At 45.1% G+C, this 129934-nt stretch overlaps 11 protein-coding genes and 1 long non-coding RNA gene across 30 annotated transcripts in view; 7 read left to right on the forward strand and 5 right to left on the reverse strand.

Annotated features, from left to right (window-relative positions):
- ralgapa1 (Ral GTPase activating protein catalytic subunit alpha 1) overlaps nt 1-34062 on the forward strand; it is a 45567-nt gene extending 11505 nt beyond the window's left edge. For 4 of the 13 annotated variants that reach the window (XM_057011638.1, XM_057011639.1, XM_057011644.1 and 1 more), the window contains 29 exons: nt 1-433; nt 3007-3131; nt 3209-3443; nt 3529-3726; nt 3818-3988; nt 4064-4257; nt 4345-4443; nt 4557-4712; nt 4884-5012; nt 5090-5215; nt 5737-5795; nt 5908-6016; nt 7458-7568; nt 7674-7742; nt 7828-7965; nt 8055-8238; nt 9022-9140; nt 9973-10092; nt 10216-10828; nt 11564-11679; nt 11803-11927; nt 14011-14082; nt 14635-14758; nt 15014-15169; nt 16852-17010; nt 17949-18076; nt 27263-27387; nt 29639-29750; nt 30445-32321. The exon at nt 1-433 is cut by the window's left edge and continues 1352 nt beyond it. In XM_057011638.1, the coding sequence (XP_056867618.1) occupies nt 1-433; nt 3007-3131; nt 3209-3443; nt 3529-3726; nt 3818-3988; nt 4064-4257; nt 4345-4443; nt 4557-4712; nt 4884-5012; nt 5090-5215; nt 5737-5795; nt 5908-6016; nt 7458-7568; nt 7674-7742; nt 7828-7965; nt 8055-8238; nt 9022-9140; nt 9973-10092; nt 10216-10828; nt 11564-11679; nt 11803-11927; nt 14011-14082; nt 14635-14758; nt 15014-15169; nt 16852-17010; nt 17949-18076; nt 27263-27387; nt 29639-29750; nt 30445-30532 (4593 nt within the window). In that variant the 3' untranslated portion in view covers nt 30533-32321. Of the gene's footprint in view, nt 434-3006; nt 3132-3208; nt 3444-3528; nt 3727-3817; nt 3989-4063; nt 4258-4344; nt 4444-4556; nt 4713-4883; nt 5013-5089; nt 5216-5736; nt 5796-5907; nt 6017-7457; nt 7569-7673; nt 7743-7827; nt 7966-8054; nt 8239-9021; nt 9141-9972; nt 10093-10215; nt 10829-11563; nt 11680-11802; nt 11928-14010; nt 14083-14634; nt 14759-15013; nt 15170-16851; nt 17011-17948; nt 18077-27262; nt 27388-28629; nt 28805-29638; nt 29751-30444; nt 32322-34050 lie in introns of those variants that run through there. The other 9 variants (XM_057011642.1, XM_057011646.1, XM_057011647.1 and 6 more) reach the window with 7 other exon arrangements.
- Nucleotides 31977-35271, reverse strand: LOC130513089 (insulinoma-associated protein 2). The gene has a single exon (XM_057011666.1). The coding sequence runs from the start codon at nt 35184-35186 to the stop codon at nt 33252-33254; it is 1935 nt and encodes a 644-aa protein (XP_056867646.1). The 5' UTR covers nt 35187-35271; the 3' UTR covers nt 31977-33251.
- A 4435-nt stretch (nt 35272-39706) lies between these two features.
- On the forward strand, nt 39707-42823 carry nfkbiab (nuclear factor of kappa light polypeptide gene enhancer in B-cells inhibitor, alpha b). The gene is made up of 6 exons (XM_057011685.1): nt 39707-40094; nt 40919-41024; nt 41116-41326; nt 41791-41879; nt 41982-42242; nt 42323-42823. The coding sequence occupies exons 1-6, from the start codon at nt 39841-39843 to the stop codon at nt 42356-42358; spliced, it is 957 nt and encodes a 318-aa protein (XP_056867665.1). The 5' UTR covers nt 39707-39840; the 3' UTR covers nt 42359-42823.
- A 2232-nt stretch (nt 42824-45055) lies between these two features.
- prorp (protein only RNase P catalytic subunit) lies at nt 45056-50275 on the reverse strand. Its single transcript, XM_057011667.1, has 10 exons — nt 49547-50275; nt 49305-49443; nt 48981-49215; nt 48637-48905; nt 48497-48544; nt 48262-48394; nt 46178-46288; nt 45597-45745; nt 45313-45511; nt 45056-45240 (listed from the first exon to the last, which is right to left on the reverse strand). The coding sequence occupies exons 1-10, from the start codon at nt 49965-49967 to the stop codon at nt 45094-45096; spliced, it is 1851 nt and encodes a 616-aa protein (XP_056867647.1). The 5' UTR covers nt 49968-50275; the 3' UTR covers nt 45056-45093.
- Nucleotides 50276-50449: 174 nt separating this feature from the next.
- ppp2r3c (protein phosphatase 2, regulatory subunit B'', gamma) lies at nt 50450-54168 on the forward strand. Its single transcript, XM_057011669.1, has 13 exons — nt 50450-50686; nt 50867-50991; nt 51183-51287; nt 51490-51602; nt 51856-51953; nt 52046-52116; nt 52219-52351; nt 52436-52491; nt 52693-52768; nt 53036-53172; nt 53286-53423; nt 53515-53574; nt 53677-54168. The coding sequence occupies exons 1-13, from the start codon at nt 50620-50622 to the stop codon at nt 53869-53871; spliced, it is 1374 nt and encodes a 457-aa protein (XP_056867649.1). The 5' UTR covers nt 50450-50619; the 3' UTR covers nt 53872-54168.
- Nucleotides 54169-54239: 71 nt separating this feature from the next.
- Nucleotides 54240-56487, reverse strand: fam177a1 (family with sequence similarity 177 member A1). 2 transcript variants are annotated; one of them, XM_057011696.1, is made up of 5 exons: nt 56430-56487; nt 55727-55912; nt 55539-55605; nt 55311-55408; nt 54240-55150 (listed from the first exon to the last, which is right to left on the reverse strand). In XM_057011696.1, the coding sequence occupies exons 2-5, from the start codon at nt 55895-55897 to the stop codon at nt 54914-54916; spliced, it is 573 nt and encodes a 190-aa protein (XP_056867676.1). In that variant the 5' UTR covers nt 55898-55912; nt 56430-56487; the 3' UTR covers nt 54240-54913. The 2 variants fall into 2 exon arrangements, with proteins under 2 accessions (XP_056867676.1, XP_056867675.1); XM_057011695.1 differs by having other exon boundaries at nt 56205-56487.
- Nucleotides 56488-56853: 366 nt separating this feature from the next.
- On the forward strand, nt 56854-69302 carry ttc7b (tetratricopeptide repeat domain 7B). Of its 4 annotated transcripts, XM_057011654.1 has the most exons (23): nt 56854-57016; nt 57952-58106; nt 58190-58265; nt 58403-58495; nt 58674-58837; nt 59406-59527; nt 59750-59828; nt 60244-60419; nt 60564-60627; nt 60710-60847; nt 60939-61127; nt 61221-61338; nt 61541-61598; nt 62176-62248; nt 62391-62551; nt 62628-62744; nt 63157-63254; nt 63552-63815; nt 64611-64661; nt 66075-66215; nt 66631-66833; nt 67594-67667; nt 67913-69302. In XM_057011654.1, exons 1-23 carry the CDS (start codon nt 56896-56898, stop codon nt 68058-68060), a joined length of 2883 nt encoding a protein of 960 aa, XP_056867634.1. In that variant the 5' UTR covers nt 56854-56895; the 3' UTR covers nt 68061-69302. The 4 variants fall into 4 exon arrangements, with proteins under 4 accessions (XP_056867634.1, XP_056867636.1, XP_056867637.1 ...); XM_057011656.1 differs by lacking the exon at nt 64611-64661; XM_057011657.1 differs by lacking the exon at nt 63552-63815.
- Nucleotides 69303-70234: 932 nt separating this feature from the next.
- LOC130513097 (uncharacterized) lies at nt 70235-73078 on the reverse strand. Its single transcript, XM_057011684.1, has 6 exons — nt 72358-73078; nt 72124-72154; nt 71885-72028; nt 71679-71785; nt 71465-71600; nt 70235-71331 (listed from the first exon to the last, which is right to left on the reverse strand). Exons 1-6 carry the CDS (start codon nt 72943-72945, stop codon nt 71303-71305), a joined length of 1035 nt encoding a protein of 344 aa, XP_056867664.1. The 5' UTR covers nt 72946-73078; the 3' UTR covers nt 70235-71302.
- Nucleotides 73079-75604: 2526 nt separating this feature from the next.
- nrde2 (NRDE-2, necessary for RNA interference, domain containing) lies at nt 75605-83896 on the reverse strand. 2 transcript variants are annotated; one of them, XM_057011653.1, is made up of 19 exons: nt 83755-83896; nt 83308-83413; nt 82954-83142; nt 82702-82842; nt 81961-82223; nt 81646-81860; nt 81146-81370; nt 79983-80172; nt 79747-79880; nt 79458-79578; nt 79196-79368; nt 78912-79083; nt 78593-78813; nt 78016-78481; nt 77399-77814; nt 77129-77268; nt 76884-77025; nt 76038-76109; nt 75605-75864 (listed from the first exon to the last, which is right to left on the reverse strand). In XM_057011653.1, the coding sequence occupies exons 1-19, from the start codon at nt 83828-83830 to the stop codon at nt 75739-75741; spliced, it is 3588 nt and encodes a 1195-aa protein (XP_056867633.1). In that variant the 5' UTR covers nt 83831-83896; the 3' UTR covers nt 75605-75738. The 2 variants fall into 2 exon arrangements, with proteins under 2 accessions (XP_056867633.1, XP_056867632.1); XM_057011652.1 differs by having other exon boundaries at nt 83752-83851.
- A 1011-nt stretch (nt 83897-84907) lies between these two features.
- LOC130513093 (tubulin beta chain-like) lies at nt 84908-89843 on the forward strand. Of its 2 annotated transcripts, XM_057011670.1 has the most exons (8): nt 84908-85251; nt 86563-86655; nt 86847-86955; nt 87212-87322; nt 87413-87657; nt 87759-88081; nt 88283-88627; nt 88717-89843. In XM_057011670.1, the coding sequence occupies exons 2-8, from the start codon at nt 86599-86601 to the stop codon at nt 88856-88858; spliced, it is 1332 nt and encodes a 443-aa protein (XP_056867650.1). In that variant the 5' UTR covers nt 84908-85251; nt 86563-86598; the 3' UTR covers nt 88859-89843. The 2 variants fall into 2 exon arrangements, with proteins under 2 accessions (XP_056867650.1, XP_056867651.1); XM_057011671.1 differs by lacking the exon at nt 84908-85251 and having other exon boundaries at nt 86444-86655.
- Nucleotides 89844-91170: 1327 nt separating this feature from the next.
- On the forward strand, nt 91171-94604 carry LOC130540314 (tubulin beta chain-like). The gene is made up of 7 exons (XM_057059375.1): nt 91171-91741; nt 91933-92041; nt 92298-92408; nt 92499-92743; nt 92845-93167; nt 93369-93713; nt 93803-94604. Exons 1-7 carry the CDS (start codon nt 91685-91687, stop codon nt 93942-93944), a joined length of 1332 nt encoding a protein of 443 aa, XP_056915355.1. The 5' UTR covers nt 91171-91684; the 3' UTR covers nt 93945-94604.
- Nucleotides 94605-98777: 4173 nt separating this feature from the next.
- On the forward strand, nt 98778-107856 carry LOC130540315 (uncharacterized). The gene is made up of 3 exons (XR_008954411.1): nt 98778-99153; nt 102670-102744; nt 106816-107856. It is a non-coding gene; the product is annotated as an uncharacterized LOC130540315 (long non-coding RNA).
- The last annotated feature ends 22078 nt before the right edge of the window (nt 107857-129934 follow it).

Here is a 129934-nt window from a genome sequence, read left to right on the forward strand (position 1 = left end):
GGGGTGGGAAATGCTGCGATGCCTGGAGGCGTAGAAAACAGGCCTGGAGTGGATAAGGACAGGCAGCACCTTGGATCCAGTTTGGGCCCTGAAAGCCACACAGATGTGTCATCAAGCAGCTCGGTTTTCTCTGGAGGGCCAGTATCAGGGGTGCGAGGCCGACTGGGACGTTCGGCGTTGCGATCTCGAGCCTCACGATCCCGCTCTCAGGAGCCCCGCAGCTCGGCCTCGAGACACCACCAGGGGGCACTCCTCGGTGGCGTCTATAAGACTGTGGTTCACGCGCTGTCGTCTAAGCCCCGGCCACGAGGTCAGGGGTCCTCACAAGGCTCATCGCCACAGAGACAGGGCCGCGCCACCATGGCTGACGCTTCCCTAAGAGACCTCTACTCCCACGTCTTGGGCTACTTTGGACGAAAGACGACTGCAGCAGGTGAGGATCGGAGTAACTAGAGTGCTCACAAAGGACACAACAGATACAGAAACAGCTTGGAGAGACAAAAAACACACCACCAGACCAACATCAACAACTGCCTCTTTCTTTTCGGCTGTTTTAACCGGTTTGTTATGGAATGTTATTATTTGGCTGATACTCATCATCTTGCTGCTGGACTGAAATCCAACCTCCCTTTTGATGTGTTTCCACTTGAACATACCCACCCCCACCCCCCCGAACCTGGTTTTTGTCAAGGCTCCTCATAGCTTCCCAACTGCTCCTATACCTTGGACGTCCTCTCCCTACTATCCCTGTTTTCTTCTCTGAAGGCCTTTGGGATTTTAACCTCCTCCTTCTCCACTCCCTCTCCTCCCTCTCTCTGATATTGCATGCGGCCTCATCGTGTTTCCTTCGCCTTCCCCCTGGAAACAGGACCATCTTCAGAAGAAACTTCTGCCTGCCCCGTAGAAAGAAAAAGTCTTAACGGCGTGAGAGAGTCGATACCTCTCAGTAACTCTTGTTTTTGTGTCAAGGTTTTTTGCATATTTTGATTTATGCGAGTACAGACGTGAACGTTTAGATTATAGAGGGAAATCAATGGTGAGTATTTTAGTAAAGCAAGCCATTTTTGTAAAATCACAGTACTGTAGTTCATTATATGATCGGTATTAGAGCTCATGTGAGAACTCACCTGCTCGGCGAGGTGTAATTTGGCCTGTCTGAATCCAAGAAATAATTTGATTCAAGTGCTGTAGTCAAAAAAATTGTAAGAATAAGATAAAATATGTACATTTGGCAGTGTTGAATGGTAATATGCCTTCACACTGCCAAGACATGACATCAGGCAGGATTATTGTGAGTCCTCATTTTGAATCATCACGACAGCAGCCCTTTTACTGTTCATTGTTATTCTCAGAGGAACAGAGTAAAAGCCCTGGTTACATCTGGGATTCACCAGTGTGAATAATCTTGATGTGAAAGTACTGTCGTGCAATCATAATCTCTTCCTGTCAACTCAGGCGCTTTTCTTGCCACACTTTAGCCCGATGGCTGTTACCCATTCTTACTGTTTGCACTTACAGTGTTCAATTAGATTCCACATGTGTAAATATGGCCAAGTTGAACTAAGTAGATGTCAGAATAACTTTTATAGTTTAAACTGGTTAAAAACTCCTGAAACTGTCTGGTTGTTTGCTTGTGCTTCGAGTCGCAACATCTTACAACTGCTGATGTGATTGCGGATTATCCTGGTTCTATGAACACAGTTGGTGCTTAACCACACATCAAATCGTATCGGTAAAAATGTGTTTTCCTACGGATCTATCCACTGCTGGTAGACTGGCAGGGTCTTGGGAAAAAATTTAAATGAAAAGTTAAATCACATCAGAAGCTTTTCTCCGTTTTGCATGCAAGGCAAAATCTAGAATTTAATGAATCTTAACTTTATTTGGGGTCAGTTTGTCACCCTGAATGGACCCATCCCAGATTTGCAATAGGTCTGTAATAGATGGAAAAAGAATATAATGAATATAAGATTGCTATTCAGAGAAAGTGGCATTTAAAAGAAGATTTATATACGGGCTGTTAGTGTTATCGAGGCAAACAACGACCAGAATTGTATAGTCCACATGGTGTCTGCTGTTTTCATGCCTAATATTCAGAAGCAGTACCTGGTCCCTGATTGTGTTAATTGGATGATAACCTCCCATTTGAAAGTTTCATCTCTGTTGCACATCTGGGACAGATGGCTTCACATCACGAGTGACCTAATATCGCATCTGATGTGGCACAGCAGGGAAACGGACATCTGTGCAACGGGATAAAGCTTCCTTCCGCTAGATGGCAGCAGAGAAAGCCTTTTTGCTGATTATTGACCTCTGTTCCATGTTTTGGTTCTAGATAGAACCAGGCTCTGTCAGCTGATGGAACAGTAATTTATTAATACTAGGGGCAGCCTATTCACTCATCTGATTCATTGTGGATTAATGTTTTCTGCTCTTAGAGCTTGTAAACTCTCAAACCGCTGTCATTGCTACCAAGCTGAGTAACACAACTACTAATATAGACATCTCATATGTTGCTTGTCTTGCCCTAACATGATGGTATTCTGACTGGCTTCATGCATGCAATGATTTAAATCCCGCTTTGCTTTTCTAGTGGGTTTGCCTGCGGTGTTATTGCTTGTTTTAACAACTTGCCTTTCGCTCATTTTAGAGACTACAGTGCATACACATCAGGAGGCTCTCGACTCAAAAGGGTTTTGGCTTGGTAGCAGGGGTAAAAAAGGAAGCGTTAGATTTAAAACAATCCATCCTAAAAGACAGTTTCTGAGTATAGAATCGGAACACTTAAATGCGTCTGATCGGCAGGTCACACCGAATCTCGCCAACAGCTTAAGATTTGTTTGATTTTCTTTCATCTCCATGTTTCTGTGGTGTAGGTATGTCTTTGTCATGTATATTTGTTTCCCTTTGTGTACCTGTCAGACATATATACAGTACATTGTTTCATAATTTTCTTTGTGCGAATGTGGATGCATTTTTGACTGATGTTCTTTCTTCTGCCACTAGTCAACAAAGAGGAGGTGGTCCAGAAAGCTCGCCCAGTCTCCACTGACGTAGGAAGCACCAATCCAAATTTCTCTGACCTCATGGATGAGTTTATTCAGGAGAGGCTGAAGGCCAAAGGAACATCAGTGAGTAGTGCACATTCTGAACCCCACCATCTCTGCTTTCTGCGTTGCAAACGTAGAGGTTTCCTGTTGACTAACAGGGCCGTCGTGGCAGCAGCCCGGGAAGCCTGGAAGTCCCCAAGGATCTGCCAGAGCTCCTCGAGGCAGGTCAGAGTCCCGGATCGCGACCCTCCGATAATCTTCACCCTATTGATGATCCAGGGATTCCCTCTGAATGGACTTCACCTGCCAGTGCCAGTGGCTCTGATGTCATCAGCTCCGACAGCCAGTCAGACTCCTTTAATGCCTTTCAGTACTCTACCTGCAAGTTTGACAGTAAGGAATAATAGCCAAGCTTCATAGCTTCATATCTATTTTTATCTGAGTTTTATCTCTTAAGTGTATGTTTATTGTGTTATAGATTTTACCTTCAGTTCAGAAGCATGTGGAGCAGGAGCTGCATCTGGAGGAGGGGGAGGGGGAGGAGGTCGAGGCAGTTCGTTGGACCAGGATAGCCTGGGGGGGAGCGTTGCCTGTGAAGAGCATGAAGTTGCCAGTTTGACAACACTCCACCTCGATTCTGAGACCAGTAGTCTCAGCCACACTGTCACCGTTACTGGTAACACACATAATGTAGCCACGTAGTTGTTTCAGCCGTTGTTTGTATTTCTATGTATAACATACATTTTGTTTTCAATATGTTTTTCCAGGTTCTGAGAGTGCATCTCCAATGCATTCCCTTGGGTGCTCTCGCTCTCAGACGCCCTCCCCTGCCACGCTGATAGCGGAGCACGCAAATCACACACATTCCCACTCGCACACACACCTCCAGCTGGACCAGAAACTCCACAACTCGGTCCTGCAGACTCCGGATGACCTGGGTAATCCTCATTCATCCACTCCAGTTGTTTCTGATAAGGACTTATGATAAGGATTTGTTAACTGACTGATTGTAGAAACAAGTGAGTTTCCCAGCGAGGACTGCAGTGTGATGGCAGGCGGGTCTTTAACTGGATGGCATGCAGATGTTGCCACGGTGATGTGGCGGCGGATGCTCGGCATCTTGGGGGACGTCAATTGCATCAAAGACCCAGAGATTCATGCCCAGGTCTTTGACTATCTGTGTGAACTGTGGCAAAACCTGGCCAAGGTATGTACTGTGGGTGAGAAAGCATTGCCTGGTTTACAGACTGCTTTTGTGATAAAATGCTTTTTTTTAAAAAAAACAAACAAACAGATAAGAGACAATTTGGGGATTTCTCTTGACAATCAGTCATCTCCCCCTCCCCCTGGTCTGATCCCACCCCTGAGAATTCTCACACCCTGGCTCTTTAAGGTAGGTGCGAGTTAAGGGGATTTCTTAGGTTTCAGTGATATGAAAATATCTCTGTTTCTTTTAATTTCTGTTTCTTCCCATTGATCATTTAACCTGTGTGTTATTGTTTGCAGGCCACCATGCTGCCAGAGCGTTATAAGCAGGGTAAACTTCATGCCTACAAGCTGATCTGCAGGATCATGAAGAGGCGGCAAGACGTCTCCCCAAACACAGATTTCCTCACACATTTTTACAACATCATGCACCAGGGGCTGCTCCACCAAGATCAGGTTTTGGTTACGTTTTGGTTTGCATCATGTATGTGTGTGAAGGTTAAATAGCAGTAATTTGTTAATACGTCCAAATAAAACCAGTGCACCTCCAGTAAATGCTACCTTTCATTTGAAGTGAATAAATCGCAAGTTAATATTAAAAAAATGAATCTGCTTTGGTGTGTGTAGGACATCGTTAACACCATCATAAAGCACTGCAGCCCAAAGTTCTTCAGTATCGGCCTACCTGGAGCCACCATGTTAATCCTGGACTTCATCATCGCAGCGTCAAAAGTTAACGCCTGCTCGTCACTCAATGTAGGACAGATTCACGGGGTTGTATGTCAGGTTTACTGTTATTACACGCTACGCTGTTATCCCACATTGCTTTACAGGCCCCGCGAGTTGAGGCTCAGATTTTGCTCGGATCACTGGTGTGTTTTCCCAATTTGTACGGGGAGCTTCCAGCCCTCCATCCCACCACATCTGAGGTGGTGCTTACCAAGTTCCCTGATGTTAAGGTACTTATCAGCATGTTGGTTTTGCCTTTTATAGCATTTTAAAATAAAATGAGGATACATTAAAAAGTCAACTTTATGTCATAGCCATTAAATTAAAAACGAGCGAAATGCATATTTACTTTGCCTGTAGGGGGTTTCAGAGCCAGACTAATAGATAATATCTCATCAGTGATTCCTGTAACAGTTCAGAGCCATGGGAGCTATGTTGTTATTGTTATCTTTCCTGGGTAAACTGTTAATGTCATGCATGGCAGCTTCTTACGGCTGCAAAGTCCTTTTTGTTTTTTTACCCATTGCGAGTTGAATAAGTAAACGTTCTGAATGCTGAATGCAGATGTGCAAATGATTCAAAAGCATTTGTATATAGAAGGTTGTTCTATATTTGACCTCTGTGTGTTAAGTAATAAGCTGTGGAGGTGTCGTAGTAACCTCTGGGAGTTATTGATGACCACACATATTATGATACAGTGAGTCAGTGGTGTGTATTTGCGCATATTAATTACAATTGTTTTTAATTTTAGGAGCATGTGATTAAAACTATCCTATCATCTGCCAGGGATGAACCCTCTGCTCCAGCTAGGTAAACTGGATTCTCCAAACCATGTGTGATGAGGTGGAAACTGGATGGATGACTGGATAGGTGTTGATTTTCTATACTGTTTAGAAATATACTTATTTTTGATCCTTTTTAGGTGTGTGGCTCTGTGTAGTCTCGGCATCTGGCTTTGCGAGGAGCTGGCTCATGGAACTCAGCATCCACAGATTAAAGATGCCCTCAATGTCATCTGTGTCACTCTGAAGGTCAGTCGCTAAGCACAGGTCACGTCATGCTTCCGGGCTCTTAAATCTAGTACCCTCGTTTTTAAACAGAAGTGATGAATATTCCATTTTAGTATAAACCTACTTTCATCCCATTATAGCTGAATGAATATACATTACTTTGTCCTAATTGACCAACTGAGGCTGCTTTTTATCCTGAGTGTAGTAGATGGTGGTAAAACATCTGTTCAGAAACTTTGACTGTTTGTTTAGTTATATATAGCATAATAAAATGAATGAGGGAAAAAAAATAGGAGGAATCTGGAACATCCCCAAAATTTAAGGAGTTTTTTCTTGGCCTATTATCAACAATTCCTGAAATTTTGATTAAAATCCGTTTAGAACCTTTTGAGTTATTTTGCTAAAAGGTAGACAGACAGACGCTGGCTGTCATTTAACATCCTTGTTTAAGGTAAGAAAAATACTAGTGATATTCAATAATAACTATTAATTTACTTGAATTACAGTTTGATTTTTTTCATTTGAAGTGATCACGTTGGGCTCAGACACTGACCGTTCAAGTATTTATCCTGCTGCAGTAAATGTAGGATAATGGCAGCTTAAGTGAGTTTAAACAATATACTGGCTCAAACACTGGACACATTCAGCGCCAATGTTTTTGCCACGGCGGACGGTAAAGAGCCAAACTATGATGGGAACATTGTTGGGGGTGACTATAAGTGTTGGTGTGAAATTGCCTCGGTTGGTATTGTCTGGTCCAGGCAACGAGACTGGGACGCCTGTGCACTGGAAATAACGCTGTCCAATATTCTGTGTCTCATCTATGGCCAAGTGGCTCGGGACGGACAGACACACATACATATTTTCCATCTTGGAATCCCTAGCTGGTGTATCGGCAGCCAAGGGCCTGCTAAGACATTACAGCCACACAGACACACTTGCATTCACCCACTCCTGGGAGCAAGTCCTGGACTGTCAATATGTTTGGTCCTCCTTCAGATAGCAGACTAATCCAGAGGGAATGCTGCAAGCTGTGTCACACACTCATACACACATGTTGTCAACTTTGGCATCTCTTATGTTCATACCAGCAGCCAGTAGCCTCAGACATGGGCACAGTAACATATATTGTACACACACACACGCACACACAAAGCTTGAGGAATTGACACATTTCCATGGAGAGCCACTTCTTCTTTTGATGTCCTCCTGTCTCACCACCTGCCTCTTCTCTTCTCTGTTGACAGCACACACAATAGATCAGACTAATACAATTGGATGGGTCGAAAATAACGGTTTTATAAATAGCCGCTCAATACACATTTACACTGTTAACCCAGGATCCTCGCAGCATCTGAATGTGGTGGATTTGTTCAAACTGAGAAACCTGTCCTAAACCTGCTAATGTGTAAGGTTTAGAACCCAAAGAACTAACAACCGCACGTTTGTTTCCATCACACAGTACCCCAATAAGAATGTCGCCCTGGTGGCTTCGGACATCCTTCACCTCTTAATCAGTTATGTGGATCATCTTCAGAAATTCCCCCCTGAAACTCCGAAGAAGATTGTAGAGGTGAGACATGTTGTTCATCCTAAAAAAAGGAGTGAACATCACTACAACACTATAATGCCATCCTATTATACTGTACTGTAGAATTAAGATTTTGACTTTATATAGATTTTGATTGCGACCATCACCCACCTGCTGCCTTCTACTGAGTCCTCTCCTCATGAACAGGATAAGAGGGTAAAAGCAAACAAACCCTTTTCATTTTCCGCCCACACGTTTTCGGTTTCGTAACCTCTTACTCGTATCACTGTGTTTGTTCCAGCTGGTTGTATCGCTCCTGCTGTGTCTGCTGGACTGGGTGATGGCTCTGCCTCCAAAGACTCTACTGCAGCCTGTTCAGACACGAAGCCCTCCAGAGAAGGACCAGCCAACCAAAACACTGCTCAGCTGTATTTATAAGGTCTAAATGTGTCAGATTATAACTGGGCCCATCAGCAGAGCACATCTGAAGCAGATTTATTTGAAAAAATATCCTCTTTCCTTATTTAGGTGCTGCATGGGTGTGTGTATGGAGCCCAGTCTTTCAGCAGTCAGAAGTATTATCCAATGCAGCTGTCGGACCTGCTGAGCCCAGACTATGACCCGTTCCTTCCATTAGAGAGCCTCCGGGAGCCAGAGCCGCTGCACAGCCCAGACTCTGAACGCTCCAGCAAAGTTCAGCCTGTCGCCGAAGGTATTTAATCATGTGACCTTAATGAGACACAGAAATAAATGTCTCAAAGCAGATATATTTATAATGTAACTTGTGAAAACCCACAAAGATTATCTTTTAAAAACTCTGCTTGGCTTTCCCTCCTCTGTGTGTGCGAGTTTGTGTTTGTGTGTGAGTGAGAGAGAGAGAGAGAGAGAGAGAGAGAGAAAGGCTTTGTCACCTGCTGTGATCCATCAGGATGAGTAATGACTGGAGCACCTTGATATACCATGCATTTCCTATCTTCTTTCTTTTTCAGTCTTCTTCAATGCTTCATTACTTTCTTCTCTTTCACCTGGTACTTTGCTACTATGTGTTTTTAATAACGAGCATATTTTAACAGTGATCTTTAGAGCGACCTTTTTTTCTTTTTCTGTTTTTCTGTTGTTTTTTCCCCTCTGTTTAGCCCTCCTAAGGATTGGGAGTGCTTCAGAATGTCTTGTCGATCCATGTCTGTACTCTTCATGCAGCTTTGTCAATAAGGAGTTATTGGAAAGCTCGTACATGTCCCAGTGTGTCTTTAATGGTGTTGATTAGCCAGTGTCTCCTGGCAGCACAGTGTGTGATGGCATCGGTGTCTTGGTGATATATAGCAAACTAAGCATGTACAAGCCTGAGCGTAGGTTTGTATCTTTTCCAGCGATTCCCGGAGTTCGGTTTTAATCCAGAAGTCACACGTTGGGTTAGAGATCCAAAGGTGTGAATCTGGTTTCTGCAGCTCCGCTCATTTGCCATTTGTCTGCGTTTTCTTCCCTCCCTCTGCAGTTCACAGCCGGATTCAGCAGGGTCTCGTTTCCATTGCAGCAAGAACAGTGATCACACACTTGGTCAATCATCTCGGACATTATCCAATGTCTGGAGGTCCCGCTACCCTCTCTAGCCAGGTAGCATTATTTCATAGCTACGTATTATATTTGTTGTGTCCGAGTAATGTGTATAACCGCATTCTTGTTGAAGCAAAAGCAGCTGAAATTTTTTTTGTTGAACCTTTACCAGTCTTGTTAAAAGGAAGAAATGATTTAATAGGATCTTTATATGAATTTTTGATTACATGGGGAAGGAATATGTACCGTTGTTTTGATGTGACATTTCTTAAGGTTCATACTAAACTAAGATGTTATTTTAAAATCACAGCTATGAGCATATCTAGTAGTAGTAAGAGTTGTAATTACTGTTCTTATTTTATCTGTTAATATCTAATATGCGAGTCTGTGGCCATTCTTTCACTAGTGCTGCAGGAAAATATGAATCACAGATATTTATTAGCTTAAAATTGAGCTGGAGACACAGATGATGGCGCAAGTTTCACCAGCACCAGGCTAATTAAATAGCTACCGTATCTCTGCTGAGCGTAATGACGAAGGAAAGAAATTGAAATAGGCAAAATGTGAGACATATGGCAGCTGCAGTGACACAGATGGGCGCCCTTCAAAGAACCTAGGAGGAAAATATGAGCATTTGTTGTGGTAAACCTCAAGGAAAGGGTTAGGGTTAGGGTTAGAAATGAGAGCTGTATGTGAATTGACATAGGGATCTTTTTAATGGTTTATCGTGCAGCTGTAGTTCTCAATTAGATGCTAGCGATGCTAACTTTGGATCTACTCAAGTTCCCCTTGTGGGACTAATAAAGTCGTTTTTTTTTTATAACTAAGTTCATGTCACAGATTGTAGCATCATTATTTAATCTAGTGGGGTCACACATATATTTTTCTGTAGGTTGGTGAGAACCAAGACAACCCGTTCTGTGAGAGCGCAGATCTCGGTCCAGAGCTTTTCCACTCGCCAAACCTTCAGTTCCTGGTTTTGAATGGCTCCACTCTGCTGTCAGTATATCAGGTAAACCCGAATTTAAGAACCTGGATAAATGAAGAGGCTCTGAAGTAAGCACATCAAACCGCAATAACTTTTCTAACCTAAATTTGATGATTATTGTTCCCTCCTGTTTCCTGTTTTTCACAGATTCGATCAGAATCGGGTGTACCAGGAGGTGGAATGACAGCCGGCTTGTCCTCTGCTCCTGCTTGCGTCCGTGTCATCATTCGTGATGTAGCAGGAAAACACTCCTGGGACTCTGCCGTCCTCTACGGGCCTCCGCTCTCTTCCCCAAACAGCCCCACGCACACATATTCGCCGCATGCTCAATGTTGCTACGATACAAGTCTCCAATTCTGCACTTCACAGGGAGGACAGTCGAAGATGTTGGGAGAAAGTAGGGAAGACAGTGGAGAGAGCAGACAGGAGGACAGTGAGACAGAGGACAGCAGAGAGGGGGAGGGGGAGGGGGAGGGGGAGGAAAGGCAAGTGAGGAAATTTGACGAAGAGGAGAAAGGAAACGAAACAGGGTGTGAAGACGATGTGACCGAGGAGGAAACGGAGAAGGCCGAAAATAGACTGGAGATCGAGGAGGGTCGTGGGGACTCGAGCCTTGAACAGATCCTGGCTCCGCCTTTGGCGAAACGCGTGTGTCGGGAGGCAGTGCCCGCGTGGGACTCGCTGACGGAGGGGGACGACGCATTGGATGAGATGCTGCAGTACCTGGGGTACTCCAGTCCTGAGTGTTTACAGAGAGCAGGTACACACACAAACACACACACACCAAGTTCATAGTTTAAGCCGGGATTTCTCTGAGGGATTTCTGCACTTCAAATGTACAAAAACGGTCTTCTGTGCCGTTCATGCTTGTTTAATAGCGTTAAAGGATTTAATTTAGAATGTTTCTATTTTCACTTTTCAACAAGTTGTTTAGGTAGAAAGTTGGATCGTGCACATTCCTCAGTTTCTTCTCCAAGTGAAACTTTAGTGACTCGAACTGCTCGACTGATGAAAGATGGAGAAAAAGTCTTACATTTGAACTTGTGTGGTTGTGCACGTCTGGATATTTTGATCCAAAAACAGTTATTGACTGTGAATTTAGCCATTTTTGTTTTAAATTGTCCATTTTAGAAATAAAACCTTTGGTAAAATAAGTGTTTTTCAAAGATGCATATAAATCACAAAAAAAATGCTATAGATTTTAGATTCTGGCATATTGGACTATTCGGCTTTTCTCTTTACAACTGTCCCCTCGGCACTGAGCAGCTGCAGGGTTGCGCACAGCAATGTTGCTTCCTTGCAAACACTCATTAAATCTTCACAGTATTTGTTTGCCCCGGCCTTGCTGAGAATCACTGCTGTGAATAACCCTGAGCGTAAACGCCGCCGCGGCGCGTGCTCGTATCACACAAAGGCTTAGCAGAAGCCCGTCGCGCTGTGCCCCGTTCGAGTCGAATCAGACGTTAATTATTTGTCATCTGGTTGATTCCTCCAGGCACGCCACTGAACATCCCCGCTCCTCCTCCGGGTTGCGTTTCAGAAAAACAGGAGAATGATGTCATCAATGCGCTCCTGAAGCAGAGTGCTGCCGAGAGAGAGTTTGTCCTCCAAGTATGTACATGTCGTGCCGCTCTGTGAGCTTTAGCCTCAGCATCCTCAGACTTCACATGTCCCGTTGATTTTGTTTTTTAACTTACCGTTGGTTTAACCAAGTTCAACTGCTGCATGTTTCAGAGAGGCGAAGACTTAAACATGAAGGCGATGCAGCAGGTGGAACCACAGACCGAGACCCCACAGTCGCCCTTCTACTACTGCAGACTGCTGATCAACATACTGGGACTCAATTCCTGGGAGAAAAGGTTAGACTGGCCATGACTGATGTAACTCCCTGCCAGTTATTGACAATTTGATTATTTAAGTGACTAGGGCCCTGTCTTTGTTGGATTATGTGACTCGTCTCTGCTCCACATTGGCGAATGGAAAGAGCATCTTTTATCATCACAAAATGCCTTTTAACATCTTCACCAGAGTGAATTCAGGCAGCAGAATGCAAATACAAAAGTGACTCCCAGTGCTGCAGCTGAATAACATTAAACCACTTTTTCTCGAGTACATTTTTTTACCCAGTAAAATGTGCATTCTATCAGTGTGCTGTATGTTTATACAGTAAATCAAGACTTAATAATTAACAATTTCCAAAATGAGACAATGTTGGCCATATTTTGAGTTTCTTTATCCTCTGCTAGTTAATAAGTGAAAAACTTTTTTCCCCCTGCTCAATGCCGATTGGATTATAACTATACAGTCGCTGAGTTCCCCATGTTAAAGATGGGGATTGCGATTGAATTAGCTGTTTCTCTGCCAGAGAGCCAGTTAATATAATATGGCGGCAATTTAGCAAAGCCACATTCTCTACAGTAGTGCTCCTGTGTGGTCCTCCAGGCTTGAAGTTGTAGTTTATCTCTCTAATGATCTCTGATCACACTTCAAAAGATAATTTCTTCTGTATTTAGAGATGCGCATGCTTATATCCGTGTAAAGGTGTAGTGCACCATTATATTGTAATAGAACAAAATATGGGAGGTGTTTTGGTAGTAGGGGAAGGTGCCAAAATGCCAAACCCACAAATGCTCAAATAGGGCCCTGCGATGAACGGGCGACTCATGCAGGGGTGTAGCCTGCCTCCGCCCATATGTGCTCCCTCTCCGTCATCAGGTTTCAATTGTGCACTTTATGTTGAACCATCCAATGTACAGAGAGATCGTTTAAAAGCTCCAGATACATTTTGGTGACCTTGGATAACATTTTTCCCCCCAGATAGTAGAGCATTTGCACATCTTCTCTGTGGCGGTCTCTAAACTACACTATGTCAAGGTATCCCTAATGGACACTCATGGTTCTTTAGAGTTTATTCAGGGAATTACTGAGGCTGCTTTGAGCCTGCACAATAGGCTTTTTAACGCACCGTGCACACGTGTCTGGCCAAAAGTGTGATAATGAGTACAGTACTCCATCGATCAGACTCGATCCATTTCAGGTTTGAATAAAAGACGATGCTGGCAGGGGCGAACAATCGCGGTGGAGACAGCAAATCAGGAAACGGGACCAATGTGCCGCATGCAGATGAGGAGGAGGGGAAAAAAGTAAAACAAAACGCTAAAATATCCAAATAATAAGGCTGCTTGGACAGATGGGGGGAGAGAGGGGGAAAAGATCGTTTAATCATCTGTTATTGTCCTCTAATGTCTCTCCAGGTATTCATACAGGACATTACAGACACTAAGATACTGACAGTCGCCCACGTGCATCTGTGTGTCCCCTATTGTGCTCTTCTCTATAATCCAGGGTGTAAATGGAGTCTTTTAGAGCAGAGAATGAGGCCATTACCAAGTATCAGTTTAATAAAGAGTAAATTGCTCCCTCTATCTCTCTCCCTCTCTCGCCCTTACGCAGACTTTATTTTCTGCTCTTTTTGTCCCTTTCTCCCAAAGAGTGAAAAGAATGATGTGTCATTATCAGGCCACTCAAAGCCTCGCTGCTCATGCCTCGGTGGCGTATTAGCGGAGTGAAGGTCGGGCTCGCGGACACCCTGAATGATCCGTGGGCTTGTTTGTTGGCATAAAAATACTTTCGTTTTTTTATGCTTTTCTATATAGAGTATAGAGGAGGGTTGAAAAAAAACAACTGTAAAATATTATTACGCTCTATGAATCATGTTTTTTTTTTTTAAATACATGTTTTAATTTTGAGTGATTCCCTTTTGGGGATTAATAAAATGGGTTTTCAGCAGGAGGGGAACAATTGTCTGATGTATCAGCCCAACAAATGTCCCTTTTATGGGATCTATAGTCAACACGCTCCTGCCAGATCCCAGTAATGGATCTAGTGGTTGAAAATCGCTGTTTGTGTTTCCTAACTTGTGCCGGTGTCTTTGTCTTACAGGAGCAACTTTCATTTGTTGAGAAAGAATGAAAAGTTATTGAGAGAGTTAAAGAACCTGGACTCACGGCAGTGGTAAGAAAATACCCGGTTCCCTGGTGTTATTTATTTGCTTTTATTTTATTTGCTTTCTCTGTCCGCCCCAAATATTGGATTATCTTGTTCTTTATGCCTCATATTTTACACAATCCATAGCAAATATCCCATTAGGCCACGTGCTATATATTTAGTGCCGATGAAACAGTCACACCGTGAATGTATGAATTTGTTGGTTTATGACATCTTTAGCAATCAATCGGTATTAAGAACATCTGTTTGTGTTTACACTTGTGAATAATTGCATTACATTGGTTGATCGCTATCGTTACCTTTTATTGTGCTCATTGAAATTGAACCCTCATTTCTGTCAATTTCCCAGAGGAAAATATATAAAAAATGTGTAAAACCCTACTGAAGCAATGACGCTAATTTTATTTTATACCAATTATCCCTCCCTCATGGGTCAAATGCTGCCAGTGTTGCCACAATACTCTACAAATACAATAGGAAATGCAGAAAAATTGAAATTGATGAGGGGGAAAAAAAGTGGTATTTTGTTAACTGGCACTTTCTTTGCTTCTCTTCTAGTCGCGAGACTCATAAAATTGCAGTGTTTTATGTGGCCGAGGGTCAAGAGGACAAACACTCCATACTTACCAACACAGCAGGCAGCCAGGCGTATGAAGACTTTGTGTCCGGGCTCGGCTGGGAGGTAATTTGTTTAGATAAAGCCTTTTAAATATAGTGGCCTGTTTGTTTGCCTGTTTATTGGGACTGTGTTTTATTTGGGGTGATTTGCATTTAAGCCAATTTCAGTTAAGGAATGTCTCTGATATTAGGCACACAAATGTTCCTCTAAATAGGTTGTGTTTTAATCTGTGGTTAAAAGCTTCAAATTGAAGTGTTTTGTTTTTTTGACTGAACAATTCCCTTATATCGACGTATCTGTGCTTACGTGATCGTGAAGGTGGACCTCGCAACTCACTGTGGCTTCATGGGGGGGCTGCAGAGAAATCGCAGTACGGGTCAGACGGCACCGTATTACGCCACCTCCACTACTGAGGTCATTTACCACGTCTCCACCCGCATGCCTCATGACCAGGATCACAACCTCACCAAGAAGGTAACACCTGCCCACCTGAACTGTCATTTGGTAGATTTATTTATTTTTTAATAATTTGTCCAGCTCATACAGTAGAAGGCTCAAGCTGTGTATGTGTGTGTGTGTGTGTGTGTGTACGCGCACTCTCACTCCACAGCAAACAGCGATCTGAGGACAATGGTGTGACTAAAGCACAACGACATCTCTAATGATTCTTGGGAGCCATCCTGTCTGTTTGTGCATGGTGTGAGCTTGTATCACTGTTTCGACAGGCAGTTTTATTTTGTGTGTGTGTATGTGCGCGCGTGTGTGTGCACCTGTCAACCTTCAGGCAATAGGTGCTCTGCACAAGGCCATAATGTCCCTTTAATCTGATCATACTTCCTGCGTCTCAGCCTATCACATTGCTGCAGGCTCTTCATTGGATTATCAGCGCCTGGTCCAACACCATCCATCTCCCTGATCAGCTGATGGCCCCATCAAACACACACACACACACACTCACACACACACACAACCTGACACAGACATACATCCACTAGTTTTTTTTGCATCACTCTGACCAAATAACAGCACAACTATAAATATTTCCTGTTGGACACAGGTGCACACGCATGTGGTCGACCAAAACATGCACTACGTTTCTGCAGGAAGACGCACGAGAAGCAGACATTCGTCCTCCGTTATGTGTTTTAGTCACATCCGGGGCGTTTGTCCAGTTCCCATTCTTTGCTCGGGTGACATCACCTTCAGTGAAATATTTTCCGAACTATCGATACATTTCAAACATCAGACGACGAGACGCCACTTTTCCACGTTATAATCTTCCATCTAATGGATGGAAGCGATCTGACGACCGAAATGCAGCCGAGAGGTCGTAATTCTAACTTCCCGAGCACGATAATGGCAGAGCTGTGAGTTGTGTGTCATAGTGACACTTTTGGTTCCAACCACTGTCATCGGGGAGTGCCTCCAGAAGATTTATTTTAATTCTGATTTGATAAATCTGGCATGTGTTCCAAAACTCTTAATAAATCAACTTAATGCAGCAGTTGACGTAAAATATCAGGCTGATTAACACCGTAACTCAAATTTAAAATTCAGTGAGCATTACTGTAGCAAGTGGACGAACCCACATGCAAACCTTAATGTGATTTACTTTCTTTTCCATTGACTTTTAGGTGCATTCTTTTTGTTTCTGTAAGGCAGCGTAATGAATATTCTGCTTAAAAATTGATACCAGTTTTACTCGTATTTGTTTTAAGACAATCGCCAAAAGTGGTCATTCGGCATTGCTGGACTTTATATCTGTGAGGTGTATTCTTGTTGCGTCTGTTCTGGGCTTTGGCAGACCCCCCCCCCACACACACACACACATAAATAAAATAACACAACATCACGCTCAGCCCCATCTGTCTTCCAGGCTGAAATCCATCTTGTCGGAGCCGCACTCTGTCTTTATGTCCATTCTCCATCTTCACAAAGTCACTCCATCACCTCAGGGCCACCTATAGCACCCGGGCAAAATCAAAGGCCTTGGAATTATGATGGACCTAGCCTCTCTGCTCTTTAAATGCTTATATCTGTCAATGCTACGGTCGGCATTGACTCAAAGTTGTTTATGCTGCAAGAAAGAAGCAAAAAATAATACGGGTTTTCTTTCACCTGGAACTGTTCTCTTCTTTTGTCTTTTAACTTTCCAGCTTAGACACCTGGGAAATGACGAGGTCCACATCGTTTGGTCGGAGCATTGCAGAGATTACCGTCGGGGGATCATCCCGACCGAATTTGGAGACGTGCTGATTGTTATCTATCCCATGAAGAACCACATGTACTCCATTCATATCCTAAAAAAGCCTGAGGTAAAAATACAAAATGGTGAACATTTATTTTCATTAGCTCCTATTGTAGTTTGCTCTTGTGAGTATGTCAGTAAGGCCTTGATCCCGTGGCTCCCTTAGTCAGTCACAAATGGTGAAAGGCAGCCTGATTTTCAAACGCTCGGACGACACAGGGGCAGATCATCACGAGTCTCTGCGTCCATGATGCACGACGGAGATGGATTATGGATTCTGTTAGACATAAAAAGATGAAGCACTCATTCAGCAGGCCCTGTGCGGACTTATCTCTCGTATTTGGAGTTGGACATGTTTAGGCCGAATAGATATACCATTAAATTGTTGTGAACATGCTAAGGGATTTTGGGGCATCATCTATCATTTCCTGCCGGTTGTTACTGACGTGCATCCAGATAGACTAAGAATCTGAAAGAGCGTCTTGCCCCCGAGTCTTGCTGTTCTGGTTAATGTTTCAGTCTAAAACACGGACATTAATACTACAGCACTGATAGTGTAATTCTATTTTAAACGAGACCTAACGCAATAGAATTCTGCTTTTTCTGTATGGCGTAGATACCACAGCACTAATAACATAACTCTATTCTGTGCCATTCATGCTGCAAGGAAAACTATTAAATTACCATGAATCCAAAAACAAGTTAGATAAGATATTCGCTGTGTGGTTGTCCTGAAAGCTCTGTATTCAGACACTGAGTGCATGATTCGGAGACCTGGAGACCTGGTCTACAACTAAATTCAATAAAGAGCCTGACATTGTTTTCCTTGGTGGATTCCACAAGCAAAGCAAGGAATTAAATAAAGCCAGAGTTTGACTTCAAGTTTACGGTAATGATTTGGCAACTAAAATCTCACGGCTCCAAAAGTTTGCGTTGTGAACATGAATTTTTTACGTCTCGTGTCAGCTCGCACTGTAGGGTCTTTACATTTTCTTGAACATCTAGGTGCCATTTTTTGGGCCACTCTTCGACGGCGCCATCGTGGACATGAAGATTTTGCCTACCATGGTCCGAGCTACAGCCATCAACGCCAGCCGAGCCCTGAAATCCCTCATTCCTCTGTACCAGAACTTGTATCCTTTCGAAATCAGAGCTGGGATTTAAAAACAACACTGTTTAAATGTGGGACCTATTAGCATACACGTGTGAATACTGGTTATGTTTCAGGGTCCACTTTGGGAGTTATGTATTATTCCGCCGTCTTCCTGTATATTAAGCATATGGGCTGTCCAGACATACAGGTTGTGTCTCCGCTTGCATCCGTGCAGGAGAGAAAGAGGAGCGAGTAGGCAGGTGTGTGTACCACCTCCTTGTGTCAAAGCAATGGTAGTTTGTCTGGAAGAAGTCAATACGTCGATGATTCTCCCCTCAGCCTGTAAATGAGGGTCTCGCGCACAGACACGTGTGATCATACGCGCGCTCTTCTCAGGAGCGCTTCCGCTCGCATCGACACGTCTCGGGGAAACAACAGACACGCGTGAGGTGACCGTGTCCCCTGCTGAGGCAACCTGAGCTAGGGATTCATCATTGGAAATTCTTCTGAGCAGCACTTAAAGCAATTTGACCCCCTAATGATGCCGTCTTCCTGTGTGTGTCCGCGTGTCTGCCTGTCCCTTTTTCTCTTCTTTATTCGTCCTTCCCTATATTTGTATTTTTTTTGGCATTTCAGAAATAAGTCACCCCGATGGATTGTTTCACTCTTGCTTGTGTGCGTTGCAGTCGGCAAAGGCCACAATAGGTGCACGAGAACACACGCGGGAGGCCACCTGAAACTTTCAGGACCAGCGTGGCGCATGAACGAATTGCTGGCGTTGAAATCCATATTCACACTCCTCCGAGATGGTTTGTAAGTGCCTTCTGTGATCCCAGTTACTCAGCAGTTATGCTCTTGTCCCTAAATTATATGTGAGGCTGTCTCTATATCCTGATATCTTCCCTTTGTGTGTGTGTGTGTGTGTGTGTGTGTGTGTCTGTTGAAGCATGGCGCGAAGCATGCTGGTTGTCAGATGTTTGTGTGTGTCTGTGAGTGTCCTGGTGTGTATTGATTGGTGGTAGCAGCAGGTCGATGTCTCTGACAGGCTGAATTACAGTAATCAGTCATTATTGACTCCCCCATCTCTTTGCTACACACACCTCTCCTCTCCCTCTCTGTTCCACCACTGTCCTATACCTCCCACTTCTTGTCCTATTGTTGTTTTTTTTAGTCTCGTGTCTTATATCTCTTTTGTCCCCCTCCCTAATTCTGACTCTGCCGTTTCTGTCTTGCCTGACTTAACTCGTTTATCCGGTGCATTTCTGTTTCTGCTCTTGTTTCTGTCGCTGGTTTTCGTCTTTGCCAGAATTCTTTTCTTCTCGGGGCTTCGTTCAGTTTTTCCCAGCCTCTCTCATCTCGTCTGAACGCTCCAGCTGACACTTGGCCAGTTTGAGACGGGAAACCAGCAGCACAGCTGTTTCGCACGGGCGGTTTTATGAATTAATCTTTTTCTTATGCAATTATCTGTTAATCTGGAATTAATCAGATGAAATAATGCTGGGCTGATTGTATCGAGACTTTTAATCTGGCCATTCTGTGCTCTTTATGTCGATTGTTCCTGTAGATCCGAGTGCTTTTCATGTCATGGTCCTTACATTTAAAAGTATAATTCCCCAGTTTCTGATGTGATCTTGGCCGTGCAAACTTTTAAAACATGATGGATGTGAAGTAAAGGAGGGGCAATTCCAGATGAAAGCGCCGCTGCTGCTTTTGAGTGGTCCGGGCCGGGAGATGAGACCGCGAACTGCACGTAAAGGCAGCGCGCCGTCTTTACCTCGATGCTTCATTATCCCGTCGAGTGTCCTCGCGTATCAGCTGACACAAAAGCAGCAGTGATGGGAAGGAGGAAGTGTGAAGTGTGTTACTGGTGTGTAACTGGCGCGTTTCTCTTTCTCTCTATTTCTGTCTGTCTGTCTGTCTTCTGGCCCTCAGGGTGGTCCATCTGCCTTTTCTCTCTCTCTGATCTTTCATTCACCATGACTAGAGCCATCCAAGCACACACACACACACACGCACACACACTCACACAGTGCCAGGGTGCTGGGGCAGCTGTGTATAAGCAAAGCTCTATCTCACATATCAGCTCATTGCAGCATGAAAAACAATCCAAGACTCCCCGACACACACTAGCACATAAACACACTAGCACACCACACACACATTGTTTTCTACCACTGACTTGGGTTTTACACACACACACCCACACACACACACTCGTTAAAGTCGCTTTAACAGATTAGAATGATACCAGACATTAAGTACATCAATGTCCACATGTAACCGGACATATTTTATTGTTTATTCCATTTGAGCTTTATAATTTTTCTGAATCAATAAAACTGGATCTGTACTGGAACTGAGAGCTGAAACTGCTGGTCTGAACTGTCAGATACGCGAAACACTGAATTTCAGTTGAAATTAAGTGATTGATATTGATTTAGGAGAGCAGGTTTTTAAAGGTCAGTTGAATCCCCGTTAAATATTGCTAATTAATGGGGCTTAATTGAATGAGCACCACCCAATTCTTATTTTGATGGTATAAAAATGGATTTGTAGTTGTTTATTAGAGAGAGAGGCTGTGCTGAGTGTAGCTGCTCCACAGCGATTGCTGTTGTGGGGAGCAATGTTGGAGGGACCGTAAGCTGTTACTTACACACAAACACACACGGATACGCGCAGGTTCCAATAGGTGCGTCTGTGCTCGAATTTTTAAACAGCTGTATAATTGCTCAATTTACAGCTGGATCTTTGCTGGTGTTTGCGGGTGTTTGCGTTGCGTGTGTATAAACTCTCAGGATTAGTGCGTGTGGGACATCCCCTCTCGTGGTCGATTGGCAGAGATAGCCACGCCGAGGCTGGGGTCAGCATATGGCTCGGCATGATAGCGATGCTGTGTTTGTGATTGTGTTTTCCGTGCGCGCGCGCGCGTGTGTCACCGCCTTTCCCTCGCTTTCACACTGTGTTCTCTGTGAAATGATGGCAGCTCCGGGCATGTAGCGCTATTATCCACCATATCCACTTGCACACACACGCACGCACGCACACACACACGTGCACCAGCACCGTCCCTCTCTGCCTCTTTCACTCTCTCTGTCGCTTCTCTCAATGACAGCAGCCAAACGCCTTGCAGCCTGCCTGCCTTTCTTTCTGCCAGCTTCTACAATAGGGCTTATTGTCCCGGCGAGGCTACAATCTGCTGTGCATGGCAAAGAGCGCATGTTCCCTCGCCACAGTAGAAAGGTGAGGGCGAAACCTTACAAATTGAAGACATTTTCTCATTGCGGCTGTTGAAATGGGGTCATGTTATCCTTAACCTCCCCTGAGCTCAACTGTACCGTCGTTCATAAATTTCCCCCCCCCGCCACCGCCTGCTCGTCCTGCTCCACCCCCGCCGCGTTTATGGTGCAATTAGCTGATTGTCAAAAAGAATTCCAACTAATAATATTTAATAAATTAGACAAAGTGTACGAAAGAATTGGTAAAGTTTTGTTTAAGTGTTAAATGAGCAGCAATACTGGTAAAGTGTACCTCACAGTGGGGGGAGGGGGGTGTTATTTAATACGCTACTATTGGAGTCTGTGTATCTGGGGTTAATGTTGGGGAAATTAATACAAGTGTGTGAATGCATGCAGAGGAGGAGGAGGTGATTGTTGTTAATTATTTCCCTTTGGGTAGACGGAGGAAATGGAAAGAATAGGGTGAGAAGGAGGGGTCACGGCTATTCTCTTTCGTTTCTCCCCCGGGAGAAGGGTGTTTGAGAGGGAGAGAGACCCCTTAACGGTATCAAACAGCTTCACAAACATCATTTCACCCTGTGATCTTTTTACACGTCGGTGTATAAATAAGTCATACGGATTTCTGGCTGTAATCATTTACAGCTCTCACTTTGTTCGGGCCGTTAGCATATTTGGTGGATTTTAAATAGATTTTTGTCATTGGTGTAGCAGCAATTTGAGAGTTAAATGTTGCTGTGTTTTGAATTTTTTTTTTTTTTCAACAGAAATGAAAATTTATAGAATAAATATTCATGCTGGGGGGAAAAAAATGACATAATGAAGATGTGCTAACGCGTCAAGTCAATCACATCCTTTTCCCACACAGGCTAAAAACTAAATTGTCATCATGTAAAAAGTTACTGCGTCGTTCATTTTAATAGATACTCCCAATCTTCCTGGGATTTTTTTTTCTTTTTCAAAATTTATGAACCACGTAACGAGTGATTGTGGTTTTTTTCCACGTGTGTTTGTGTGTGCACGTCCACATCTTGTCACAGGGGAACTGTGCAGACACATGAGTTGTAGCCATCAGTGGCTTGATCACATCTTGTCGGAGCAGACCCCCCTCGGACTGGTAAACAAGCTAATCTCGTGGGTGTGTGTCTGCGTGTGTAAATGCATCGACGCAGCTTGTGGCAGTGTGCGTGAATGTCGGCACAAGTTGTTTTTTGCGCGTACGTGTGATAAGGTGTTTAAAATTCAGGATAGAATGTCACAGATGACCACAGCAGAGAACGCCACAGGCTCATGAACTCGGCAGACATGTTCTGGATTGGCCTTAAAAAGACAGAGTGGGCTGAGGTTCACAGGTCCAGGACGGTGAATAACTAACTGCTGTTAAAGATCCCAGAAAGCAGATGCAGGGAGTGACTTTTATATTTACATGTATGCGTCAAGTTGGCTCTATTGTGTTTTCTGCAGCTGTCCTAAAGCAGATTGTTTTGGGGGTTTAAAGCTTAGTTGGCACAGAAATATAGAATGTTCTTGACACCAGCAAATAGATTTTAGGTGTTTTATTTTGTATCTATTTTACAGATTTGCGTGTGTGTATCTTGAATATTGTACCATTGTTGGCAGGCAGAGCCTGCAGATAAGAACATGATCCATCTCCTTAATCAGAGAATTATTGCTATGGCCCCAATAATGCCTGCCAAACCCCTGCAGTGTGTGTGTGTGTGCATGCGCGCGCGCACTTGTGTGTGCACACATGGTCCTCTTAAATGTGTGTGTACATTGAATAAAGCTTGTAATTGTGCTGGCAGCTTCCCTGGCAGTGAAAGAGGAGGAGGTTGGGAGGTTTTGTGCGTGTGTGTGTTTGTGTGTGTGTGTGTGTGTGTGTTGTGTGTGTGTGTGTGTGTGTGTGCGTGCATGTTTTTGTACATATGAGGTAGTGAGGATCATAATGTGTGTTACATGTGTGAAGTGAGGACATTTTGGCTGTCACTCAACTTCAAAGGGTGTTTTAAGGTTTAGACTTGGTTTCAAGGTTTAAGGTGTGTGTGTGTGTGTGTGTGTGTGTTTGCCATTAGGGTGACGGGTTCAATTAATGTACGATATTTTTTATCTCATTCTGTCCTTGTTTTTGCATTAAGTTAAAGAGCAGATGAGTACTTGTAAACACTGATCGTGTGTGTGTGTGTGTGTGTGTGTGTGTGTGTGTGTGTGTGTGAAATTGTGTGCACGTCCACATATCGGCCTCTAAACAATAAGTCATGCATTAGAGTGACCTATCTCTGTCCTCATCTTTTGGCGTACGTGGACACACACACACTCTTAATGAAATCACACAGCCTTCATATCATTGCTATCACACAAAGATATAAACCCATTAGCGTTTTCCTTTGGGCGCGGACACACACGCAGACACGCACAGGTTTATCATTACACGCTGTAAAGCTTTTCCAATTGTATTATCCCTCTGATGTTCTCTTCTCTGTTGTCTGTTCCAATGCCTGGGGTGGAGAGGACAGATAGGATGTGTGTGTGTGTGAGAGGGAGAGTGTGTGTGTGTGTTTTAGAGAGAAATAGGTTGAGGTTAGAAGTGTGTGTATTTTAGCACTGAAAGCATATATTTGCCTTTTGTGCCTTTTTACATGTCTGCATAGTTTGGGTGTGATTTGCTGAGGTTCTGCTATGGACCCATCTATCTTATATATAAAATAAATCCTGCTTTCCAAAACATTTTAGCACTTTACGACAGAAAATCTTTGTTGGAGCTTTAAATCGTAACATTACTTGACGTTTTATATCTTCCCCTTTTACAGTATTCACCAGTGGAAGCTGTTGCTATGACAGTTTGTCGTTATTTGCGTCCCTCCGGCCGATGTTTCTGGAGCTGATTCATTCATTTGTTCCACTAAAGGAAACAATTCTGCAAAAGAATAAAAGACAGACCCATTGTTATCTTTGACTCGTCTGGTGCGTTGCGTCTATTGTCGCTCCCCAGCTAGGCTAAAGCTAGCCCTTTTGTAGTTCTCTGCGACTCTGTTGTAGTTTGTAAATCAGCCTTTTTCTCCCCCTCTCAAAGCCTTTAAAATCCAGCGTCGAGGCTGGACTGGTCCCATATGCCAGATATGATTAGGTGCACAATGTGGACGCCTGACTCACGACATAGAATCATGTCTTGAATCATGTCGTTTAGGATAACTATTCTTTCCTCCTTTCACAGATCTTAACATCTATTATTTGTATTAACTGCATCTTCACATTTTGTCTCCCAGAAGCTACATTCGCTCATCGCATACATACAGACGCGCAATCTTACGGGGACACATGGGGCTCCCAGCGGTGGGTTCAGCTCCTGATGTGCTAACAAGCTCTCATTCTCCTCTCTTGGCCTCCTCTCCTCCTCCAGCCCCCATCGGTCTCAAGTGATCGCGGGAGGCGAACACCACCACAATGAACTGCGCAGCAGGAGAGAGGGGGATAGAAAAGGCCTGAAATGGAGATGGAGCGAAGGAGCCGAAGAACCTGCGAACACTTTACTCTCTCCTCTCCTTAGCAACGTGCAGGAAAATGAGTTTCTGACGCGACACAAAAGAGCCTTTATGTCTGCCTCCTTTCTCCTCTTTCTCCCGTGTCCCTTTCTCCTCCCTTCCATCCCCTTTTTCCAGCTTTCTTCCTTCATAATTTTCCCCTTTCCTTTCTGTCCGACAGAGACATCTTCCCACTAATAACTTAATAAGTGTGTGTGTGTGTGGGGGGGGGGGGTGTCATCTGAAATTTTCATTAGAGTAGATTTGGGCTGAGGGCCGCCGTCCGTTTCTCCTCAACGAGAGCATCGTTTCGCTAATTTCAGTCCTGCCGTTTGGGATTTGTATCCAGTGATGCGGCGTTGACCAATTTACTGCACTAATATAATAATGATAGGAGGAAGTGAGGCCGTTAAATATGATATTTGATTAATGGTGAGAACTTTTTTTTTTTTTTTTCCCCGGGGTTCTAATGGCTCGTTATTACTGCCGATTGATTAGTTTGAGCTGTTTAAATTGTGCCGGTCAGGGTTGCGGATCCAGGATGCGGCCTGACAACGGCGATCCTGGTCCAGGTTCACACCTGCGCTGGTGCAACCGTGGTGCATTCGCAGGGCGTCCGCATCTGCTGCTTCTTTGTAGCAGAAAACTGGTGTTTTTGACATATTGACATGAGGCCACGGGACGCAGCTTCACGCTGAGCCCCAGGAAGAGGGGAGAGGGCGTAAAGTAAATGGATGTTCTTGCTATTTATCCCAGCGGTGGAGCTTCCTCGGGGTATGTTTCCTTTTGTTCTTTCTCTTTTCTATTCTTTGGGAGTCCTTTAAGCCTTTTTCCTCCTCAAGAGATGAGACTGGTCTGTGTCTTCAGGTTCTGTATGTGTGTGTGTGTGTGTGTTTGTGAAGGTGCGGCTTTGTACAAGAAACTATACAAATCTGACATGTGGGTAATAGTTTGCTTCCCCTAATTGCATTACATCTCAACACCCTCCCCTCCAGCCCTCCCCAGGTAAAGGGAGAGTAGGGGGTGTGGGAAGCAGAGAAAAGGGAGTGAGACGATGAAGAGTGAGATCTTCGCAGAGGTGTGAAGGAGACGCTGGGACACGCGAGTGTTTATGCTGCTCTCCTGTCAGTTCTCTCACACGCTGCATGGTGCTGCGGCTGGAATCTTCTCCCTTCTGTCTCACCCGCTATCCTCCCCTCTCACTTCCTCTACTGTTCTCACCCCCTCATATCTGACTGGAGCCCCTCCTTCTCCCTTGTGTGTGTGCTCCTCCTCACCACACACACACACCCTTGTACTTCTGTCATTGCGAGGACTTTTTAACCCTCGCCATCCCTTCTAACCCCCCCAATCCTGACCTAAGCCCATTTCTAACCTCAACCTTGAAAGCGAGTCTTCGCCCTCAAACAGACGACCAGCCAAAATGTCCTCACTTTGCTTGTAGATCACAGCTTTTGGTTCTAACTATGTAGCCGGTACAAAAACACAAACACGCACACAGAGTGTGTGTAATCACAGGCGCGATTCCTCTCAAACGGTTTTGTTTCTTAAAAGCTGGTGATATCTCTGGATACTTTCAGTTAAAGGTCATCCTGCCTCATCTGTTTTCTTCCTTTTAGCCACTTCAAAACTCAATCTGCCCCCTCCTCCTGCCCCTGTTACCCTCCCCCCTTGTAATTCTGCCAGTCGTAGTCTGTCCTTCCACTTTAAAGGAGCCATATTGTTGTTATTATCATTGTCTCTAACCGGATCAGCTGCCATTAGACCTGAATCTCTCTCCTTCTGAGGCCCATACTCCAGCTCTCTAACCCAATAGCAAACCCATGGGCGCAATTACAGGCGGTTGACCCATTCACAATGTACACACACACACACACACACACACACACACACACACACGCTCGCGGACTGCAAACAGCAGACGCAGATTTCATTCTGAAGATTCATCGTCCTAATCCCATCACACATTCAAACAAGGACACGAGCACTTACAGGCACAACATACAATTGCACCTCTACATAAGCAATCATGTCAATCACACACACACACACACACACACACACACAGCTTGCATTGAAAACCTTGAGTGATTGGAGCTCACCGAGCAAATGATAACACTATTGGGAGATGATGGTACCGTTTGTGTGCGAGACTATACCGTCAGCGCACGCCATTAGGATGGGATGTATGAGCGGGGAGCTGAATGTCACTCCATCAATGAGGTTATCTCTAATAATGGACAGTTCAAGGTTTCCATTTACTCCGCTCCGCCGATACCCTAAATCGCCCTCGACCCGGCAGGAGAAAAGCTCACGCTTTGGTTCCCTCCTGCATTGTAAAACTAAAGGGAGGATTCAAAAAGACATTTATTTTGTAGGAATATTGTCTTCACTTGGTGGTTGAAGTTACGCCGTACCTTTAATAGTTTTTGGTTTTACACCTCCAGTCTGGTTGACCTTGACCGTTAGCTTCAGCTACGAGGAGCGAGCGCGATACCTGGAGACCATCGTGCAGCACCACCAGGAGCTGACCACGTTTGAGGATTACGCAGCGCGGGTCTACAGCCCCGCCCCCTGCTCGCACCTGTCGTCTGACACAGGTAGGAACCAGCGTCCACCATCCAGGTGGAGGGGATCCAAACAGAAGCCCAATCAGCCGTATGAGCTGCCAAATTAATCTGTTTGTTATCGTCTCTGGGATTTTAACGGACAGCCGATCAGCCGTGTGCGTGCACGGGGGAAACGTGCACTCTCGTAGGGCTTCTTATTTGAACCCCTAAATTAATCAGGGGTTCAGTAGCAGCCGAGCGGACCTGCGAGTGTGAATGAGTGTGTATTCGATCACTTTTGTGTTGCACTTGGTTCCTAACGGCTTTAAAGTAACGCACACAGAAATAATAATATTTGATGCTGAATGACTTCATGCACAATAAGAGGCTGCAACAGTGTGTCGCTCTTTATTGTGGCGTGTTCTTCAGCCCCAAATGTGGTTTCAAAGCACAGGATCAGCACGATAAACGTGCGCGGCGGCGCCGGAGACCGAGTGCTCGCGCTGACGCCACAGACGCGTCGCGCTCGGCCAAAACGATCTGGATAATCCTGTGCTCTGAAACAGAACTGCTCATAATACTGCAAACCCCCACCTCTCTCTCTCTCTCTCTCTCTCCTCCCCCACCTCTCTCTCTCTCTCTCTCTCTCCTCCCCCACCTCTCTCTCTCTCTCTCTCTCTCTCCTCTCTCCTCTCTCTCCTCCTCCCCCACCTCTCTCTCTCTCTCTCCTCTCTCTCTCCTCCCCCACCTCTCTCTCTCCTCTCTCTCTCTCCTCCTCCCCCACCTCTCTCTCTCCTCTCTCTCTCCTCCCCCACCTCTCTCGCTCTCTCTCCTCCTCCCCATCTCTCTCTCCCTTTCTTTTTCTCTTTATCTCTCTCTCTTTCTGTCTTTTTCTCTCTTCCTGTCCATCTTTATTTCTCTCCCTCTTTTCTTTCTTTCGTTCCAGCTCTCTCCCTCCCCCTCTCCTCTTCTTTCTCTCCTCTCTCTCCTCTCTCTCTCCCTCCCTCTTTCTTCTCTCCCTCCCTCTCTCTTCTTCTCTCTCTATCATATTAACTTATAGGTTCCCCTCCCTTAACAGCACAATGATCAGACATTCTTGTCTCTTTTCTGTGTTTTTTTCATTATTTATTTTATTTTATTTTTTTTACAAAAAATGGATTTCTGTTTCATTTTTTTTATTTCGTTCTCTAAATTATTTTCTTTTTTGAATTATTTTACTTGCCTCTGATTTCCTTTTCATTTTATTATTTTTTTGCTCCTTTCCTCTACTTTTTGTTCCCTCCCTTCCTTTAGATCGTAATGTCTCACTTGCCTATAGCTAAAAGGTAAGCCTGGTCATGTGACTGACACACCCTGTTCTGATTGGCTCCTCCTGCTGACCCGTCAGCTTAACCTCAACGCCGTCTTGGTGTTCTCCGTTTTTCTCCTTGGTCTTTTCTCTCCTGTGGTGGTTCCACATTCCCAGCAGGTCTGCATGCGTCTCTAACCGTCTTGGTATAAAGGAGGTGTCATTTTCAGCTCACCTGTGTGTGCAGTTCGGCCTGAAACACCTGGCTCACATATACACATTCTTTATTCTTCGCTTAAACCTGCGTTTAAGTTAAAACCGCTGTAAATCCTCCCGTGATCGTCTCATACCGAACGGCACTGTGGTGGGGTGAAGCTGAACCCTCATTTGAATAGTGGCATCAGAACTCGTTCGGGTTCCACTCGCTCCTGTTTGTTCCCACGCCGTCACACTCAAACCTGACGTCTCACTTCCTGTTTGCTCCTCTCGTCCCGGTTCTATGATGCACAGCTGCACACACACACACACACACACACACACACACACACACACACACACACACACACGCACACACACACACTTTAAGTGGGTAAGTGTGTGTACTGTAGGTACACATGTCTGAAACTAACAAAATTACTTTCTTCTCCATGGCAGAATTTTAAAAAGCAGCTTAGTAGAAATGTCACATTAAGCACATTAATAATAGCTCTCATATTAACAGTGATGCGCTCTGATGAACAGCGTCTAAAACAGTGTTCTGTGTGTTGTCGGTTGGTTCCGTTCATTTGTTCCATCCCGTTCAATGTAAAAAAAATCTCTGTTTTTATCCATTTTTGTCTCTTCTTTTCTCTCCTGCTCATCTTGTCCTTTGTTGTCTTAATAAACCCTTTTTGTTGTTCTTTTCCTTTCTTCTTTCCTTCCCTTTCCTGCTCTCTGGTGTTCCGCCCTTTCCTTTCTCCTCCTCCTCCTCCTCCTCCTCCTCCTCCTTCTCCTCCTCCTCCTCCTCCTGTGTAGAGGAGAACAGTGTTTTGTATCTCATGGTTCCTAAACCACTAGACAGTTTTAACCTGCTGAAGGTGAAGGGGAAGGTTCTGAAGCAGAAGGTCCTACATGCTAGCTGTGAATGGTATGTATTATAGACAGACGTATCAGAGTGAGGCCGGATCACTTATATTTAATATAAACATCATCCTGGACCTGGAACGAGCCCTTGTAGGTCTTGGCTTCTCACCTTTTAAAGTACGATGCATCCTGGCCTGATGGAATATTGAGGGGTAAAAGCCAGACGTGCGGTTTTAAGCACCCTGGAGGTGATTTTTCTACAGATGTAGGATTTAGTAGTGATTCGTTTCCTGTGTGTGAGTGGAGAGATGAGAAGGTTGAGGCCATATGCATCACGTAAGCGTCGCCCTCGTGGCAAAAACAAGGTGTCAGACCTCAGACGTTAGCTTAATTTTCACCCCGCTGTTCTCGCAGGGGTGAACAGCGGAGAGGAAAATAGAATGTGGCAAATTCTCTGTCTGGCCCATCAGGTGCTCATCTAGTGGTTGCAGGAACCTTTTACAAACTCTTTTTTTTTTCCCCCCTGTCTAAAATCAGAAAAATAGAGCATCTGTCATCAGTCTGTTTGTCTGTCATTTGTTTGAAGTGTGTCCAGTCTGTCTCAGTCGGACATTATGGAATTTGGTGTAATTTACTTGTCCCTTCACCCCCACCCCCACCCCCACCCCCGCACACATCATCCCCTGTATCCACGCCAACCCCCCCCCCTCCCTTCCACCCTCTTCCCCACACACATTACCTTTCTCCCTCCGCTTCAGGCTCCTGCCTCGAGATTCTTCGGGGAGAAAGTCCGGCACTTGGGGAGGCCGGGAGCGACTCTGCGTCCCCCATGTCTCCTCGGACTAGCAAGAGCCGCATGTCCATGAAGCTGCGACGCTCCTCTGGATCGGCCAACAAAACTTAACGCAGCCCGGTCCGAGCACTTGGCGTCCGAGCCGCCGCGGGCGCGGGGGGCGGGGGGGGGTGGGGTGGGGGGTTGAATTCACCTGTAAGCTTTGCTGTCTGAAACCTTTTTGATCCGGTGCTGCCGCATGTCGATGTGCGCCACAGACGTGCAGCCTTAGCAGTGCAGTATTAGCACCCGATCATTTGTGCCATGTGAGAAATTGCACAATCTCCAGTTTGACGAGGACCGCGTTTAAAAAAACAAACAAACAAACACACAAAAGAAAGCATGCTAATCGTGCTTTATTATATAAAAGCTGCAGCCTCTGGAGGACACTACTAGGCAGTCTGTATATTTGTACTATAGTTTAGTCTCCGTGTGTACAGACAGAAACCTGTTTTATATTCAAAGATTCGATTTTCGTGTCTGTCCGAAGAACGTGAGCTGTGTCGAGTATTTTTTTTTTTAACATTAAATGAACTTTATATGCAGTCCCTGACTGTTGCTAACAGTATTTCGGGGGGGGGAAAAACATCGCCATCGCAACACTCCTTAGCCAAAAATCTTCCGCTCGTACAAGTCCAAAAAAAGCCAAAAACCCCCCCTCACCGAACACTGAGCTTTGAGGGACGCCTCGGTGCTGATCCAGTATTAATAACCAGGGAGGCGTTCCAGACCAAAAGCGACCCTGATGGATTCACTTGTTACTGAAAGCTAAGTTCTGAACGAGTCCTCCTTTTCTCCTTTTGCACTGATGACAAATGGCGTTTTATCCTGTTTTATTCAGTTTTATTATTTTTGACCCGATCCAGACTGTTACTGTAGCCGCCCCGTCCCAGTTTTTGCCCTGTTACTTTATTTTCCGCATATCTCTACGTGTATGACTATAAATATATAGCAGTTAAATGAATATGTACAGTGTGACGAGGCTTGTGTATATACAGTGAGGATAGCTGCCAAAGCCAAAACCGTGGTCGGCCCTCGGTCCACGTGTCCACATCAAAAGGTTTGACACTAGCAAGACATTCTGCTTACGTATTAGGTCAAAGTTCACCGCCGCTCAAACGCTACTCTACTGTAAATATGGTCTGTACCGTCTCCAGGTGAGTTGTGAACGGGACGAGGACGGAAGAAAGGTAGACGGGGAGAGCTAAAGGCCAAAGAGTGAAAGATGAATTATACTTAAACACGGGTGGGTTTTGCTTTGATGTTTCTTTACGCCGTGCTTTTATCTTCACACTCGCCGCCTGTTTGAGTTCAGGAATGCGTAATCCGACACTACCTGTAGCCCTCACTGCATCCTCCCGGCGTCATCGGTCTGTTTTATGACTTTATGAAGGCGGAGATGAACGTAAAGTCAGGACGCTCCTCTCGTGGTCGGTGAAAAGATGTGGAATATTACTGTTATTTTTTTTTTTTTAAAAACATTTTTAAATACTTTGGGTTTAGTTTAAAAAGCCGAATGTTTCACAATGCTAACGCGGAAGGGTCACATCTGTGTGTGTGTGGTAGTAAAACGTGGAGCAGAGATGGTTCGAGCGGACGCACGACACGTGCACGGGGAGCGAATTAGGGAGAAGTGTGACATATGTAAACAATACTGCATGAGACCAGTACTTAACCGCATGTGTTGATTATGTAACAGCTGTATCGCAACACACACTCCTCCAACTATACTGTCCGTGTCTTTTTATTCCGTTGACGGGCGATTAAGAGGGAATTTAACAATAAACGTTACCATTGACTCCGGCGCGGGTTCGTGTGTTTCTGTGGGTTTTAATGAGTCGACGGGGCTTGGATTACTCCCTTTGTCATCAACATTTATTGACAATTTGGAATAAATCTCACAACTTTCAACATATCAAAATAGTAACGTATGATGTTAGCGTCATGATAACAAACATTTCGGTGAATTGATTAAGGAAAAACCCCTTTATATTACTATCCGTTAACATCAAGTGTTCCGATTAAGTATGAAAATATGTTGTAATAGAAGTTTACGGCAATAATTCACTATAAAAGGCCTATAATGGTTATTTTCTAATTTGTCATTTTTATACTCACTGTACATGAAATATGTTTTGAAATAGACTTACAACATCAATTCTGTTTGCAGTTATTAGCAAAAGAAAGGTGACTTTTAAAAATATGATTACAGCTCAGTACATACATGTAATGGAACATGCTTGCATGTCACAAGATTATTTTGCCATATTTTTGAAAACCGTAACTTCAGACAGACCTCGTGTATGGAAAAAGAGTTCACCGCCTCGACAAGCAACCTGGTGGAATTATTCTTAGTTCCGGGGTGCTTAAAAACCAACGGTGGGACTATATTTTAATGGTAAATCTAAGAAAGGTTCATCTGTAGAGAACACAAACGGTGTTTTGATTTTCCCGTTGTGTCACATCATATAATGTTAAACGCAAAACGTCGAATTCAACTTAATTCTTAAGTTATTTTGTAAGAAATGTGATAATTTTTAAGTGTTTCAGCAGACGTGTCCCGCTCCTACAGGCGGATGGATACACAGGGTTCAGCACCACGGAGAGTTCCGTAACACCTCGACCTGATTAAACCGCATTTATTTTTTAAATTTGAATATGTTAATTACTGGATATTTGTGATTGAAGACAAACATTAACAACTGACTGATCCTCCGGAGGTGTCTGTGGTTCTCACGGCCTCACGCCCATCTGCAGCAGCATCACCTGGCGGCTCTCCGTGGGGTGAGACTTGTTCACGTGTCTCTCGAGCCCCGGGGAGCTGAAGAACGTGGACGGGCAGTGCTTGCACGTGAAGATCTGCTGCTCGCTCTGCTCCCCAGGCGCGTGGAACACGTCCGCGCGGCGGCCTCCTCCCAGCGCCCCCGCCAGCAGTTCTTCCCTCATCGCGTGCCACAGGCGGTGCTTGTCCCTGATTTCCGCCGACGGGAAGCGCGCGCCGCAGAGGTGACACAGGAACACCTGGCCGTGGTCGCCGCCGGCCTCGTGCCCCTGGCTGTATGCGGAGGAGGGAGACGCCTGCGCCGAGAGCTCGTGCGCCGCGAGGTGTTTCTTCAGGTAAGCCTGTCGGCGGAACTTCTTCCCGCAGTAGCGGCACTCGTAAACGTCTTCCTCCGCCAACGACTGGACAAACGGCACGAGCGGCAGCGGCTGCGGGGGCAGCTCGGCGCGCTGCTCCGGGTTTCCGGTCAGCATCACGAGACTCGACGGTGGACTGTCCGCCGCCCTTACCTGCTTCTGTAAGTCCAGGCAACTTTCCCCGGGGGCTCTGTAGTGACGCGCGGGGTCGTAGTGCGGCGCGGCCAGGCCGTCGCTGTGCGGGCTGTCCCGGGACCGACCGTGGAGCAGCAGCGGGGCCGAGTCGCGCCTCATGCGCGCGCTGTCCACCGCCGCGTGGTGCTGGTTGGCGTTGCCTCCCAGCAGCTCGTTCTCTTTGCCCTCCACGTCCACCAGCTGCCTCTCGTGCTCGCTCATCCGCCGCGCGTCTTTGAAGGGTCGGCTCGTGTCTGCCAGCGTCTGGCCCCCCTGGGGGTTCGCCGGACGGGGCTTGTGCCACCGGCGGTGGGACGCCAGGTTGGCGGGACAGCTGAAGACCTTGTCGCACTCGGGGCACCGGTACTCCACGCGCACGATGCGGGAACACTTGTGCTGCGCGAGGGAAAACGGATCAGAGTACTCTTCCTTGCAAAGCTGACAGATGAACTCCCTCAGAGGGTGGTTACCCGTGGCAACGCACGACTTCTCCCGCTGCCTCCTCAGCTCGGGGCTCTCCTTCTTAATTCGCAGACCCAAAACCGGCGAGGTCGTGACTTCGTCTTCGAAGTTGAGTTTCCGGTGCCCTTTAGGTTTCTTTGTCGTGGTGCTCGCGGCCGGTTTGCCGTGACTTCCGCCGTTGAGCCGCTGCCCCTGCTCGAGAAACGAGCGCTTCCTCGCGGCGTGATGCTTCTCCTGGTTCAACACCGTCAGCGGGGGAAACAGGTGCGCGTGGCCCGGCTGGTACTTCTGGTCCTCGTGCCTGTAGGGCGGCGCGTGGTGGCCGCCGTTCGCGAAGAATCTCTCGAAGGAAGGAGAGACCGGATTTGGAGCGGAGCTCAGAAGGAAAGGCAGCTCCCCCACGGGGGACGATGTCAGACACCTGCCGGGAAACAACGACTGATTCTGCCCGTCCTCGTGTCCGTCCAAAAGTCTCGTGCCAACCGGTTTAACGGGGCTGCAAGACTCTGCTAGTGGCAGGTCTTTAGAGGGCGGGCGCGGGGTGAGGAACAAGTAAGGGAAGTGGCCGTCCGGGGTTAAAACGTCCACCTCGCTCACCTGTTCTTCGGTCTCGGGCAGCTGCGCGCGCCGGTCCGCCTCCGCTTCCAGCGCGGACTCCACGTGCGGGTTCCACGTCTCTCTGACACACGCGGGGTCCTCGTGGAGCACCAGGAGATGCTGGCCGGGATGTTCCGGCGGGGGTTGGTTTAGAAGGTCGGTCTCGTTCACCGACGGCGGACCTGATACACCAGGTGTGTCGCCGTCACATGTCGCAGGTTTGTTGCTGATGTGACCTCGCGACCGATAAGTCGCCGAACAACGCCGGGTCCTTTTCACCAGGAATCCTCGAGGCATGCTGGTGTCGCTCGGCGCGTGGCACCACCGGGCAGGAAGAAAAAACTACTCTTGTCTCGAGCACACTTTCAAATAGAGCTTTGAAGTGAAGAGCGGCAAAGATGGAGAGAGAGAGAGGGTATGGGTCCAGCGCGTGCGTGTGTTTACGTTTGTCTGTCTCACGCACGCACACACGACTTTCAGAGAGTCGGTGCTGATGCTGCCCCCCTCAATTTTTCAGATTTATAGTTGCATTTTTGAGCTTTAGCCCAACAATGTCCGCGCGATTTCACTGTTACCACTGGTAGAAAAGAAGAAAAACGAATCACAGTTTTCTTTCTTTTCTTTTTCTTTCTTTTTATTTTTCTTTTTACAAAAAAACGAGTCCAGGAGCTGGAGCATCGGCTCAGTATTGTGTCATATGACGCGCACGCGTTAATGTCACTAGGTAAAAACATGCAGGTTGTAATTTTGTTTCATTAATGTTATTAATTATGGCTGTCGATCACACTTCCGTGTGTGTGTGTGTGTGTGTGTGTGTGTGTGTGTGTGTGTGTGTGTGTGTGTGTGTGATAAAGAGAAAGAAAGAAGGGTCCAATTAGGAACGGTACTCATGGGGGTTCAGATGCTGATCATATCTTTATGATGGCGCTCCAGCATCTGCTGCCCGTTGTTTGTGGGGCTACTTTGGGAATATTCCCTCTCTTTTTCCGCCTGTGTGTGTGGTCGCGAGGCGCTATTCACACCAGTCCTCCCACTAGAAGCTGTTCTGGCTGATAAGAGATCGGAGGGAGGTTCATCCATCCATCCATCCATCCATCCATCCATCCATCCTCTCCCCCCGGGCTTGGGCCGGCCCCTTTGCCCGGGCAAGGCGGCCTGTAGCTCGGCCAGTTTGCTAAGTCCAGCCGGCGCTGTTCCCTGGAAATCAATCAAGTCAGAGATGAGCGTGAGAACGAGTTTAAGGGTCGGGCTACTGGCTTTACGAGGGCTCCCTGGGGAACAGAGCTGGGAATAAATAAAGAGATGAGTGGTAGAGGCTCCAGCAAAGACACCAATCAAGCTCCAAACGTCCTGGGTCATTACCGGCTCTTTCTCACTGTAACAGTCGGCTGCTCACGTCCAAACCCCGAAGAGTGGGTCAGATGGAAATAATACACAATATTAGAGGAGAAATCACATAATATAAGGCATTAAGAAATACGAATGATTCAGTCAGAAAGGACGCTGTAACTGTAAAGTTTAATATAAAAAGAAGATCCAAATAAGTAAGTAAATTTTATGAATTGAAATCAACAAACAGCACCACAGAGTGACGTCAATGATTCATTTAAACACATGGCATAAAGAACTGGAAATATCGTGTTTTATATTATTAAAGATCTATCTATCTATCTATCTATCTATCTATCTATCTATCTATCTATCTATCTATCTATCTATCTATCTATCTATCTATCTATCTATCTATCTCTCTCTCTCTCTCTCTCTCTCTCTCTCTCTCTATCTATCTATCTATATATATATATATTATATATATATATATATATATATATACATCTATCTATGCGCATCCTATCAGTGGGCACTCAGGTGAATTATCAACTAAGACTTTTGAAAATGACTCTATTGATCTTTGCTTCTCCGTCACAGGCCTTTCAGCACCGCATTGTTGCACAGCTCCGTCCGTCCGTCCGTCCGTCCGTCCGTCCGTCCGCCCGTCCGCGTCTCTTTGACAGCTGTGACATCCTTCGTAGCACTCTGGGTTCAGGACGCAGAAGTAAATTGCAGCCAAATTAAGCAGGGATAAGGATAATGACACCAATTTCTCGCGAAGCCACATCTTATCTTTAACTGTAAAAGTTTACTGTTTCATATGAAGATAGTCCATTTTAGTCCGAACTCGTTGTTGTCCTCTCAAGAAACTGGCTATCTGTCGCCACCTAGTGGCAGCCGTGGGTGTTACAGCAGGGGGCGTTTGGACGCATCAGTCCGATTCGCTGCGTCTTTAAAGGCTCTTTAATTTAAACAGGTCTTCTAGTAATGTCTAAGTTTATTAGCATTAAAACACCGTTCAGAAGACGCTAAATCTGTGCTGGTTATTCTGTAGCGTTACGCATTGTAAAATATCTGGCAGTTACTCGCTTTATCACTTGTCAGTTGAAAGTTCAACCTTTTTCGTTTCATAATTTTTTTTATTGCCAAGTAATAAAATTACACTTTAAGATATTGTGATAGTTATTGTGCTGCAGGAAGCAGGAAACAGATAAAAGGGGGAAGCTGGGAAGCAAACAGGTCAGAGGCCACACATCGCGTTGATGGAGGGTTTCATGTTTCTGTCATGTTCTGTTCTTTTACACCTTCACACGTTCCGCCTGAATTCGCCTGAGTCATCGTTCGCTTTGACATTTAACCTGAATCGTTTTATCGTGAGTCCGACTGTGTGAATCACAATGACTCAGGCGGAGTTGTAAATTTATTTTCACAAAGCTCAGAATCTTCTGGGATTCCCGCCGGTCCGCACACACATGCACGGATACTGTACATGCATTTCAACTGTAATGACTCAGCAGAATGATGATTAAAGCTGGTGATTCACACTGGGGTGATGTGTCGATCCAGGCTAAATCAAGTCGGGTCAGGCCAAATCGGGATTTTTTTTTCTTAGGAAGTGACTGAGTTATACTGCTGAGAATAGCTAAACACACACACACACACACATGCAAACACACAATTTTCATGCATTAAACGTCTTCACCTATTCCCCCGTTGACCTTTAAACTTGAATGCCAACATTCACATAAAAACTGATAATGAGCCCTTAAAGACGAGGTGCAGGAAAACATTCCCCTGATGGGCGGCCCTGACAACACACACACACGCACACACACACACACTCCAGTATCCGTGAGTTCCAGTTCGACCAGACTTCACCCGTTAATAGCTGCTCTTGCTTGTCGGCTGCTGACATTTGCGGCTGCAAAGCGAAGCCAAAACACCAAAGAAAAACCCTTTAATTGCTCGAAAGGGGGGAAAATGCTCATGCAAATAGGCCCCAAACGCTGCAAATCATCCCGCTACTGCTTTCACTCATTATACTCTTGCTTCATTTGAATTTTGTTTAATCTCTGACAGTAAAGCTACGCCGGTTTCTTCCCTGCTCCCATCAGAGGGACTGAGATGTAAAGTGCGAGCAGCTTGTGGCCAAATCAACACTTTCTTTTTAGGCCCCAAAACACACACCATCAAAAAATGTTGTCTGAGTTATTGCAGAAAAACGGGTGCAACGGCTTTTGTCCTGTCGTCTGCTGAGCATTCCTGTCCTCCATTCATCTGCCCAAGTGTGGCTCAGGGTGGGGTGGGGGGGGGGGGGTCTTTGTTTACCCTGTGCAGTCCAAACTGGCTGGATTCAGAATGTGCATCGAGTTCATCAGAAGTGAAACCCAAAGTGAAACCACTTGACTGATTGTTAATTAAGAGCAGTGGAAAACAAAACCTAGCGCGGGTGTCCAAACCCGGTCCACCGGGGCTCTGATCCACCCAGGTGAAGGTCTACCTGGTAGGTCAGCCCCCACCCCTGGTGCTCCACAACGATCCGAGCAATTAGGCCAAAGGAGGAGAGGAATCAGATGTGCTGAACGTGAAGGTTGAGCTCCTCCGTTCCACTAGTCACGCACACGGAACAACGGGACGGGGCAGAACGCCCGGAGTTTCCCTCAGGCTGCCAGAACATCACGTTCAACCTGCTGTTTGTTTACAGGGCGACATGTCACAGCCTGGCGGAGGACCTGGAGTCCTTCCATTCTTCTGCAAAGGAAGTAAATGAGATATTTGATATCAGGGTTATTCTGGGCACGGCTGGGGGGAGAGGGGTAGGAGGGAGGGGGGGGGGGCATTTTATCCTCCTCCCAGTAAAACAAAGTCAGCAGCGGCCCTGCTCGCTATGTTTAGGCCACGACATATTCAAGGGACAGCTACTGAAGTGCAGCAGGGAAACTCCTGTCGCGCCTCTGTGGCATTATTTGTGGCACCACTGTGGAACCTCGGGTTAACTCCGAAACTGCCCCCCCCCCCGTCTCGCTGTTGCCCCCCCCCCCCATCGAGGCTCGAAGAGCCGTTGAGCAACATCTGCCAGCAAAGGTGAAGTGGCTCTGCAACGATGGTGCGCTCTCAGGGCTTTCCATGCACGCCTGCGTGCACGCGCCCTGTAGCGCAATAGCCAGCGCGGTGCGCGGGGAGAGTTGCGTAACACCAGCGCAACAGTGAACAGTTGCTGGTTGAAATCCCTCAGCATCATAAACAGAGTGCACGAAACTCAAACTGAGCAAAATGCTTGACTCGGTTTTTCACGTCTGGGTTCCCCAGGCGAGAAATTGCCGGGTTATTTCTTCTTTTTCCCTCGGCGGTCTGCAGAGACCTGCAGGAGTCCGCCTCGCAGCCCCGCTCGCACTACTCGTGACAGAGTACAGAGTGTATTTCTGTGGCTCGCTAGAAATCCCCCGCTGGAGCCAGCAGGCTGTCTTCTGTTATTCTAGTGACAGTTTTGGTGGAAATCCCCCACCTAGTTCTAAGCTCCGCCCCTCTGCAGAGGACATTTACAGACTGCTTTCCACAACTCCCGTCAGACGGGAGGGAAAAAAATAATCGAGCGCATCTCGGCTCCAGCGAACCCACCATGGACCTGCACAGGACCAGCATATTAAACCAGATGGATTATAGTCGGGAGTCTAAGGAAGGGAAGCCGGCCCAGGCGACGGAGGAGCGGCTAGACAGCGGTTTGGACTCGCTGAGGGAGGAGGAATACCAGGCGGTGGCCGCGGAGTTCCATCGGCTCCGGGTCGAGTGTGAGCCTCCGCAGCAGCAACCAGATCCCGCTGTAACCGGAGAGCTGCACGAATGGAAAAGGCAGATCACGGAAGACGGAGACACGTAAGTTCGCCCGGAAATCTGCCTTCATTTTTGAGGTGGGGAGGTTCTGGAGTGGCCGTTTTGCTTGTGTCGGAACCGTCTTCGGAGGAAATTCGATCCGCTTTCTGCGGGGAATGTCTTCCTCCGTAGCGTGTCGTTATGGTGAGGAAGGCCCGGGGCCCAACGTCGGCTCTGACTCAAAAAGAGCTCTAATCTTACGTGTGCTCGGGGGTTTATTTTCTTTAAAAAAAAAAAAGAGGCAGCCCGGAGCCAGACACGGCGGTATTGGACGTAAACAAAAGGCGATTATCAGCGGGGAATCTACGATGGCTGCGGGTCAGGTCGGGAAAGTCCCAGGCGCGCCGCCGAGGAATCCAACCGTTGCGCGCTCCCGCGGAGCGGCAGGAAGGGGGGAAAAGTGCCAGAAAAGACTGAAACGCAAATCTTGGTCTTACCTAAGAGCTGTTTTTGCTCGTTCAAGCACAATCTCCACCCGCCTAATGTGTACGGGACGTGTCCCAGTGTGCTCCCCTTCATCAAACACGGTGTAACCATAAACGAGCACCGAGAAAAGGTGTATTTTACGGGAGAATCTCTGATTTATCTCCTTCCAACACACTAAAGCGTTGCCATAGGTTATTTATGAATCCCCTGCAGGGGTGTATGGATTGTTCTATTATTTTATTATGCATTGTGCACCGTAAAGCACCAATTAGGGAGAGTTATTGGGAGCAAGTTTGGGTTCAGCTCATGAGTCCCGTGTGCGTATGTGGGTGGGTTTGCAGCAGGAAATGTTGCACTTGCCTCGTAGGTTCGAGCTGACATGAGGCTCTCTGTGTCTGCAGGCTGCTCCACCTGGCCATCATCCACGAGGCCAAAGACTACATCAAGACAATGATAGACCTGTCCCGCAACACAGACTTCCTCAACCTTCAAAACGACCAAAGACAGGTGGGTGACGCGCCGAAGCCTCCGTGGGCTCTTTTCTGTTGTTGTTTTCTCCTGTTTGCAGCAGTAAACATCCCTTTTCCTCCCCACCCAGACTCCCCTCCACCTGGCCGTGATAACGAACCAGGCCAACGTGTGCCTGGACCTGCTGGCGTCCGGCTGCGACCCCACGCTGGTGGACCGCCACGGCGACACCCCTTTGCACATCGCGTGTCGTCACGGCAACCTGCTGTGCTTCAGCGTCATCACGCAGAACTGTCGGCCGGAGCATCTAAGCGGAATGATGGGCGCCTGCAATTACCAAGGTGAGGACAGGAAGTCTTTTCTTCTCTCTGAGACAGTCTGTAAATACACGGAGGCATCGGCTGTGCAGGTCCTGGTGTCGGGCCAGGCGGTGTTCTGTTTGAACCGGTGTGGCGGTGTTTCTGATCCCTCTATGACGCCAACGCAGCCGGGACGAGCCCATTGTTATCGCCGCACACGGCCTCGTTATTTAGGTCGAATTTGCAATAATGCGAGTCGCCAAGGCGACGCCAGAGTGGCTTCAAAGAACCCTGAAAGAAAAGGGGCATTTCGGTCGTCCGTGGCGACCGACTCTGCCTGAAGCCGAGTTCCTCTTTGGGATTCTATTACAAAGTCAAGTTCGCTTCGCTCCTTTCTTGTCTTCCGTAACTCGAGCTCCGGCGTCTCCGAACTTCCCGGGCCGATTGTTTAAAGCGCCGATCTGGGTGTTGGTTACTCAGCTTCTGTTCTCGGTGGCTGTTTCCAGGTCAGAACTGCCTCCACGTGGCCTCAGTTCAGGGTTTCCTCTCGCTGGTGGAGAACCTGGTGAATTTGGGAGCGGACATTAACGCACAGGTAAGACAAACACAGACTTGCACGCTCGCTTTTAAAGAAACGTTCTGTTATCGGTGAGGCGGGCGACACTTTTTCCTTACGGGACTCTGGCGTGCTCCGTAGGAACAGCGAAACGGCCGCGGCGCGCTGCACCTGGCGGTGGATCAGCAGAACCTCTCGCTGGTCAAGCTGCTGTTGAGCAGAGGCGCCGACCCCAACCTGGTGAGCTCTGGCGGTCACACCCCGTACCACCTCACCTACGGCCGCCACGACGACGACATCAGGAAGGAGCTGTACGCCACGACCAATCCCGACCTGAGGGAGCTGCCTGACAGCGAATCGGACGACAGCGAGGGCGAGGAGGACGAGGCGTCCGACGATGAGGTGCGTGCGCGCGGCGAAACGCGGCGCTTCTCCCATCGTCGGACCTCGGTTGGGTGTCGTAACCTCTCGCTCTCTTCCAGGTGGGCTACGATGACATTCAGTGGAACGGACATTAGCAGGAAAAACGGGCCAGCGTAACGAGGTGGTTCCGAGGGGGCCGGGATGGCGACGGGAGCAACGTGCTTCCTGCACGACTGGGCCGGGGGTCGCAGCGCCGACGCCACCGCCCCACAAACCAGACCGACAGGCAGCTGAGAGGGAGAAGCGATTAAAGACTGATGGCCAAATCACCCAAACGCGTCCGCTCCGGGTTGCAGGAGGAGCGAGCCGAGACGGGAACGCTGTACACGACGCATTGTGGCGGGAGGCGAGAGGATTTCTTTGTCGCAAATTTCCCCCCCCCCCCAGAAAATCCCGATGTACCTGTAACAGCTCTGTTGTATGATAATGTAAATGCTGTGTATAGGAAGATGTATTTTTTATGGAAGCTGTGAATGTGTACAGTTAAGCAGGTTGTATATGTGAGGCCGCAAACAGTCCAGCAGACTCCAGTTAAATTAAAACCAAACACCTTTAACGACGATGGCTTCTGTTTGTTATTACTTTAAAGGTCTCCTGTTTGGCGTGCGCAGCCCTGGATTAGCATTCTGCGCTAATAAGTAAGTTAATCGGTGGACAAACGGAGCCAAAATGTTGATATTCCAGTCAGAATCCTGAGGGGACTGTCAAAGGAAGCGTTCCGGTTGTGAGTTTAAAATCAAACCCTTCAACAAGGGCCTCTTATCCCCTTCCATAATAATCTTAAGAGCTATAAAAAAAAAATTAGCAGTGAAACAAGGCTGCATTTATATCTGAAATGACTTGGACCGTGTGTATTTGTGCATAAGAGCCTTTGTTTCCATTTTAATGTATGACACCAAACAAGGAAGTGGCAGCAGGCTGAATTCCAGAGTCTGATTGTGCCTGTGTGTGTGTGTAGAGTGGGGCCTCTAAATGAGGAAGTTTTGTCAGGGTGGAGCCAAGAAGGGACAGGAAATTCCCAGGAACAGAATGCTCAGCTGTTCGCAACATTCCTGCTGCTCATTCCCCCATAGAAGGGAATTTCTGCTGAAAAAGCGGAGCGGCGGAGTTTAAAGAGAACAGTTTTCCCACTGTGACACCTGCGCAGTGCTGCCGATTCCCCCAGCAGCCAGGGGCCACAGCTGGAACACTGTCCATCACCGTGAGAGCTGGACTTTCCAACGTTTATCGGAAAAGAGCGTCGCTGTGTAGGACAGAAGGTCAGGGTCTCCGTCTTAGATGTAGAAACAGGAAGGGGAAGAGCATAAACAAATAGAAGAAATTGCACGGGTTACTGGCAGGAATTCCCTGGGAATTTTTGGTATGGTTTTGCAATGCGGAACACAACGTGGTCTTTAACATGTGCTGGTGCTCACATCTACGCGCAATAATGGCTGCCATTGTTTCTGATGATCCTGTTTTTGGCAGCTGCGAGGTAAAGATGCCACTCTGGCGGCATCTCCCTCAGCTGCCAGAGAGGCTTCAAGGTGAAATTCCAGGTAACAGCCAGCAGCAGCATGCAGCCCACATATTTCCTCATTCTGAGCTGACAGGTGAGCATCAGGATCAGATTCCACTTACAGTAAGCGAAGCTGCCGCGGAGTGCACGTGGGCCCAAAAATGTGCACGTAGTTCTTGAGCATTACTGTTTGTTTGAGGGCCTCAAGAACTCACCAAATTGTGCAGGCCCAGTGAAAAATTATGTCTTTAATGAGTCACGGGTGTAAAAAAAGGCTCAGCGGCACCACCTTACATGCAGGTTCATGGAGCCCCCCAGGTGGGGCGATGGTGGGGCTGTGTATCGTCCTGAACCCGTCTCCTGCAGCCACGTTCTAACAGGAAATCGGCCATTTTGAATTGAAAGTGCGATTTTGGCATTTTTTAGATGGCGAGCGGCTCAGTTTAATGTTGATTGTTGGATCAGGGTCAGAATGTTTGAGCTCTCCGACACATGAATGTAGTGTAATATTCAACATATTCTCACAGCGCCACCTGCTGGCAGCAGAAACAAATCCACTTGTGACATTTGTTGCTAGTTAATTCCTTTTTTCCTACTGTCCAGGCATGCATTTGGGAAACTGGGTCGGTGTGTTTTTTTGAGCGTTGTTATAAAATACGCGGCTGGAACGATGGTGAGGCAGTTAAAAAAAAAAAGCCCACTCTCCATCTTTTAATGACGCCCGAGAAATCGAAGTGAGACCACTGGTGCACCAGAATAAAACAAGTCCACCGGGATGGTGGTTAAAATAACTTTTCAACAGGAATTCTTTTGAACATTCCACCCTTTGAAGCCCACCAGTCATAACAAACGCCAGCGTCCTCTGTAATTTTGAACAGATGCTGGACAGTCAGGGCAGCCAACCGCCCGAGACAAAGTCGAATTAAAGTCAAAAAAAGAAGAACTTTACGCGAGACGCCGCGTCCAGTCCCTCGGCCGTCAGGTCTGACCGCAGAGCTGGTGGAGACATGACGCAAACCTGGACCGATGGGGACACAACACAGTCCCTCCTCAACACCACAAAAGAGGAGAGTCCGCCGCCGCCGCTTGTTAGCGTTACTCAGCAAACGTGAGCTTCTTCTGATGGTCATCAAATTCTACAATTACAGAAATAAACGCCGCTGCGGACGGAGGGGGGAAAAAAAAGGTCCAGTGGGGCTGGAAACAAATGAAAGATTTTCCTATCCGGGGGAAACGAGCCTGCACTTCAGCTTGATAATGAAGCAACAGATCAATCAGAGCTCACACCATGAAGTTACATGTGATGGAAGGTTTTAATTAAAGGCTCCTGTGCTATGAGCGTGCAGCCATTTCCCCTCTTTTGGTGAGACAGAGCCACCGCTGCGGGACCTCATAAGTGCTCCTGTCCTCCGTGTCATCGTAGGGAATGTGCCAGGCGTCCTCTGAGCTCTGGACAATGGTGTCATAACTGGGAACGCTCTGAAAAACACCGACCGGACATCACTAATTGATATATCCAAGCTTCTACCCCCTCTCGACCCCCTTTCTCACCAGGAACCGGATCCCCCTGGCAGCAGAGACGGATCCATCCAACACCATCTGGTGGCCCCTCTGCCATTTGAAGAAGAGCCGCCGGGTGGCTGCGTCCGTCAGGCACGCCTTGTGGTCCCTCATCAGGTCTCTGCTCACAAACCGACAGTGGTTCCCGGAGAACAGCGTGGCGTAGAGCAAGAAGGGGTCGTCCTCCGATCTGAAAGGCAAAGACGACCAAACTAGCAAGGCAAGGCCAGTCCACCACCCCTCTAAGGAGGGTAAATTCCAGAAAAGACGCTCACATGTTTTCAGTAAAGAAGCAATGGGCCTTCTGTTGTACCAGGTTCATGTCGTGTCTCACCCAGGACCTGGAGGGCTGCAGCATGTGTCTCCTCCCCAGCACCAGAACAGTCAGGCCCTGGTGCTGCAGCTCCGAGACCACCGCCAGCAACTGCAGCGGACAACACCTCCGCGTTTACACCCTTCATTTGTTGGAGGGCCTGGTCACGTCCTCTGTGTTATGTTAGTTATGACGACTTTATCGGCATAAACTTTGATTATCAGACATAAATGATTGATTGTAGCATGGATGGGGGGAAGGGGGGTGTACTGCCTAACGTAGACGCTGACATTTTAGTGTGCAGACACCCTGGCGAGACAGTAGGTGATATTAAAATCAGGTGTTGGCCGGTTTTGAAAGCACCTCCTACACTTTTCTGCTCATCGGCGCTGCTGCATTACTCATTCTGCAACAGACAGAAAACCCCCGGGGTCGGACCGGCGCGCACGTGGGGCCAAAACCGCTTCACCAGAGACGCAGCTGTGTCTGCATGTGCGAGGCCCCTCCAGTTTTCTGGCCTCGTCCAGGCGCGCGTTTCCCTACCGTCTTCGATTGCCTGCTTTTGTCCTGGTTGATGTTTGCCACGTTGAGTCCGTCTACCACCACATCGAACGCCGGCTTCCTCTTTACAAACGACCTGAAGCTCTCCAGCTCCTGGACAGACGTAAAGCAGACAGAGACGGACTAAAAACCAAAATCAGTGGACATTCTTTTTGCTCTTTTACAAGTCAAAAGTCTAATAAAAGGCTGCTGCCACAGTGATAACTGGCTGTAACCGTTACTTTATTATCCCATGAACAAATTATGTTGGTTCGGATGTGCAGATGTGCTTTTATTAATATGAGCAATTTTTAAATGACTGTTAGCCGTCTCTGAGCGACGACACGGAACCATCAGAGTAGCCTGAGGTTAAATCTGTGTGAGAGGTGTGTGTGAACTGTTTCACTTTTACATCAGCGGCAGCACAGAAAGCGGCTGTTGTGAATTTCCCTGAATGTGAACTTTGACTGTGTCAAAGAACAAATGCAAAAAAATTTGATCTAACTGAGGCCGAAATATCCTAAAAATAAAACTTTAGCAGCGGGGAAACACAAAGGAATGTATTTTGTTCCATTAACAGTAAGAAGTAGGTGAAACTTTTTTGAATGATGTATGAGGGGTGTGTGTGTGTGTGTGTGTGTGTGTGTAAATACATAAAAATTTTGTTGAAATAAAGGCTGAAGAGAAAAAGAAAGCAAACAGATGGAAGATGAGATAGATGGAGAGAAAGTCCAGCATAATTGTCCAGGGACTTTCCAGAGCTGATATGTGAAACCAGCTCATTGTGCCGCTGTAGATAATATGACTGCTCACACACACACACACGCACACACACACTGAAGCATGCACACCCTTACAGTAAAAATGTATCAGCAGGTACAAACTGTACCCTGGTTACCCCGACAACATGAACTGATGTTAAAGGGTGATATATTATATAAAATCCTATCATTTGATTGATTTTTCATTATTTGCTGATTTAAACGGGCCGACCCAGAAAAGGTCCTGCTAGCATCGTAGCCCAGGCCGGCCGTTGTTCTCAAAGATACAATAAATTTGGACTCTTCATCATGGTACAGGACGGGTTCATCAGGAACATCCTAGCAAAAAAACAGGACAGGACGGGGGGGGGGGGGGGGGGGGGGGTTGTAATGACGGAATAGTGGCCGTGTTGTCAGACAAACACATGGTACGTGAGTGGACTGTGTCTCAGAGGCCAGTCATCTTCTCCCAACTGTAACCTGAGAACTTTCTTAAACGAAGAAAATGCCAGGACATCAAAAACGTGACCAACGGCAGCAGACGTGGGCCTTTCCGCTGAAACCCTCTCAAAGGGAAGTTAAGTACAGTGTGACTTTACGTCCCACCAAGTCCACCACATGCAAACACGGCTCCTCTTCATCACGGTGCTGATCCCCCCCCCCCCCGCCTGTGTCTGACGCTCTGCTTTTGTCTGCCTGTCGATTGTCCTCAGTCCCGTCTCTAAAGGGGACGCCTGCGCGTCTTGACTGGTCCGTCTCTGTGAGCGTGCGTGGTGGTTGTGGTCCAGATTCTGGTGGCGATGCACACGCTGGAAATCCCCTCAATAAACCCAACAGTTGGACCCACAAACACCCCCGAATATCAAAAACAACAACGGCCTGCAAGTGCAAAACTCATGAATAAATAAGAAACCCCCCCCCGAAAGAATCTGAATATAGTTTTAGGTCCAATTTAACGACGTGAGTTTGCACGTGTATCAATGACGCCACCTAGCAGAAGTTAGAGAAGCCTGTCTGAACGTTAACGACTAATACAACGCAGAGATTAGTAATGTGTGATATGAGCATATTTTTATCGGGACTCTGCGTGTTAAAGGATTGAACGTCTGAAATGATCAACGTTCTAATATTCAGCTTTATGGACTTTTCATTTATCAAACTGGTCGACACTGATGGTCACTGATCAGATATCATCAATAACCTGTGAGCAGGAAAACATTAGTCATAAATCACAGATTTAAAGGGTGGGGGATTTAGCTGTGATGTTAGCGTAAGAGGCTAAGTCTTTCCAAAGACAGGAGAGTGTGTGTGCGTGTGTGTCTGCACCTTAGGTGTAGTTTTGGTGAAAACGTCTCGTCCTTGAAGGATGTCCGTCATCACTCGGTCCTTCAGCTGCTGGTACTCTGCAGCAGTCAGCTGGATGGATTCTAGCTCCGATTTACAGCAGCCACACGTGCCCCTGACACACAAACCACACGCGTCCTCCACAGGCACTGTTGCTTTTGCACCAATGTGAATGAAAACACAAAGATTTACTGCAGGCAGCAGCGATGCTAATTACTTTGTGGTGGCTCTGGTCCAACTGCCTGTCCAGGTTTCCCCCGGGAGACTAAAGACAGGAGAGAAAAGACAGACGTGAGAATGTGCAGTGTGTTTATGCTCACCAAGGTGCTCTGGGACACACTTTCCAGTCTCCGGTACCTTTCGAACCAGGTTTTGATGGTGCTAGCGAGGCTGTGGCCGGGGTAGATCTGGTTGTCCCTCATGTAGAGGAGAATCTGCAGCAGCTTGTCCTGGTCGTCCGGTTGAGATATTGACCTCCTCTTAAAAAGAGCGTCCCAGGTCTCCTCGTGTGGGGACAGTCCTTTTCCAATTAATTCCTCGTACAGAGCCCAGCCCGTCGCTGCGTCGCCGTGTTCCACCGCTCCGGCGATGATGTCGCCGTAGTTACGCGCCGAGGGTGTTAAGACCTGGACAGGCAACAGTAAGCGCACGTGCCAACGGCTTCACAGGTACGATTGCGCTTAAACCCAAGCAGTACTCACCCTCTTCACCTCGCTCAGGATGTGCAGAGCCTCTCGCCATCTTTCCGTTCTGCTGAAGGACTTGATGAAGAGGGTGGAAGCTCCAGTGTCCAGAGAGGCGAAACTCCCTCGCATGATGTCGTAGACTTCCGACACCTCGGCGTCGTGTCCGCCGCTCACACACAGCGCCAGGTACCTCAGAAGCAGCTCATAAGAGAGCGTTCCCGTCTCCATGGCAACAAAAGTGAGTAGCGATCTGAAACACACAATTCAAATGACCTTTTACATGACTGTCCATACTTTCGGACATAGTAGCGATGGACATCACACACTTGTCCCTCTTACTTGGCAACGTCTAGCTGGGTACAGGAGGTAAACATTGCACACATCATCTGGATCTCAAAGCGTTGGGAATTTCCAAGATTTTCTTTTACTTTCCTCCATTCAGCCACAGAGAGCGGCCGGTCAGGAGGCTGCATCTCCCCTGGGAAACATTGAGATTTTAGCTTAGGAAAAAAAAAAAAAAAACGCATTTCGGCTTTAATAGGTGCCGCAAAATGTCAAGAAAGTCAAAAGCAGATGACTACCTGCTTTCCTTGACCTGTCTGCAGACTGGTCCCACTGTTCCTCTTTGTCTCCAAGGGCCAGAGGTGAGTTCCTCCTCTGCCACTCCGCTGTCCTCTTCGCTGTCCCAGCAGCAAACACAGATCTTGGAGAGGAGTTCCTCATCCTCCCTCCATGCACAGCATCGTCCCACTCCTGTCCTTTGTGTCTGTTGGTGTTTTTGGTTCGTCCATCATGCTTTCTGTCTGTCCATCTTCCACTGGAGAAGTTAGAGTCTCTGGTGCACAAAAAACGCACGGAAGAATGCGGCACCAACGGTTTGCACAGAAACGGCTTTCTGGGGAAAAGGGCTGAAAGTCCTCGATGGAAGAAAGACATCGACGATTTCTGACAAATTATAATTTTTACTAGAGATGCGGATACCATGGCGACGTTTGAGCACATAAACTTGGCAAACGTGAGCGTAAAAGCGATATAAACACAGTCCAGTTATAAGCCTGATATAATCTGTGATATATAATGTTCAGTATTGTTCATTGCAACTTACTGGTAGGTTTGGTGAAAGACCGTTAAGAGTTTTTGCCCCCAAAACAATCAACCCAAATCAAATTCCGCCCCCCCTCCAATTAAAAAAAAAAAAAGTTTACGTTAAGCACATTATGTCTTTAAAGATAAATAACATTTGAAAACCCAGGTCCCCTTGATATTCACTTTAGTTTTCAGCATGACTGCGGTCTCATGTTTATTACGTCATCAACTCTCGACAATTCTTTTTAATGTCGTCGTCAAGTTGGTGAAGATGACCTGAAAAATACAAAAGGACACATGCAGTTTGGTTTTGAAATAGGGTTTTTAAAACACACAGACCGTGAATGTGGTATCAACCATTATATTTCACTGAATATGAATAACTGTATTTTAATTCTATAGCCTGTCTTGACCCACGCCATACGTGTAACGCATTTATGATCTTTTTACTTTGAAAATCAACCGGAAATGGACCTTTTAATTCATTTCCTTGATAGCCGGCGCTTGTGTACGCTTAACTCTTCTTTACAGGAGTTACTGGAGTTTACTGAAAGTTAGAATTGAAATTATGTCTGAGGAGGAACAACCACGATGGTCGGATGTTTTGAAAAGGAGATTAGCAAACAGTAATAAAGGTGAGACACCGTAAACAAATTCAAACGCTAGCTACTTAGACATACCGGTATGTGTTAGCTATTAGCTGAATCAACATTGACATTTCCGTGTATCCGTGTAGATTTGTAATACAGTATTGCACTATGTAAGGATTTATTTTGTGTTTGTTATACTAACACCAAGATCTCATGGTTGTTCAGATGCGAGGAGCGAGGAGGAAATAAAAGCGGAAGAAACGGAGCTTTTCACCAAATATTACACCGAGTGGAAGGGAGGAGGCGGCAACAACAAGCCCTTAAGCAACATCCCAAGATTTTACTACAAGGTATTATAACCACAAACGATGATAATTGTGACGAATGCACATTTGTGCAAAATGCAGAGTTGTTGAAAAGTGTTTCCTCGTCCATTACATTCTTGATTAGAAAGTTTATCAACGATAGTATGATGTTTTGCGCAATGATTATGTACAAATGTAAACCCAACTCGGCTGATGATGGTTTGTATGATTTGTAGCTACCAGCAGAAGATGAAGTGCTGCTTCAGAAGCTGCGAGAGGAATCCAGGGCTGTCTTTCTCCAGAGGAAGAGCAGAGAACTGCTGGATAATGAGGAACTCCAGGTTAAAGACTCTAAATCTGCTGTTGTTGCCATTACTGGGTCCTCTGGAACTCTGAAAATGTCTCCTTTCACTTAATCTAAACCAATTTATCAAACTTGAGCCTTTTTCAGTTTTTGACCAAACCAGTTTGTTCCCAAATTATTTTTGGTACGATACATGCAGAACCAGTTACCTTCTTTTTTTTTTAAACAACCTTTTCTAGAGCTTGTGGTTTTTACTCGATAAGCACCAGGTGCCACCTTTGAGTGGCGAGGAGGCGATGATCAGCTACGAATCCTACCTGCAAGTGAGGGACAAGGCTGGCCCCAAGTGCAAGTAAGTAACAGAAGGGTAAAGACTTCATCAGACTGAAAATAGTATTTTGGTACTAAAGAAATCTCTGCCTAATCAAAATCCCTCCACAGTTTAACAATATTTTCACCGGAAGGAATAACCTAATGTAAATTCTCATTGCATTTAGTGCAAGAGAAGCAACAGAATGTTCTTTGTGCTTGGTAGCTGCAGGAAACTACTGAGTCTTGTCTGTAATTAGCAGGGTGAAAGCTTTAAATTGCTTATTCCACTTTAGAAATTTCTTCACGGCAAGAGTCTATGCCAAGCTGCTGAACAACGACCCTTATGGGAGGATCTCCATCATGCATTTCTTCAACTATGTCATGAGGAAAGGTCAGGAATGTCACATGATCTTCTTAAACTTCATATCTCTTTCCCTTGGTTACTTGGCACAGGATGTCACTGGTTTCTCTTCTTCCTCCCAGTATGGCTGCATCAGACCCGGATAGGTCTGAGTCTCTACGACGTAGCCGGACAGGGTTATCTCAGAGAGTCGGTAAGCATTTCAATCGAAACCACAACAACCCGTAGGAAACCAGTTCTTTGCAGGAAGCACTGAAAAAAGCTGGAATGTTTAAAGGGCCTTAATCTGGTGTAGGATCTGGAGAATTACATCCTTGAGCTGATCCCCACTCTGCCTCAGTTAGACGGGCTGGAGAAATCCTTCTACTCCTTCTATGTCTGCACAGCTGTTCGAAAGTTCTTTTTCTTCCTGGACCCCCTGCGAACAGGTGAGCCGGAGGCAGACACATGCCAGCAAAAACACCTGTTTTCTTACAGCTAACATCCACCTTTTATATGATCTTTGTTTTCAGGAAAGATTAAAATTCAGGATATTCTGGCCTGCAGCTTTCTTGATGACTTGTTGGAGGTAGCGTCCATCTAGTTTTACTGGAACATTACAAGATTAAATCAGGATTTAACATTAAGATTTAATAAAGAGGAATTTCCAGATTGTGACGAGTTAAATAACTTCTCCTTTTGAATGCTATTTTGTATCCATGTGACATGGATCGATCCTAATTTCTTTCTTCTAAATTTTTCCTCTATCAATCATTGTTTTCATTCCCAGCTTAGAGACGAGGAGCTGTCCAAAGAGAGTCAGGAGTCCAACTGGTTCTCTGCCCCCTCAGCTCTCAGAGTCTACGGTGAGAGAATATCTGTATGAAACTAGCAGTGTCCAACGCTTGTGATGTGAAACACTCTTAAAAATAGTTTAGAGGTCCTGGATCTCAGTGTGTGTGTTTACCATCAGATACGGGGGCACATGCATCCACTCAAACTGTTTGAATTTGTATCTTAAAAACAGGAAGATGCAGTTTACCTTTTATTTGTAAAGCCATCTAACATTTAAACACACACATAAGATGCGAGATGTGTGATTAAGGTGTCTGAGGTTCTTTTTGCTTCTATAGGTCAGTACCTCAATCTGGATAAGGACCACAACGGCATGTTGAGCAAAGAGGAGCTTTCACGTTACGGCACGGCAACGCTCACCACGGTCTTCTTGGACAGGGTGTTTCAGGAGTGTCTCACCTACGATGGTGAAATGGTACGGTGGAGTGGTTTAAAGGCGGCCGTATCACCAGAAACACGGCTATAATCCTCCACTCGTGTGTCCATGTCAATCTTAAAGCTCAGGCTTATTTTCCTCTTGTGTCTCAGGACTATAAAACCTACCTGGACTTTGTGTTGGCATTGGAAAACAGGAAGGAGCCAGCAGCACTACAGTATATTTTCAAGCTTCTGGACATAGAGGAGCAAGGATACCTCAACGTCTTCTCCCTCAACTATTTCTTCAGGGTACCAGACGCACAAACACGAAGACGCACTAGACACACACTCATGAATGATGCATGAACACTCACTGTGTTTGTGGGACTTGGTGTTTCAGGCCATTCAAGAGCAGATCAAACTCCACGGTCAGGAACCTGTTTCATTCCAGGATGTCAAGGTAGACACGCACACAAACACACACTCCTCTTATTCTGATATTGAGGCAAAGTTGTTGTTTCGTCCTTCTGTTAGTTGTTTAAAGACCATGTTTGATCCTCAGGATGAGATTTTTGACATGGTAAAGCCCAAAGACCCCTACAAGATCACCCTCCAGGACTTGGTGAACAGTTGCCAGGGCGACACCGTCACCAGCATCCTAATTGACCTCAACGGATTCTGGACCTATGAGAACAGAGAAGTTCTGGTTGCCAACGACAACGACAGCATCGGCGCCGCCGACCTCATCGACAGCTGAAAGTGATGCTTGTTTAAAAAGGTGGTTTCTTCCTTTTTGATGACATAAGTCGAAGGGAAGGGAATCATAAGATGTTACACTTTGTAAATATTTTCCTTTCTTGTAAATAAGGTGTTTTCAGGTTTCTGTTATATGTAAATATTTAACCTGTCTAATATTTAACTAAAGACACTTCTAAAAATAAACAGGTGAGAAACTCAGAAATGTCAGATTTCTGTAAAAAGATGTTTGTCAGCCATTCTAAGTATTTTAGTACATTTCCGAGATTTGTGTAAAATAATACAGACCATAAAAGACTCAGAGTGTTTGAGTTTGGTGTAAATCAGCGTTGTAGATTGTATAAATACTTCAGTCACACGACACAGATCTAAATAACAGATCAACTCATGTCATTTAATAAATTAAACATACATTTCAATATTTAGGTATTAAAACAAACAAATATGGAACTAACCAAAACATTTACATATTACATAATAGAAAACAGCAACACAGTATTAATAAAGTTGTTCTAATTTAATAAAAATCAACATGTTAATAAATCCCTCGTTTCCCCACATCACGCTGATCAAATGGCTAAAAATAAGGTCATTTAAGCTCAGTTTCAGCAGGAGAGCTCCATGTAAGCTTCTTCCTCACCTTCAGCCTCAACGATATGTCTTTTTAAATAACTGCACTTTGCTCGATCCTGTGAATCTGCTAATAATATAAATTAGCTCTGGGATTAGCGATTAAAGGCAGCGCGCCTGTGTGAAACATGAAATGCCTGTTGATCACGAATGAATTTGCAGATATTATGTTCAAGTGAGAAAGTGAACGATTAGAAGCATCAGTGGGTTTATAAATTAAACATATTTCTGCTTTTCATGGAAAAAGGAGTGATATCCCTGACGACTTGTTTCACTTTCTAAATGGATGTGAAATGTTGAAGATACACTTAACACCTATATTCACCAGTAAATCAACTGCATTTTAAAGCCCTTTAAATTCCCCTGTATTCCTTTTATAAAAAGTAGAAAAATATGGATCGAGCGTGTGGTCGTTAGTGTGTTTCGCCTGCTGCTGTTGAATGTGAGGGTGGGGCAGAGGGCTCTTTCCAGGCATCTGCAGGGCCGAGTGGAGCCTCAGGTTCAAAACTAAGGTTCACAAAAGAGTGTCCAGCTGTTTCGGGCTGCTCAGTGGTGGCGTGACGAAGAGCATCCTGCTCTGCTCTCTGCTGCTCCTCAAAATGCCGCTCAGCTGCCTCTGCCAGGCGGTTTTCTTCCTCCTCCTCCTCCTCCTGTAGAGGTGTGACTGACATTTAGTACCGTTTATCTGAAGGGTTGTGAGTGTGTGTGTGCTTGAAGTGGCACCAGTGGCTTTACAGGTGTGGCTGTGTGTATTTACACACAAGACTGAAAGGAAGCTTAAGGATGTGCACCTGGTCTGTGTCCTCTTACCTCTTTCTTCCTATGGTAGTACTCATCAAGGGCATACTGGTATTTAGGAGTGGTGATGCCAAAAAGAGAGGCCAGTCTCTCTCCCAGGTAGTCACATACTAAATAAAAGCAAACCATGCAAATGTTTAAGCGTTTACACACTTAATACTGGAACTATATGTAAAAAAACAAGCTCAATGAACAGTGAAATGCAGTGAATAATAGAATATTTAACCTATGTGACTTTACCTGATATGGTGGCAGTGGCCATTCGCCACGTTTGGAACAGAAAATATGGACCCCAAGTCAGTCTTGACTGCAAGTTAAAGTGAGACGTTTATAACAAGAACCAAAAGTCAATCAAGTGTTACTGCACAAACACCAGGGAACGTGTGTAACGTGTCAGTCCACACAGGTGGAATGCACGTTTCCCCTACCGTATCTACAGTTGCGACCTGTTTCTTGGTCAAGTCTTCCTCTTCCTCCTCTTCATCTGTGCTGTACTCCTCCATGGTTTCTCCACTGGCGAAGTAAATGGTCCTGCGGGGGACCTTGGTCTTCTGCTGCCTGCTGTCATGTTCCTCCATCTCCACACTCTCACAGTCCATCGCCTCCTCAGCTATCTGTTTGCAAAGAAAATAAGTTTATTATTAACAGACGGGGAATAGAAATGGACTCTTAGAATCCACAAGCCACATTCATAACTTTAAAATCAACAACTAATGATGTAGTAGTATCATATACTGTATACTGTATACTGTGTGCAGTACTGATGGCTTAACACTCTACTTTAACTACTTTTGTTTGTTGACTTGTTAGCTTCTCTGCTAAGGAAGTAAAGGACTATTAATGTAGCATGATACTTTCAAATTTTCAATCATAAAACAAGAAGACAGTGGTATCAAACGGACCGACCTTATTGGTTTCCATTATTTATCCCAATCAGATGCCGACATGAGCTAATAATATCGCCGGATTTGACCCCGCAACTTTAGCCACTCTTCTTCCTGCCTATCCTCTGCGATACTTCCTGTGAATATCTTTCAGAACCAAAATTCTAAATCTCTGATGTATTATAACACTAGCAAGGCGTCATGCTACTCTTTTAACTTTTAAATGTAAGTAATTAACTACACAAACCTTCACCAAAACTCTACGAGTAACGCTAATCCAATAAGTAAACACATCACATCCGGAACACCACTTCCTCTCTTCACAATAAAAGCACACACACCAAAGGCTCTGATATCCATTTCCTCACATTATCACTGCATGGCATGTCGACAGCTAAATAATGTGATGAATGATGCTGCCGGGGAAAAGTTGCAAAGCTGATGCCGACAGTGATTACTGATTTCCATTTGTATGTACTTACTTTCATGTACTCGCAAGATATTGAACGTCTAATGATAATTACAGAGTATGCACCACCAACAACAATCCATAAAGGAATTATTATCAACAATGTTAATATTATTACTGTATATTATTATCATTATAAGCTTGTATTTTGAAAGTACTTCCGGAAGTTTGGTTTTCTTCTACGGTCCAGAAGTTACGCCGACGAGAGTGACTACTTCCGGTGTTTTGGTCGAGGCGAGCGAAGATGACGGCGAGGAAGTCTGGCTCACGACTTGAAACCGAGATTGAGCGGTGTCGCTCTGAGTGCCAGTGGGACAAGATACCAGAACTGGTTCGTCAGTTGTCGGCTAAGCTCATATCAAACGGTAGGAGACGTCCAGGGTTCCCTCCTGTTCGCTCATTTAACCTTTTAGGCCTTCGCCCTGCCGAGTCCTCGGTACTTCCTGACAGCGAGACCCGGTACTGTTTAGTCTCCTGGTGTTATTATCGCATAAACATTACCTTGGCATGTTTTGCACGAGTCATACGTATCCAAATTACTGCATTGTATTTACGATATTGCAGTGCAGGAGACCCCATTGTAAGTTTTACGGCCAAGAGCGTGATTGCAGGATTTAGCTTCTAACATGCAACTGTCAAACCTCAAAAGGTAGCACAGAGACTCAGAATACAAGATCTGAGTTAAAATCATTGATGACTCTATTGAGGCAACAGGTCATAGTTGCAATGGAATCCACTAATATTGTATGTGGTGTGTGCAAAAGCAGCTTTCCTGTATCACCTGCAAAGTTCTGATTGAAATATTAATGTGACTAATAGTCATGTTTAATTATCATTTAAGTCACTAAAATATAAGATCTCTTGATTATAGAATAAAAATATGAAATGAAAAAGTCTTCTGACTCATGTCTCAGTTATAGATGGCTGAGATCCCATGGTTATAGTTTTATAGTGGTTTTTATCCAGGGGACATGTAAACATTGTCAAAAGCATATAAAAATGACTATATTTGTGTTTCAGCAAACACTGATTATGGATTTTATGCGGCATTTGAGGCCCTTGTGATCTGTTGTATGAATGGGATCAGGATCAGGATTGCTGCTTATTTAAAAGGGGGGGGTGGGGGTCACATTCCCTCCTTAACTGATCCGTAACAGCCTAATGTGTATCTTAAACCCTTACCTTTTAAAAACAAGTGTTATTCATTTGCGGAAGAGTTCGGCCAACATGTTTTAACGCCGAATCGTCACACAAAGCAACAGATACACAAACTCACGTGTGGAGATGTTGGTGTGTGCAGATGACCTCGGCGAGCTGCTGCTGGGGGAGTGCAAACTTCAGACATACCTGAAGGAGAACCCGCTCAAACAGGGAGCCAGTCCCAGGGGCCCCCGGCCCAAACTGGTGGAAGTGAGGAAACATCTGACTGCTGCTCTGGACAGAGGGAACCTGAAGGCAAGTCGGCGCGAAGCAACAGAGGGAATTTTGGTGTTTCTGATTCGGCATCGCCTTTTGAAAGGTTGTTTCCTCTCTGACAGGCTGATTATCTCCAGGAGGCCAGCTTGTTGATGGCCAAACTGTGCTACGTCGAGGGAGAATATAGAGATGCTTTAGGTAACCCTTACTCTCTTTGGTCACTGTTTATTTTTATTTATTATTTAGTATTTCTCTCAGATCTATCACTAGAACCTCTACATGTGCAGTGTGACGTATGTTGGTGAGTTTATTAATGGAAGCTGATGTGTTGCCAGGTCACTACGGTAAAGTCAGCCTGGATGACATGCAGCTGGTGGGTGCGCCTGTCTATCGGTTGTCCATGATAGCTGAGGCATATGCAACTAAAGGTACAAGCACAGTTCATCCATTCATCCTTTTCTTGAACTCCGATGTCCTCACTGTCCTCTGGGACAGTTGCAGTGACGGTTTTGTCCACACGGTGGCAGCACCACACCACTACGGAGGGGCAAGCTTGAACCTTGGTGATTTCTTTATGGTCTGTCATCCTAAACCATCTCCCCTCAGGACTGTGTCTCGAGAAGGTTCCGGCTGCCTCTCCGTCTCTGTCGAACAAGAACACTGGCTCTCCGTCATCCGTTAAGAGCACCTCGGATAGAGAGCAGGAAATTATCACCTGCTATGAAAAGTCCGGGGACATCGCTCTCCTTTACCTGCAGGAGGCGGAGAAGGTACGAATTCACAAGTGTCTCATCCCTTCCCAGTTTTGTGGTGTGAAAGTAACGGACGCCAGCTATCACCAATTATCTTGTTAGAGCCCAGACTTCTCGGGTCCGGTGCCATCCCTGTGGGTGTGTGATTAATAAGCTGCTGACAGTGTGCAAGTACGACTAATGTGTTACAGCCCATAAACGCCTACTGCCTCAGATACCGCTTCCCCCCTGGAGAACGTCTGAAAGTACAAATAAAAAAAGCAGTGAGAGTTCCAAAAATAATGCTTGATTTACTGGCATTTACTGTTTCGTAATCCAGAAACGTCATCATCAGTTCGTAATAGGAATTTCTCTTACTTGTTAATTAGGTAAACTAAGCCAGGGTTTCTCCTGGGACTTATTGACTAATAATAAGGAACAGAAATGATCATAAACAAACTTCATGTGTCACCACATAATTTGTGTTTTTAATGTAGTTCAAATAAAGCTAAATAATTCAATACTTATTCATTCCGGATAAGTCAAATTCTTTCCCGGTACTTCTTCCGTTCAGTTTTTTCTTTACACCTTTCTGTTCTTTTTGCAGGCCTTGTCGGCAGGTATTCAGAACCGCAGCCCAAAGCCGGGCCCAACCTCCCAGGACATAGAACTGGGCTATTTCCTGGAGACGGGCCTGCAGAGAGCCCACGTCATCCACTTTAAGAACGGGTAAGGGGGAATCTGTCTGGAGAAAAATCCATTCTTCTTGATAGTCGTGTGAAATCATGGAATAGTTAAAGGATCATCAACCAGAACCGACCCTGTCTGGGTTCTTTCCACCGGCTTTGCCGAGTTTAACGAAATCATACAGTAATTGAGATATTATTATGTCGCACAGATTGTTTTTTTCATCCGTGTTTGTCTTGTGGTTTCTCCGCACCGTTGCCATAGCAACCTGACAAGGGGAGTGGGCCGTTTCAGGGAGATCCTTCGTGCCGTCGAAAGCAGAACCACTCAGAGCCTTCGCATGGTGAGCGAACCTGTGTATCAGTTGATCGCCGAGGCGTGTGCCGCCAACGGGACAAACGCACACCGATTTCTTTCGTTCCTGTCTTTTACCTTCTGTCATCACCGACTCGTGCAGCAGCTGCAGTGATGCGTTTGTCCGCGTGGTGGCAGCACAGCGTCAGTGCGGAGAGATGAGTGAATCAGGCAGAAATAACAGATTAAAAGTTGCTGCTTTTTAACATCTCTAATGTTCTCCAATAAATAATTTGCTCAGATTTGATTGGGATTTCTGTTTACAGACAGCATGTTTTGCCATATCCAGTAATTATGTAGTATTTTAAGTGTTTTTATGTAAAATAGTAATTAAAACAAGACCCACATAAACAGATGGCTCCTATACAATTGCCAAATGTGTGCGTGTGTGTGTGTGTGCGCAGACCATAGCCAGACAGCTTGCTGAGATCTTACTCAGAGGAATGTGCGAACAGAGTTACTGGTCTCCTCTGGAAGACCCACCCACAGTGTCACCGTTGGACGATCCTACACGGCAAGGACACGTTCTCAGCAAGAACTACAGCCTCAGCCGGCGCCCACGGGTGTACTCGGGAGAAAAGTAAGTCTTCCTATTTGTTTGCCACTCCTCATAGTGGGAACAAAGTGGGAAGAGGGCCGCCTCGGTCCCCAAAATTCAACTGTTGCGCACTGAAAGCAGTAGTGCCTGGCGTCACCCGTCTTTCCACCCTTTTCGCTCCCTCAGCCTGTTCTGTCCTCAGGAGAACACGGAGGAGGCGCTGCTGTTGCTGCTCATCAGCGAGTCCATGGTAAATGTAGTCATCGTTGTTGGTACCTCATCTTAAAGCACTTTTTTGCTGACCTTGGCGTACCTGCATCGGTGTCTTAAAGGCCAACCGTGATGCTGTCCTGAGCAGGATTCCTGAACACAACAATGACCGGATCATCAGTTTGCAGTCTGCCTCCGTGGTGTACGACCTGCTGACCATAGCTCTGGGCAGGAGAGGCCAGTATGAGATGCTCTCCGAGGTCTGTGGCCTCGTTACCGGCTGCCTTTATGCAGTCATTGTGGGATGTGTGTATCCCGCTGGCTCATTTTGTTATTACTGGTCATCCTCAGTGTTTGGAGAGGGCCATGAAGTTTGCCTTTGAAGAGTTCCATTTATGGTACCAACTCGCCCTGTCGTTAATGGCTGCTGGGAAATCTGCCCGTGCTGTCAAGGTCCTGAAAGAGTGCATCCGTTTGAAGCCCGACGAGCCGACCATTCCGCTGCTGGCCGTCAAGCTTTGTGTTGGACCTTTGCACTGGGTGAGGATCGTCCCGCCCCTTCATTGAAACGTGGCCTCGGCGTTCTGGTTCATGAACTTCTTTCTCATTTTACGTCCTTCTGCTCTGATCCAGCTCGACGAGGGCGAGAGCTTTGCAAAAATGGTGATTGACATGGGGGAGAAGGCGGCCGAATTCCGAGCCAAAGGCTACTTGGCCGTGGGCTTGGTTTACAGTCTCAAGGCTACTGATGGTAGGTGTTCGTGCATCTGCCACCAGAATACAGTTCCTTTGTTAACAGTGTGAGGCCAAATTAAGAAATGACTCAAAAGCCTGTTCTAATCAGATCTGCGCTGTCCAAATCCTGGTTTTACCTTGAGCCTCCTCTGACTTCTACACCTCTTTTATTAATAGCGCAGCTGACACGACCTCTCTGTTTGTCTGCATCTCTGTAGCATCGCTTCGAAGCACACAGGAGGAGTACCAGAGGAAAGCTTTGGGAGCCTTCCAGAGGTCTCTGTTCTCTCTTTTACACCCACATTCTCCTCCGAGTCATTGTGCCACATGCAACACTGAGTTTCAGTTCCGGCTTGTGGCGCATCAACCTATTAATCCACTTTATTTTCTGGTTTACTGCTCATTTATTTGTGTGGTGACATCGGAGACGTTACAAAATTTTGAGATTGTGTCATATTTCCTCCTTCCTGACGAGAAATATGAAGATATTCCGCCTATGTGGTGAATCTACAGCCACCTCATAGCGAGAAGGGTCTGGACTTTCTGAGCGACGCCAGCGTGCCGTCCTTGCTCTTCCATGGGTTTTCCCCGTGTGCGCCCATTTCCTCTTTCATTCCAGAAAGCACATTAGAGTGACCCTTCCAGTGTTTGATATGTTATGCTGATACTATTTATACACACTTGCAGCCTTATTGAAGCTGACAGAAAAGGTTCTACCTGAAGCTAAAAATATCTTCAGATTTCTGAACCTTTTCAGCTAAATCATGGAATGAAGTCCTTGTCTTGTAGCTGCAGAGCTCTTTTTCAATCTAAATCTTCTTTTCACATGGGAAACCTCTGTTTTTCTGTGTAGAGCTCAGAGTCTCTCGCCCACTGACCATTTAGCGGCCTTCTACTTGGCGCTGCAGCTCGCCGTGTCCCGACAGGTAAAGCGATGTTGAGAGTTCACGGGGCAAAATCATCACCATTATATCCATTTAAAAAAAAAAAGAGAGAAGAGTAGAATGAGGAGCTACAGTCGAGTTGCTTTACGTGGTGCTTTGTGTCCTGACTGGTGAACCCCTGTAGATCCCCGAGGCTTTGGGCTACGTCCGGCAGGCGTTGCAGCTTCAAGGGGACGACGTCCACTCGCTCCACCTGCTGGCTCTGCTGCTCTCTGCTCAGAAGCACTACCACGACGCTCTCAACATCATAGAGATGGCTCTGTCCGAGTACCCAGAGAACTTCAAGTAAGAAAAGGTTTGATTTAAAGCCCGCGCTCTCTTTATTCGGGCACGCCTTTGACACGCGGGCCCTGCGCTGCAGTCTGCTCTATACGAAGGTGAAGCTGGAGTCCATGTGCAGAGGACCAGAGGAAGCTCTCCTCACCTGTAAACACATGCTGCAGATCTGGAAGAGCTTTTACAACCTTACCAACCCCAGGTATCCATTGACTTTCTGCCATAAACACTCACCTTTAGACACGTCATGTCCCGTTAACCCAGGCATGTCCGAACCCAGTCCTTGAGGACCACGATCCAGCCGGGTTTTCTGTCCAAAAAGGCTGAAAATGCATTCAGTGGGATAGAAAGCCCGGCTGGATTGTGGTCCTCGAGGACTGGGTTTGGACATGCCTGCTTTAACCAAACAATAATGCTTATTGAAAGGACAGCAAATAGTTAAACACATCAGCATATGTTAGCATGCGCTACATGAAAATGGCGGAGCTTCTAAATACGATGATGGACTTTGACACTTGGATACTGCCCGTTTGTAGAAATATGGTTTTTTTTGTTTGTTTTGTCCTGAGTCCAGTGGGATTAATGTGGATTTGTCCTTTGTGTGTGTGTGGCAGCGACTCTGGGCGTGGCAGCAGTCTGCTGGACAGAGCCATAACAGACAGACGACAGCTCAATGCCATGACTCTGCCTGATTTCAGTGACCCTGAGACTGGTACACACACACACACACACACACACTTAAGATGGCTCTTAATGTGGAACTTCTAAAGATAAATCGGCGTTATTGAAAGGGCACCGTTTGCTCTTTGCTGCTTAATATTGATTCATTTCCTTTAGCTACTAAAGAACCCCCCCAATGTTTTTATTGATTTATCCCCTTGATTTTCTCATTTACCTTTTGGTTTATTCCAGCCATTTTGAATGTTGCATAATTTAGAGGAACATTTCCAATTATTTTCTTTATTCTTTAATTAATTTCTTTTGTCTCTGTCCTCCTTGTCTGTGTTAGTCTCAGGTTCCTCCTCCTCTCGCTCGGGTTCTGAACAGCTCTCTCCCGTCTCCCCCTCCACCATTTCCACCTTTTCCTCCCCGCTCTCCTCCCCGATGTCCTCCCCCCTGTCTTCCCCTTCCTCCCCTGTCTTCACTTTCCAGCCTCTCCCTCCACCCATAAGCCCTTCCTTCCTCTGTCCCACTCCTCTTCCCCCCACGCCCACCAGGACCAGGACTCAGTCCTTTTCCACCCACATCACTCTCCGCCAGCTCTCATCCACTAGTAATTATCCGTAGCTTCCACGTGGGAATGTAGCATGTTGTTCTCTTATGAACAAGTGAAAGCACTTGAAACTCAGCTCACTAACCGTTTGGGCCAGTGGACCTCCTAGTCCAGTTCCAGGTGCATGTTTGACCCACTGGATTTTGACGGAGCTGCTGCGGTTGTTTTTATGTTTGTCTGTAGGTCTGAGGACACTGTGGCACCTCTCTATTCAAACTCCGCTCACTCTCCGTTGGGACAGTTTTGAGTCGGAGTAGTTGGGGACTGTCCCTCCTGGTTCCTTCCTTTTCTTCGCGGTCTCATTTCCGGTGCTTCAGCAACATCAGTTTCGTCTTTTTTCGTCTCACTTTCACACCTTTCCGGTCCCCTGCTCCCGTCCGCCCGTACCAGACAGTTCACGTCTGATTAAGACGTGTTTGTCCCGCAGCTGGTTCAACAGCTCAGCGAGGCGCCAGTGCCGCCATGCAAATTCCCAGACAAATCATTTGCCCCCGCAGCGTCTCAGTTTTCAAATCGACTTCGACAATTCAGCTGATGCAAATTTCTAAAAGCAGATAAAGAATTGATCCTCTAAGCTTTGTTTGTTTTAAGTTCAGCACTTTTACCGTCCTCGTTCTGCTATATAAAGCGGCGGCTCGTATCGCTCTTTCCCCGGAGACTAAAGTTTACTTCCGGTCTTCCTCCGTGTTCCTGCGGCGTCAGCACTGTTCTGCCTCTGATCCCGACTCTTCTCTTCTGTCATTTAACAGTCAACATCTCTGTTTTCCCCCCATCCTCCCTTTTTTTTTTTCCAAGGCGGCCTTCAGGACGCTAACATTCATGGTTTTCCCTACATGTTTTCTGTTTGTAAGTAGCCGTCCATCGACCACGTCACCCTCCTCTTTTCATCCAGTTTTCTTCCCGTGCTTTCACGCTCTTCCTGACGAGGTTCTGATATCCCAGAAAATTAAAAAAAGCTGTTCAAAGGAATACAGGGACAGAAACGGGCCGCTTTCCTGTGGCCCATTAAGGGCCATATGAAGCAGATCGATGCCTAAATTCTTTATTCTCTTCATGGAGAAGCAGAAGCAGCTTCCTGCTCGTAGCACAAATCAGCTGTGAAACGAGGCTGTGATGTTGAGCGCAGCGAACGCTGGTGTGAGGCAGGCAGCAGCTCTCCAGCTCACCGTAATTAAAAGATGCGCTTAAAAGCCTTCGTTAATTCGACTCACAAGATTTCCAACCGCTATTGCGTACGTTTTATTTACGGCTGTGCACGTAGAACGAAGCGCAGGCTCGTCCAGCTCGGGCGGAGCTCCAACTAACCGACTAGTGCTTCTCTGAATAACCTGTGAGTCTGTGTATTCCTTTTAACTGAGCACGTGTGAATTTTATCCACGTTTCTAATCTTTCTGAACGTTCGGGCTTTGCATTTGGGTTACTAATCAGTTTGTGTGAGGTGCACTGTGGGTATCATCGCCAGGGCAACGAGGAGCTGCTCTCACATGTGCTGTTGTAACCCGGGAGCTCGTGCGCGCGTCTTTAGTGTCGAGTCATCCGTCAAACGTGGACTTATTGGTGAGAAGTTTCACCCAGACGTGGTCACTGTTGGTTCCCGAAAGGAGATTTTACAACATTTGGTGACGGGAATGAGGAAGAACCTTAAGTTAGTTTGGGAGTCATGTCGTGGATTGTTCACACGCGAGCAGCAGCATTAACCATTTATAAACATGTTAATTATAGAAAGGAGCAGAGCTGACACTTCCTGCCGTGTACAACCCCTGACACGGTTCTCTTTTTTTGGTGAAATGATGAAAGTGAAATGCAACCGCGGCATCAGACGGAACGCTCTTCTGTCGATGACTAAACCACAGAGTGCTCACGCATGGATCCATTCGACTTTAACCAGAGGGGTTTATGATCAGCGACTACAGCCAGACTCTCGTTGTGGGAGCCGCATTGACGACATTTAATCTGACACCAAATAACTTTCAGGGGAGTTATTTCCCTCTTCCGCTCGACTGGTTCTGAACGTTTCGAGCCGCCGTTGAGGCGAGACGAGGCTCAGCGTAGCCGGTCCCACGTTCGGCCCCTCTGGTTAACCCGGGATGACACTGTTGCCGTGTGGATTGGCGTGAACCACTGAAATGCTCATGAAGACAGGAAACGTCTTTCTGTCTTCACTGTTCCTCTTTTCTCAGTGAAAACTGTTGTTCGGCCGCGCTGTGGCTGTGAAACAACGGCGCCGCCGTCTTTAACGCTGTCCTCGTGTCCACTCAGGCTCCGTTCACGCCACGTCTATCGCAGCCAGCCGGGTGGAGCAGGCGCTGTCCGAGGTGGCGTCGTCTCTGCAGAGCAGCGCCCCCAAGCAGGGACCCCTGCACCCCTGGATGACCTTGGCCCAGATCTGGCTGCACGCAGGTGCGTACACGTGCACACACTGGATTCTGAAGGCTGCAAACGCACGCCGAGACCCACCCGGAGACGAGGGTGGTTTCGGCTTGTGTTTGACTCCCCAGCTGCGCCCTGTCAGACGTGGTCACTTCCAAAGCTGATTTAATAACTGGGCCGCAGGACAGATGGTCCAACCGGCCAAACTCGTTTCCTCCATCTGTCCGGCTCGTTTGGAGCCTTCTAGCTGCATCGCAGCGATACGCAGGGCACTTTAGGAGGCCCTCGTTCTGCTCACCACCGCTTCTCTCCCACAGATTTGGCTTCCTTTTATGGAATCTATCCTGCATATAGAACAAATCATGTTCTTGAGCTCAATCCTTCTAAAATTCTGCAGGCTGGAAGCTTCTCATCAATAATCCCTGCCCGCCTTTTCTTCTGACAGCCGAGGTCTACATCAGCATGTCGAAGCCCGCCGAGGCCGCGGCATGCACGCAAGAAGCCTCCAATCTCTTCCCCACATCCCATAATGTCTTGTACATGAGAGGCCAGATAGCCGAGCTGAGGGGCAACATGGACGAGGCCAAGCGCTGGTATGAAGAGGCGCTGTCAATCAACCCGACGCACGTCAAGAGCATGCAGAGACTGGTAAGGACCCGCCCGGAGCTTGTCCCCACACGTCCTGTCTACGGGGGCTTGTTTATGTGGAGGTGGGGGGGTTTGGTGGGGGGGGGTGGGGTTGTGCTGGGAGAACAGGTTCCCCTTGTTGCTCTCTGAACGCCCCTCTGAGAGCTTCTCCTGTGCTGCGTCTCTCTCCAGTACATTTCCACCGCGTCGCTGCATCTGAAATACGAGCTTAATAAAACGGGTTTATAGCCGCTGTTAAGATGAAGGATGTTTGTCGTGCAAATTGACGTCGCTCTGTAGAAAACGGAGGGCAGCGAGTGTAAAGAGCTAATGGTGTTTAAAAAGTATCTCTCCTTTAATCGCATTAACGTAGCTTGTTATGGATTCCTTTGGCCGCCTAACCGATAAATGATTCACTCTGCGATAAAATGAATTTGAACTTTAACGGTGTAATTAGTTTTTACGTTTACAGACCTGAGATACATCTCGGTAAACAGCCGAATTCAGACGTTAAATGCTGCTTTTTCATTGGCCGAGATCCCCAGCGACGCCCGCGGGTCCAGGGCGAGACTGGGGTGGCCTCCAGGCTACGCTGGAGCCGCTCCGTTTACCGGCCGCATCACATGTGGCGTCGCTCTTAAGCAGTAATCCCATCACTATTCCTGGCAGCGCCGCTTCGCGGCGTCACGTCACACAAAAGTTGCCACTGTGAAGCGGCTGGTTCATATTTATGAGCCGGAAATGTGATTTTTGACCCGCTCGTCTCCGTTTAATCCCGCAGGGTTTGATCCTGCACCAGCTGCAGCGCTACAGTCTGTCTGAAAAGGTGCTGAGAGATGCTGTGCAGGTCAACAGGTAGGTGTGTGTGTGTGTTCTGAGGTCCAAAATACTCATTCTACTAGCAAAGTGGGGCCATTTTCGGGAAGTGAGGACGTTCTGGCACCAACTTCAAAGGAGAGTTTGATGTTTTAAGGTTGCAGTCAGAGTTAGTGGGTTAGTTAGGATGGTTATGGGAATGTAGTAGGTCTATAAAAGTCCTCACAAAGGTAGTAGTGCAAGGATGTGTGTGACAAACGCATTTGTCCTCTCGTTTTCCTCAGCACGGCCCACGACGTGTGGAACAGCCTGGGTGAGGTTCTGCAGGCTCAGGGAAACACCGCGGCGGCCACCGAGTGTTTCATCACGGCCCTGGAGCTGGAGGCCAGCAGCCCCATCCTGCCCTTCACCATCATCCCCCGAGCGCTATGAAACGCACCGGCGTGACACAAACGAGCTGCACACACTTCCCGATACACACACAGCATGTCTGCATGCCACACGAACCTCACACACACACCGCGGACGCTCCTACCCACGATGCCGTTGTGTGGCCGTGACCTCCCTGCTCGTGTGTGTGTGTGTGTGTGACCGCTTGTTCGCGTCCACGTTGTTCTGCACTTTGCGTGTCTTCGCACGAGTGTGCGAGGCAGCGACTGTACATATTTGTGTGTCCGGCTGTAACCATACACGCGTGTGATCATCGTTTAAATATGTAAATACGGGTTAGTTGATGGTTCTAGTTGTTCAGTAGCCCAAAACATTTTGTTTACATTTTCTGGAGTTGATCAGGCCGGCGCCTCAGCACGCGGCGTTAGAACCCGGTCCTCCAGGGCCGCGCTCAGACCGGGTTTTCTGACCCACCGGGTGGACGAGCTGCCCCCCCCCGCGGAAGCCGTGGGAGGAGAAAACACGGCTGGATCGCGGTCCTCAGGGACCGGGTCCCGACACCCCTGGATTAGGGGGCTCAAGCTGTCAAACATGTAGATCCTCGAGATCTGAGCGCCGCCGCCAGGTCTCCTCGCCGCTGTTGGTTTAAACGATCTTGGGCAGCATTTAAGCAAACGTTAAAATGACCAGGTGACACTGGTTATATGTTTGCTTCCCTTTCAATCAGTATTCAGAAAATATTCCCTTTAGCTTTGCAGTTGAAGGAAAAAAACTGTTTGTAAAAAAAGTCATTTAAATGTAAAACAGTTAAAGTAAAGAAAGTAAAGCTGGACTGACAAGCTGCCCCACCCTGAGCTAACGGCTCTATGATTATATTGAATCAACATTGTTAGTCACTTTTAAGATGGTGTAATTAATACAACCCCCCCCCCAAAAAAAATAATAAAAAATGACAGTATCCTCTTGTCTGGCCTGTATGCTAAGCTCCCACACTGATGCGTTTCTTTTCGTTGTTAAAATGTTACGTTAACGTACGAAAGACTAAATCCGATTCTTTTACACTCCGATGTGCCAACAGTCCCCTTTGGTTTTTGACGTCCAGAGCTGTATTGTTGTAAATTTGATGGTTCCAAGCGTATTGTTATTCCTGTAGACAGTTAACGATATCCTGTTTTTTTTTCGGAGTGTGACGTTACTGAGAAGCTGTTGAGGAATTAAGACGTTTACGCGTGAATGGCAACAAATTGGGCGGAAAACTGACAATAAAAGTAGCCAAAACGTGGAGTATTTTGTTGTATCATCACTGAACACGGATACCCCAGAGTGTGTGTGTGTGTGTGTGGTGGGGGTGGTATCTGTGTGTGTATGTGTGTCTGTGTGTAGGGGTGGTATGTGTGTGTGTGTGGTGGGGGGGTATCTGTCTAGCTGTGACCTCAGCAGGTGGTGTGTGTTACAGGCTCAGGTGTGTGTCTGTCAGTACATAGGTGTTCACTCCTTTGTCTGGATTTTATGGGGGGATTACGGCGCCGACAGAATCTGTCCTCAACTGTCGGGACTCTTTGGGTCGGTCTCAAGCTGACGCCCCCCCGACACCCCCCCCCCAGCGATCCTGCTGTGTTCCCAGGTATCATTTACAGCCTCACCCCCCCCCTCCCCATCCTGCTGTAAAGGTCACGGACTGGACCAAGGGATCTCCCGCTGGGGTCAGGTAGACGCTGGTGTCCGATCGGTCCGTTCATTCGACGGCTCAAGAAGCGTTCGGTTCCACGTGCATAAAAAAAAGTCCATTTTTTAATGGAAGAACCAGGATCTCAGCGATGATCTACTGAATCGGAACTATTGGATGTCCAGCTGACACCCAGGCTGGACGCCTCACTTACATACGTACGCGACGCCTTCATTTCTCCATCGTTCCCTTTATGTCCTTCAGAGCCGTGACGTAGATTTAAGATCGTTTTATTTTCTTCTATTTTAGCAGTTCTTGTTTCACCCCCCCCCCCCCACACACACACACACACAAATACAGATTACCGTCCTCGAGCTCCCAATTTTTCAACTCACGCTTTTCCCATTCCACCCACCCGACGGCCGGCTGTGTTGCCTAGCAACGCATCGTCCGCAGACAGAAGATGTCCCCGCGTTGACCCTCGGATAACCCGAATCATCTTCAGCTCGGCTCCCCGACGCAGCCCCGAAAATAAAGCCCGGACAAAATGTTACTTCATGGTATTTTATTGGAAAAACAAAATGTAAAGACTAGCATGTACAACTTGGAATGCAGATCAACTGAATAGTACAGTTGGACCGGGCCGGGCCTCGCCGCACCCACACCCACACGCACAATCTCACACACAAACACAAGATAGAAATACCGCAAAGGACCGACCCCGTGCCCACCAAACTGAACGCAACGCCCCCAAAGAATGATAAACGTGCAACCTTAAAGGCAATATGCTGCACCTAGACAGGCTCGGGTAAACGCTCGCGATACCGCCCGAGAGCTGCTGTTGTGTATCGGCACTACCACCCAGACCTCACCCAGTGACCCCCCGAGGGGCTCACACCTACGCCCCACCCAGGCTTCACCCCTCGAAAATGGTAAACACACAACAGATAAGAGTGTATCCTCACATGCCAGAAACACAGAATCCAAAAGAGATTTATTCCATTTGAATGTTTGTTTTTTTTTCTTAAAAATATCTCTCGCCGCTGAATTCTTTTAAGTTAGCAAACTGCAAAGGTTCTGCCGCGTCACTCGCACCCGTCCACCTGTTGGTTAAACCCCTCCGCCTCTTCCTCGTCCCTGTGGGGCCCCCCTAAGGCTCCACAACAGCCTGCCCCCCCACCCCCCGCCCCTGGGTTCTCAACAGTAACCCGTCTAAAGCTGCATGCATGAAGAACAGAAAGAAACCAAACAGGAAGTCATAGAGGAAAGGTGATTGGCCAGCCCATAGAATCGTCATGACATCAGGCAGATGGAACCAGAAGCAGAAGGTGAGTGAACCAGGCAGCTGCAGAGAAACTGCCTGGCTCAAGGGTTCAACTCCGACTGGGCGGCGAAAGCACTGGGGGGGGGGGCGGGGATACAAGCCAGTACATGCAGACTGATTTAGGTTTTTCTTCATCTTTTACCATATTTGAGTTTGTTTATATGGACAGATTTTGTTTTCCAACATTCAGTTTAAGTTGTCTATACAGAACAGTATGAATAAATGTAGAATTTTTGCAATAAGAGGTAAGTGAATCAATTGACCGATTTTCTTGATTGTTAATGCGAGTCCAGTTCATTTGGTCGTCATCATCTGAACAAATTCTGTAGAGGAGTTAAAAAAAAAAAAGGAGAAGAAAAAAAACAGGTTTAGATTCCACAGAAGGGAGAGCGCCTCCGGCTACTCTGTACTTTTAGCAAAGAAACGGCTAGCGCGGCTAGCTGCGCCTTCCTTTACCTTCGTAGTTAACCTGTCCGTCTCCGTCGATGTCTGCTTCCCTGATCATCTCGTCCACTTCCTCGTCCGTGAGCTTCTCTCCGAGGTTAGTCATGACGTGGCGCAGCTCTGCGGCGCTAATGTAGCCGTTCCCGTCCTGGACGAGATGCATTACCGTCAACCGCCAACAGCCATTTCAGGCGTTCTGTTGCCAAAGCCGAACACGCAGACGCACCTTATCAAAGACCCTGAAGGCCTCTCTGATCTCCTCCTCGCTGTCGGTGTCCTTCATCTTTCTTGCCATCATTGTGAGGAACTCGGGGAAGTCGATGGTTCCGTTTCCTGGAAAATGACAAATAAAAAACCAAACCTGGATCACTCCAAGCGTCCCACCGAAGGGGACGGGATTTACACCTGGCGCTCAGGTAACACAACACGCACCATCAGCGTCCACCTCGTTGATCATGTCCTGGAGCTCGGCCTCGGTTGGGTTTTGGCCGAGTGATCTCATGACGGTGCCCAGCTCCTTAGTGGTGATCGTGCCGTCGCCATCCTTGTCGAACAGGGAGAAGGCTTCCTTGAACTCTGGACCAACCCAAAAGACGGGTAAAAGGTTAAACCGGGCGTAAACGGGTAAGGTTAAGGGGGGGGGGGGGCAACTAGGTTTAGCACCGTCTCACCTGCGATCTGCTCCTCTGTTAGTTGGTCAGCCTGAGGAAGACGGAAGGAAACGGGAGAGTTTAAAAGAGTGGATCCAGGACAGACAGGATTACTGATCTTTGACGTATCGGCACTCGCAACACAAGCGAACCGAAGCCAAAACTCGCCGAGCGGTGCCTCGAGTTGGCCGAACACCCCCATACCCCTAAATGACACGCAAGGTTCCGAGCGGCCCGTTGTGGTGTGCGTCCAACCTTGATGAGATCAAAGCGGATGTCCGTCAGGTCCGCCACCAGCTTGGCTGCCTTCGGTTCCGTCCTTGTCGCCTCTCTACCTCGACTTCCAGCTCTTCCTCCATCCAGCTTCAACCCGGCCGCTCCCCTGTGCTGCTTGGCGCCCACACCCCGTCCTCCTGCACCCACTTTGAGGCTCAGGCCATCCAGGGCCTCCCGCACCGTCACCAGGTCCTCAGCCAGGCACTCGGCCCGTTTGCCGTTCTGGGTCGCCTGTTTTTTAACTTCAGCCAGTTCCGCCCTGGTCCTCTGCAGGCAGCTCCTCAGGTCCTGCATCTCCCTGACCAGGCTGTCCGTACGGCTCCAGGACGCGTCCATCATCACTTGAAGGAACGCTCTATAGTTCCTCTCCTGCTGGTGGATCAGCTCCCTGTAGTAGCGGTGCTGCTCGTCCAAGAGGTCATAGACGGTGGACAGGCCGACCAGGTCGTCTTCCGGTGGGTAGAGCGCCACCTTCTTTGGCAGCATGACGGAATGATGACAGCACGGACTAAAAGAGCGGCTGTGGCCGGCTGGAAAAGGCGGAGGGAAACAATTGTAGCCATTCATCTGTTGCTCCAGAACCGCGTGGCAGGCCGACAGAGGAAGCGGCGGATAAGAGCGTTCAGGCAGGGTGGGCGGCCGGGCCGGCGCAGGAGAGGAGGCAGAAGTTTCTACAGTGACCCGCTTTAGAGCTGGGAGCTGGTTCCGAAGCCGACACACAGATGACCAGGAGCTGGTTCAACTGATAATCGCCTTCCCGTCGCGGCGCCGCCAGCGCACTTCACGCGACGTCATCCTGTCAAAAGGACTTTTCCATACGTGCGGGCGTAAAAGCCCGGCTCTGTCATCTGGCTGCTTCTGTTGCAGCACCTAGGGAGGATCGGTTGGCGCTCCGTCACACCTCCTACAAAGCATCGCGCCGTCCACCTCACGCCAGACGAGTTGAGCTGCAATAACCCGAAACGCAGCGTAGAGCAAAGTTTCAGGACTCGAACACAAAAACTGGGAATCCAGCAGGACCACATTCCTTAACGCCAGGTCGTGTGTCTGGCAGGAAAGATCCCGCACACAGTGAAAAGTCAAGAAACCCAAGTGAAAATCCTATAAAATGAATTTATAGCAACCCCACCGAGGATTGTTGGGACTGTCAGCACTCCAGAAATAATCATCTCTTCTAGATATAATGGGTACAGACAAGAACACAACTACCAAACCCAGCATGGTGATACCCGCCTGAAGCTTTCCGACACCTCGGATCACCCCATTCTTTTACATCCATATCGACAAATGATGCTTTATTGGTGCATTCGTTTGAAAATCGGGCACAAAAACGTACACGCATGAGCCATGGCTGCACCGCGTATCGATGTGTCCCGGTGGTTGCTCGTATGCTGGACACATTGTCCTGCTTCTGCATCGGTTCTGACCCGGGGAGAAACAATAGATCGCGTCGATTTTAATGTTTCAGTAATTCAGGTAACGCTGGGGTGTTCGGTGGGCGGTTAACGCGGCTGACTACAGCTCAAGGGGGGGGGGGGGGCATCCATGCCATTTTACTTCATGAAAACAAGATGGCAATTTTTAATTGCAGCCTCTAAAACGCAGCGCTGGAGTTAGCGGCGTTCCTAACGGTGCCACCCAGCGGAGCCGCGCCACAACTGGCACCGATGCAACCGAGATGCCCACATCTTTAGCGGCAGCATCTTAAGCAGCGGCGGCGCAATAAGCTTCTGCCTCCGGCGGCGCTTCGCTAAACCCACCCGCCGGTGTTAACAGCTAACGTCGGTAAGCTAACAGCACAGCGCATGAAGCTCGTTTTACTAGCGGAATATGCCGTTCAGACTGTCGGGCTATTTAACTAAAGTAAAAGACGACACTCGGCCCCGGTTTGCGTTGTTAAAACCGCGTCAGGCTCCACGAACGTCCCCGTAAAACCCCCCCGTCGTACTCACCATGGTTGCTTGAGAGGGTCGGGTCGGTCTGCTAATGCTACCACGAGATGCGAAATGGACGACTGCCACGGACCACCGCGAGCTTTGGAAGCGAGCGGGCGTGCACGCGGGCGGGCACGCGGGCGAGGCGAAGCACTTCTGTGCGGCTCAGTGTATTCTTCCGCAGTGAGCGCTACTTGCGCGGGCTCCGCCGTCAATCCGCCGCCACCTGTGTGGATTCCATCCGCTGGGCAGAGATGATGAAATCATCCCATGTGGCATTCCAATGCAAACTTTTGGATCCATATGCTTTGACACGTTTTTTTTTTTTTTTTAAATTGTAATCGATAATGGCAGAAACAAAAACCTTATCTGATTTAAAAGGGACGCTGAAAGTGCGGTCTGTCTCTTTGAATACGTGCAGGCCTAAATGTGTTGATGTATTTATTCTATTTAAGGTTGTTAAAAAAAATGGCACGACTGTAGAATAGTCGTGCTGCAACTTTTACTGTTGTTTCTCAATGTACGTTCATGGACCGGCCTTTTGCCAGCATACTTTTACCCACTTTTTTCGCCGGTATGGGCTCTATTTCTAGAACAATAAATGCCAATTTTAGAAGAAAATTGAGACTCTCAATGAAGAAATAAAAACAATTTATATTATCATTCTGTGAAGTATAACTTTGGGGTCAGTTCCTATTTTCTAGTTAACTAAAGCATAAGTCTTGGAAACTGGCGGACTATTTTGTGACGCGCGTATTTTTTTATTTTAAAAGCAGGCGGATGGATACATTCTCGACCTCACGGCGAAGTTCTGGTGTGTGAAAGACGGATCCTAATTGGTCGTTACAGACCCGCATATTCCGCGCTCTGTATCGAGGCCGCTGATTGGACAGAGCGGATCTGCAATGCGTCAAACCACGTCGCAGAGGCAGCAATGACGGGAGGGAGCGACTGCACCGCCGCTGTATTGATCAAGTTAGGAGTATTAAACGAAAAAGACGCGTTAAAAGTTTTTATTTTTGCGCAATTCAGTGGTTAAACGAATTTTAGGAAGTCAAAGATTTCCCACTATGTCAATTTATTGACGTAGTAATCCAACTAGTAATTTTAAGGAATGGAATTTAAAAAGGTGCACTTCCACATCAAAAAAGTTTTAAAACTTTTTAATGCATCTTTATCAATAACCGTTTCATGACAAATTATGTATATTAAAATATTCACCACTAAAAATCAATCTGTTGCATATTTTAAACCCGATATTCTTGTACATAGGTTAGACAAATGAAAAGGTCTTGTATCACTATAAACGTGCTGCATTTTATTTATGTGAAACTGACAACATGTCTGACAATGATTATTGACTGAACAGTGACACACCAAGCTAATTTCTGAGAACTATATAATGATGTACACACACAGTGTGTATTTACTCCTCCAGGAGTATGTCCAGTTCTTCTATAGGCAGTCTCAGTCGGAGTTCTTTCTCCGTCATCACATCGACAAACTCCTGTATGCGCCCGGGGAACAACTGCACTCCGTCCATGTACACACCCTGATCTCACATGTACACCATACACACAATAACCATTTGCAAAAATGCAAATGTACATTCACGTACAAACATGCACGCCAGGGAAAGAGCGAGAGGAAAATACTTTTTTTCAGGGGGAGTTTCAAAAGAAGCAGATGGTGATGAGCTGATGTTGAAACATGTCTGTGGCTTACCTTGGCCCAGGGCACATTCTGTAAAGCCTTATAAAAGATCCCGAGAGCTTTCTCTATCTTCCCATCTGAAACCTAGAAATTCACAGGCACATTGCAAGCACATACAAGAAACAAGAATATTTGAATATTTGTGAATATCTGAAGAAAACATGCACATCAGATGGAGTTTGTTTTGGAAAACTAAATTTCTCTCCAAATGATGACAGCAAAACTCAGCTTTACTGCAGTTTTATTTTGGTTCTCAGGGGTTATAGTTCACAGTTTCATTGCTCCACTGATCATCTGTGTCAATGATGTTCCACTGTAAGAAATAATCCAGTCCTAAAAACCCCAAATTAATCCTAAATTACCTTAATAATGAATAATCCTGTTTTATACCACAAGCATCGGTTACCATGGAAATCTAACCAGAGAGTCATTTTTTGCCGGCCTACTTGAGCTTCAATATATCTGGTATTAATCTGGCTTCACAGCAGACCCTCTGCTCAAAGATATCAACCCACATTTCCATCCTCCTCCTTTTAACCACCACCTATTCCTGATTCAGTGCAAGTGGGTGGCTGAAGCCTTCCAGCAGAAACCCAAATCTCATTCCTTTAGTAATAATAAAGTATAAACTACCCATATATTACTAGAGGTTTATATTCCCAATGCAAGTTGATACCAACGTATGTAAGGATGACACCCAGCTAGATTTGTTAATGCCAACATGCCCATGATGACAAAATAAGCCTTAAATAAAGCCTGTAGTACAGCTGCTGTCAAGTAGGACTGGATAAATAAAGAAGAGCAAATGTAAACGAGACCGTGCATGCGTGACAAGATGAGGTTTATATGCAATCTCACCAGGAAGTGCATGTACATTCTCCAGACTAGAGGGCAGCGAGAACCGGCCTCTTTTGATACGATGTTTTCGAACAATCCCCGTATGCGGTTGCTGAGTCCATTCTCTGGCAGGGTGGGCAAGGCAACGCATGGGCCACAGGACCTACAAAGCCAATGAAAATGAATTTTTAAGAAAAGAAAAAAAATCTAAAATAGGACTCATTTGTCTAATGTGACGTAGCAACGAATGATTGCTTGGTAAATACCCCAGAGCAGCATCTATCAACTGCTTCCTTTGTTGTTCAGCAACAATGGCAAAAAGGCGTGGCACCATGCAGCTGTTGCTCCTAGTTATAGAATGAAAAAAGCGGCGTGCACGACCAGCACTGTGGTACCGATTCTCCACCTGAAACACACGTAACACGATACTGGTGACACCCGAGTCCTCCAAATACTGAATCGGTGTCACGTGGATAATTGTGATGCTCGTTCAGGATTTTAAACCTTTAATATTCGGTAAGTAATGAACAGGTTACCTGTACATATATGCTCCAAAGAGGGGCGCTGGTGGGCCAGGTGGAGAGGGCAGAGGTCAGCATCTCTCTCACTGTTGCCAAGGGAAACACACTGACACTCTTATGATATCTGAGCAATGCTGCCTGCTGGACTGCTAGTGCCTCGCAGTCAGAAGCCAGCCTGCTCACTGAGTCCTGCGTGTGGCTGGAATCAGCCTCGGAGTGGCTGGCGTCGGCGGCCCGAGCAAGGCTGTCATCTTTTTCGCTAACATTCTGCATGTTGGAGATCAGACTGTGGTGTAGCGCCTCCATCCTCTCTCTAGCCTGGCTATAGACAGCATTAGCTGCTTGAATTCCCACTGTGAGGTACTGGAAAAGAGCATAGCTTCCAGCCAAGCCCCTGAGCCTAATGTTCTCTCCTGGAGGATCCTCTTGGCCTGGTGAAGGTGTGACAAGAAGTGAAATTCACAGGAGACACTTGAACCAATTAGAAAAGGAAGCACGAACAGTCTCACTGCTGTCTTCAAATGATTCAACCAGGCTTACAGTTTTAAAAAATTCAAACACTACTATTTTCTAGACAATTTTAAACAATCTGTGTTTTCCATTGTGAGGGGATAACATGTTGGTGAGTGAACCTTTTTTCCTGGTCTGGTCCAGAGCTGATAATCTGGCAGTCAAGGCCTGGTCATATAACTTCCGTGCTTTCAGGATGGAAACTGGAGACAGGGTCTGGGAGGCTGGGGATGCTGCTTCTGCTAGTTGTGTTAGCACATGCAGGGCTGGAGACGCAGTGACATCTGTAAGCCCTGCGCCCGGCGCACGTGCTACCTCCTCCACCTCCAGCTGAGCCCACAGCAGACACAGGTCACAGAGAGCAGGGTTTCTCAACCCTTTGTTGCCACCTAATGCCATTGCTGTAGAAAAGACTTTGCGAGCCTCTTCTAGGTTGCCTATCAGCCACTCCAGGTGGCCGTACTCCCTCCACAGAACCAGCGACGAGCGGTTGTCTGACTCCTTGAGAAGCTGCTTTGCTATTCGCTTGCTGCTCTTCCCTTGAGAGCGGAGGCGCTTTTTGTTGCCACTACACAGGCAGCGCAAGACCTACGCATGATGCACGTATAAACACATACAGAGAGTTAACCTACTGCAAGGCTGACATATTCTTTTAAGTTAAAACAAAAATCAATGTCAATTTTCGTGACGGACTTGTACCTTGAGTTTTTCATAGCGCATCCGGCTGAGTGCTAAATTAGTTTGAGAGTCAACACGAAGAACAGGCTGGACCATTTTTAAAAGATTGGCAACAAATTTCTCTCCTTGCTTGCCGAGCCCTACCCACTTCCTGTTTCCCTGAAGAGTTGTCATGAGCCCTACAGGGTTGACCCCAGTGTCGGGTAGGTCTTGGTAGGTCAGAGGACGTTGGGGGTCGACACCTAATAGATAGAATCCGGGCAAAGTTACTCACTTTCTTGGTGTTACTAGTTTAAGCAGACCTTTATGATTGATAAACCTAATTAAGTATTTGTTTTACCGTGAGTGAGGAGAGAAAGGTTCTCCAGTAGGATATCAGGACTACGAGGGGCTGCAGAGAGCGCAAAGTCAGTGGGCAGCCCCAGGAACGCCAGAAACTGCACAAGAAGACGAAGCTGGAGCTCCGGTGAGGGCAGTAAAATGAGGGAAGGACCGATGTCATCAAACAGCACCTACCGTTAAAAAAAAAAAAGGTCAAAGTGATCGCAGTACATCAGGTGCATGGATTTAAGCACCTTTTTGGATGTTATGTGGCACAAAAGGAGAGGCACTTTAAAGGAGCACCTGTCGGTCTGGATCCTCACAGTCCTCTTCTGACTGACCCTTGGCCTTATCAGGCCTCCAGGGCAGCCAGTGAGCGGCCTCCCGAGACGACTCCACATCCAACCAGATTGTGTGTCGCGGCTGGCTGCGATCCTTCACTTCCTCCTCATCCTCTTCTTCCTCCTCTTCTTCCTCTGCGGACACACAGACCGTTCACACTTTAAGAAATCAGTTAAGCTGTATGGGCTTACAATATTCAGGGAATGTAAAGGCTGTGATATACCTTCGCTGGGCTGTATCCACCCGCCTCTTTCTTGCTGGAGCATCCACATTTTCCAGCCTCTGGCTCCTATCTCTCCAACCCTCGCCTCTCCACTGTCCCAGAATGGCTCAAAGAATTCAACCTGTACAATCACACATCAATAAAAACACCGGCTTCATTTTCCAAAATAATTCCAATTTAACATGTAAAATGCAAGAAAAACGATTTGTATGACACAATCCTTTAATTTTGGAGTGATTAGGGTCAAAGATCTTCTACATCACATCAGCTTTTTATTGCGCTTGTGTACCTGCTGCTTGGTGGTCAATTTTTGGACGCTGTCGGGTTTAAAAAAAGTAAAATCCATCATGGCTTGGAACAGAGAAATGGCCTTCTCCGAATGACCAGCCTGACGGAGGAAGTGGCACTGTTGGATGAAGATATCTGCAGCACAAAATTAGGAAAAGGGAAATTTTTCTCTTCAAGTGAACATGACAAACCAGACTATGAGATTAGAATCAATGCTTAATCAACCACGTCTTTTACCCAACATGTCCTCCTCAACTCCCGGCAGGGCTGGATGAGAGACCATGCTGCCGTCACGCACCGCACTGAGGGTGCTCAGACACTTCCCATAGGCAGCGTTGACCTTTGACACTGCGAAACTGCTGAAGTAGCTCTGAGTGAACAGTAGGTACTCTCGCCACAAGGGGGCACTGTTTGGATGAAGGAACACCTGAAATGCAGTAGATGAAGCATGGATGCACTCAAACTCGTTATGTGGAGGACAGATAGACATACATGAAAGAGATAAAATCAAATTTGCTCTGGACCCAGTAATAGTAGGAAAATGGTCGGGTCAGAGGTTTGTTAACTTAAAGCTTTCAGCCAGGGGAGCAGCAGCAGCGCATATTGGATAACAATTCTTTCAACAACTGGTAGTCAGCATTCCTTTAGTGCAGGGGTCGGCAACCCGCGGCTCTGGAGCCGCACGCGGCTCTTTGGCGCCGCCCTAGTGGCTCCCTGGAGCTTTTTCAAAAATATGAAAATGGAAATTGTTTTAATATAATTTCTGTAGGAGGAAAAACGTGACAAACATTCTTAAAAGTTTTCCAATGCTGTATAAATGTGTATAATAAATATTTAATTTCAACATCTCATTATAATGGAAGTTAAACTTAAAGCTCCATCTACAGCAGAGCGGCCACGTGGTGCCTCATTCTCTCCAGGATGTGCTGCAGGGAAAATAAACATTTCATCATGAATGCTCATTATGTAGTTGTAGCCTACTTATCATTTGGAAATTAGGCTAATACAGCTAATATAGACACTTACAGCATGTGTTGCCTTTATTATAAGCCCTATATAAGGCTTTAATTTTTTGCGGCTCCAGACAGATTTGTTTCTTGTTTTTTTGGTCCAATATGGCTCTTCCAACATTTTGGGTTGCCGACCCCTGCTTTCGTGCCATCAGAGGTGAATTTGAGAAATTCACAATTACAAAAACAGCGTTACCGATTGCCCTGTTTGTAAATTTTACTAAGAAACTACCTGCATCTTGTGTTTCTGTTCATGAATAAATTCAGCACACAAAGCCACATATCGTTGTCAGTACATCTACAAACTTGGGCCAACTCCCGCCATCTGAAGTGCTGCGTGGCACCAGCACCAAGCAGAGTGCCCCAGACTGACACTCATCCCAGACTCACCAGTTTCTTCCACTCTTTGGCCAGAACTGAAGGCTCCAAGAGTTCCTGGCAGATCTTGAGTCTCTCCAGCTGCAGAGTTATGGAGCAGGGGTTGGTGGCAATTGCACGCTCCGCAATACTCAGCTTTTTCTCCAGGACTGCTCGGTAGGAAGACTTTCGACGGTCAACTGAAGTAATACCTTGTTCGCCTTCTTCATTTCCAAACACTGTTGTGCTCAACTCATCCTATAGAAGAGGAACACGGCTCGATGAACTTTAGATGCTGCTACTTTAGATGCTGTTTAGTTTCAAGTAATTTAGAGTTTCACATTAAAATATGTGCCAGTACACATTTGCTGTTCACACAGCACAGCATTTAGAGCTGAACCAATAAAAATCCAGGTCAGGACCAAATGCCAATTTTTTTTATGTTCACTGGGTCCTCAAATGCCGACAGTATGTTGGTTTAAACCGTTTTTTGCCTGGTGTTAAAAGGTATTACATACAATACATCTTTTTACCTGGAATTTTATAAACTTTATCCATAGCTGTGTGTCAGTTGGCTGCTCTCTCAGCTGCCTGTTAAACTCTTCAGTTCTCCCAGTCAGAGGTGTTGCACTTGGCTCTGACTTCTCCTGTTCTGCATGCACCTGCTGTCCCTTCCCCTGGAGCCAGAGGGTAGTAGAGGAGTCATACACCCCCAGAGGATTCACGGCTGTCGACTGCACATCGCCGCCTGGATTAAAAAGGCATGTTGTTTTAAAAATAAGCCACACTGAACAGATAGCCTCTGCTCTGGTTAATGCTGCATAGCCTGTTTTGGCTAAACCTCCTACCAGGTGGTCCTTTTGTGTTCTCCTGATCATCAGTCAGTGGAAGAAATAAAGCAGGGCCAGTGGCACCACTGCATTCAGAATTTGTTGGGAATATAGAAACAAGCGCCTCAGACTTCAGCATCTGACGGTTGACTGCAGAGTAATATCTGTCCGCTGCTTTCTTGTTTGTGCCTTTCTTCTTCTTCTTTGACTGCGATTCCTCCCAGCTGACTTCTTGTTTACGTGGGTCCAGTCCCAAAGAAGAGTTGCCTTTCCTCCTATACCTGGAGCACACAGAATATCATAAACACGTGGACATGACAGTCTAACTGAGCATTTCTAAATGTATCTGATCTGTTTACTTCCACTTCTGACACTCATTTCCTTAATCATGTGTTTCTTATCCAGAATTTTACATGTCTGTCCTATAAGGTTTTTCAACCTGCATTAATCTTGTGATTGACATTTTCATAACAAGCTGATTTTCAGTACTTTAAATGTTTGTATTCAGTTAACTGGTAATTCCTAAATTGCTTTACTTGAGCCTAAATTTTGCTATTTTTAAAAAAAGCAAACATTTTAAGGAAACAATCATGCTTGGAAACTACAAACGAGATACTGCGTTTTGTTATCCCCCCTTCTGATTGCTATCTGAAAGCGATAGAAAATCATCTGACAACTCTGAAGCTGATCTGAGCGGGGGGTAGCCATGAAGACGATTAAAAGTAAAAAAAATCACAAAGCTATAGTGGAGTGTAGTACTTTGCTATGTCTCCTCTGTACAGGGATTTATACGTCCAATTGGCTGGGTCTGGTTTACGGTCCACACAGAACAGCTGCGCTGTGGGTAACTGGACGTCATCCAACCAGGAGAAACTGCTTGCTAATGGTGCGGCCTGTGATCTATGTACAGCAGATAAACAAAAAGCAATGAAAACTTTAAGCATAAACAAGGTCAGACTGTAATGAATCATTTTAGAGTGAGCACAAGGTGACTAAATCTATCGACCGTACCCATTTTCCTCTTCTCTTTTGAGATCGCTGGGGTAAATGGTTTCAGATTCAGAGCCGCTGCTGTCTGAATACTTCCCACTTTTCTTTTTGTGTTTCTTGTTCTTCCTCTTCTTCTCACTTTTCTTTTTCTTTTTCTTGGGCAGAAGCCTTTCCTGTTCCTCATGTGGCGAGCTTAATTGACTGTCCAGACTGAAGATTACAGGATTAAAATTTTGATAAAGCACTCAATTCTTCACCAGAGGGTTGGAACAGAAAACATAGTTGCCGTTTGTAGACCAACATCCTGGGGGGATTTTCACATATCACAGAATTTCAGAAGATATGTATATCGGGATTTATTTATTTTTGTTTTACCTTTGTTCCTTCTCAGTCCTGACATTTTTAGTCGTCTCCAAAAAACAATTATGAAGAGAGATGGCATCGCCAGTCTGAAAGGTTTTATTATTGAGCCAATCTAATTCTACAAAAAAAGAGAAAACAAAAATGATCAAAGCGTTTCTCAGAACAACTGGCAGCAAGTTACTTTTGTGACTGCTTTCACATTGCCGGCGTTCGGTTGTTAGCAAAATAATAAAAAGTTAGAAACGAATTTTAATGAAATTAAATGAAACACGCTGTTTAAAACAGCTGTTGATAGTCAAAAACGTCTTTGAGAGTTTAGCTGAATGAAGAAAATAAACCATTTCATTATACCATCGGGATAGCTAATACCTGGAGTAGTTCGTTTGAAATTTTACCAGTATAAATTCCACATAGAAATTCCAGCATATAAATCAGTAATGTATAAAATATATTCACCACCTTTAGAGGAAGATTCAGCTCTTTTGGGTTCTACTTCGGCAAAAGCTGGAAACAGCGCCATTACAGAGCGTCGCATAAACAGTCGCAGGAATATGACGTAATCCGAATGCTACTTAAAATTCTTTTTTTTAAAGAAAAACTTTATACATAAATTCAGCCAAAATTAAAAAATAAAAATCGCACAACCTTGGCAAACACTTGATCTCCTATCTGCTATACATGGATGGCAAAATAAATGTCCGTGGCAATTAATTAAGGATTTATTTAATTATTTTAATTTGAGAGCTTGTAACATGAAAGAATGTTCAGTTGAATTGAATGCAGTGACCAAACGTCCTCTTTTACCCGGACATGTCCTCTTTTCACGTCCTCTACACTCACCACTGAGCACAACGGTACTACATGGCAGTCACAGCAATACTGCCATTACTATTAAAACTATTGGCCTGACATTGGCTTGGGCAAAAGGCATGATAAAGTTAAATTAGGGTAATTTAATGTATCCAAAAGGTTGTTTTTTTTCTTCTTTTTGTTACAGTGACAGACAAAAAAATGCACAAAACACGTCACAAAATTTAGATAAAAGTAGAGTCTTGTTAATTGGGGAAAGTCATGTATATGTCACTTATAATTCAACAATTAAATCAGATAAAACATTTTAAGATTTTGCATAATATTTACCCGTTTAAGCACTATTTCAAATTTTCCAGAAATGAATGGCAATTGCACACTGTTTGTAGAACAAGTTCGGAAAGTGTCAAATTTATTTTTTGAATTGTTTTTTTTTTCATCTTAGTTTTGAAGTAGCTTTGTAAAATGTATTAAGTCATTCATTATTCCTGAATCTTGAAATAACATAAAAATCTCTTTGTTCCGTATAAGATTCATATTCATTAAAGTTCTCCGAGTATACTTAAAATTTTAACTTAATTCTTGTTGAGTTCAAAAAAGGTGAATGCAAATTTTCTTATGATTTGTTTGCTCGATCCCCTATTTGAGTTCATAAAAAAAAATCAAGAAAAAAAAAATCAATAATTTAAGCAACTAAATAAAGTTTGCAGTTGTCGAGATAAGCATTGCTTCAGTGGACACGATTTTGTCTGCTTGATCAGGTGTGCTTATCCTCTGTACCTCTCCTTCAGCAATAAGATTTTGTGTATAGCTATTTTAATGTTTTTAACTCCAAAAGGCAGAAAGTCAGACAAGCACTGGACAATATTTGGGGTTTAAATTTGCTGTATGAATTATATCTCTGTTTGGTTAATAGCTTTTTTCTAATTCTGTGTATTGTCAACAACACAAGTTAAACAGATTTGTATATTTTTATATAAAAAAAGAATTGCCTATTCAAAAACAAAAATGAAAGAATGCACTTTAATCTCATGTTTTAATTTCCATACTTTCATTCCCTAGTTAATCCTGACAGGTCCCCTACAGACCCACCACATTAAAGGTCTCAAGTTTCCTACCAATGTTTTGCCTGCAAGATGTAGACTGGTAAGTTGCTGAGCCAAATGTGGAATTTGTTCAGCCTTTTTGGCAACTTTTTGTAAATATTGTATTTCAGCATTGCCAACTAAGTGACTTTCTCTCTAAATTTGGCAACTTGAAAGCATGTAACATTCTTTACTTCTCAATGTGAACCACTTCGTCTGTGCTCACACATGATCAGGCTCCCAGCAGCCTCCAACAGCATTCTCAGATATAGTCAGAACAGATGCACAGATGTTCTATTCTTTGGCTTTTCTCCAGAAATAATGGTTTCCATTGTGACCATATAATTTTGTTTTGAAATTCCAGAGAATCTATCAGAAGGCCTCTGGTTTGTCTATGTGCTCTCTGGCAAAATTGAAATGGGCAGCTTTATTCTTTTTTGAGAACAGAGGCTTCCATCTAGCAACCACCCCCATGAATGTAAAAGTATTCACTTTCATGTAATTGAAGAAACATGCAATTTCTTGCAGTCATTTCTCACACCACCCAGCCCAATAAACTGTCTTCAACTGGCAGCACTCATGCCCCCAGCATGGTTTCATTGTCATTTCTTAGACCGCACTTTGTTCATCTCTACCCCTGCCACTTCTGCAGGGCCCCAGGGCCTTAGTCAGCAACAAAAGACTTACAAAATATGAGAATAAAATATCGAAGACACCAAAACATACATATTGATTAGGAATAGTGTGATATAACTTTTATCCATTATTGGGGCAACTGGCTACAAGAAATTGTACATCTGCAAATTTTGTGACCATAGGAATGAATGGGAAAGCTTCCAGAAAGTTGATGCAATTTGTTATCTATACCCCCCCCCCCCCCGACACCTAATGTCATGCAAAAATAAGGTAGTCCAAAAATTAGAGGAATTAATAGGCTTTGATATTTTATCTTTTAATGTCAAAGATCATAGGAGCTTTTATTCAAAGCAACATACTATTAAGGATATGTTACATTGTAACAATACTGAGGTCTATACTATTGGTATCGCTAAAATTCAGCCACATTAAGAAACTATATAAAAATAGAAATTACAAGGTAAGATATTGAAAAGTCATTTGTTTCTGTGAGCCTTTGCTTGAGTGTAGCACTAGCACTTCCACCCCACATGGTAGTCTTAATAAATCAAATATGTCAACTTAACTAAACAAAAACAAAGCATGATTTTTGTGGATTTATGTCAAGCATTTAAGTCAGTATCTTTTCCTATTTCCATGGAAAAATCAACAGAATCAACAAATAGCTTTTTTGTAGGTCAAAATGTATTTAATTTTGTTTTGCTGTTTCGATGATAATCCTCTTTGTGGCATCTAGCTGCTCCAGGAATTGCGAACACTGATTTAAATCACAATGAGGGAAATTGTACACCTACAGGCAGGCCAATGCGGCAACCAGATTGGCGCAAAGGTGAGGACAATTTCAAGTTTGTGTGTGATAGGAGAAATAACAAACCCCCTCATTTGTAATTTGTGGGCGGACGAATAGCCTTACTTAGCAACAAAGCTAATGATCGCTTCTGGCCATATTATCAAGACTGTACTCATCAAAGCAAGTTATTTTACCTTGCCAGGTAATTTGAGGTCTATTTCTCTTTGTAGTTTTGGGAGGTAATAAGTGACGAACATGGGATTGACCCTTCTGGGAAATACAGTGGCGACAGCAACCTGCAGTTGGAGCGAATTAATGTCTATTACATTGAGGCATCAGGTAACCACTACAAAAATCCTCTGCCACATCAGAACTTGACTGTATAGTTTAACATTTATTGTACCTCAGCCACAGGCTCCAGTCATGCAGGATCCTGGGAATCATTAGTTGTTGATACATAAAGGATTCATTCAGTTTCACTGCCTTGTTTTTACCATTAGAAGAAACAACTAAAATCATTGTTACAAAGGACCATATGATAGCTAAATTATTAAAACTGATTTAGATTTTTAACAAACATTCTTTGTTTTTGTAGGTGGGAAGTATGTTCCCCGTGCAGTCCTGGTGGATCTGGAGCCAGGCACAATGGACTCTGTGAGATCTGGACCTTATGGGCAGATCTTTAGACCGGACAACTTTGTTTTCGGTAAGAAATCTTCAATGTTCGAGTAAATCAGAAACTTATATTATTTTTGAATTTTCTGTTGAACTATTTAAATGACTGTATGACATACAGGCCAGAGCGGAGCAGGTAACAACTGGGCCAAAGGCCACTACACTGAGGGAGCCGAGCTGGTAGACTCGGTCCTGGATGTGGTGAGAAAGGAGGCAGAAGGCTGCGATTGCCTCCAGGGCTTCCAGCTGACACACTCTCTGGGAGGAGGTACAGGCTCTGGGATGGGCACACTGCTCATCAGCAAAATTCGAGAGGAGTACCCAGATCGTATCATGAACACCTTCAGTGTTGTACCTTCACCAAAGGTTCATAAAATTTCTATCAAACTTTATAGCAAAATGTGTGCTTACAGTTGGCTGTATCTCTTGTGTTATCACCATGGTTGCATCTTTATTCTATGCTACAGGTGTCAGATACAGTGGTGGAGCCATACAATGCCACCCTCTCTGTGCATCAGCTGGTTGAGAACACCGATGAGACATACTGCATTGACAATGAGGCCCTCTATGACATCTGCTTCCGCACATTGAAGCTGACCACACCCACCTATTCTGACCTCAACCATCTTGTCTCATGCACCATGAGCGGTGTTACGACTTGTCTACGCTACCCTGGACAACTTAATGCTGATTTGAGGAAACTGGCTGTCAATATGGTGCCCTTCCCCAGACTCCACTTCTTCATGCCAGGCTTCGCTCCATTGACCAGCCGTGGTAGCCAACAGTACAGGTAGACAATCCGATTTTTTACTTGTAGTTTAGTGCATTCCAAATATATTTTGAGGGATTTATATGGTCAAACGTGTCAGGTTTGGTTCAGATAACTAGTGATGAAATGAATCCTGTCTGGGCTGTCAAGAACCTCTTCTATAGTAAAATATCAACAAGTGTATGAATACTTGTTGCCATTGATTTTTATTTTTACTTGCAGAGCACTGACAGTTCCAGAACTCACCCAGCAGATGTTTGATGCCAAGAACATGATGGCAGCTTGTGACCCACGTCATGGAAGATATCTTACAGTTGCTGCCATCTTCAGAGGTGCCATGTCGATGAAAGAGGTGGATGAGCAGATGCTGAATGTGCAAAACAAGAACAGCAGCTACTTTGTAGAGTGGATTCCCAACAATGTTAAGACGGCCGTCTGTGACATCCCCCCCAGAGGCCTCAAGATGGCCTCCACCTTTATTGGCAATAGTACAGCCATTCAGGAACTGTTCAAGCGTATCTCAGAGCAGTTCACTGCAATGTTCCGCCGCAAAGCTTTCCTCCACTGGTAAGCTAAGAGGGTGAAATGAGTATATAAACTGCTCTAAATGGAAAAAATATAACATTGCGTACAGTAATTGCATTTTAATTTTTCAGGTATACTGGTGAGGGCATGGATGAGATGGAGTTCACTGAGGCTGAGAGCAACATGAACGACCTGGTGTCCGAATATCAACAGTATCAGGATGCTACGGCTGAAGAAGAGGCAGAGGGTGACGAGGAGGAGGAAGATGCTTGAGAGCAGAAAGTGCCTATTATTTTAAATGTCTGAAGCCAAAGATGGAAATATGCAGAGAAAGTAAAAGTTCTTGAAGGGAACCAGCCACTGACAGAATATTGTTTTTGTGGATATGTATATAAACCTGTGTATTAGTAGGTTGGATCTCCTTTTACAGCCATTACTTCAATCAAATGTCTTCTTTTATCCACTAACCAGTCTGCTGCTTGCAGAAGTCAGTCAGTTGAGAAGTTAGAGGCACATCTGAGATTATGGTCAAGGATTTGATGTCAGAGAAGTCATTAGTCTTAGGATAATTTTCTAGACATCCAGGTCAGAAGCAGAAAACAGCCCCAGATCTTCACATTCTTACCACCAGGTTCTACTATTGGGGGGAGGTTTTATTCTTTGGCTTTACTCCAGAAATAAGTTTTGATTGTGACCATATAATTTTATTTTCAACTTGTCTGTCCGGAGCATCTACCAGAAGGCCTCTGGTTTGTAGTTGTGCTCTCTGGCAAAATTGAAATGGGCAGCTTCTTTTTTTTTTGTTAGTAGCAGAGGTTTCCATCTAGCAACACTCCCATGAATGCAACAGCTATTCATTTTCATGTGATTGTTGACAGATGCACATTTGTCCCAGATGCTATCAAACAGGTCTGTGACTATTTAGCTGTGATTTGGGTTGATAGTTTTGATGGACATCCACTTCCAGGCAGAGTTGCTGTTATGTTGAAGGCCCACTATTTGTAAATCATTTGTCTTTCAGTGGATGTATGGAGTTATAATCTCTTGGAGATGGTCTTTTAGACCTCTCCAGACTGATGGGTTGACTGTACCCTATTCTAGGTGGATGATTCTGGTATATACACTACCCTCATCCTTCCTGAGCTGAGTGCGGCCTTTGACACATTTTCTTACATCCTTCCCATAAAAACAATCTTCCTTTGGCAGCACTCATGCCCCTACCCTGGTGTCATTGTCATTTCTTAGACCGCACTTCTGGTGAGCCCCATGGCTATGTCCTGGGGCAGCCCCTTTCTCCATGGGAATATTTACCATAAATTCAACAAATTAATTTTTATTGCTTTAAGGATGACACCCAACTCAAGATTCAGCTGGTCCAGAATTTCACCGCTTGTAACATTTCCAGAACTGCTCCAATCCACCAAATCACCCCCCGCCCTTCAAAAACTCCATTGACTCCCTGTCAAATTCAGAATAGAATTCAAAATCTTACTGTATACATAAGGCCATCCATGACCTTGCTCTTCCTTATGTATCAGATAACCATATTATCACCCCAGCCCACTCCCTCAGATCCTCTTAGGGTACTGTGGCCCTTGCCTACCTCAGTACCATTGGAAACTGAGCTTTCAGCCTTTCTGCTTACCAACTCTGGAACTCTTCCACCAGACATATGTAACATCGACTCTCTCAATTTAGACCAGAAAAATCATCGAAAATCATCTTGCCCTCAAACCTTTGAGAATTGACAGAGGCTAGCCAGACACCAGAGGTCAGTGACATACTTGTGGTTTGACCACAAATGGTGTTGACGATCCTCCAGTCAGTAATTCTCTATGGAGCAACTCAGGAGGGCAAAATAGTCTGCGTATGTTACCATGGATCCAAGGGTGTGAAAGATGCATTATCACTCACTGTCCATACCATAAATTCGCAAAGTAAATAGTTGTCAGTGTTGGCTAAATGTGCCTAGAATAACTCATATGAAAGGGACCATGGATCAGTGGAATATTCTAAATCTTTCGTGAACTCAACAGGTCATGTGCAAAATTATGGAAGCTTGAATTCTTGACCCTTGGATCAAAGTTTGATTTACAGCGACATACAAGACCAAAGAGCTGCTCTCCATGCTACTGGTACCGATTAACTTCAACCACAGTCAGCAACAATAGAAGGAATACGTTAAGATATTGAAAACAAAAGACAGCAAACGTGTGGCTTGATTGGGCATACTTTGTCCCTGATGAAGTCACACTGCATATTAGAGTGGCCTTTTATTGTGGCCAGTGTAAGGGAAAAATCATACTGTCTAAACAGTATCTGTACATGCGACGTCTGCGAAGTCGGTGGCCTTAGCCAGCAATGAAAGACTTACAAAATGTGAGAATAAAATATCGAAGACACCAAAACATACAGATTGATTAGGAATAGTGTGATATAACTTTTATCCATTATTGGAGCAACTGGCTGCAAGAAATTGTACACCTGCAAATTTTGTGACCATAGGAATGAATGGGAAAGCCTCCCGCAAGTTGACACAATTTGTTATCTATACCCCCCCGCCCCCCCCCCACCTAATGTCATGCAAAAATAAGATAGTCCAAAAATTAAAGGAATTAATAGGCTTTGATATTTTATCTTTTAATGTCAAAGATCATAGGAGCTTTTATTCAAAGCAACATACTATTAAGGATATGTTACATTGTAACAATACTGAGGTCTATACTATTGGTATCGCTAAAATTCAGCCACATTAAGAAACTATATAAGAATAGAAATTACAAGGTAAGATATTGAAAACAAGTCATTTGTTTCTGTGAGCCTCTGCTTGAGTGTAGCACTAGCATTTCCACCCCACATGGTAGTCTTAATGAATCAAATATGCCAACTTAACTAAACAAAAACAAAGCATGATTTTTGTGGATTTATGTCAAGCATTTAAGTCAGTATCTTTTCCTATTTCCATGGAAAAATCAACAGAATCAACAAATAGCTTTTTTGTAGGTCAAAATGTATTTAATTTTGTTTTGCTGTTTCGATTATAATCCTCTTTGTGGCATCTAGCTACTCCAGGAATTGCGAACACTGATTTAAATCACAATGAGGGAAATTGTACACCTACAGGCAGGCCAATGCGGCAACCAGATTGGCGCAAAGGTGAGGACAATTTCAAGTTTGTGTGTGATAGGAGAAATAACAAACCCCCTCATTTGTAATTTGTGGGCGGACGAATAGCCTTACTTAGCAACAAAGCTAATGATTGCTTCTGGCCATATTATCAAGACTGTACTCATCAAAGCAAGTTGGTTTACCTTGCCAGGTAATTTGAGGTCTATTTCTCTTTGTAGTTTTGGGAGGTAATAAGTGACGAACATGGGATTGACCCTTCTGGGAAATACAGTGGCGACAGCAACCTGCAGTTGGAGCGAATTAATGTCTATTACATTGAGGCATCAGGTAACCACTACAAAAATCCTCTGCCACATCAGAACTTGACTGTATAGTTTAACATTTATTGTACCTCAGCCACAGGCTCCAGTCATGCAGGATCCTGGGAATCATTAGTTGTTGATACATAGAGGATTCATTCAGTTTCACTGCCTTGTTTTTACCATTAGAAGAAACAATTAAAATCATTGTTAGAAAGGACCATATGATAGCTAAATTATTAAAACTGATTTAGATTTTTAACAAACATTCTTTGTTTTTGTAGGTGGGAAGTATGTTCCTCGTGCAGTCCTGGTGGATCTGGAGCCAGGCACAATGGACTCTGTGAGATCTGGACCTTATGGGCAGATCTTTAGACCGGACAACTTTGTTTTTGGTAAGAATTCTTCAATGTCCGAGTAAATAAGAAACTTAGATTATTTTTGAATTTTCTGTTGAACTATTTAAATGACTGTATGACATACAGGCCAGAGCGGAGCAGGTAATAACTGGGCAAAAGGCCACTACACTGAGGGAGCCGAGCTGGTAGACTCGGTCCTGGATGTGGTGAGAAAGGAGGCAGAAGGCTGCGATTGCCTCCAGGGCTTCCAGCTGACACACTCTCTGGGAGGAGGTACAGGCTCTGGGATGGGCACACTGCTCATCAGCAAAATTCGAGAGGAGTACCCAGATCGCATCATGAACACTTTCAGTGTTGTACCTTCACCAAAGGTTCATAAAATTTCTATCAAACTTTATAGCAAAATGTGTGCTTACAGTTGGCTGTATCTCTTGTGTTACCACCATGGTTGCATCTTTATTCTATACTACAGGTGTCAGATACAGTGGTGGAGCCATACAATGCCACCCTCTCTGTGCATCAGCTGGTTGAGAACACCGACGAGACATACTGCATTGACAATGAGGCCCTCTATGACATCTGCTTCCGCACATTGAAACTGACCACACCCACCTATTCTGACCTCAACCATCTTGTCTCATGCACCATGAGCGGTGTTACGACTTGTCTACGCTACCCTGGACAACTTAATGCTGATTTGAGGAAACTGGCTGTCAATATGGTGCCCTTCCCCAGACTCCACTTCTTCATGCCAGGCTTCGCTCCATTGACCAGCCGTGGTAGCCAACAGTACAGGTAGACAATCCGATTTTTTACTTGTAGTTTAGTGCATTCCAAATATATTTTGAGGGATTTATATGGTCAAACATGTCAGGTTTGGTTCAGATAACTAGTGATGAAATGAATCCTGTCTGGGCTGTCAAGAACCTCTTCTATAGTAAAATATCAACAAGTGTATGAATACTTGTTGCCAATGATTTTTATTTTTACTTGCAGAGCACTGACAGTTCCAGAACTCACCCAGCAGATGTTTGATGCCAAGAACATGATGGCAGCTTGTGACCCACGTCATGGAAGATATCTTACAGTTGCTGCCATCTTCAGAGGTGCCATGTCGATGAAAGAGGTGGATGAGCAGATGCTGAATGTGCAAAACAAGAACAGCAGCTACTTTGTAGAGTGGATTCCCAACAATGTTAAGACGGCCGTCTGTGACATCCCCCCCAGAGGCCTCAAGATGGCCTCCACCTTTATTGGCAATAGTACAGCCATTCAGGAACTGTTCAAGCGTATCTCAGAGCAGTTCACTGCAATGTTCCGCCGCAAAGCTTTCCTCCACTGGTAAGCTAAGAGGGTGAAATGAGTATATAAACTGCTCTAAATGGAAAAAATATAACATTGCGTACAGTAATTGCATTTTAATTTTTCAGGTATACTGGTGAGGGCATGGATGAGATGGAGTTCACTGAGGCTGAGAGCAACATGAACGACCTGGTGTCCGAATATCAACAGTATCAGGATGCTACGGCTGAAGAAGAGGCAGAGGGTGACGAGGAGGAGGAAGATGCTTGAGAGCAGAAATTTCATTTTGTGTTTGTTTCATTCAGACAAATGCCAGCCAGTATAATGCCCATGTTAATGTTGTCTGTATATGTGGCATCTGTTGCATATCTGTCCATCCCAGAGAGATGTGGCTCTCCTTTAGGTCTCTTCTTTTTCCACTAAAAATGTTTTTAAAAAAATGTTTTTCCTGAATCGGTTCGAGGCTACAGGGTGTCACAACTGTGCGGACTGTAAGTCGAGCCAACGCAAACAGTGTTTGTGATATTGGGCTCTTAATAAATTGGTTCTTTCCCCATGTGTTAATGGGACGGTTTTTCCTCATGTCTACAGTAATATGAGCTATAAAGTAATTGAAAAACACTGATTTATCCAATTTTTTTCTTGCCTGTTATCCATTTTACTAAATCATCCATTAAAAAACACTGGTTTAAATATTTTCGGTGTGGCAGAATACTGATCACGCTCATTTTAAAGACAAAATGTTCGGATCTGCTGACACGAATCGAGATCCCAAATGCAGACACACACGATAGGGTGAGGTTGAAAACAAGTTTACTGAGGTCCAAGTTCTGAACAGAGCCAAAGGGTGCAGGTGAGAGACAAACCCAGTCAGACTGGAGCAGTGGGGGGGCAACGAATTGGCCAGGAGTGGAGAGATGAACAGGCTTTTATAGAGAATGGCAGGTGTGGATAATAAGAGGAGATCGTCTTCAGGTGTGCCTTGCTCGCCCCACGGAGGAGAGGCAGGAAACCGCTCCGCCCAGCCTGAAAACAGACAAAGAAGGGAAAACAGACGAGACACAGAAAGTGAGAGGGAAAACACTCAGGACTCTGAACACAAAAGGGTCAAATGGATCTCAAGGGAATGGTAATCATAAGTCATTGGTTGACTCAGACGAAACAATGTGTGGTCCCCTCCCCAATCTGGCCAGTGACTGGCTGTCACTGTGGTTCCCCCGAAACCCAACTGTCCTTTGATGACAATCGGAACAGTTTTTGGGGATATCTGGTCTTATCAACCCTCTGGACTGAGGGTGTCCATCCCATTCGGGGTGGTATCCCTCTCATCTCTAGAGATTATTTTGGACTCGGTAATCTGACACTCCAGGGTCCAGACCAGGACACGGTTGTGGTCCTACACACCTCTCTGCTGGTTCTGTAGAACCATCAACCACCATTAACATTTTTAACAATATTATCGATGTGTATAGTTTCTGTCCTATGATTAAAAATTCACTAAGCACAGAGCAAAAGAGCCAATCAAAAGAATCTTCTTAAAATGTCCTCACAACTTCAAAGGACTTAGGGTTAAGATATGTCTTTAGGTTTCAGGTTAGGATACTTAAATTTTAACATTTAGATAGATTAGGGGGTCAGAAATAGGATTGGGACAGAATGTTCGTGTGTGTTTGTTGAAATCCTTCCTAGATGTCCTCAAAATATTGTCGAGGTGTCGCAGTCAGTTTAAAACAGCACCACAGATTCTTGTCAGCATTGTTCTGGTCAGATGACCATTTTGAAATTATTTGTGTCTTCGTGTCACTTAAAAATTTTATAAATTACTATTTTAAAAAATATTGTAAACCATCATCAGCCTCTAATCTTAGATATCAAATATTACTGAATATATTAACATTTTTTATGATCCAACCCCAAATTATGAAAATTGAATATATATATTAAATATGTTTAGTGTAAATTTGATTTCTCTGATTATTGCAAAGTGTAGTCATAAAAAACTGGTTAAGAACTATTAATATGGTTTACAAACTACTTGCACAAAAAGTGTTCATCAAACCCTAGAATTGATCAACCTGCAACAGTCCCACCACTGCCGCTCCTTCCTCAAGCTTGAGGAGCTTCAACAGCTGTGCGGTGAGGAGAGTCCACAGCAATCTGCACCCCCTCCCATCCCCACACACAAATACGCACACACACTCTCGTTAACCTTCCCTCCCCAGACAGGCTGCTGTAGCATCTGGAGCAGGACCACTGGGTTGAGGAGCAGCTTCCAGGAAGCTGTGAGATGACTAAACTCTAGTGGTGCTCTGTGCTCAAAACCCCTTTAAAGGGGGTTGAACTGGGGCCCCAGTGCAAATTTTGCATCAATTTAATGTGCCAATGTCTGCTGGTATGACATTAATGGGCAGCTTGTGGTTTAGAGGACAGGAATTTTCCTTGTAACTGGAGGGTTAGTGAGTGTGCAAATAATTAGAGGAGAGAAAGAATAAAGTTCCTTGAATCCTGTCTGAAATAAAACTTTTAATTTAGATGGTGTTTTGCCAGTATGTGATACTGCCATCTCATATCATCACCATTGTTCGCTGGAAAAAGCAGAACGGGGGGCAGAACCCCCATCTTATCTCTCTGATAACAGAAGCGAGGCCACTTTTTTTTCTCGCTTGTGTGAGCATAAAATGAGACTTCGGTATGCTGCTCCAATCTTCTACTAAGTTTTAATATTCTTTACAAGCAGAACCAAAACCAGTTTCTTCCAAACAGTAGCTCAGTCATGTTACATGTACTCCAGTGGCTCCTTTTATAAACAGGCCCGTATCGCCTTGTAAATGAGGATCGACACACTTTTTCACTTCTTAAATTGTGATTTATTTGTCTATACAGTCCATGCTCAGATTTCTTTGTTAAGAAGGTGGTGTGTGCATTCAATCAGGTTCCAGTTTCCTCCCAATAAAAGAATATTTAAGATTGTATTTCGTTGTAACATTTACCACCCTTGCCTCTAGAGTTTATCCTAAATACATTACAAATTAATGGGGGGGGAAAAGGAGTTACAATAGTCAGAACGGGGAGAATAATAAAAAAAAGACTTTTCCTGTATTCTATCCATATAATAGTCCACAAGTGGTATTAGCAAAGCTCTCATTAATCCAACTAGTAGCTCCTTAAGGTATTCCTCTAAGATAAGGAGTCATTTCAGACTCCTTTATGTCAAATACTGTCAAAATGTAGCATAATGTTGCTGTGATATTAAGACTGAATTAACTTGGAAAACAAGCATGTTTACATTTTTACAGCCACTGTGTTGACTTTTGATTACACACACACACACACACACACACACACCACACACACACACACACACACACACACACACACACACACATATATATATATTTGTTAAAAATATGATATATAAACAGTAAAGTCCACATACGGTAGTGCACACCTGCCACGAGATGTTGCAGTTCCACTATAAACCACTAAATGGCAGTAAAAGTCCGTGATCTTGTAGAAATGTGACGCGCAAGTCCCCCATTAAAAACACGCAATTCTTTTAATCCATGAATGAAATCACATTAAGAATATAGCCAGAAGCAAGAGAAGTAGGTCTGCTTGCAACTCTTTAAATAAACATTGCTGAGACACCAAGAATAACACCCTTCTCCTCCTCCTATAGTCCTTTATACGTATGTTTACGCTGATTTGAGATTGTTCACATATTCATATCCATTGAATCCCTTATTGCACGCATAGAACACCACCTTATTCCTGCTTCAAAAATGCACATTTTCTCCCTTATAGTCGATATTATACTCCACAAAGTCTAGCCTATTGAAAATAAACACACTTAAAGGGAAGTCATTTGAATATGAATAAGGTAAATTTTATCAAATTGGATTGTACTCTGGGCAGTCCATGAAAACTACCCAGGCCTGAGTTTTCTGAGGCAGATGAGAGATGTTCGGTAAAAGAGGAGCCATTGGGAGAACACCAGGGATCACAGAGAGGAAAATGGCCAGTCTTGAGGGGAAACCGAATCCAGACGTACAGACAGCTCTTCATCATGACTGAAGAACTGAAGGACCGCAGGCAGATGCTGGGCTGCCAGCTGGTCCTCACTCTGAGTATGTTGTTAAAGCTCTTCTACAGCTCAAATGGGACATCAGAATGCTGCAGTTTTGCTTTCAGAAAGTGATCTGGTCATTTATAGCAACCACAGAACCTGCCATAGACTCAAATAAGGTAAAGGTCCAAAACAAGATAGACTATTTTAAAGATACTAAAATGGTCCATTATCAGTGTTTTACAACATTGGTACTGTTTGTTACCCAGAAGGGGTGATTTGCTTCTGTAATGATGCAATTTCCAGCACAGGGATTTAGTGCTTTTTTCAAACGTGTGCCCCCCCTTTGTAGGAATAAACCCTCTAGTTGAGGGGTGCCCAAATCCAGTCCTCAAGGGCTGCCGCCCTGTGCTTTCCTTGGAGAACGTGTTTTCTGCCTGGTAGGATAGAAAAACCAGCCAGTCATCTTTATTGGCGAAGATCTGTGTGTTTCGTAACATCCGTCGCTTTCCTGCATCGCAGTATTATCTACGTTTGTTTTGCATTCTTTGTCATGCTGCTACCATAAATGCTCTACGCCTCCTCATCGCTGCACGACTCCAGCAACCGTGTTTTGGCTCACGCTGGGCTGGAGGTCGAGGATGAGCTGCGGCACAAGCTAAGGATTTTCACCAGAATCTCCGAGCTTAATTATGTGAGAAACAGATGTCAAACAAGGAGAGTTCATCGGTTCTTGTTCAGGTTTTCTACATCATACAGCAGGAGCTGACATAAAAATCAAAAAAAGTCATTCTTTAAAGAGAAGATACCAGAGACTAATAATCAGACGGCCCCAGAAAGCAAAAGAAACCAAACCCCTCTTTCAAGTTTGCTTGGCTCGTCCTCAGCCAGCTTTGTCCAAACATGGGAATCATTCTGTGGGGACGGGTGCCAAACTGGCTCAAGTGTAGCCATCACAAACCAGCCACTGCACTAAAAGCCCAGCAGCACAAAGGCCTATATAATTAGGTTGTCAGAGGCTCAGGCCAACGGCAAACTGAAGGATGGAGCTGAAAACTGTGCTGAGAATGCGCTGGGCGCCACACACAGAGACCCATCGTCTCTGTCCATGGAGCCCAGAATTGGTGAGGGAGTGATAGACGCAGCAGGAGGCGCAGCGTCCTGGCAGTTTCTTCCTTTAAGAAAGGTGGCCCTCACCCTGGACAGCTTTGAACTCTGGGAAAGGCCCTTGAACTACTCATCAGAGGAATAAGTCCGACCCCGTTCCTGTTGAAAGCAACAAATGCCTCCTTCGGATTATTGCTGCTAAGCTGAACGACCGGTAGGACCTCAGAGGCGCGAGGAACCAAATCAAATTAACCCGGCTTCGTCAAAGCGGACCCATATGGCAGTCCTTCATCAGGCAGAGCTCAGGTGAGCCTCCCTCAGCGCTTCAGTCCTGCCTGGCAGGTGAAGGCCTTTGAGCACAGACAGACTGAGGCCAGCAGATGGGGGCCTGAAACAGACTCATGAGCAGCAGAGAGCAACGTCACAGCCGATCCAACTGTAACCTACAGCAGAGCCGGAGAGAATAGAGAGGCGGCTCATTTCACGACAGCAAACAGATGGAAATAAGACCAATGCGCACTTTCCCCAATAACGTGCTGGTTAAGATTAAGATGTACTTTATTCATCCCCGTGAGGAAATTGAATTGTAGTAGCAACCGATACAAAGTATAGAAACAGAATAAATAAATACAGATAAGATTAGAACGTTATAAGCATATATATAGCATATATTATAAGCATATATATACACACACACACACACACACACATATACACACATATATTATAAGCATTATAAGCATATATACATAAATATAGAATAAAATAGAAATAAAATTACAACATAAACATTACACAATTATTGTTATTGGCTGGGTTAGGATGAGTTATACAGTCTGATGGCGGACGGCAGGAATGACTTCCTGTCCCGTTCCTCAGAGCAGTGAGGCTGCAGGAGTCTGAAGCTGAAGCTGCTTCTCAGTTTGTCCACTGTGTTATGGAGGGGGGGGGGGGCTGTCCATGATTGTCCGCAGTTTCAACACCATCCTGTCCCTCACCACCACGTCTAAGTTTGCAAGTCTACAGCCAACAACAGACCCTGCGTTATGCACGTATGAGCAATTAAACAAACCAAAAAACCATTGAAAGAGTCCGTTAATGGCTCTAGTTTTGTGGAGGTTTGAGCTGACCTGTGTGCAGCAAGAAAGCCTCTAAAACGGCACCTCCCTCCACCTTCTGTTGTTCTCTCATAAAACAACAGATCCTGTTAGCAGGTGATCCTGTTGGCACCCACCACTGGGTTCAGGCCGGTCTTCTTCTTTTCTTGACCAATTTATCCCTTTGGGGGTCTCAGGGAGGGTTATTCAGCTTCATATAAAGGCAGGTTACATCCCTGGATTAGTCACCAGCTCTTTGCAGTATTTGGGGGTCCGCTACCTTGCCCATGGGTACCTTGGTGTTACCTCTATGACCTACTGCATTCTTTGCTTGAACTGAGAACCATCTACATCTACAGACTGAGCTACCATGAGGGTGATGTCAGGCGGGCCTTTGACCCGTTTCATACATGTCCTGCATGAATGCCGTGCACACATCATAATGTGTGGATATAAATTGCCCCCATTTCAGAATAAAAGGTCAATTTTCGGCTTAGTTTGGAGCCTCAACATGCACATGTTCACTTTGTTCCGCTGCTTTGGGACTTCAAAAAGATGCAATTTTCTATCGCAATAATAACAGAAAATGTATGAAAGTTGTTGCTTCTGCGACATGCGCACTCTTACGACCTTTCAAACCTCTTTATGTATCAAAGAGCTGGAGAATGAAATCCCGCAGCTGGTCCCACCAACATTGGGAATTGTGTGCCCTGCCACTCGAGTGGACGTGTGTATGATGGGATGTTTTGCTTGGTTTTGCTGTAAACAAGGCGGTGGTGTTGACCAGAGACGAAAGGCTGGCTTTGAGTTTTTATTGGCGTGTGAACAGAGCTCCGGGTCCATGTGGTTCCAGCTGCATTCTGGGCTATTCCCTGTTGGGTTTCAGCTCTTTTCCAGTAATCTGACTACATGCCAAAAGTATTGGTCTTTTTCATGGAGACGCAGGGGACCTCAAACCTTTTCAAACAGTTGAACTGGAGCAAATATTGATGCACATGCAGGTTTTCTACTTTCAGGGGTGTTACTTGAGCATACGATGCCCAGGGGAACCTTTCACGCTGATGTTAGTGCACTAAAACAAAAGAACCGAGGTTCTTTGTTGTTTGGATCATTGTGTTGCACGTAAATGTCCTGATAGCTGCCTGCACAAAGTCAGGAAATGTGTTTTTTCCCGTTCACATTTGTCCTTTTGAGAAGATTTACTGCCGTGGCTCTGCTTAGAACATCAATAATCGGTGTTGTCCTAGAAGTGATTGTTGCCGTACTAGAGCGTAAAACAGACAAACCGAACGCAACCGCAGCGATGTCCCTCATTAGCTGTGATCTAATAATCTTGTCTATTGAATAGAATCATAATTTTTGCTATTTTGCTGATTTTGGTCTCACTTCAGCAATTTTTTTGGTCTCTAAATGAAAAGGAACATAAACCAATGAGTGGTGCATTCAAACACTCCCAGAAAATACTGTAATTGCACATTTTTGTGCTTTCTTTGTCCCGGTACAGCGGGCAGCACTGTTGCCTCACAGCGAGGGGATTCGATCAAATCCTCAGTGTATGTTTGTTTCTTTGTTCTCAGAGAGCGTCTCAGAGAAACATGAAAGAACAACGAACAGTCTAGAAAGTCACCCAGCCAGTCCAGCGGAGGACCTGGAATGATCTAGTAACTCTGGTTAAAAAAGAAAAAAAGGGAGAGCAGGAGAGATTTCCTCCTGGAATCCTGCAGCCCTGAAGGTGCTGACTCGGCTGGTGCAGAGCAGGTCCGGCGCTTTCACACCAGATTTTGTGGGAATGCGCTTTTATAAAGTTTCCCTACTCTTCAGATTAAGGATTCAGGATGTTCCTTTTCAGAAAGACTGTCAGCAGAAATGGAAATGCGACTTTCTTGGGGAAGATCTCATTAAACGACAGCAACAGTGATGGGACTGCTGGGGCCAATCCTGTACTTTTCACCTCCTTCTTCAACCTGAAATCACCCGATAAATACGGAAAAAGTCAGATGATTTACGTTTGATCAGCTCCTGCTGATGTGCCACCGGCCGCTCTTTTCCACATAGTTTGGTTTATTGCTCTTGTTCATCATCACTAATGTTGAAGCTCTCCTTTCTACATATTTGACATGGTGAATTAAACATTTTACTGCTGCAGTAGTTGTTCATGCCTCAAATCACAACTTTTAATGATTTAAAGCAAATAACGCCGTTTTTTATAGGACTTGGGAACTCTGTAGCTGCATTCCAGCTTTTCATCATTCAAATCATTTTCGGGACACATGCATGAGGTTTAATCCCACAGGCGTGTTTGACCCAACCTTCACCTTCAGTTTGGCCAACGTTAGCCCCCCAACGTTTTTGTTAGCAGCTAGCTGCTACGATGGCGCGAACTACTGACTGCACTCATAAGAAATGACTCTACTTCTGTCACAAAGGCTCATCCATTGAGCTCCCGGCCAGTTTCGTCTGTAACAGTAGTGCTGCTAAATCAATAATCTCCAGAGCAACGGCCTTGTGAAAAGGCTCCACATCAGAAGGCCAACCATCGGTCATAGCTGAGTGGAACGCCGCACAGCATCTCATCAACACAGCCAACTCAACATGGCATAAATTACATCATTTTCTGTAAAAACTGATTCATTAGGAAGCTTTAATGGATCACAATTGAATATGTATTTTCCCATTCATTCTCTTTAATGTCGTTAAAACTCCTTAATGGTCTTTCGTTTAATAGGTCTGCTGCCGATTCCAGATGCATTTATGCTACAGTTTGAGCTGACTGAACACTTGCATTCATCTGGAACACGCTGTAAGTATCATAGTGATATGGGTGATAAACAGGTGTCGCATAAATTTACCACCAACAATCACACTTCATTTATCAGCTCTCTAATTATTGAGCACATTAATTGTGCGAACCTGTTAAAAAAGAAAATGTATCCCAGCAACAACGACGTTGGTGATGATCGTCAACAGGAAATAAGAATACGCACCAGAAATGAAACAATACGAGTGCCAGTGGGAATAAAACAAGCTTCATATTTAGAGATTTATCAACCTTTTTTGGGTTGAAAATGCTTCTCTTTTGAAACGGTTCACTGTTAAGATGAGATTTTTTGAGAAGAGGAGGTTATTGTTTTATACTGTAGTGTTCCAGCCTCCATCTCCAAATCTTTACTGATGGTTAGAGTTGTTAAATTACAGACACTGTCAATTAATACTAGAATTTTACCTTCATCCTGTCTGAAAAGAGAGTAGAAGTCTAACCTCCGAGTTGGAATGGATGATGAAGTGCGAGACAGATTTGTATATTTCTGCTTAAATGAAGGAAACAGGATGCGTGATTGGCTGAGACACACCAGAGACAAGATAAGCGCGCTCGGATATTTGATGTCGGCTCCATGAAAACACGCGTTTTCTGGGAAACGCTGAGAGATTTCCAGCAAGATTCCTGCCGGGCTCAAAGTCTGGAGGTGCTTTGAACTACCAGGAGTTCATATTTCAAAGGTCTTTAATTAATGTCAACGCAAACCATGCTGAGATGAGAGGAAAGATGTCTGACCGCAGCGCTGCTGAGTGGGTTAAATTCAGACCGTCCACCTGGGAGTGCCTGATAGGCAATGGAAGGGAAGCTATCCGCGGCTTTTATCAAGTAATTTACAGCCTGATGAAACCGATCGAAAAGGCTTTTATTCACATTATAATAAAAACGACATAAAACTCAATGTCCTGATTCAGAGAAGTTTCTTTATAATTTGAAATCTTCTACTCCACAATCTGTAATAACAGGAGAATTTCAATATTATGACTGAAGGTGCAACTGGACCAATGTGAAAATGTCCGTAATTTAATTTGTAAACTAAAGCTTCTGTAAACTTTACGAATGTACCCATCAACACAACACATCGCTTCCATTACTACACAGAATCAGCTTCACCATAATTGAGTGAAATGAATCAATTATTTCTCTTATACAAAGCAACAAAGCATGAAATTGATTTTTCCAGACCTCAGCAAAGAAACATCAACCTGATACAGTTTTATTGACCTCATTTTGAACACAGAGAAAAAAAGAATGAAAAACTACAGGAGTTAAAATTGAGAGGGTTTTTTTTAAAGTAAAAATGTATTAAATAAAGCCACTTATGGAAAAATTAGTTCAACTAGTAAAAACTCTCAAGGTTGCTCATGACAACAAATGAAATAAGTGAAAAACACAAATGGCGACTCAAACTACTGAAAACAACCCCAAACACATCCAATAAACACTTAAAATTCAATAAAAAAACATATATTTCTCAGAAAGACACTCACACGATAAGAGAAAATAACCCCAACAAAAGATACCATTTGTTCTTTTTGTGAGATAAACTATTAAAAGAAAAGTTGCACTGAGAGGAAATAGTTCCAGTTCGCCGCCGTCTGGTAGCAACATTCAGCTCCACAGACCCTGATGGGGAGCCGGATTTCTATTGACCCTGTTAAGAGCTTCCTGCAGGGACACTTCAGACTGGATCATTATGTCGCCTTTGGTGGCTCTGGAAGAATAGGTCGTTACGACGAGCCGCGGTGTCGGAACATTTGATGCTTTTTTAACCACAAGATAAACGTTTGAGGTTAGTTGGGGTGTAGGACGCGCTTGATCCATCCATCCATCCAGAAAATTGGGACCGTAACAAATGCTGTCGAAATAAAGCTAACCTGGGTTAAACTGAGGGGAAATTAAGCATCTGTGATGTATCTGAGTTACTGCTAATACCTCCCACAGGCAGACAGACAGACAGACAGACAGACAGGCAGGCAGATGGCATCCATCTAACTGTTTGATGTGAATTCAGCACTTAACCAATTTGAATCACTTGAAGTTATTTTCTGTCTATCACAATTAATTAAAAAGATGTATGGCTGAATTTTTTTTTGTCTCCTACAAAGAGCAGAGTATTGCCACTTCATCAACCTGCCATTTAAGTATTAATGACCGTCTAAAGTTCTTTAATGTCAGACCAGTCGAGAGAAGTTTGCCAGGACGAACAGGCCCACAGAGTTTACTGGTTATTCATGTGCAGTCTATCGATGTCCAGCACAGCGGAGAGGTCGTGACCGCTGATGTTTCTCCAGGATATTCAGTAAATTGTGTGTTTTCCTTGAATAAAAGGGATTCCTCTTTGCTTCACACCGGAGATCTTCCCTGACCAGGACTTTATTAAACTCCAAGGTCTGAATTGGACAGCCTCCATATTAACCTGGTTTGGTCATTTTATGCTGGTCTGCTAACCTAAAATCCAATAACAGCCCCGTTTCATCATAAATCACTTTAGAAAACGACTGCCTACTTAAATTATCAATATATCTATCACTATCATCAAATATATTAACATGTTATTCACAGTGGTAACAACAGAGGGCTTTTATCCAATGATCATTGATCCATTTGCTGAGGGAAGAGATGGAGACAATCATAGGTAGAAGACAGGGGTTAATAAGGTCAGGCCGAGTGAGGTAGGAGAGCAGAGAGAGAGAGAGAGAGAGAGAGAGAGAGAGAGAGAGAGAGCGCAAGCTTTACACTACTTGATGATCTTGACCTCTGCAAAACCTTTAATATATCTACTCTAAATGAATGAACTGCATTATAAGTATTTGTTTTGTTGGAACTATGGATCCCCCAACACATTCACATTTGCTTGTACACCCCCCCCCCCCCCCCCCCCACACACACACACACAATGAGAAGTGACTCAGAGGTCGTTATTCAAAACACTGGAACCATTAAATCTTCACACTCTGATGATGGATTTGACTATAAACTGACCTCTGCTGTGAATGACTCCAGACAGAGGAGCAGATTAGGTCTTGGGTAATTTAATTTCTGCCAAAGCAAGAACACCATCCTGCCTGTGTGTGCTTGCATGTGTGTGTGTGTGTTGATGGGACACTCAGATGCGGTAGATGAAAGAGCTGTCTCACACTCCAAAAGGCCAACGCAGCCTTACTTTTTAATCCAAACCAGGACCTCAACCAGACGCTGCCATTTCTTTGGCACCTACCAGTTATCATATATTTCCCCCCTGACACGACTCCTACTGATATCTTTCTTTTTTGCCAACATCCTGAAAACTTTGTAAAATAGGGCTGACCCTGGGTGGTTACATGTCAGCTTAACAGCCACCACGGAACAGGGAAGAGAGTTCCTTATTCCCCCGTAGACCAATTCCTTGTGTGTGCTTGGTTGCCTCAGCTGTTGCCATGGTTTAATTTTCAATCGAATCAGGGTTTTAGCTGTCAATGGTGCAGTTACACAGTCTACACGTCTGGGGGCGCTGCTGGTCTACTTTCAGGTGTGTGTGTGTGCCCGTCCTCGGGTTTGCAGATCGTTCACTCCTCAGTGCCAGGAATTATACCTCACTTCCACTCACGCGCGCACACACACAGACACGGTCTCCCACTCCTCCTCCACACTCCACATACTTGCAGTGAAATGTGAACATCCTCCATGACAATGATGTCTCACTCAGCACACTGATAAAACTGCCTGGTGACTAATGAAACTGATGTGTGTGTGTGTGTGTGTGTGTGTTCATCATCGGTGCGTTTAGGGACAATTCAGTACTTTATTAGGGTTGCCATTAGCTCCTGCACAGCTTTGGTGGTTCTTGCCACATGTTTGAGCACATTAAAATGGTGCCGTCCACAATTCATAGCAACAGACAAACAAAATTAAAAAAAAGGCACTTAAAACCCAAGACAGAAAATTTTATGTAATCCTTTGGTGTAAGGCTCCCGTTTGCCTCTATTACTGCTCTCAGAAGGAAGACTGTTTCATTTTACATGAGATATTTGTTGACGTGTGCAGGATTCACACTTGGTGTTTTCTGTATTCCAGGTTGAAGACAACGCACAACCACATTAAAGGCTCGTCAAGCTTGAAGTCTATGTGCCTCAACCGACGTCCTCCTGATCTATTTTGGGATTTGTTGAATGCAGTGAGGAAGATGGAGCACTTAGTCAAAGCACTTTGGCTCCATAGACGATGCTCATCACATACCAGCACTGAAATAGCCAATCTTACAAGCTGTTCCATCTCTGCTTTTGCTGTTTTCATAGGTCATATTTGTAAAAAAAAAAAAAAAAAAAAAAAGTCTATATTGATATGACATATTATCACACATTACAGGATAAGTGCTTGGAAAGCATTTACATGCAATTGGTATTGGATTAATAAAAGTGTATATTTATTCCCTGGGTGTTGTTAATACAAAGGCTACTGAGAAACAACTAGAAACAAGATTTTTTTCTTAGATTTTGATAAGAGTTAAATGGCGAGATTTGGCCATTTTGATACCTATGATGACGATTGGTGAGAGTTTACGACATTATTGGAGCCCTAAAGCTGTGATCCCACGTCCAATCCCGATTAAACAGACACAAATTATTGCCACCACAGTTTTAAATACTGTCACGTCAAAGATCAGATTTTCCCCTGGGTGACTTTTCTGTGGCTCTTGACAAACGCACACACGCACGCACAGACACACAGGTGACAGGTGAAGGGCACATCCTGGGCTTTTTGATAAATTGCATGACACTTTCAGGTGCCCGCAGTGTCTGAGACACAGCCCAGAGGTCTCGGTGACTGTGACCCCGCCTCACCGGTGTGCATGTGAGACCCACGTGTCACACCTTATCCCAGCAACACCATGATGGGTGAACAGGAAGTGTGCAGGGAGCAGGGAGGCAGGAAATGAGCCCACAGGACACCCATCACACATCTGTGTCCACTCTGTCCTTCATGTGGCAGCTGTTATTCTAATCTCTCTTATTTATTTCCCATCTTATTAGACTTGAACGTATAGCATCAGTAGTATCAGTGCTGTTACTACTGCAATAGTGAATGTTACTGTAACAGGTGGTATTACTATTCCTGCGAATAATCACGATTATTCAAATCAACAATGAATTCATAAATATTACACCTCCGCACTTATAGGAAAGTAACTCAAAAACTCATTCGGCTCTGTGAGAAATGTGTAGGCGTGATCCTTGTGATCCATTTTGTTTGGTGTAATTAAACAGCCGACCAGCTGGGAGCTGTCTCTACTGCCGCCAGACTCCAAGTTGGCGCCAACTTTGCAAATTAAGCCAGTTTGAACAGCGATGCAGACAAACCGTTCTGCCTTTGCGGCACTGATTTATTCTATGTTGTGTGAGGACACCAAGACACACAAATGTGATTTATGTCATTTACATAATGTCCATTAGTTACATACCGTAATTTCCGGACTATAAGCCGCTACTTTTTTTCTAAACTTTAAACACTGCGGCTTATTCTACAGTGCGGCTTATTTATGGTTTTTTTTCGTGGCGCACTATCACAGCTATTGTGAATCAGTCATTTTTACTCACCCTCATCAACGTGGAAAATACTAGAAGAAAAGCATATGATGCGACTTTTAAGTTAAAAGCGATCACTCTGGCGGCGTAATCTTGGCATACATTACGGTAATCAATGGCAAGAAGGTGGAGACGCCCGCCTGAAGAGCTGATCCAAAGCAAAAAGACGACAAAAGCTTTTAGACGTAAACATCGCAGGTGGCCCGAGCTTGAAAATGTTCTGGAAGACTGGGTGAACACACAGAGAGCAGGCAGCCGCGGTGTTTCCGCTGCACAAATCAGACTGAAGGCAAAAGCATCGCCACCGCCATGAAAATCGAAGATTTTAGAGGTGGGCCATCGGGGAGTTTTAGATTGTTCATTGTTTGAGTAAAAAAGCATAAACAACGTAATTTGTGTGTAGCCGATACAAATGTATATTTCAAGGTAGCTGCATTACAGACACCGTTACAAAAAAACCCATTTACCGGTAGAATATATTTATGTTGCTAAACGGATTAAATTAAAAGAAAAGTTAAAAAATTCTGACGTGATAAAAATTGGATTTAAGGTCTCTGTATAAACATACAAGTGAAAAGAGTGGCTGTTGTTTCTTACCCGTCTGTTTGTCACTCCTCAGTGGCTCGTCTCTTACGGTAATAAAAACATATACCGGTACTGAATGTTTTCGATCTAATTTTTCATATTACTACGTGAGATACCTGCGGCTTATAATCCGGTGCGGCTTGTATAAGTACAAAATTGATTTTCTTTCTAAAATTAGATTATGCGGCTTTTAATCAGGTGCGCTCTGTAGTCCAGAAATTACGGTACTGCAAGGGAATGTTAAAGGAGAGAATGCCTGTGCACAGTCTCACTCACTCACACACACACACACACACACAGTAGTCAAAGGTTTCCTGAGCGTGATCTCTTTCATAGAAGTGTGTCTGCATCATCGGGGCAGCCTGGAGAACAGGAAGGTCCCATTCTTCAGACTATCGCCAACACCGTCTGTAATATTGTCCCGACAACACCGATATCAACCCTGAAGACGCGAATAGAGAGAACACTCCTTTATACCCACAGCTGTGATGAAGAACGGCCCAGTCGCAGCCAGACACACAAACCATATAAACACAGATGTTTACTAAAATAAATCTCTCTCCCTCTTTCTTTCTGTAATGATCCATTTGTCCAGCGTTTTTCCCTGGAGTGTCGTCTCCGGAGCCGCGGTGTTGCTGACCCACAGACGCTGACATATGGCCGTATCTGTCCGCCCTGGGTCACAATAGATTTAATCTACTGAGCGGTGCCTCATCATCCAGCCTGCCTCCTGGCTGGGACTGACTTCAGAGGCCAAAACCCAGCTAAAATCAGATTGGACACCTCTGGGAAGCCTTGCTAATCCAAGCCACATCTCCCAGAGACTGGACTGGAGTACAGTGCAGTGACGTGCGTCTGATCCACAGATCATCGCAGAAATACTCACCTGTGCATACCTGCCTTTCCTGGAGTCCACAATAAAAAAGGTTTTGTTTGGGTGTTGAGCAGTGATAAAGTCTTTATGACTCTAAATGTGATATTGACTAATTAAGGAGCTTAATGCTCGAACATGCAAACATGCTTCAGAAACCACCAACAACTCAAAGACGTCCAGAACAGATGCTTTAATGTCCATCTGGTTTATGTTGTAGTAGCACTATGTTCCTTTAGATCCAACAGGAGCCTATAGTTTTATTTTAAAGTTTCTCTCAGTTTAAAACCTCCTGAATAACCTGATTCACTGTGTTTTCCCACTATAATTAGTATAATCGCACAGGCTTTAAAGTTGGTTCAGTTAAGACTTGAATCTCTGTCTCATTCCCTGGATCACCTGAATAATTTCCAGTACATACGTGATCTGGGAAGCTGTAACAGACATATGTGAAAGGCTGCACGACTCTCTGTGATCTGATGTTTGTTTTCTTTAAAAAGGGCATGATTTATCTTGGTAATGGCTGTTAGGTTATCACTGATGGGGAGGGCAGGATGTTTCCTTGTGTGATCCCTCCAGGAAGTTTGTGCCGACTTTCAAGGTTTCTCTTGAGCCAAAGATTCCGGAGTGACCCAGGCACGGCTCGCGTGTTCTCCCTTTCCTCTCACCTTCTATCCTTCCTTTCTCCCTCTCTTCTAAGTCTCACCTTCCCTCACCCCCGCCGCCCTCTCTTTCCTTCTCTCCAGTGAATGCCTCTGTAATTCCTATTCTTATCTGCTCGTTGGTGCGAGGATAAGAGCTTCTTTACTTATGTGCTCCTTCCTGCTCTCCACGGGGAAGAGGAGACAGAGAAAACATTTTAAAAAGCTAAAATTACACGCTGGGAAGCGGAAAGACAGAAAGGAGGAGGCAGGCGGAATCATTTTTTGACATGAGTTGCATGCAAAGCCCAGGACTAAAAACGGAGGGACGCTATCTCTCTCTCTCTCTCTCCCCCTCTCTCTCATGCCCTGAAAAGGAAAACTAGAGAGAAAGAATGAGGCAAATGCAAGTCACTTTTTGTGCAAGAAGGTTTACCCACATCTCCCATAATTGTATAATACATTTTCTCAAATATCATTTCGCTCCACTAAAGCTGTGACACTCCTGATTTCCCTTTGATCATCCTGTACATTTGGGTGTGTTATAAACGGTGTCAGATTCAAACACATCTTTATTTACACAGCATCTCTGACAGTTCAAATTGTCTAGAGGTGCTTCACAGAAACCCAGAATCTGACACCCCCCACCAGAGGAACAGTGGCAGGAACAAACTCCACTTTAACAGGAAGAAATCTGGAGCAGGGCCAGATTCATGGGGGGGGGCGGGCAGTTAGAGGGGGAATGGATGCATACAGCATCCCTTCAAATAAATTAATTATACAGAGAGCACAAACTGAGCTGGTCAGAACACACACACACACACACACACACTTTATTCAACTGCTGCTAATTTTTGAACTTGTCATTTCTTTTACATAAAAGTCTTGACAAAGAATCAGTTTTTTTTTAACGGCTATCTTCCTCCAGCTTCATCCTGAGCTAAACCCTGACTGGGGAGTTCCTTCTAGTCATCTTTGTCATGAAAAACCTACAACAAAATAGCGCACACTCGCTATTTGTGCACGTACCACAACAGAACCTCAACAGAACCCAAGCCTGTAGGCTCTCCATTCCGGCTCTGTCACTTGGTCATTACCGAGTTTTCTCACCATAAGAACCACAAGTGTTAGGAGCAGTTGTACCAGGACACGAATCAAAAAGAGTCAGGGTTTTACATAAGGGACAAAACATTCCAACACTGGCAAATAGGAGTACAGGCTTTAAATAGGGGACTAGATTACTGATAGGCCACAGGTGCGTCTGCCTGCGGCTCCAGCTGCAGCGGGGGAGAAGCGCCATCACGCCCCCTGCAGGAAGAAAACCATAACCAACTTCCCAGAACCCAACAACAACTGAGGCTGCTGGGAACTCTGGGGAAGCCAACACACTCTCATTTGTCACCATTGTCTATGGTTTTAAGTTAAAGTCAGCAGTGACATCAGTCCTGTGTACCGGTATTTACTCCTCTGCCCGTTTGCCAGATTGCCTCCGTCAAATGTTGGTGGTCTCATTTTTTGGGGTTTATTTTGATAGATGAGGACAACGGCGGGGAAAGGTTACATGTGCACACAGGATGTGGACGACAGGAGGACTTGCTCTAAATGAGCGATTCTCATTACGCAACAGTGGGAATGACAAGAATAGGTCACACGGATTTTTCCTTTTAAGCTGTGTCTTCATGTTCTGTGACTACTGTATTGATATTTTTTACTGGGCGCTTTTTGGCAAATACGGAATAAAATCCATTTCCTGCATGATTTGCCTTTGCCAGCCCCCATAAAGTGCACTGAACTGCCAGGGAAGCGCTAACAGAGGCTACTGGGGAGCAGCAGCAAACGTCAACGTGATGGGTTATTTTCACGATTGCCACTTTTATTTGATTATACAAGGACCGGAGGGCAGGATGGTGGCGGATAAGTGCAATCCATAACAAAGAAAAAGGAAGACAATATTGCACCAATATCTGTAAACAACACTTAAAAAAATGCCTCGGGGCGTCAACACTGTCACTGAATGAACCTCTGTCTCAATCCCACCACCTAAAGAATGAATTAATGCAAATATTAGGATTTTTTGGGGGGAACAAATTTGTCTAGAATCCCTGGAGGGTGTGAATATTAATGCTCTGCTCCTTGAGCTGGCAGGAAGAGACAGCAGGCACATATAGAGGCGAGTGCACACCAGTCATCCACCGGGAGCCCTAGTAGAAACTCTGAGGTAATGCAAGGTGACAATATTTGGAAAGGAAAACAGGACTAAACCGGATTATTGCTGAAAGGAGAAGAGGAGTGAAGGCTGGAAATAATAGGATAAAGAGCGAAGAGAGGGAGATGAAAGTAGGAGAGGGAAATGTAGAATAGTCGGAGGCAAAGAGGAGGGGGAGCGATCACAAACGGAGCGAAAGAGGAAGAGTGAGGCAAAAAGAAGGGGGAGAATGAAATAAGAGAGAATGAGAATGAAGGAGGACAGGAGGGTGAAATGAGATGATGAAGAGCCCAAATGGAGACGATGGAACACGAACTGGAGGTGCGCCAGGTGAGAGGGAAGAAAATCAAAGATGAAATGTTTTGAAGAAGAGATGATAGAGAGATGAAAGGAAATAATAATGACAGAGACCAGGGCAAGAAAAATGCAAACCTTCCAACCAGGGGTCACTGATTATTTGTGATTCAGATGACCTGGCACATGCATGCGTGTGTGTGTGAGTGTGTGTGTGGGAAGGGGGGACAAGAGAGAGAGAGGGCGAGAGAGAGAGAGAGAGAGAGATGATGTTCAGCTACATTCCGAAGACTTCAGTCAAACTCAAGCAGATGTTTTACAATAATCTATCGAAGAAAACTACAGTTTAGGATCTTTTCCAGCTTTTCAACCAATCTGCAGCTACATTTGTAATCTGTGACCCACAGAAAGAGGAATGTCAAACTTGTGTGATTAACACAAAAATGCTGTTTCCAGTTTACCCAACAGTGAAAACAATATCCGTTACATGGCCGCTTAATTATTTATCAGAAATAATTATTGGTTCGCCGTCGTCACGGTCCCCGGGTGTCGTTTGTCTGGTTTTTAATACCACTCCAGCCGCGTCTGTGATTCATTTCGGAGCGAAAACAAAAACCCCAATTTACTGTCTGTCAGGCGAAAACCCGGAAAAGAATTAGCCTCTAACTGCATGTTCAGTGGGAGATTGGTGTTCAGAGACATTAATTCTGAAGAGGTGTCGTGTAGGTTGGATAACAGAATGTGACACTGAATAAATGAGAAATTTAATGAGAACAACACTGTCGAGGCCGAGGCACAAAAATAAATACACAAACGCTTTCATCTGGAGGAAACGGCGTTCTTGAGTGCTTTCCTCCGCAAAGTTTCTTTACATAAAGACGAGGAGAAGTAACGACACAGATATAATCTCATGATAATTGGCCCTGATTGAGACTCTTTCAGAATGTGGCAACAAACATGCAGGATATAACGTACATTTAGCCGTGTCTACATGCTATCACTCATAGAAACATTAGATGCAGTCTTGAGAAAAACAAGCTAACCAAAGATTGTCAAACGCTTTTGTCCATTTTACAGTCAGTGTCAACATAAAAAAGACTCTTTCGCCTTCGAGGCCTCTAACCGGCGGGTAAAAGTAAAGATTAATGGGAAAATGCTGGTGACTGAGAAAGATATGATCTTCCCAGTGTAGAATGAGTTCAGACATGAGACACTTTCATTTGGCCGACCTGTCCAAATTCCATAGTGGCTAGGAAAAAAGGGCCATTAGAACGTACCTCAAGAGATTATAACTTAATTGAGAACCAGATAGATCTCTTGACCTTTTTAACTATACATCGCGACCGTATATTATCCGCTAACAGACTGGGCCAAGACCTAAACCCAGCCGGTGAGGAAATGAAGTGAGGCGGTAGAAATGTCCGCGATCATCGGGATCGGTTTGATACTTGGATCGGTGGTAGCTCAGCCTCCAGGCTGAAGGTGGCGCCTGCTCTGCTACCACCTCCCCCCTTCCTCATTTTTCCAGACTAATACTTTCATCACGCTATTTGATGTATCTTTATTGTTGTTGATGGACCCATAAAACCCATTAAAGGTCCAAATTTTCTCGAGCTGGAGCCACTGTTCTATGCCGATGAGCAAAATGCGTCCTAATTTCATTCCCCTGGCAAATGTTACGTCTGCTAAGATTCAACTTGGTCTGGAAATGTAATCCTTTCTTCATCTGCAATGCTGCAGAATAAATTGAATTCATTGTATTCACTCCATATGTCAACAGCGAAGGGAAGTCTTTCACGGTTGGACAAAGTCCTCGTCCCCTGTTTTGACGCCCATGCGCTCATTCCTGCTTTAGCCGTATCCTCTGATGTCAATCTGCTTCCTCTCCGGTTTAGTGGAGCTGCTGGGAGTTTCTCAAGTTCCAATTCTCATCTCTGCTCTAATGCTGCCGCCCCCCCCCCCATCCCTCCACCCCCCACCTCGCTTTCAGACACTCATCTGCAGGAAGGTATTCATCTGCACGCTGGAGCACACTTAAATGATGGATGGAGAATGTCAAACACTGCACTCGTCTTCTTCTCCCCCTTTCATATGATGTTGAATGACACCATGAAGATCTCTCTCTTTGAGACTTTGTCATATTTTCTCTTCTCCTCCTCCTCTCCCTCCACTTCTACCCACCCGAGTCCTCGGAGTTTTCTTTACATCTATGCTGGGACCTTCTTTTTTTAAAAAAAATTGTGACGACTAACACTTGAAAAGATGTGGCAGTGGTGTCTCCGTAAACATCAAGGTGTGGCGTCTTGAGAGGGGAACTTTTTTCTTATTTAAGAAATAAACTCTGCTCAAAGTTGGATTTATGAGCATGAGAAGGGATGGATGAATGGATGATGTTCTAAACTACTGCAACATGATCAGATTAGTGATCGGTGCCAAATAGTTTGCCTCAATGAGGAAAGCTAAAGAGCAAGAGAGGCAGATTAATGCTAATTCTCTCTGACGGATGAGCGTCTCTTGAGGAACGCTTGGACTTAAGGAACAGGGACCGAGCGCCGCGTTCCCTCACCTGCACTCAAACCCTTACAAAGAGCAGTCATGTTCCAACATTCTTCTTCTTCGCCCTCGACCTTCCAGTGGCTTCTAACACCCATGTGCAGAATAAGTGGCGTGTCAGGCGGCGACTTGTCACACTCAGTCTGTTGGAAGTTGAGCTCTAACATGGTGATTGTGTGCATATTTCTACCCAGACTGTCAGGAAAAGACTCTGTGAAGCTCCGAGGGACCAACAGTCACCTGGGGCGTGCCAGGTACAGCTGGTCCCCACTAAGTGAACATAGACGGTCTAAGACGGTCTCAATTATCTGCTACCTGTGATATCCTCCGGTTTGGCCAGCTTAGCTGCTGGTCAGTTGTGGTGTGGGGAGGCATACAACTACCATGACTGCTGTTGGATGCCAGGTTGAGATGCCGACACAGGTGCACTGGCTTCCTTCTGCTTCGGGGATGGACAACTCGAGTCCTACATGAGCTGGGTTTTTTTGTCCTACCAGGCAGAAACCCCTTTCACCAAGGGAGGTGGAACCCCAGGCTTAAATCTGGCCCTGGAAGACTGGAGTTGCCCACCCATGAGCTAGTGCAACAGAATACCAATAATTCATGTGGTTGGAGGGTTGTTCCTGGAGTTTCAGAGCAGTTCATGACACAATATTTACCATTTGAGCCTGATTCTGATTAATCACTGGGGTTTCCATTGTTCCTACATCCACTCCCACATTCCAGGTCTGGATATATGAGAGTTTAGTGTTGTCTCTTTCCTTGAAGAGTGTGCATACACACATTGTTCACAGGTAGAGATGGCGCAATGGCACTCAGACTGGGGGTACACTTAGACGACCTTAATTTGGCCACTCCGTCCTCCTAATGTTGGAGCTTTCTAACACTGGCTGATCACATTTATTGTAACCACGTCCAATCTGAGTCGCTCTGAGCCAAAGCAGCGGAGCAGCAACTAAATCAAGGTCAACAGCAGGTTCTGAGTTAAATTAAGGTCAAGGAGAGGGCACTTTATGTTGAATCTACACACTCATATTCTCAGTTACCAAACACTTCACGCTGATTTCCAATCAATGAAAGGGCTGCGGCTGCATTCTGGGGTAACGGTGTAATTTCTCATCTCCATACATCTCCATGCGATTATCATAACTTACCTCCACCATCGCAAAGTTACTGCGGAGGAGTCTCCAAACACTTGTTCAGAAATTGGAGGTATAAGAAATTATAATGGCAGAGCGGTTTTATTTTAATGAATGAATTTCCCTACAAACAAAAATAAATTTTAGGCTAATGGAATCAGCTAAACACAGTGAAAGACTCACTAGTACTGCCATCCATCCATCCATCCATTCTCTACCGCTTATCCGGGTCGGGTCGCGGGGGCAGCAGCCTAAGGAGAGAAGCCCAGACTTCCCTCTCCCCAGCTACCTCCTCCAGCTCATCCGGAGGGATCCCCAGGCGTTCCCAGGCCAGCCGAGAGACATAGTCTCTCCAACGTGTCCTGGGTCTCCCCGGGGGTCTCCTACCGGAGGGACATGCCCTGAACACCTCACCAGGGAGGCGTCCAGGGGGCATCCTGACTAGATGCCCAAGCCACCCCATCTGGCTCCTCTCAACGCGGAGGAGCAGCGACTCTACTCCGAGCTCCTCCCGGATGGCAGAGCTTCTCACCCTATCTCTAAGGGAGAGCCCAGCCACCCTACGGAGGAAGCTCATTTCAGCCGCTCACAATGATCACAGTCTGTTGGCTTTTTCTTATCAGGTGGAGTTTTGGTACTTTCATCCTTCTTTATCATCGAGTCCATTTACACACAGCTACTAACAACCATCATCCTGCTTCTACACCCCTCTTACGTACACCCAAACATGGGGTGCAAGGGATTTTTTTAGCTAATAATAGCAAATGTTATCTGCACCCCCTTAGCTTAATATGTGTTCAGTAAGAAATAACATTTCACAGCACGTTAATAATGCTGTAATGAACTGTTTCTGGCCTTCCTGTCTCCAGAAGTTGTGTCTGAGAATTGAGGTGTAGTAACGAGCAGTAACTACTGCTGGCCACTGTACATCCAGGTTTCCATATTTCATTTTTTATTCTCCTCAGTATCAAATCCAACAGTGGCAGGTAATTTGTCTCAGTGGTGGAGTAGATCGCCCTTCTGACTTACACTCTCACTCCCTGAGCCCATATGTGATATTGGAATGAGAAAATTTATGATAGGACCAGTAAAAAAAAAGAAAAGAAACGTGCCCTGGCAGGTTCACAGACCAATTATATGAGTGCCAGACAGATGGAGATATGTGAAGAAAGAGACAGGCAGTTTCTGATGAAATGGATAATAACCAATCCAGATGTATGTAGTCTGGTGAAACCAAATTGTGCCGTTATTTCTGATCCCATTTATTAATTACATTAAAACAAAATAAAGCCGGACTTTAAATTGGAACACACAGATTAGAAAAACAAATTTCTGTTGATTAAAAAAACAAATCAAATTTTATCATATAAAAGAGTTCATCGATTTGGCTCATCTCTGTTTTAATGCTCCATTTATTGCTAGAAACATAATCTGTGAGGGGTGTCATCATATTTACCCTCTGTTAAATATCCAAAACAGGCTGAAAACACACAAATCAGATTATTAATGACAGTAATTTCCACAGCATGTGAGTTAAAAGCAGTGAAAAGGACAAATCCCTTAAGAGACCTTCATAATTAAGACATTTGACATGGATTTATTAATCTCATTAAACACGTAAAGCATCCTTGTTTGTCTGATTATTGGGTCTCAGGATGTTACCTCACATGAGATTTAAACAATTAAGAAACAACGAATCGTTTGTCACGTTTGGCCGATTAGTCTGCATTAAATTACCAGAAAAATCCCAAAGCAGCAATTATTTTGATTATTTCTGTTAGTGAGTTTGTATTGGCGCGTGTTGGTGGTTCCGTTTTGGTAGCAGTGGTTCGGTCTTGTGGGTTATTGATGGTAAACCCATCCGACATCATGTCTGATTTCCGTCCTGACGATGCATTACGAGATAGGAAGTAGTGACAGAGCCAACACACGTGCACAGAAACCAAATCCTGTTTCTGATACAGCTCGGGCGACGTTAAGATGACGTCCAGCCACTTCTCACACTTGCTGATTATTGCAACAATCAGCGTTTTATTGACGGCGAGGAGCAAAATAATAAATATGACCAGATGCTACTCTTAACGGCGTCCGTGAGTCATGAGGGATAAGTGAGTCTCCTAAACAACATATTAGATGACTGACGCTGAAAATGAGCCGAAAAATTAACGTTCTTCTCCCCATCTGGAAACATTATTTGTGAACACTGACATAGTAACAAAGTGGAGACATAAAATGCAGTAAAATAAATTGTCAACATATGGAGGGTTGTAATTACCATCAAATCTCCTTTAGTCTCGGCAAATCTGACAGGACACAATTTACAGTTTCTTATTTTTAGAAAGATAAAAGTGGCTACTTTACTGCACTCCATCTTCAGCTGGAACATTTGTGTAAGCATATGGTTTTTAAACAAATTAATGTGGAAATAAATGACTTAAATGACATAAACTACCTTATCCATGAGACCCCCCACTACTCTGGTCATACAGGCTCTATCTGGAATAATGATAGGGGTGATAGATGAAGTCAGCCCAAAACAAACACTTCATTTATCAGCCACCTAATTTATGAGCACATTAATTGTGTGAACTTTTTGAAAGAAATGTTTATCCCGGCAGCAGCCGGAGGCCAGGTGGCAGTTGTGAGCGATGGAGACGGAGCACACAAGGCGAGGTCGGTGATGCGCTCGTGAATCAGTTTCACAACTACTCAGATGACAACGTCAACCGGTTTTACGGTGTTGATGATTCACTGTAAACGACCACAGATGCTGTCAGCCACTGGTGTTGGGATTAAGTCAGTAACACAAATGCCCGTTCATCCATTTACACCCACATTCACAAGGTCACTTTAGGTCACTTGGGCTAAATGCTTGTCTTTGGACTGTGGGAGGAAGTCCTAGAAAGGTCTTCGGGCACCAGTGAATTCAAACCCACGCCACCAACACGCCGCCCAATGTGGTAAAATAAAAAAAATTAAAAGAACACGCCAGAGGTTCCCTCACATGTCTGACTCTCATTATCAAAAAACTTCATTTTGGCACCAACCTGTTTCCCAGAATGCACCTCACCTATATTTCTATAACATTCATTTCTCCCAGGAGACGATTTCACACCTCAGCTCTTGATTAATGGCACATAAACGGGGATGATCCGGTTTAGGTCCACGTATGCAGGGACTGTGAAGAGAGTTTGACCGAGTGTGAAAATGGAGCGAGTCACGAAGTAAGAGTGTGTCCCAGCAGATGTGCTCTGTGATGTGTGATGTCAGCAGCAACTACTTTTTTGATGGCGTTATTTCTCTCTGTCAGCCTTCATGATGCTCCTTTACTTTTGCACTCTGGACTCATATCTGAGCCGGTGTGATGAGAGCGCAGCCCTCTTACACACCACACACACACACTCTTGTATTTCTATCTTTGTCAGGACTTTCATAGAGATAATGCATTCCCCAGATGGGATCCCTAACCCGAAGGATTGCAGTCTAACCCTAACCAAACTCCAAAGCTAACATCAACCCTTCAACCAGGTCTTAACCTGTAAAAGTGGTCTTTGGGGTTGTCCCTTTTCTCATAGGATTAGTAATTTGGTCCTCAATTTCTAGCCAGTACAAGAACAGACATATTCATGCAAAAATCCTATTCTCCTGCTATGCTGCCTCTCATAGCATCAGTCACATTGCAAGTAAAAACTGAGATGTTTACGCATTTTCTAATGGCTGACAAATCCAGGTCAACAGCTGATGTTTGTTTGCATGTATTATTCATAAACTAATATCTGTTTTGGAAGCCCCCCAAAAAGTCGGCAATCAGCGAGATTTTTCTTATCACCTAACTCAGCTGGTTGGGTCGACGTTTTGGCTGTTTATCAGTGAGGACAAGTGTCCAACAGATTCCAAACAGGACAGTGGTCAGTCCATATCCACCTTCAGCTCATTAGCTGTGGCATCAACATTAACACTGCAGCTGTTTTCACTTTGTCCCTCCCATATTTTGGAGTGTTTGGTTGGTTTCACCCATTGTTGAAACTGGGACCCTTGAAATACAGTATGTTGACCCCAGGAAAATCCTTCTCTCCACTGAGAGAGATTTTTCTGTCCGTTCTGTCATTTGAATCAAACAACTGAGCAAACATGTAAATGTCATCATTGTCCCCTAAAGGTTTTGTAGAAGGATAAAGTCGGAGGCTTAAAGTTTACCCGAGCAGGGTCCCAGGAGACTCCTGTCTTTAGGGTATCAGTGCAAATGGAACGATGATCACGTCCGTCTCTCGCTTTCTTCCCTCCATCGCTTTCAATATGTCTTGGACACTCTTAGAGTCTCCTCAGGGATCTTTACACCTCTCAGCTGACCCAGAGTCGGTGGTCCGGGATGCAACAGCTGAACTTTAAGGATGCGAGGCTTCCTCGGAAAATCTGAAAGGAAGTGTTGGCATCACTGTGTAGCACCCAAATGAGAAGAATGACAGAGCACAAAAGAGATAAAAACATATGACAGACAGACAGATTCTTTGTCAATCCTCTAAAAAGGGATTTTCACCACAGCAGCTGTCGTCGGCCAGGTAACAGCAGCTCTTTTCAACGCCAACATTCATCTCCACGGAATGAGCCCCAATTTTCTCCGCTGAAGCATCTGTAGTATACGTTGCACTAGAAGAAAAGAGGTGAATATACAATGGGTGAAGAGGTAGAATAGCTCTGTATTACTGGCATTTACCAGTAAAGTGCTTTGCCAAAGTGCTGCGCTGCGCAGAAAATTGCAACTGTGTGGAGCAATGTGTGCTGGGATGTGTCCCATGTATACGTGCTACCGAAGCATTGTCGCTCCAGCTAATGAAATGGTTGGTAATTTCCCGCCGCAACGTCGCTACAAGTTTCAAATATCTGTTGTGTCCAGGCGCCGGCTGTGGCACCATCTGTTTCTGAAATGGAATGGATTCATAATTGGTATGTTTTGCCAGCAGGTAACCGGAGCTCGGAGGCTTGGAGGAGCTCATCACGCCATAGTTATGCTAAAGGTTATTAAGGATACTTTTATGGCTCCTCAACAAACATTGCCCTTCTTCTCCAAGTTCTGTCAAACAAATGAAAGGACATACCCAACGAAACATAAGAGTTAAGTTAGTGCAAAGTTGCTCTGATGCTTTGTTCTCCTGCCAAGATGTGGGGTTTTAAGTGGAAATATCGGCTGTCTTGCTTGAAGGTTTATGTACACTTATAAAGACCCCAGTCATGAAGTTGGATTCTGTAGTGCCACATTTCATTGGTTAGTTTAATTGCAGTAGAAAAGCAGAGGTCAAGCTGATGAGGTCAAAGGTGAAGGAAAACCATCCATAAATAAGCAAATACTGAAAAACTGCATATTATCACAAAACACGAGGTAAATCGCAGCACGGCAGCGTTTTCATGAAATAACGCGTTACGAATCCCGACAGGAACATCAAACATCTAGATTTAGGTAAACAACTTTCTGCTCTAGCTTCAAATGGACTCAGCTTCTATTTCCTGAATAAGTTTGCAAACTTAGCGTCCATTCAAAATGCAGTAAGAGCCACGTGTGCCACTGTCGCTTTAAAACAAACCCCATCTTCACAACGTTTTTGTCAGCAGGAGTACGAATGCAACTTATCCTGGATGATTCGGAGTCTGACAAGTAAAAAGCAGACAAAAAAAACATACATCAAAGCAAATTTCAGTAGGCGAGGATGATCGCTTTCCCTGACATCCTCAGCTGCTTCGGCTGACTCGGTGTCTCTGTGCTGCATAATGAAGTGTAAAATAATACCTGCTAAAAAATGGCATTTTTAGAAGATCTTCATAAGGTGGATGATGCTCAGGCTGCCTGGAGAATCAGCGTCACACACACTTGGTGAACAACACCGTCGGAAAAATGTTTTCTGCACGCTCAGCTTTTAAAACAAATGGATTTTTAATGGTTTATTCTGCTGCTGTCGCTGTTTTCTATGGCGACCACGAGTCCAGGGTGTTTTTACACATCTCTACTTCATCAACCAGCATTAAAAACATTCCTGAAAATCATGAATAAGTTAGGCTCTGGCCTTGAAGTGGGGCCACAATGTGTCTTCGGGGTTTAGATTTTGGGTTTGACCTCATGACTTTAGGTGGATAATGGTGGTTTTATTTTCTATTCTGTGATCCACTTGTGTGCTGTTATAGTTCTGCAGGTCTTTTGGGACCCCTGTGACACAGACGAGCAAACCGGTAGCTACAAATGCCTTCACGTGTTGATAAACCCTTTGCGAATAACACCCAACGACTGGGTGGACTATGATTCCTTATGGCAGAGTTCGCCGTGTAGGGCAACACTCGACCATGACTCCAGCTTCAGAGTGTTGTTGGGGTGAACTGGCACTCATTTTGATTTCGGACCGTACTTGACTGAGTCATCTCCTGCAGTGGATGTCGCGCTGCATGGATTCATCCATGTGCATCAGTGAGTGTGGGGGCCTGACCTCTACGCCCCCCCCCCCCCCCCCCACCACCTTCCCACACACACACACACACACTTTCTCAAGCTTTTTGGCCCTGGATAACAAGTGTTTTGCAGGGATTTTTGCAGGGCACTGCAGAGCTTCTCCTGCCATGTTTTCAGCCCATCCCTGTAAATCGGTTGCTGTGACATGTATCCTACCTGCTTTTGAATGGCAACACCCCCCAGTGTGAAAACAAGTAAACACTCTGTCATAGCCACTTAACCCAGCAGGGACCAATCTAAATTAGTGCCACATGCCGAGCCAACATGTGCGTGATGACGTGCACAGAATCTCCCCTATAGTGTCGGTGATCGAATTGAGCAGCAGGACGTGTTTCACTTAAATAAATCCTTAGAAAAAGACAGTTAACCTGGTTGAAACAGATCTTTACCAATGGCATTATTAGAGTCATGTTGTAGTTGAGCCTCAACATTCATCTGCCAGGACACCAGCTGAGGCGTTTAAGTTTCTCAAAGAAACTTGTTACATTTTATAGCGATATAAATCTTAAACAAACGGTGCACACAAAACAGTTTAGTGTCAGTCATTGTTGTAATTTCTTGATTTCCTCATCTCTCAGAAGAGAAGGTCAACCCAGGAAGAGGTTGGATCAAGTGGAATTGACCCACCTGAGGCCCCTTGGGGGCATGAGGAGTAGCTTTTGTGGCGAAAATACTGGAATTTGCGATTGTACTGAATCAGCTTGTACAACATTAGAAAAAAAACAAGGTTGACATAGAAAACTACCTTGGATACAATGACCTGGATGATTGAGAATCTACATAGACAAAAAAACCAAGGCTTTCCCCCGTTTAACCACTCATTGTGAAACTACTGGACTGATACCCATTGTGCCAGGTTGTTGGCTAGTTTAAACTACAACTACAAGAAAAGGGGCGACAACACTAACTGAAACACAAATAGATACAGAATTAAAGTGCTTTTGCGATTTCATAAAGAATCAGGCATAGAAAAGTTTTGATTTGACTAATTAAGTGCTGTACCTTGGGATTAGCAACAGCTAAGCCTGGAGGGGACTGAGACATTTTCATTGCACCGCTGAGGGGCCCTTGAGCAAGGTGACAAACCCCTAAATTACTCCGGGATTCATTTCCCCTTTTGGGACTAATAATAGGCTTCCTCCTTCATTCATAACTCCAAGCGTGCTGTAGAGTCATTGGTGGTTCTGAACCTGCCAAGAATTTTGGATTTGTTTGGTTTGAGGATGAGATGGGGATTAAGAGGTCTTGTAAATGTGGACGCTTTGTGTGGTTAGATTCCAGATTTTCATTATCTGTCCAAGCAGGCCTTTTTCATTTAGGCAAAAGACCACCGAGAGGCCACTCTCCATTTCCAGCTCGAGATAACATAATTACAGCAAAACTGAGACGAGAACAAGCCCGATATGAGAAGCAGAATTAAATTACCAGAAGAACACTTACAGACTGTAATTTCCACATCACCTCTGCAAAAAAATAAATAAAATGATATACCCATGATATATTCTTACCTCCAGCATCTAAAATTCTAATAAAATCAACTCCCCCAGTGAAACACAGCCATTAAATTAATTTAAAGGTCAGAAGAACTAATGTGGTCAAGTCTTATATGTGCTAATTTAGCCTGGGTGGCCCAGAAGTCCTTGTTTTCCTCCTGAAATGTCTACGTCCCCATCTTGCCATCCAAAAACCTCAGTTAGAAAGTGAAGAAGTGAAATCTTTGTCAACGCAAAAGCCCAGCCTGTGTGCATGGAGCCCCTTCAAAGTAGTTGACAGTTAAATAAAGTTCTCCTCACAACGTCCCTGCTTCCTAATGCTCGGGGATGTTACACAGCAGGTCAGTGGGTGCGTGGGCCCTCTGGGAGGCAGCAGCCGTGTTTGAACGTTATAACCGAAATAAATCCTGCACGGCGACACTGGCTGGAAGCTGCCAGGCCAGTTGTGCGGCTCCAGTGTGGGAAAAGATCTGCTGATTTATTTCCTGCAGGAAATCACCGGGGTTCTTCAGGGAAATGGCTGAAAAATGGCGAATGTGATACCGAGTGACACGGTTTTCAATCACGCGTCGGCGCCGGTGGCACGCATGGTTTTCCAGGCCCATCCGCTGTTTCCGGTGTGCAGTGCCTGAATGCACCAACAGTGGCCGATTTCATTAACGTGAGGATCCGTCTACTGTTTCACTTGTTTTTTTACTGTTTTTTTTCATTGTCTGCTCTTCCCTGCCTGTGTCTAATAGTAGTATAAATAATGTGATAATAGATATAATTACTTTCCTCACTTGCGTAACTTTAATTTATGTATTCCCCGCCCATGGCTGCTGTTTCTGATTGGTCACATGCTGCAATCTGTTCCTCTTTTATCCGAAAGCCGTTGTGGGAAAATTAAGGTTCAACTTGTCAGGTTAGAAATCAGAGGTGAGCAGCCGATGAGCTTCGTGTGGACGATCCAGCCAGACGACACCAGCACTTCCTCCAGGAGTTGAACTCATTACAGGTGTCTCCTCATTCAAGAGCCCCTTGCTGTTGGCGTGGAGTTTCGCCCGTCTTCCTGGTAAGAAAAATGCAAATAAATCCAAATGAGCACAGGAGTTCAGGAGAGTTGAGTCCAAAAGGTTTATTCCCCAAAACAGCGATGATACAGCAGAGGACAAACATGAGCCCTCCCAAGGAAGTAATGAAAATCCATATGTCCCCTCCTTCTTTAGTCTCAGTTCTATTGGTGTCTTCGATGCCTTGTTTTGTTTTGTTGTTTTGTTGTTTTGTTGTTTTTTCTTAAAAAAAGAGATAAATCAGCTGTCAGACTCATTGTCTCCCTTCATGGCCAGGGGCTAGCCCACCACTTAAAGGCCCTCCGCCAGGTTACATGGAGGAGATCCACTTGAAAACACTTAGTAAGAGTAATATATTTTGAAAGCTGATGCTTTTCCCACAGTTTTTCTAATAAAGGCACAACAACACTCTGTGAATCATATCAGCTATCTGGTCTTTCAAACCTTCAGCAAATCGATCTCTGATGGTTCTCCACATGCGTCACACGGCGATGAATCAAAAGCCCAAAGTCCCACAAACAACTGTGTCCTCCTCAGATGAACGGCAGGACACAGCGGGTTGCAATCAATGAGGAAGCTAAATGCAGCTAACAAATGATTCAGTCAACAATGACAGTCATCTGTTGAAGGAAATCCTGGAGGGAACCGCAGCACGCAAGGAGCGTTAAGGGAGTTGCTCTGTTCCAAAAGTGTGTTTCGTAAGCCTCTATTTTAGCAGCTTCCATCTCTCAGCTCTCCATTCCACCTCGCCTTTCATTCTCCACCTCGCTCCCGCCGCAGACATAATTGGCATCAAATTAGTGTGTGGCGCCGCGCTGCCGCGCTCGTTTTCTCATCAGAGGGTATCAAAACATCTCGTATCAAAGACGCACAACATAGAGTTTGACGTCAAACTTTAATGAAAGTAGACTTCCTTCAAAAGCTGCAATCCTTCCTCCGTCAGTTTCAAAGAAGAAGAATCGCAAAATTAATTAAATGTGGGGCTGATGCACATGTTTGTGGCTGTACATGTAAATATGGGAGCTGTGCTGCAGGTCATTTAACCTCCAGCCGTCTTCAATAGCAACGGTTATTTGTGACGTTTGAGAAGAGGCTCTATAGATTCATATGATTAGAGAACTGTTGCATGGCAATTAAAGCCTTTTTAATAACACCCTTTAACATAGATGATACATATAGATGCAAATTTGTAGAGTGGTGTCCCATCCCTGCATAATTAGATGTTATTAAGGTCATGACTGGAAAAGCACTCGGAGAGCTCACACCTGACAAACACACACAGATACATATATACACACACACACACACACACACACTTGTATAGTTATACACAAGTTACAAGACATAGTAGGTTGCTTAATGACCAGGAACATCACCAACATTTGATCATCTGTTTCTCAGCCCATGATCAATATTTCCTGATAATTTCATTTTATATCCATCCATAACTTTTAGGGTACGTGTCCTCATAGGCAAAAAACAAACAAAAAAACAAACTAACAAATATGGGTAGTCAGTAATAAAACATATTGTAATGCAACAATATAAACCTGCGAATCACAGACAGGTTGCGTCAAGTTGGCCAGAAACTGAGATCAAGAAACCATTTTCCAAGCAAGAGAAAGAGTCTGAGTCAGAGTTTAAGTGTGAGATTTTGTGGTGGGTCTTTCATTGCGGTTCAGGCTTTATGTCTATTTCAGAATAAACAGTTCTCCAAATATGACACACAACTTGCACGCCTGCCAGTCGAGGCCGTTTCAAAACTTTAAATATAAACTGCTTCAGATATTTGCTCGAACATTAATCCCAACTCTAAAATCTGAACTAGATGAAGGTAATAAGTTGAAATATTATGAAGACGTGTGTCTGCAGACGTCCACTGAGGACACCTTCCGTTTTGTTCCTGTCACTTAATATTCTGTCATTTTCTGTGTAGTTAAATATCTAAAGCAAAGTATGCTATATTTGGCACAAAGAGCTGCTGGAAAGATTAGCCTGGCTTGGTTTTCTGAGCAGCTAAAGCCTCCCAGAGCCTACCTGATGGGGTTAATTTGGGCAGCGAGAAACTCTTGACCTTTTCACAGCAGCAACAGGTGCTACAATGAAGTGAGGATTAAGAGCTCATTGAGAAGTTGCTCAGAGTTGAACACAGTGGGCTGCTGAGTGGGGGCGACTTTCCTAATGCAAGGATCACCTCAACTTTATGACCAACATCTCTGCAGAAGAACAGCAGGATGTATACATGAGTGTTTCCAATGCAGCTAATCAGAGAATAAGTGCAGGTGCCGGATTAAAAAAAAGCATCAAGAAAGGCTTTTAAAGGAGCAGAATGTAGGAAATGTATGTAAAGTAATCATAAAATGGCCCATATGTACTTATATCACTGAAAACAACATTCCAGGTGTGTAGCCCCGCCCCTTCAGCGATCCAATCTTCTCCTTGACAGGTAAGATTCTGCTAAGTTTGGCTAATTTAATTCGAATTCATTTAGGGACAGACACTTCAAATATTCTCCATGTAACTTTATGCATGCTTGTTTATAGTACACTAGCAGGTCGCTCATCGATTTGAACAGCAATCAGCTGTTTCAGAAATAAAAACGGCCACTCGTCATTGCTAACATTAGCAAGGAATTATCAGGGCCCATTTGTCTGGCATAATGCTGAAAACGTTCCAGCATTGACACGATCATTATGGCATTATGAAACGAAGTTGACACGGTGCATCCGTCAAATTTATACGTTTTTTTAATCTAATTTTTGACCTCGACTCTGGGGGAGGCGGAGGGATACGACGCGCCGCAGTGATGAGGTTGCAGTACCAGCGTTGACCACAAAGCTGCATACTGGTCCTGTAGTTCACAAAGTGGTGGATTAGAGATGCCACATTAGATGATGATATTCAGAAATAAACCAGATGGAAATGGTGTTGATGCCAACTGTGCATGCTAAAAAGAAAAAATCAAACAAATTGTCCTGCGTCATGTCACTTATCCTGTCTGTGACACGCTGGTAGAACGTTGGCGGGAACACAATGGAAGACACACAGAGGATGGTGCAACTGGCTCTGTAAATGACTGGAAGAACAAGAACATACAGTGTTTAATCTCCCACAACAACACCGGGACAGAATCGATCATGGAGGATCTCAGGAGCACAGCCCGACGAGCTGATCCAGCTGTGATGCTTCCATCAGAGAGTCAGTAGCTGAAGGGTTTGGGCCTGAAATTGAATTGAGCGAAGCGTTGAGCCAGAAAAAAACAGTCACTCTCTCTCTCTCACACACACACACACGCACACACACACGCAGCAGCAGCAGTGAAACAGCGGGGAGGTCCAGTTTTGGCCCTGCAGGAAATCTCTTTTTTCATCAGAACAGGTGCGGAAGTGTTGCACATCAATCCCTGACCAGGAGAACTGGTGTGTGTGACAGGGACGACGCGACACGTCAAAACTACGTTGAACTCGTCAATCTTTTGCAAAACAACGACTCCACCTTTATTCTGGTATCTGGATTCTGATTCAAAACTATCTACGCACAAGTAAAAATGAACGGTGCAGAACATCTGGGTGAAGGGGGATGGGGGAGGGGTTTAGTTTAAAGGAAACCCGGCTGAGAATGTCTCAATGTTAGAAGAGACGTAACACTGTAATAGCTTCTCTTCCATTAACATTCTAATGCCATAGAAATGACACATGTTCAGAATGTAAAGGGCATAAAATAAATTGTGCTTTTTCCTTTTTTTCCCGCTTTAATCTCCCATTTTCTACATCAGCAGTAGCACATTTATCGTCGCCCTGACCTGCCACTGTTGAATGGCAACAAATAAATATTCATGTCCTTCCCCCCGAAGACATGTTAGAACAAAAATGTTTTGGTGTGATTAATATTTTATAGGACACGCTTTGCTGACATTATAAAGCTCTAAAAATGCTAACATTTCTGGACGCGCAGATGCTCACATGTTCCTCCGAGTACTGAGACATCGAGGGTGCATCCCGCCCACCACCAGTTGGGGTAAAAGCTTAACTGAAGCAACTTTGTAAAGTTCTGGCATTAACAAAAATAGATAGAAACTTGAATTTTCCATGTGTTTGACTTCTAGATCACTCATTTAATAACTCGGTTGTTTCCTCAACTTATGTAACTCTTTATTCAATTATTGTTTATTTTAATGGCACTTTCTTGACACTGGGTTCCCGTAGTTACGCAGATATACAGATGGAGCTTCTGAATATGTAGAAATAATGTTCTGATTTCTTCTCAGAAACTCTGCCCTGTACA

This window comes from Takifugu flavidus, chromosome 16, assembly GCF_003711565.1.
Source record: "Takifugu flavidus isolate HTHZ2018 chromosome 16, ASM371156v2, whole genome shotgun sequence".
Lineage (NCBI taxonomy): Eukaryota > Metazoa > Chordata > Actinopteri > Tetraodontiformes > Tetraodontidae > Takifugu > Takifugu flavidus.

Excerpts from the sequence above, each read along its gene's own strand:
- prorp (XM_057011667.1), bottom strand. The coding sequence starts at position 49,967 with ATGTGCTCAAACGTCGCCATGGTATCCGCATCTCTAGTAAAAATTATA. Across the intron at positions 49,444-49,546 it reads AGACAGGTCAAGGAAAGCAG|GGGAGATGCAGCCTCCTGAC; the intron begins GTAGTCATCTGC and ends AATGTTTCCCAG. Across the intron at positions 48,545-48,636 it reads ATCAAAACCTGGTTCGAAAG|TCTCCCGGGGGAAACCTGGA; the intron begins GTACCGGAGACT and ends TCCTGTCTTTAG.
- nfkbiab (XM_057011685.1), top strand. The coding sequence starts at position 39,841 with ATGGACCTGCACAGGACCAGCATATTAAACCAGATGGATTATAGTCGG. Across the intron at positions 41,327-41,790 it reads GGGCGCCTGCAATTACCAAG|GTCAGAACTGCCTCCACGTG; the intron begins GTGAGGACAGGA and ends GGCTGTTTCCAG. Across the intron at positions 42,243-42,322 it reads ACGAGGCGTCCGACGATGAG|GTGGGCTACGATGACATTCA; the intron begins GTGCGTGCGCGC and ends GCTCTCTTCCAG.
- ttc7b (XM_057011654.1), top strand. The coding sequence starts at position 56,896 with ATGACGGCGAGGAAGTCTGGCTCACGACTTGAAACCGAGATTGAGCGG. Across the intron at positions 58,266-58,402 it reads AGAATATAGAGATGCTTTAG|GTCACTACGGTAAAGTCAGC; the intron begins GTAACCCTTACT and ends ATGTGTTGCCAG. Across the intron at positions 63,816-64,610 it reads CCGCCAGCTCTCATCCACTA|GCGGCCTTCAGGACGCTAAC; the intron begins GTAATTATCCGT and ends TTTTTTTCCAAG.
- LOC130513089 (XM_057011666.1), bottom strand. The coding sequence starts at position 35,186 with ATGCCTCGAGGATTCCTGGTGAAAAGGACCCGGCGTTGTTCGGCGACT.
- LOC130513097 (XM_057011684.1), bottom strand. The coding sequence starts at position 72,945 with ATGAATGGCTACAATTGTTTCCCTCCGCCTTTTCCAGCCGGCCACAGC. Across the intron at positions 72,155-72,357 it reads TCCGCTTTGATCTCATCAAG|GCTGACCAACTAACAGAGGA; the intron begins GTTGGACGCACA and ends CGTCTTCCTCAG. Across the intron at positions 72,029-72,123 it reads AACAGAGGAGCAGATCGCAG|AGTTCAAGGAAGCCTTCTCC; the intron begins GTGAGACGGTGC and ends GGGTTGGTCCAG.
- fam177a1 (XM_057011695.1), bottom strand. Across the intron at positions 55,606-55,726 it reads AGGTCGCAACTGTAGATACG|TCAAGACTGACTTGGGGTCC; the intron begins GTAGGGGAAACG and ends TTTAACTTGCAG. Across the intron at positions 55,409-55,538 it reads GGCCACTGCCACCATATCAG|TATGTGACTACCTGGGAGAG; the intron begins GTAAAGTCACAT and ends GCTTTTATTTAG.
- ppp2r3c (XM_057011669.1), top strand. The coding sequence starts at position 50,620 with ATGTCTGAGGAGGAACAACCACGATGGTCGGATGTTTTGAAAAGGAGA. Across the intron at positions 52,352-52,435 it reads CCTGGACCCCCTGCGAACAG|GAAAGATTAAAATTCAGGAT; the intron begins GTGAGCCGGAGG and ends CTTTGTTTTCAG. Across the intron at positions 52,769-53,035 it reads CTCAGCTCTCAGAGTCTACG|GTCAGTACCTCAATCTGGAT; the intron begins GTGAGAGAATAT and ends TTGCTTCTATAG.
- LOC130513093 (XM_057011670.1), top strand. The coding sequence starts at position 86,599 with ATGAGGGAAATTGTACACCTACAGGCAGGCCAATGCGGCAACCAGATT. Across the intron at positions 87,658-87,758 it reads GTGTTGTACCTTCACCAAAG|GTGTCAGATACAGTGGTGGA; the intron begins GTTCATAAAATT and ends TCTATGCTACAG. Across the intron at positions 88,082-88,282 it reads CGTGGTAGCCAACAGTACAG|AGCACTGACAGTTCCAGAAC; the intron begins GTAGACAATCCG and ends TTTTACTTGCAG.
- LOC130540314 (XM_057059375.1), top strand. The coding sequence starts at position 91,685 with ATGAGGGAAATTGTACACCTACAGGCAGGCCAATGCGGCAACCAGATT. Across the intron at positions 92,744-92,844 it reads GTGTTGTACCTTCACCAAAG|GTGTCAGATACAGTGGTGGA; the intron begins GTTCATAAAATT and ends TCTATACTACAG. Across the intron at positions 93,168-93,368 it reads CGTGGTAGCCAACAGTACAG|AGCACTGACAGTTCCAGAAC; the intron begins GTAGACAATCCG and ends TTTTACTTGCAG.
- nrde2 (XM_057011652.1), bottom strand. The coding sequence starts at position 83,830 with ATGCGACGCTCTGTAATGGCGCTGTTTCCAGCTTTTGCCGAAGTAGAA. Across the intron at positions 83,143-83,307 it reads AGGACTGAGAAGGAACAAAG|TCTGGACAGTCAATTAAGCT; the intron begins GTAAAACAAAAA and ends TGTAATCTTCAG. Across the intron at positions 79,579-79,746 it reads AATTGACCACCAAGCAGCAG|GTTGAATTCTTTGAGCCATT; the intron begins GTACACAAGCGC and ends GTGATTGTACAG.